Source organism: Pezoporus occidentalis, unplaced genomic scaffold (assembly GCF_034315485.1).
Source record: "Pezoporus occidentalis ecotype Australia unplaced genomic scaffold, CSIRO_AGI_Poc_V1 ctg10, whole genome shotgun sequence".
Taxonomy (NCBI): domain Eukaryota; kingdom Metazoa; phylum Chordata; class Aves; order Psittaciformes; family Psittacidae; genus Pezoporus; species Pezoporus occidentalis.
The window spans coordinates 3585276-3729454 of NW_026912779.1; the positions used below are offsets into that span (position 1 = coordinate 3585276).

The following is a 144179-nucleotide window of genomic DNA, read 5'->3' on the forward strand; positions in this document are numbered from 1 at the left end:
AATGTACCAGAAGAAAAGTACATGGAGCTACCGTCAAAAACACAAGCAGGGTTGCAAACAGCATACGGCTTCATATGCTGTTGGAATTACTTTTTAACTGCATCTGTATACCCAGGCAGATCTTGAAGGGTTAACTGCACACAATGTAATGAATTCAATAATGATGAGTTAAAAAAGGTCTAATTAGCAAGTAACCACTTTATTATGAAAGGAAATGGTAATGAATTTAATAGCTCAAAATCATTAACAATATTTAGTTTGCTGGTACTTGTTCTCTATTATCCTCATTAATATGAACATTTAATATGTTTTAAAATGGATTTGTAATACTTTCTGTACCATGAGGTTACACTGACAAAAAGAGTGTAATTAATCTGTTAATTGTAATCTCTGTCTGTTTGTGCCCCAAATAGTAGCATATTTAGGTGTTAATATAAAAAAAAAAAAGAAAAAGTAATTAAAGATGGAAGTTTTTAAATGTAATTAAACAAAACCTCTTAAATTATAGGCTGAAGCACTGTGAGGAAAAAGTTTTGGAAGTAAGATGTCTGAAAAACAAGTTTCTCCTACTCAGATCTTTTCTCTTTCCTCATTAAAAGAAAGGCGGGGGGGGAGAGAGAGAGAAGAAAGGAAAAGGAAATAGAAACATTACTATTCTTTATGGACAAGAATATTGAAGCCTTCATTTCCTGAGCTGGAAACAAGGCTCAGGACTGTATCTTCTGGGACATCTGCTTATGAGTGGAATGTCTGGCAAGTGAAGGTGCCTCTCTGACACTGCTCCGCAAGTCACAAACCATGTGAGAGACCCTATGGCAGCCCAATGAACTGATTGCCCATAAGACACCCAAGAAACACCATTTCTTCTCAGAGAATGTCATAGCAATCCCCTCTGATCATCTAACCTTCTCCAGATCTCCTGCACTTCCTCTTCACATTGTAAACATCTTCCTCTATTTCCCCAAACCTGCCCTTGCTGCTGGCAATACCCCCAGTGCCATGGGGGCACCAAATCCGCTGCTGGCTCCAGTCCCCTTTCTCTCCAAGATCCTTCCCAACAAAGAGGAAAATGAAAAGCCAGACCCCAGCCTGCTCTGTTACATCTTCCTTATGCCTGTCACATCTACAGTGGCCACAGTGCTATGGAGCATTGTAGTCCCAGAGGCACGGACCAGCACAAGGTGCTCCCTCTACAGCACGTACCCCTGGGTTCATAGAATCATAGGATGGTTTGGCTTGGAAAGGACCTTAAGATCATCCAGTTCCAACCCCCTGCCATGGGCAGGGCTCAGAGCAGGCTCAGCTGGTGCTGGGCCCAGGTACAAATGAAAAGGTTTACAAAGCAACAAGAGTGAATGGGAAGGACAGGAAAGAGCAGCCAGGCATTGATAGCTCCAAGGAAATACCTTACAGTATGAGGGGCTCTGTGCTGACTTTCCTTCTCCCTCTGGTACACACTGCCAGACAGGCTGACACAAGAAGCTGTGGCACAGCAGGGCACAGCATGGCATGAAAAGGCAAGACAAGGGAGCATCCGCCTTATGTGGTGCAGCCCTTTCACTCAGCTATAAGGAAGAAGTTCCTGTGCCTGTTTTCATTCACTAGACCTGTCTCTAGTGAGCTGTATTCCTGTTTATAAAGCCAGCTTTAGCCAAAGCAAATCCTGACAAATTTTCTTCTGTGCTATATTGCATGTCAGCTTCTCCTTAATCCACATGGAATTACTGCTCTGCCATTACCGTTTCCTTTATCCACCCTTTCCCTACCACATCCGTTTCTAATGGCTGATTATTACCAATTAGGACCCTCTTCAAAATCCGTCCCATAAAAATGAAACCAGTGCTCAACCTTCCTTAATACCAGAAACTTTCAGAGCTGTTTGCTCTGTTTGCAGCACCATCTCCTCATTGAAAACAGCCATTCCCATTACTTACCCATACACTGGTGGGCAGGGCAGCATCCTGGCATCAGTGCCCCACACCGTGATCCACACAGCTTGGCACAGCACTAGCACCTTCCTATCTCTGGCAATTGACTTAATAGGCTGATTTAAGGTGCTGAGAGTAATGCTGGCAATCACAGGGAGATCTCAGCATTATTCCTCTGAAATACTCCAGATGATTCAACCTCTTTGTTTCGTTTTGGACAGTGATGCTTGTGGTGCTTGGTGGAGGTGGGAGCAAAGTGCAGACACAGACACATGGTTACCCGTGCTCGTGGTGGCCCAACCAACTACAGAAACGTCTAGTTGTGTGTGTTCCTGTGTCACTGTTCATGCTCCAGAACAGGTGTCCTGACCAAGAACCCATATCCATTCCACACGGGCAGGCAGCCTGCAACAGGCCTTTCTGTGTTTAATGGGTCTTCTAAGAAAAGGATCTAAAAGAAACGGTTGAAATTTAAGTGAAATATCTCATTTGCCTACAAATGACATATTTCAACTTTCCATTTTATGGGGGGAAAAAAAAAAAAAGGTGTGAAGGATTCTTTTTTTTAAAAAAACATTACAATTTCCAATATTTTTTTTTTTGAATTGCCAATGAAGAGAAAAATATGTGATTTGCAGAGCTCTAAAAATAACGAGTTAAAATAGTTTCTGCCTCTCAAAGGAGGCCTCTTAGTCCTATAATTTCTGCAGATTTTGCCTTGCAGGATGGGTATTTCAAAGAATGATATAATGTCATTTCTATAAGTATCGTCTCATAATCTGCTGCCACTGTTGGAAATACAAGTTTAGAGACAGCTTGAGCAGAAGAAATACCAGCTCACCCAGCTCTATTAAAAAAAATAACGTGAAACACTTGAAGAGGAGGAACAGGATGTCTATTCCAAAGGTGAGCAAACAGTGCCAAACATTTCGAGACTATTTCTTTTTGATATCTGTCTTTGGCTGTATTTGCAACTCTTATGTGTTTGTCTGCTGCAGACAGCTCAGCAATGCCTGTTATAGGGTTGTTTATTCCTAGAAAGCAGATTTGAGAAAGAACACTCACATTTGGGCTGAAGGAATGCATGAAGTGTTTCAGTCCAGAAATATGCGATACCAAGTGTCCAGTTGTAATAAAGCAGTGTTGCTCAAATTAGGGGTATTTACCTTCAGCTAGTAGAAAAACAAAAGAAAACCAGCAAAGCTATTAAAAATTCAAGTTACTCAAGCAAAACATAAGAATAATCTATCTCCTGTCTAGTCCACCCCATCTCTCACATCTTTCACTTCTAACTTAATCTAATCATCTTTGCTCAGAGGGGACCTCTCTGGCCCCATCGCCCAGGACTCACCCCTGGTACAGAGATGAAGCAGGAAGGGTCTAAGGGGAAGATGGGGTCTTGCTGCTGGAGGAGACCTCACCGCAGTGCTCGGGAGGGAAACCACCACTTCCTCTGCATGGCCAGCACAGCAGCCCTGCTCCTTCAAGATTAGCCACTTATCAAACAGCATGGGAGGCCCAAGAGAGCAGCAAACATTTGCGGGTTGCAAGGAAAGAGGAAGAAGGCAAATACCAGATGGAGGGGAAAAGGAGACTGAAAAAATGCTGGGTGGTGGGAAATGGGGGAAACCAGACAGGAAGAAAAACGGGGTGAAAAAGCACCTTTTGTTTCAGGTACCATCTGTAATGTTTCAGACAGACGTGCCCACATGCACACTGGTTGTCTATTCCCATGCCCGAGGCTATGCAAGAGAGCAGTGGTCCTCAAGCCGCTACCAGGCTTACTCTTAACAGAGGGTCTTTGAGGCTTCAGCAGCAGGCAGCATGTAACAGACCAACAGTCATCCAGAGCCATTTGAGAGCACAAGCACATTGCACACTGACCAAGCTACCCCTGCTTTCATAACTCAACCCTGTAATAAGTAGAAAGCTTGCCCTAAAATTGTGGGAATTTCGGGAAAGAGCCTAAAGCTTTTACATTGGACAGCTGAGCTTTCCTTCCTGGCTCCCTGCTCATGCTCATCACAAGAATTGCCGATCATGTGAGAAAGATTCAGGATTTATAGAAGGAAACTGAGCTTGGACCTTAAGTTCACTTGGAAAACGGAAGGTTTGTTCTTGGTAATAGTGAAAACAGACACAACTACAGCCAGAATGTCTCCCCCTTTCCACAGAGGAAAAATGACAGGGAAAGCCAAAGGAAAAAAAAAACATTTCTCTTGGTGCCAACAAACCTCTGTTCTCTTCTGCAAAACAAGCAGGAGAGGACATAATATTTCTGCCCTGTGTTTAGGTTTTATTAACTAAGATATAGGTATACATTATGCTCAACCTTTGCCTTGCAAGAGCACACTGAAACGTGTGGTTTGTATGATGAGAACAGTTTCTCCCTGACAGGCAGTGCTGGTTTCCAGAGATGGCTGATAGCCTGTTTCCTTCATAAGGACTGCTGCTCTTTAATCTTTCCAGTTGCTTTCCTTATCCTACCTAAAAGAAGGATCATACAGAGGGATGAATCTTTCCCTGTGGAGACACAAGACTATCTCCTCAGGGAATTGTATAAAACCCCTTATTGCAGAATGGGTGACCCTCATAAAATCTCTCTGCTTTGGGAACAACAGTGAAGAATTCATCATTTACAGTAGTTTTCCTAATGAAAATAGGTCTATTTCTTAGACAAGACCTAATTGAAAACAAACATCTCCTCCCCAGCTTGGGATGCTTCTCAAGAATGCAGATCCCAACAGTTTTCCAGAAGAAGAGGGGCCCCAAATGGCTCCTTTTCAGGAATACCTTTCCATCTTTTGAAGGACTCAGAAATACACAGCCCTGACCATCCCAAAATTCAGATGTCATAAGACAGGTTGTTCAAGTACAGCAGAGTCTCTCTATATGTATTTCCAAGCAGTTACTGTTGTAGATACAGCAGATCTATTGCTCATCTCCACATAATCACGCTTATCTTCAGCACCTATATAAGGTCTAAATATTATGCTTATTCTATGGCTCACAAACTTAGGTTAGTTGTTGATCTCTGGCCATGTAGCTGTTGCTCCTACTCTAGCCCTCACTAAAGCAGATTTCCCACTCTAAATTTGAGTGATCAGTCATCGGAATTCTTACATAAGCCCCTTTACTTCCTTCTTTTCCTTTAAATCATAACTACCTAAGCTAGAAGAAAATGGCAAACATTGCCAGTTTCTGAAAGGGCACTAAAAGATTCCCCTCCCCAGCACTAATTTATTTGAAACAAAAAACCATTCCATCTAGACTTGCTTAAGACTCAGAGGTACGTTTAACATACAACAGCATGAAGTGAAGGAGCAATACAACTGTGCATTTGGCAGTGCACAAGTGTAATAATTTCCAGGGTAAATGGACTGGCAGTTTTAGCCACATGGATAATATCAAGGCCAAGATGGCTAAATTCAGCCTGGCCTGCATCTGACTGAAGAAATTTGTCATATGCAAATAGACACAAAGATGCATGTTGTTCCTGACTCCAGCCATGACATATGCTAGCCTCCATCCTTTGGGTTATCAAGGCTAATTGTGAGCCACTAAAACCACTGCAGCGTTGCAGGGTATTTATTTGCACAGTGATATCTTATGAACTGTGATTTCTTTTACTAAGATGTAACTACCAAAAAACACCAGGAAGGAAAACAAAGTCATGAAGTTGTATAAAACAATTAAGTCAATTCCACTGCTTATGCCTAATCTGTCTTTGCAGGCTGATCATTATTAACTTTGTTCCTTTCTGGGTACCCAATAGGGTCTTTTCAGCCTTGTTGTCTTACGTATAAGCCAGGAGAAGGTGGGAACACCCAAAGAACAATATCCCTTGCAAAGCCTGTAACATCAGTGTAATTTCTCTGCTCATGGCAAGGCAGATTTTCCTCTCAGGATGCATCCTTGGGTGACTGCACTACCAAAGGAGTATCTCATATCTCAGCTTTTTTGTTGGGCTGATACAGGAACTGTTGCCTCAAGCAGTTTGGTCCTTGCACATGAGTTAATGTGAGCAAGGACTGTGCCTCCCTGAGATAACACTGGGATGATGGGTCCCCAGACTCACCAGTGATGAGGTTTGTCTCATGTACTGAAAACACCTTTTAAAACCTCCTTTTTACAAGAGAATACCATTAAAACACTGATGCATATCAAGAGGAGTGCTAGTCCAGAGGGAAATTCAGTGTTTCCAGGCTCTCTGGGAGAAGGCAACCGCCTTCACATCCTTCTCGCTGCATGTAAAACGTACCCCAAAGGAAGTACAATGCGCATGCCCTTCTGCTGCTAGCTAGTGAAAACGCATGGAAATGCCATGGGCCTACCCCTCACTACCAAAGCATGTCCTATAGAATTTAATAGGCCATTACTATCTTCCTACTGGCTCCTTTGGTTCCCAGGGGAACCTACCAGGGACTCACAGGGCATTTCCAGAAAGTCTATGGAAAGTCTCTCTCACTGTCTTTGTAATTCCAGAGGCTTTTAAGGCAGTTTCTCTCATACATTCCTTTACCATCCACTGCTTTGTTCATGGGCACATTGTGTAGGGCTTCTCCACAAAGCCTAGCAGGCAGGGATTGCAGTAGTGGCTGCATCCTCAATCAGAGGATGTCTGATAAGTGAGTGGACCTGGCTGGTGGCAATGATTAGTATTTTTCTTTGGCAAGGTCCATATTAACAGATCAAAATACTGGATTTAAATATCTTAAAATATGTAATTTTATAGCAAATATGGAGCCCTGGTCCAAGCCTTCCATAGGCAGTGAAATGAGGTACTTCTAAAAGACGTATTTGGTGCCATGACCTTGAATTGCTCTCTATACACAGAGGAAAAATTGTGAATCTGTCACAGAATGTCTCGTATTAGTTTTGTATGGTTTTGCCATATACATCTGTATAAAAGTAATTCAATACTTTCTCTATATATACACACAGAGAGAATCCACAAAGGCATCCCAAGCACTCTTGAGTCATTTCCAGATTCCTATGTGTGGAGCGGGAATTTCAGTGCTCTCTTGGAGCAATCAGCAGCAGCCTATACCATAATCTGGGGGGGTTGTTGGTAGTCTTCTAAACTCTCAATCTGCATTAATAAAACCAAGCAACTACAGACTGTCTCTTATGGCATGAAGCAGAAGGAAAACCTAGACTGGTCACAAGCAGTACTTTACCTAGCGTTTGGGTGGTCTTGGGCCAAGGGTATGTAGAAAAGGCTACGTTAAACACTCTTTAATCACACAAGCAGTGTTTTTCTTCAATCATAGGTAAGAAACAGTGGAAAATTTGTCTCTGGTTACCAGCAATCCAGGCTGAATGCACACCCCAAAAGGACCGCAGAAAGTATTTTGGTGGGGAGACTGCAACACCAGGAGAGACATTTGCCCATGTATAATTTATACTTTTTAAGAAGCTCTGACAAAGTTTGGCTGTTTGCTTTCCCATTAGGGAGCATGGGAAAGTGAAGACCTCACGTGATTGGAACACCTCCTGTGTTTCAGTTTTCTCCTTTCTCTCTACTTTGTTCTCCACATCTCTTGGGATTCTGATCCACAGAAGTCTTTGGGAAGGTTTATTTTATCTACCCACAGAAGCTTTACCCATTGATGGAGACTCATCTAGTGAGTTGACATCATCATGTTTTCATAACCTACTATTCCCTGAATCATCCTGGTCCTCAGCAGGGATTTTCATGGCTTGATAAAGCTGGTACTTATATGAATATGCTACCTGTGATAATAAATTAGTTCCTATTTAAGGTTTCTGATTAAACTTTGAATAAGGGTCAGAATAGGTTTTATAACTGTTACTTTCAAATGCAGAACAAGAGTAACATTCAAAGAGGTGGAAGCATAAAGGCACTATTGTGTTCTTTATCTACACTATACATCTACACCACCCTGCAAGGGGCAATGCCTACAGACACCTCTACCTGGATGGCTGGAAACAGTCTCTACTAAGGTGTATTTTGAATATCTTCCAAGGCAATATCTCTTCTAATGAAAATTAGCAAGACTCCTTTCTTCTTTCCTCCTAAGGTGAGCTGTTTGTACAGTTCCAGTGTATCAGGTCCTCTCCAGGCACTCCTGGCCAAGAAACACTCTGTTTCCCAGAAATGGAGGTTTACAGCTAGCAGCAAAGAGCACGCAGAAATAACCAACTGTGCAAAAAAACACAACTCCTAAGTGCTCCCTACTTTCAACCATCAAAAAAACCCTGTTAAAAAGCACAGGGATAGCGCAAACAGATGTATCTTAATTCTCCCCTTCACCTCTCTGTTTAAACCCAGCCAGAATTAGTGCACTGCCAGTATCCAAAGGTGCAGACCTTGTTGTTCTAAACCTCCTAAAGTTGTATTGCTCTGGGAAAGGACAGGAACCATAAAAAGCCTTAGCTGGGAGGCAGCTTTTATACTCATGTTCAGGCCTCTAGTAAGTTGTCCCACGAAACGTAATGAGACCTCCTGCTTAGCCAGGGCTCTTATTTCCATAGCCTGTGCCTGCACTGCTCTTATATTTTATAAGCCATATTAACTCACCTCTTGCACCAGGAGGTTGGGGCAGTGGCATGCTGTCTAATAATGGAACATATTTGTTAATACTAATAGACATTTGTAAAACTACCACATGCCTTTTAGCCTTCAAGTCAAAGCACAGGATGCTTGCGCGGGTTGTGAAATGTATGATGTAAAACTGGGGATGTTTTGGTTACAACATATCTCATTTATTTTGACTGTCATCACCCTCCCTGGTATATAATACCTGCTGCATGCAGAGTGAAATATTGCAGATGTTTGCAAAATAATTCTGGGCTGGTGGAGAAACCAAAAGGTCTCTTGTGCTTAAGGTCTGGTTATTTTCAATTCAAAACAACTAGGCAACACAGTTTCTGTGTGCTGGTATTTTAAAAGGCCTGGATTCCTCTGCGCTGACTCATACTTGCACTGCCCACCCAAAAACTTACCTCTGAGAACTTGTGGAGAGAGGCTCCAGCCATTTTAATACCCTCAGGAGTGAAGAATGTAGAGTAAAAAGATAAAACTAGTTTTAACTATTCATTAGTTTTTGGTACTTCAGATAATTTGTGCAATGGCTTCGGGGGTTTAATTGAATCACTTTTCCCACCTTGTCTTAATTTTAATTATACAGCAATCATTTTTACCAACCTGTGCAAAGGATCCATATGAAAATGTGACATATGACAATATACATTTACCTAAGCTCTAGGACTACTCTGACCTACAGGCAATTAGCTACTGCCTCCAGCACTCAAACGACCAATTAAAGAGTTAACAAAACGCCCTCCAAATCACCTACATGTTCAGGTTTTTGGACTGCCATGAACATTATACTTCAACTGATGTAATTTTTGACTGACTGATTTACTAAGTCTGCATCGGCTCAAATTCTAGAGCCATGACTGGGAAACCAAAGACTCAGATTTGATGAGGTGCTTTCATTGTCATTAAAGGCGATCCCACCTTAGCCCTTTCCCTAACAAGACAATCTTGCAGTAGTCATTACAAGATGTGATCCCAGCTTGTCGTCAGGGGGAAAAAATGGCTTGCTAGGTCAATGAGGACTGCACTAAGTTCATCTCAAGGATGTAAGACACCCCTCCGAGTGGCTAGCAGCCAAGAACAAAAACTTAAAGAGTCACAAAGGATTGGGTTTTTTCAAGACATGTCTCCCAAAGTTTTGCAGGTAGCTGATTTCAGGAATCCAGAGGGATTGAACCAGTAGTCACGAATGGACACCTTTACATCTGTTCGTGATTTACAGTGTACTAGTGAGCATTTCACTGCAGACAACAGATCATTAACAGCCAGAAGTACACAACAGAAGTGACCCCAAACCAGACAATTTCAAAGAAAATGTATTCAAGTGTGTTCTTGCACTGGAATAAGGGAGATCCAGGACACTGCTAGTTATACCAACAAAGGGAGAAGTGAAGGCTAGTAATCTGTCCAGGAAATCCCAAGTTCCAGTCCTGCCTCCAACAATAATTCAAGTTGTGGTTTTGTAATCTCCTTTCCTCAGCTGGCAATGGGGGATAGCAACATCCCTTGACATATATTATACATGGTGCCATGAGGATTGGCATTGCTAAAGTGCTTCGAAAATGAATGAATGGTCTGGGTGACCCACCAGGGTCTTGCATATTGGCTATTCTAACGTAATTCAGAAGAGTTCTGCCTTCTGTGAGCAATGTGGTTTCATGATGGTAGAGGTTGATTTGCAAAGCCAGCATAGCTCCTATGCAAGAAAAGCATGACTGAACAATAGAAAGTGCTGATCTATGAAATTGGTACAGACTTGAGACTTGCATAGAGATTCTCAGCTAAACTGATGCTGTTTCTCTGGAGCTGATTGACATTATCTGTCCCATGATCTTAATGCTCTGAAGAAACTTTTCCTGGGTTTGAACAGAAAAGGTATTACTGATTTGCCTTCTCTGGACACAGGACCCAAATTCTGCCAAGATTTACACCAGTGAAGTTCTGCTGGCTTTGCAAAGCCCAGTAGATACCGCTCTTCTGAATCCGAAAGCACACCAAAAAGCCATCCCAACCTTTTGGGTACCATCAAAACCTGAAGATAGAGCTAACCGATTCAGAATGGAATTTCTTTTCCACCCTCTGCACTTTCATTACTCAGACAAGGCCTGCAGGGCATGTTGGCCAAACAGCTTCACTACACAAACATGTGGTAAGGTGAAGAGAATGACATTAGAGGGATAAATGAATCAGCCCAGTGACTTAAGGCTACTCGTCTTCTTGCCTGCTATGTGGGGTAACCAATGCCTGGCAGTAGCAACCTTAGCTCTCCTGTTTTCCAAGTCAGGGAGCGTCATGGAGGTGATGCACTTGGCCTTCCAGGGTTTGGGGAAATCAATATTGGCAACATGAAGGACACTTCGTGACAGAGTCAAAGAATGCTGTTTTATCAGTGGAGGAGACAGTGGGAAAACGGGTATTTATAAATGGCCAGGTAAGAAGAAGAAGAAAAGCAGAACAAAAAACAACCTACAACCCCCCGAGTGCTTTATTTTGTTGGCTGTATTTGCTCTACAGTCCAGTGAAAGTAAAAAACACCAACTGCTTGACACCAGGGGCTTCTCTGCTTTGAAAAATAAGGAGACAAATTCAACAGTGAAGAGTCGGGATTCCATAGGGTTGTTTATGTATGGCATACATGCAAATGCATCTGATTATGTAGAAGTGTGTCTGTGTGTATCGTAGCATTAACACCAATTCTTACAGCCTTATGAAATGGTATATTAAAAAGAAAGAGAGAAAGAAAGGAAAAGCAAGCTAGGTTTCTTTTTCCTCTTTTACAAATATGATGCAGTTTACAGAAGCATGGTCCTTTTTTAGGAGGAATTCTAAATGCATCATTCAAATATTGTTTGAGCTGAATGCATGATATACATATCATGAATACATATAATCACAGCACAGTCTTTTGTGGAAGTTCTGAAAATAGCTTTGGAAAAAGCTGACCATGAGTTTCCATCTAAGGATTTGCATTTGGTTAACATGTGTGAACCGACTCCTTTCATTTCATCCTCAATGGGAACTATCCTGCTGAAAAGTTTGGCCTGAATGACAGAAATCATTTATGCTAGTCTCATGTCAAGGACAGCATCTACAGCCACTAGATGAGATTGTGAGAGTGAACTGGGGAACCCCAATGATCTAAAAATCCCTGTACCATAATAACTACTGTACTGCAAACTGCAGTCAAAAAAGATGAGGAGCCTCATGGCAAGTGAAGTTTTAAGTAATCTGCTGATTTTCCTATCATTTTTCCACCAGTTCTCCTTCGACAGGGAATGCTAAGATTGCTGGGAAGGCTCAAACTTCCTTCTCTCCAGCAGCAGTCTTGAAGGATATAACCTAGCTTCTCTATCGCTCCCATTGCAGCCTGCTGGAGAAAGAAAAGGCAGGGAAATGGATAAATCGCAGTAAAAAGGGCAATGAGATGGGTGAATCAGAACCTCCACAACCACTCAGCCTTCAGCTGGGTGCATGGGCTGCTGGGAAGCATCACACTGCAGCGGGAGGTCCACACTGAGGGTGTCTGGGGGTCAGAGGAGACATCCCTGCCCTCTGCAGATGCTGTGGGAACGGGTGAAACTGGAGGATGCGGGAAGGGTGGCAGGGAGGGCTGAGCTCTCTAAGTACCATGTTTCCTAGGAAACATGCTTCGACAGCAAATATCACATTAGTCCTGCCTTGTGGCCCAGCTCATGTGATGTCAAGAACAATTTCTCACAACTCAGCTCAGGAGGTTAGCAAGACTTGGTGAAATGTTCAGTGATTCTGGCCTGACTTCTCCAGCTGGGAATGAAACAAGATACTGAGGGCGTTTGCATCGCTTTGGAGGTTTGTGACAAATTCCTAAGCAAACCTTTGACTTATTTATTTATTTGAAACGCTATGGTGGATTTCCCTCGTAGCCTCACAGGTTTCCAGAGACTGCAATCACTATGTTTACTCTTAAGCACTCCATTTAACAAAAGAGATATCCCAGAACTGAAAATACAGGGGGGAAAATGGAAAACCAAGCAATCTCTTGGAAAGTCTCAGAACAGTTGGATCACTGTTTAGCTTGTGAACTGATTTTAAAAGCTCCCTTGTAGACTTAGGACATTACAAAACTTCATTTACAACTATCCTTACTAATTTCTGTCAGCTGTAGCCTGGCAATATCCATAGCTTGGCAGCTTTAACTAAGACAGACATAAGCCCTGGCAGAACAACTCATGTATTAGATGCACTTCAAGCCTTCAAGAGGGCTCCCACCAGCTCCTTAGGCTGTGGTTCAAATACCTTGGGCTGGCTCTGAGCACAGGGATGCAGTGTTTTGCATCTCAGGGCTGCACAACATTCTAAGGTTGAGTATTCTGGGGACTATGTGGTACCACAGACCACAATGGACCTGTCATACACAGCTTTCATTCTTCCCTGAATTCTTGCAGACTGGCCCTACTGGAAGGTAACCACACTGTGTTGTAGAGAAGTCCCACTCTGCTGCCATTACTACTGGCTTCACATTTGTGACTTCAGTGGAGTTTCTTTGACTTCTGTTTAAGAGAAAAGAGACTAAAACTGAAAACCCTTCCTCTGGTGACACACTTCATCTCATACTTAGTGAAATATAAAGACCTTTTTAATAGAAAGTAATATATTTAAACAAATTAAAAATAGCCCCACTAATTTCTTTTTAATCATAAGCTAACTTAGGTGTGTGACCTCTTTATTTCCTTTTGCTGTTTCTCATCTTCAGTGATTTGAGCCCTCGCATCCAGGAGGTTTTTTTCCCCTCCTTCCCAGGGAAATGAGAGATGAATAGAAAAAGAACAAGACTGCTCCAGGTACCTGAGAAACACCAGCATAGAAATAGGTCCATCTCTTCCTTTCATCCCATTTTAGATATAGGAGGCCTGATGGATCAGATTTTCCTTCAGGAAAGCCAGGATTAAAGAGGTCAGGTCAGCAGTGTGAGAATGCCTTTAAGAACAGTGTGGGAACACAAGACTTCCTTATTAGCACATTAATGTACCGAACCTGAAGCTCATTTAAACGCGATGGAGCCAGCTGACTTCTTCCCCCCTCAGCCTAAGTCTGCTGTGTCCTTAGAGCTGTTAGATCGGACAAGTGACAAATCTCCACAGCCGAGTGTTAGTGGAAATCTCATAAAACAGAACAAGCACAGCATTAGGATTTACTGACCACCGTAAAGATTTCTCTTAAGATTCAAAAGCAGAGGTTTTACAGGTGGGGAGCACGACAGCAAAGGGTCCAGCTGAGATTACACAAGGTGAAGATATACCGGACTGTTTAGCAGAAATGTGAGTCCCCTTGACCCGCAAGCAGCTTTGCAGGCAAACAGCCATTCCTCATGGACGTGGTGCTCAACCCACACCATCACCCCCTCTGCTCCTCGCTCCCACAGCCCACAGCACATCCCAAGCTCCATCCCCAGCTTGCCTTGGCTTTTCTCTCAGCCCCATGCCTGTCCCTAATGGTAACACCATCTCCTCAAATGAAGGTGGCTTTGTGGAGAGCTGGAGGCTGTGAGGAGAGGTGGGAGCTGACCCTCAACAGGGGCGGATGATTCCAGACGGGTCCTTCACCTCAAGGCAGCACACTGACCCTCTGGGAAGGTGGAGTGAGGAATAGGCCTGTACTGAATACTGTAACAACAGTAAAATAGAAATGAAATAATAATAATTAATAATAATAAGAAGAATAATGCTGTTTCTAATCATGTGAAACACATTTTTCTAGATGTAAGACAAGAGAGGGGGAAATGGCTTTCAGATGAAAGAGGGGAGGCTGAGATAAGATAATAAGTTCTTCCCTGTGAGGGTGCTGAGGTGCTGGCACAGGGTGCCCAGAGAAGCTGTGGCTGCCCCATCCCTCGCAGTGTCCATGGCCAGGTTGGACACAGGGGCTTGGAGCAAGCTGCTCTAGTGGAAGGGGTCCCTGCCCATGGCAGGGGTTGGAGCTGGATGAGCTTTAAGGTCCCTTCCAACCCAAACTAGTCTGTGATTCTATGAAAATCAAGTACTTTAATCTTTCCCACTGCTTTCCCACTTTAATCAGCCGCACTGCTTTATCCTGCATACTCTTTTCAAGCCTGGGCTACCCGCCCTCACACACATGTACCGTACACATGTCATATCTCTGAGACATGTAAATGTTATCTAGCCCTGCCTGCGGGGATGAAAGGGCTGAGCACACCCACCTGATGAGGCAGCATCTCCGGAGCAGTCAAAGGGAGAAGGCTCTTCTTACATCAAAGTTGTCAGATGGGGTTGTTTTCTTCATACAGGCATCAGCTTTTCCTTTCTTTCTTTTCATTTTCTTTAAAGTTAATTATATCCCAGAGCAGTAAACAGATCTTGTAGCACTTACAGCAACTGCTCCTCGTACATTAAGGACCTGAGCAAATGAAGATTTAAACTCTGGTAATGCATAAATAGACATGTCAGGTTTACCTGAGATACTTGGATAAACATGCCCCTTTTCTTCTCAACTGCCTACAATAAAAACTAATACCTCATCCACAGGATGAAATGCATCCACGTGCATGTGAAACCTTTAGGGTCCCTACCAGCATGTTTTCACCTGTGGAAGGACTGGGATGGAGAAGCAAAGAGCTAGATTAATACTAATGCAGACCTAAACAATACCTCAGTATCTTATAGATAAATGATTTTGGAAAGAATTATCTGTTCTTATCGTAGGGAAAGATCTGTAACTCATTCTTAGCCTTTCATCACTAGGAGGAAATATACTGCAACTTCATTATCTGTTCTTATTTTTCTCTGTATGTGTATTTATCTCTCTGGCTCACTCTTTATCAATTCAGCCACCCGCGATCGCACAAGTGCAAAGTTCATGTGGGGCCCTTGCCAGCTCTCCCATTTGCTCATCTCTGACCTCCAAGAATAAGCAGCATACAGCTTGTTTTCATACTCTACACTACATTTTTCCCTGGCTGCAGCTGAAATCCCATCCTCACACGATGTCTTTTTTGTCCTGATGGGACACTGTGTGGTTAAAATCCACACGGAATCAGTCTCAGTACTGTACATCTCAGCAGGAGGGGCTGAAGCTGAGCCTTCCACCAAGCCCGTACATGTCCCAGCCTGGGGCTTTAGGTCGGGCATATTTTGAATTCCAGCTTGTTAACGTTACCTGCTCCTGCACCCGTCTCCCCTCCAGCTCCCAAAGAGGGTCTGGGGCTTCTTACAACCCTTACCTCAGTGTTTTCCAACCTAATGTTTAAGATGTGCAGGTACATTTCTGGCTTCCTAATCCACGAGGGCAGTAACCCTATCCCTACACCTTCTTCCCCTAGTGCGCTGCCCTGCTTACCCAGAAGCGACCAGATCCCTCTTGTGTGCACACATGCGCCTTGTGGAACCAGAATCGCTGGGATTTTTCAGTAAGATCAAATTTCAGCCCTGATAGTCATTCATTCACTCATTCATTCATGGAAAACGATACATGGACTTCATCCTGCCCAAAAATGAAAGCTATTTCTTTTCCGGGGCGTATTGCATGCTGCAGCCAGCAACTGGCTGCCCCGTTTGGGGCATGCGTCCTTTGTAGAAGATTCCCCTATTACATCAACTCAGACATCAGCTTGCGAGAAAAATTCCAAGTGGGAAAGCATATGATTTTCAGTTTGGCACCGTGATACTACTACTAATACAAAGAGTAAGCATTTTCTGCTATAGCCTGGAAAGAGTTTGCCAAAAGTCAGGCTTTCGTATAAAAATAGCTGCATGTCCACATCACTTAGTTTCTCTCAGAACTATACAAAAAATACAAGCATTTTTTGATAGCTTTACCCTGCACTGCCCAGCCACATTAAGCCACAGTAAACTACATTCTTATGGTTGTCATAACATTTTGCTCTGTGTTGCTTGTGACGCAGATAATCTATTAAGATATATAAGGTGCAGAATGGTGCCTTTATGTCTCCAAGTTCCTGCGATCTGCTGCAAGAACCCAGCACAATTACTGCTGGAGTGGTGCAGGAGCGACTCCTCGCCACTGCTGCAGCCCACCAGAGGGTCTGGGCCAGTGACTCCAGGCAGGCTTGGCCACAGCCATAGGGGCTGTGGGGACCAGCCTTCCTCCCATTGCACTCCCCCTCCTCCTCGCCTACCCCAGCCTGTCATCAATCTTACTAAAATGACAGCAGACAAATGTTAGCCTTTGCAAAGATCAAATGAAATCTATGGCTTTAGGGCTGTTCACCAAGGAGCAGAGTAGTCTACACCAGACACAGGCACCAGCAGTCACCTCCTCTGCATCAACCCGCCTTGAATCAGTTTGGCAGCCATCACAGTCATCTCTCCACAGGCAGCCCGAATCCTGAAATAGACTGTGACAAACTTTAATGTTTTAGCCTCTCCATAGAGTTGTTGGGGGATTTTATAGCAAGATTGCTCATTCGAAACTTTTCTGGGTGAGAGTTTTGAGTGTGTTTGGGGTGGTGTTGGGAGGGGGATTGCGTTTGCAGTCACATTGACAAGCAGCTCGGGAGCGCACAGGAGTGGGGGTTCATTCGGGTTTAGTTCTCTCGGACCTTACATGTTCAGTAACCTGAGTTCTGCAGGCAAAGGGGAGGGGAGGGAAAAAAGGAAAAGGGAAAAAAATAAAAGAGATTACTCCATGGCATAAATATGCTGTATGTGCCCTTGTCTCATGCAATTTCTTTACATCGATGTGCAGGAATATTTATCCCCAGTAGAAATGTTTAACTAATCTGGTAAATGTCAAGCCATATGGTGTACATTGTAAGGATTTCATCAGGCCGTTTTAACTCTTTGTGAAAGTCTCTCCCTCTCTTTCCCTAGGCTTCCCCCCTTCCTCTTTATTTTTCCCCCTTTGTTGCTGCCCCCCAGAGCCCATGAGGAAGGAGACCGTGTGAGGAGTGTTATGAAGATGAGTTAGATCAGGGGGGCGATGTTCATGTTTTATAATATCAAGCAATATTAATCAGAAGTGCAACTCATGGGGCATCTTTTTGCTGGGCAAAGAGACCCACTGCATGTTTTATCAGCAGTGACCTGCAGAAGAAGATCACTAATACTTATTTTGTTAAACAAACTATCCACCCCAACCATACACAAAGTTCCAAGGAGCTACCTCATCTCTTATTGCTTCCTTTGAATAATCGAGTCTTTGCAACAAATAAACTGCACTTTCAAGTAAAGGAAATGTTTCTGTACAGTTAATATCTAGTGTATCTCCCCAAAAGAGTGCGATTTACAATAAGCAATATCAAAAAGGAATAAACCGTTCTATTAGTGCCAATCCTTGTTCATGGTTTTATAACAAGACGTATCTGTTTTCTTCCTATAAATCTTGACTCTATTTTTAGAGTTTGCAAATAATGATTCCAGTCTTTGGCTGCCTGCCACTTCTGTGGAAAACTAGAATAGCCACAGTGCAAGGCTATCATATATAAGGAATAAAGGAAATTAAAGAAGAGGGGTATCTTGTTGAACTCTGTGTAGTCCATACCCCAGGACAGACCTGTTTGAGATAGTGATAAGTGATGCACATGAGTAGAATGCATCAGGGAAAACAGAAGGAGGCTGGAAGTTCGGCCCAACTTCCACACCTATTTCAGAATCCTTTTACCCAAAACAAATTGCAATGGCTTGTACCTATATGGGCTTTTTGCTGCATCACCAGTGCGTGCTCGCACACAGCAAGCCCCTTCTGGACACCACTGCTGCCTTTTCATCTTAGGGGCCACTGAATCTACTTCTAACATATGTGTGCAGAGACAGAATCTGCAGGCAAAGGATTACAGAGCATTTCTTGCTATGGTAGAGCCCAGGAATAAAAGAAACAACAGGAGAAACTAGCACCTTCAGCCTTGGCCTCTGGACATTTTGGAGCTGTGGAAGGCTAGGGAGGGGGAGCTGCAGGTCAAGGAAAGGATAAGATCTGGGTGTCTGGGAATGGGGAGGGAGAAAGAGGAATGTGGTGAAGGAGGTAGAGAAGGAAAAGCAGGGAAATGACAGCATTCAGATAAATTTAGCTCAGAATCCAAACTTCAGGGGGAGGGGAGGCGTTTCCTGCCCCAAACCTCTGAACTTTCTGAGACTCTCCCATATCACGAGTGATTTACCTGTAAAGAGAGCTGAAAAAAAGGGGGGGGGGGAGAAAAAGAGGGAGAAAATTGAAATAAACAGTTCTCTGGTGTTTAAACAATCCTTCCATCCTACTCCCCCAGGGTCAAATGTTCAAGCACAAGGACACAAACAAAAAAAAACCCGAAGGGAAGAAAGGAAAATCACTTTAAAAAGAGGATTTTTACACAAATGCATTATCCCCAGTGTATCAACTGATAACACAACGTGCCTTCCCCACATACCTGCTAGTTGCCTAACTCCAAAGTATGTACTGGTACATCATACTTCACTTCGCATCATTTTTAAGCGCATTGGTGAGTAATAGTACGACGGCTTTGTAGTTATCAGAGCTTTGTTACGTGCAAGCATTTTGGAAAACACACAGCAAGTGCAAGGCTAAGCTGTAAACACACCAAAGGAGCAGAACATGAAAACAAGTGTTAATAATGAATCAGAAGCACTGGCCCAAGACTTTTACTGTGGTAGCTATAAGATGAATGTATCTATTAGCCATATATCTCTATATATAAATATATAAAATCTCTCACACTAATGTGTTTCCAATAACAATGTTATCTGGCTGTATAGCAGCCTCTGAGTATTGAGGAAGTTGTTGACAAAGACTTCTGCAATAGCCTGTGTGATTTTGCGTTATTTCCTTTAATTGAACCAGTAAGAACTGCACTCCTGCACTCCCGACCTACGCTCAGAAGGCTAATTTGAGATTAGGGTAGTCTCAGAGTAAGAAATAGGCAGTGCATTTTTAAAGCACAGAAACATTTATATAGTAATAGAAGATTAAGGTCAATTTGGTGCCAGGATCCTTTCAGCCCCAAACTGCTTTGCTCTTAAAGGGTTCTTTGGAAGGACTTTGGTGAGACAATGTAGTATCTAAAGATCAGAAAAGTTAAATTCACTCAGCTTTGTCTTTGTGCTGAGTGTTTTAGGGCTTGTAATAAAGATGCTGCCCATGACTTTGAGTCCTTGGTGCCTTTACAGTCACCCAGTAGGACATTCAGAAGTCCCTTAGGAAAACTTACACAAGAGCATAAAATATGTCATGCCAGATAAATGACTCTTTGTGGCTCTTATATTATTCTGGTCTAGGACTGAATGTTGCAATACTTAAACCATGTGTAGTAGCCAGGGGATGAATGAGACAGGCTCCTCAGTGGGAGAAGGAGACCCCAAGTGATTTGGGAGAAGATAGGAGGAAAAATGTTTTGATTACAGCTGTGAACATTATGCCAATATACTAGGCAGAGCCTGCTGCATGACTCCGTGCCAAAACACAGAGGGATGACTAAGGCCCAGATGAAAAAGGGGACCGAACAGCGGGGGGAGTGTGTGTGTTTTTAATATGTGTGGATTTACTCCATGTGTTCTCAGGCACAGTGATAAACAAATAGAGAAGCCTTACGCGGGGCCGACAGCGACCCAGGCTCCTGCGTCTGCTCCTGGTTCTGCTCTTGCCTCTATAGGTTTGTGGCTGCCTGGGTGTGCTGTGCCTTCAGCCTCCCCAGGATACACGTGTGCCAGCCATGCTTTAAAAGAAGACCTAGTAAAGACGATAGGGAGATTTCTTCTCAGGCTTCCCTTTCCCCATGTGCTCCATCAGCTCGCATTTTCTCATGCAGGGGCTGGAGAGAGGGCAGAGCTGTGCTTTTCACTGGGAACAAGAGGCAGAGAGGAGCTGTTGTGCTGAAACTGTTCCCTTTGCCATGTAAAGAAGGGACAGGATGAAAAGAAAGAGCTGGAGACCAGTTAACTGCACTGCCTTTCTGCAGTGCTGTATACAGAATACGCATATTCAGAGCTGGAATAATACATTTCCCTCAGCTGTAATGTTCGAATAGGGCTGATGGTGCTGTCCTACGCAAGGGCATTCATGAAGTCAGGAGGAATACTTCAAGCAGTGTGGCTGCAGGTAAAAGACCAAACAGTCACTGCTGCAACGTGGATTTAAGGTCTGTTCCCTCTATTTACACATGCAGATATTGTAACACTGCTATGCAAACAGTCCTCTGTGGACTTTTGCGTGTGGATCTTATTATAACACGTTCCTGCCTATGAATGGCACCTTTCCTCTGCAATATCTGCTGCTGTGCCCTTTGTGCTTTACCTCCCGACTCTCTTCTGGTTTTGTTACTTTTTGTGCTGGCAGGATTTAAAAAGTAGGAAATGAACTTTCCCTTCTCTTCTCTAAGTGATGCTCACGGCATGTGAGCTGCAGTTGCATTGTATTCCCTGAACTTTGCAGGCACTGGAAACACGAACAGTATGTCAACTTGTTCCTGTCTTTGCAAGAGAATTCAAGGTCAAGCTGACCAGTGAACTCTCGTATTTAAACAGGGTAAGTCAGTGCTCATCTACAGTACAGAAACTGCCTCTAGGAAAGATGTTAACCCTGTGATGGGCCTCCAGACAGCGCAAGCCGTGTCATGGCTCTTAAAGCAGTTTGCTGCTGCTGTCAATAAGAGCTGGACACACTGCATATGTCTACCAGGCCTGAACAAGTGTCCCTTCTTTGAATGTGCACCGTGCACTGGAGGCCCTCAAGGGGTTAATACATGCCATTCCCGAGTTCAGTGAAGGGACAGGGAGAGCCGAACAGCGGGAATTTCAGGATGTTAATAGCCTCTTCTCTTCCGATTGGCCCAGAACGAATGCAGGGTACAGTAAATTGTCCTTGTCAGCTTAGCTCACATGATGATATGCTTTATTTCTTGACATGCCTTGAATCTGTCCCTTGAATTTATGTTCAGAAAATAAACACTTCCAGACGGCAATAAAGCATTCGGTTGTAGCTGGCTGTTGCACAGGCTCAAGCCAAACGAAGCCATTTGCTTTAGAGTTTCTAGAGCTTGCAAAGCTTCAGCTCTGTGCTTGTGCTTCCCTCAGTCCCTGCCCACGTTAGCAAGTGCCCCCCTCCCTCCTTGGACCTGAGGGGATGTCCCAGCTTACTTAGGAAAGCTCCAGAGAGTTTCCCTTGTTTTCCATGCATCCTGAAAGATGACATCAGGCACACAGACCGACCCTCTCATGTCTCATAGAAGGCAACTCTGAGAGAAAAGAAGTAATTTAATGGCAGCAAATTGCACAATAAAGATATCAATGATTCAGAATATTAATTCCTTACCATTAAAACCCCCATAAATAAATAACTTTTTTGTCTGATGTGGCTGAGAAAGCAGTCAGTGGCTGGCTGATGTTTAGGAATCTTGTATGCAATAATCCCCAAGTGTTGATGACAAACACCCAAATAGAGCTGCAGTGTTAGTTTGCAGCCAGTGATTTTATGGCTATCCCTTCTCTCCTTGGTCCCCCTCAATAACAACAGTTTATAACTGCATAGTTACAGTATAGGGGAATTTGGCAAAAATCAATGGTAAATGCGCATAGGAGACAACAAAAGAGCAATACAAATAGAAAGAGCCTCGTTACAGCTTTAGTTTATTAGAGGTGTGTGGATATTAAAAGGCTTTCTTCAACCCAAAGGCACTAGGAGAAGAAATACTGAGTTATATCCACCACATTTAGGGTTGGGCAGCCAGCACCCAAATACTATACCTGGAACACACCTGGAGAGTCCCATTCATGGGTGGTTTTCATTCTTCTTCCATTTGCCTTCACAGTTTCTGTTCAAGTCCATTCCTCCTCAAAAAAGCACCCACACAGGAGCCCACATGGGGCCAGAAGTGGCTTGTGTGTCACCTGAATGTGTCTGATAGTGACATTATCTGACAAGGAGTCTGGAAAACAGCAGGGCTACTGTTCTGTTCTAGATTATAAACTCATTAGGAGATAAGGAGGCAAAAATAGGAATACTCCAGGTGGAGCAAGAGTAAATTCCCATGGATTGCTTGTTGGTGGGAACAGCTGCTACAGAGCTAAACAGGCCAAAGAAAGGGGGTGACCACAGAGGTGGTGGATCTCCCATCCCACAAGTGGGGAGCTGGATGCAGAGGAGACAGCCAAAGGACCTAACATGGGGGACCAGCACAGAAGCCAGTGGGGGGGGAAGACATTCACTGGGACAGTTTCCAGGCAAGACACACACTAAAAAGCATCCAAACAGAGGAGGTAAATTCCTCCTGAACCATTTCTTTCCCTTTTTCCCCCCACAGCACCAGACTAGAAGCCTCCCATGCATCAGGGATGTGGAGAATGTTCTTGTGGCTGGTTCAGCAAGGATGTTCAAGAGCTTTTACAATTCCACATGAAGCCATAGGGCAATTATGCTTAACTGCCTCCACCCTTCCCTTTTCTCTGGCTATCTTGCTTTCTTCTGTTTCTCGTTCCCATCCTTCCTTTCCTCTTCTCTTCCCTTGATCCCATTCAGGGACTAATTCAGCACAGCACTGGCAGAGATAAGTTAAAACAATGAGCAGATTTGCAATTACGGAGCATTTTAAGGATTGGGAATTGTGCGTGTTTTACAGTCATCTCTTGCCTGTGATGGGGACTTTATCTTTGGTAGATACAGCTCCTTCCTTAGCTGCCACACCCCCACCCTTGTACATCAAGTGAAATTCCACATTCACACTAAAGTGCTGCTGTATTTCAAACACATCCCATCGAAGAAGAGCCCATATCAAGTTTTAAATGTTCGCTGTACTTTGGCCAGGGCTGATTATCAATGGTGTACATGCCTTCAAAATCCTTTGTTAACGACATATCCTTATTACCATAATCAAACATGCTTAGAAACTTGTCACAGATAAGCAAAATTCTTTACATTCTTTGCCCTGCACTTTCTCTTAGCATCTCTTCCCCATCCCCCTTGGTGACTGCTTAGCTTTTGAAGGTTAAGGACTGGTAGTGCTGGATACTGAAGTCCTCTGTTTACCCACACAAGTGAAGAAGCAGCAGTCAAAGCTTCCTTACCCTGCTGCAGAACTGTCCTGAACAGCGACCTGAAGAGACCACTCTCCTGAGAGAGGAGAGGTCACCCAGCCTCCATGCAGGCTCTGCTCAAGGCATCCTATGCAGAGAGAGTGAGGGAAGAGACTGCAAATCACCCAAACTGTGCCAAATTATGTGTGAAGGTTTTGTAATGCAGACTACCGTCCACCAGGGACTAAATTAAGAACATCAAAACCAACACACAGGGAATTTCATTTTATACTTAAATTCAACTTGCAGTGTCCTATTGAATGCATTTGATCAACCCCTGTGTCCCAAAACGTCTCGCCACCCAAATAAATTGGGCAATTTGTGCAGAGGGCCATACAAATTTAGCATGAAAGACTCTTGCTTTTAATTTATTCAGACAGAACATGGACTCAGGCAGCCATTCAGGCAGCGTTCCTGTTCGTTCCAGAAACCACCTCTTCTCCCTGTGTTTACAGAGTACCTGTCTAAATAGCACAAAAACTTGATTTAAATGTGAGTGCTCTGACATGAATCAAGTGATTGATAATTAGAGCAAAGTTAGAGATATACTCATCTCAGACAGGGGGGTTTGCACATCACTACATGTCAGCATCCAACACTTCTTATCCCAACGCTGGACCATTTCATCTGAAATTACAAGCCACAACAGCATTTCTCATAAAGCTGACCTCTTGTTACATAAATATACATCTTATTACTTGGGGGGGTTTAGCCTCAGAAAAAGGGCCTGCTTTAACATAGCCTTTAACATACAGATTGTCTTAATTGTAGATTAGAGAATGTTTCTGTGAAATCACTTTTCAAAAGAGACAACCTGCAAAGGTAGTAAAAAAATAGACTAAAATATCCCATGGAAGGGCATGAGAACAGCACGGTTTTAAGTACATGCTGTTTGCCTGGTACTCTCTGATGGCTACATCAGGGCTATAATAATATATCAAGCACATTCTTAGGGCTCAGTTAACCATTATGCAACTGGGAAGGATACTTAGCTGCACCATAGGAAGCATACTTAGTCAGAAAGAGTATTTATTGCCTTTTTTGAAGTGTGGCAATGGAGGCCAAGGTTGTAGGACCTTATCTTCATGTTGTCTACTTGGCTTTCAAAGCTGAAGCTCCCTAGATCCTTTTCCTTTAGTGATGTTATCAAGAGCTTTCCAAACAGCTATTTGTGCTGGTGTGGAAGGAAAAGGAGAGTTTCTTCCCCTGGGCAACAGGCATCACAATTAGGCCTATGAGAGATGTGTGGATTCCCAACAGGCCACTTATAATGACAGCTTTCTCTAAAACCACCCTTTCCCAGTCTGAGAACAGCAGGTTAATACTGAATATATCTTCATCTTACTCACAATAGTAATGTATTACCACTAGCTGGGAAACTGAGGCATAAGGATTAGCCTATGAAATTAGCTTATGGCAACAATAAGAACCTGAAACAAGTCCTAAGTCCTGAGGGCTACTCCAGCTCCTTTACTGCAAAATCAAGCTGACTTTTCTGCAGGTCTTTCCTCTGAGTTAAACAAACAAAAGCCCCAAAACTCCCCCAAATAAAACAAAACCTTGGGCTGGCTGACAGGAGGACAGCACAAAGTAAAAATCTGAGAAAAAGTCACTCTCCTGAGTATGTGAATATTTGATTACTAAACTTACCAGAATGCTTGCAATGGGAGGCTAAATGTGTAAACAGAATACATTAAGAGAACACAATACTGCCCAGGTATATGTAAATATATATACTTCATATTAAACAATCACATTCCAATTCTCCAACTAGTAGGATTCAGTTAAACTTATTCACCAGATATCGGTACTCATTAGCACTCCCACTTTGGTAGCTGAGCATTAACAAATGTGTGAAGAACAGCCACTGAAAATATATATGTTTCTCTAGAAAGTCAAACAACAACTTCTACAACACAATGTTATGTCATTAAAACTCCTGATACACATCTCATCCTCTCTATTGATCCATTATGACTGCTCATGACCTTGTAAGGCAGTCAAATCCTATCATTTTCGATAGCAGGGGACCCATTCCTGTTCTGAAGCTCTGATCCAAAGTGTGGTTTGAGACAGGCTTTTGCCTCAATACCCAAAACACTCATGAAAGGCTACACGGATTGGTCCTTATAATCTGACAATGGACTTGGCTACAGTACTGCGTTTGTCAGGAGTTAGCACACGCTTATAGGGATGACTGTAGTATCTCCAAAATTATAGGGATGACTGTACTATCTCCGACAAGACTGTGTGGGAACTGCAGGTTAATGGTATCTCTTAATGGTGATGGCTGTAATGTAGGTTAATGGGATCATCTTTTCTTTTCCCTGGGAGAATTTGTGAATTCTTCCATTCACTGACATTATTTTTAGCAGCAATGAAGGATTGGATTCAGACCCGGAGATGTTTTTACCAGGAGGGGTTTTTTTTTGAGTGAAGATCCCATTCGAAATGAAACTAAACCCGGTCCAATTTCTCTAAGGGTTGGTGAGGAAGGCTTATTGTACAAACTGACACTGGCTTGTCCCAGCATGTTTAGTGCTGCCCACATTTTGGAGGGTTCATCTCTTACGAGATGCCACAGCAACCCCTGACAGCACCCACGGTGGCAAACACACTGATCTGAGCCAAAACCCTTTATGCATTGCAATCTATCGTGTGGGACATCAGAGGGTTTGTAAAGTACTTTTTAGCTTACAGTTGAAGTTTATCATTGATCTGAAGGCAGATATTCCCAGCCATGCCCCTGTCCCTGCTTATTCCTGTGCTGCCCGCTCTGTCCTGCCCTTCAAGCCTTGCTGGCGAAGATGCTGGAGGGCACGGGCTGTTTGTCCATACGAAACCCAGACTTTGCTGAGTTATCAGAACAAGGCACGCCTGGCTGTCAGCTTATCAGCCAGAGGAGAGGGGGAAAAACAGACAGACAAAAAGAGAGCGGAAGAGCACACGGCTCTCCTTTCATTTCTAATGCGCACTGCCAAGGCCCTAGGGGAGGGGGGCTGATGGTTCTGCAGTGGTGAAGCCCACATCCTGGCAGCTCCAGCACCAAGGACCGTGGCTGGTGGTCTAACCCCCCCCACCACCACCACCACCAGTGAGGCTTTGGCTGTGTGTTAATTGCCCATATTCCAGCCCCATCTCCCATTTACTGATCTCCGATGTGACCCACGTGAGTGAGCGAGCGCGCCGGGTCAGGGCTCGCGGGGGCCAAGTTCAAGGGCACAGGCTGGTACAGACATATAAACAAGGGAATGGTATGTAAGCAATAAAGACATAAAGGTTAGGAGCAGGGCTAGCAGTACAATAAACAGCTGTGATAACCCGGTTTGTTTATAGATAAAGAATTTACTGTAAAACCCACAACGCTTGGGATACATTTGTTAACGCTTTAAGGGACATATGATTTTAGATCCTTTTTTTTACTTATTGCTTTGTGTGCTGTGTAAATGTCTCCAAACATCCTCTTTTTCCTCTTTTCTTTTAAATGCACGCTTACCACATTACCTAGAAATCTTTCCTTTCAAAACCCGCTCCAAACACTGTTCCACAGGAGTTAAAAACTGCTGATAGCCTGGTCCTTAATACTTAAAGCTTCCTATTAAAACCTTCATGTTTCAAGCAAGGAACATCCCTTTACATCCCATTCTTCCTAATTCAGTTTTAATACGAGTAAGTGGAGTAAGTACAATTTCATTAGGGCTCGTGTAATTCTGCACAGTGTATGTTTTGCCAACTTTACTTTTGAAATAGATTTCAGAGTGTAGCCAAGCATTTTGTGGAATTACCACGGTGCTTCTTAACTGTCCTGTGAGGCTCCCATCAGAAGCACAATATATTGGACTGTAACTATTGATCCAAATGGCTACATTTCTAAAACAGAAAATGATTGTGTAGTGAAAGCAGTGCAGAGGTGCAGTAAAATGCCCTCAAGTATATAAAGACATAAAGATTAAAGTCACCCTGCAGATTCCCTTTAACTCCTGCAAATCCACTGTGTAATGTGTTCTTTTAGGATAAATCACAAACGTTGTACAAATTAACATGGCAGGTGCCTGTGTTCATAAATAAGGTTGCTCCTCCCCATCAGCATGCATGCAGGAAAGTTTACTTTGCTTTAAATACATGCAAAAGCTGTTCAATTCCCAGATGACCCAAGAACATCTGAATATCTAGAAGGCAAAACAACACCCCAAAATTTGTCAGCCGGAACACGTATTCAGGATCAGAAATTGAGACTTCAGTACACAGGATGCCCTAGAGTGTTAATACCAACAATTTTCCGTTCTGTGGCTAGTCTTCAATAAAGTTTAGATGATCTTAAAAAGAAAATACATAGGTGGGCTCCGTCACAGACTCTTTCTCCTCCATAGCACCAAAGTACCTTTTCTAAACTTTGGAAAACACTTTTTAACAGTGTAGTTGTTGTTAGTAGCATGTGTGTTATATATGACTTGTAAAAGCCATTTGACTGCAGGACAAATATATCTGCCTTTGCATTGCTTTCATGATCATTCTTGGGATGCTTTTTTTGGTACCAGCCATCTTCAGCACCTTTAACCTTCCCCTAATGACACCCAAAAGTGGGATACTTGTGGGAGGTGTCAGACAGGGCTCCTAACACACTTGAACAGCATAATCAAGCTCTGACTGTAAGCAGGACTCTTCAGCTTTTCTTTAGCCTGACTAATAAATAACAATGGTATACCAATAAATGGTACAATTTAATGCCTGCTCTGAGCCAAATTCTTCTTTGGCCTGTTTCTGCTTCCACTGTAGTCAGTGGATAAACACTCAGGGTGAAATATTTCCCCCAGTCAAACTGATGGTTGAATTCCCCAGGATTACAGGGAGCTGGTAGATCCTAAACAGATTAATCTTTGAAGAAGGAAACCTTTCAGTTCCTGGCTCCTAGCTGCTCCTGTACACAAATAAGGTATTTTGTGTCTGTGTGTACTTCAGGAGCTCCGTCGCTGAAATAATCATCAGTTGATCAAAACATCCTTATAAGTCAAAACTCTGGCTTTCTCTAGCTCTGGTCAAAAGACAGATGGATGAAAAGGCATTGCTAATGCAAACCCCTATCACGCCTGGGGCCTTTCCCCTGCACAATTATCCCGCCTGGATTATTCCTCCAGGACGGTGGCTGATTTACACACTACAGGAGTGTTTCTCATCTGGGAAAAGAGTGCAGCTTTTTAATTATTCTCTGCACCACGGTATCACCCGCAGGGTTTTGGTTGGAGCTGCCGTGCTCGGTGCTGCGCTTTGCAGGAGGACAGGATGCTCCCTGCCCAAATTACTTCCCACCTCCTTACAGGTGGGGCAGAGAGGTAACACAAAGCTATAGTAAAAAGGCTGCAGTTCAAACAATACAAATAATAGGCAGTTGTTGTAGCACCCTGCCCGTCTTGCCATCTTCAAGGGCTTTGACGAATCACTGCCCAAAAGAAGCTTGAAGGAATAGGATTGGTGTGAGAGCTGTGGGGAGCTGCACAGCAGAAGCCTGACAGTGCTGGACAAAATTACTACCTGAAGGCATAAATTAAAGGACAGTGGGCGCTGACAAGGAGGGCAAGGCTTTTATGTGGAGTGTGACAGGACAGAGGCAGCAGAAAGGGGCCACAGGAGATGGCATGGAGGCTGTGGTAGATTCAGCCTGGGCTGGGGATGCGGTACCCTGCTGCCTGCTGGGGTGGAAGGAAATGGGGCTATGCAAAAGCACTGTGTGGGCCATCCACCTCCAAACACCCTTAAAAACCAAAACCACCCATTGCAGGTATGGCAAGCAGTGGTAACAAGGAATTAGTTTGTGACAGGCTTGGTCCCTACAACTGCATCTTCACTAGCATCAAGGAAAAAAGACCAACAGCCAAAAAACACCCTGCAAGGTTAATCACAATTCATTTCCAACGGCCCTGGTCACTACTGATGCACCTGACTTGTGGAGAAAACTGTTTGAAGTGGGGTAATATACTTGTGTCCTTCCCACCTGAGCCACCCACATCCCAACATCTCTGGACTAGCTTGGGGACAAGCACATAGGACACAAGTTGGACAAGATGCCTTCAGGTCCAAGCTCCAGCAGACGTTTTCATCCTGAATGTCTGAGAAAGAAGAGAAACCCTCAATGGCTACAGGAGGCACCATGGAAGCCATGAACTGGCCTTCAAATTAGTGGGTTTGCCCTTCGAAGAGATTAAGAACTGCAAGAAGAACAGAAAAGAACAAATACTCAGTTCTGGTCTGCTCAGACAGGTCACATATGGAGGGGTCACATGTGTGCTGGGGGATTGCACTGCATTTCCCATTTGAAACTGGAGGCCCCAGCTCTCTTGTGACAATTATCTGTGGATTCAGATTTACAAGATTCCTCGCCTGGCCAATAAAACCAGGTGGGAAATATAAAGATGTCCATAAATGACATATTTTCATGCTTTGTGCAACCCGTCCCTGCAAAGCGCTTCTGAGCAGCTAAGCAATTTACATCTAATAGCAAAGTGTTTTTTAATCAGTCGGATCAATTTGTGAAGAATTGGTACATTAGGTATAGCCATATAGCAGAGATCCTTATAGCCAAGGTTTAAAAGTAATTGCTCCCTGACCCACTGAACACTGTATTACTATAGAAGTTTGTATTTTATTAAGAGTTAATAAGTGACCAAAATCTAGACTAATACACTGTCAGGGTTCATTATCATTACAGGTTCTTGCTATTTTTCCAGTGCCTTTTGCTCTGCCATTCTTGCTACGTATGGAAAACCTATATCAAGATGGTTGTCATGGCAATGAAAAGATTTGCATGTGTCTTATCTATCTATTTAAATACCTTCTTATGGTTTATAACTACTATAATACATCCCTCCAGCCCTCCTCATTGCTAATTTAGAGCTAGCCCAGTGTGTCTGAGGTCAGTAATACCATCAGAAGCATGTTGTCTAGACAACTCCGAAGCTACTGTCCAGGGGATAATTGTTTTATGCAAATAGAAAAGTACAATGGTGACATGCTCATCCATGACTTGTGCAATCCACTTGTGCTGGAGCTGGACCTGCAATCCCATACCCAGCAAGAGCATTTTCTGCTGCATCCACCTCATTGATTTGATGGCGGTTTCTTCTGGTCAGGCCTGAGGGTGGTTTGAGATGAGGCTGATGCTCTAAGAGTCACAGTAAAAATCTGCTCTATATGCATGCCAAAACCTCTCCCCTGAAAGCTCTCTTGGCACGTGTAGTCATGGCACAAGCTCATCAACATTTGGGTTTGGTACCAAGGGTCTTTAGGGAGGGTATTAAATTTAAAAACCAACTTGGCAAAGATTTCAATGGGTTGGACTAAAATGATCCAGACTTTCTACCTACACAAATCTGAGTTCTTCTTTTCTCTATATCTTCACACCTCAGATAGTTCCATCAAAATACACTGGACTGAGTGTGCTCTTTGAGAAGATCTTGTGGAAGACAAGGAAATCTTTTGCATGCAGAGCAGAAGCCACTCTTCATCAACTGAGAGATTAATACCTGCATTACCCTGCTCCCCTCTTTCTTTTCTCATTTTCTCCTTCAGGCATTCATGCTTTGCTGCTACATTCAGATGGCTGCAAAGGTAAATATGGCTATTACTGCATAAATCCATAATGCACACAAGGCAGCGTGCAGTTTGAAAACACAGAGGGGTAACAACATCCACCACCATGAAGGGATACCTCTGAAATCCAGCAAACCAGACTCCTCATTCCTCTTGGATTTCCCTGACTAGGGATAGATTAATAGATTAAAACTACTTTTTCAAGTACATCAAGATATACTAAGGATGTATTTTCTGGCAAATTGTACATTGTTGCTACCAGAGATTAATACTAATACTGGAAATGTTTAATAATTTGGTAATTGACTGATTTGTTACCAGTATTTGAACCGCTTGACCACACTTCCAGATTAGAAATGTATTTTTCCTCAAGGTAATTTATACTGGCATTCACAGTCTGAGGAAATGCCTAAATCAGGAACCATTTACCCTGCCAATACAGTTAGACAGTGTTTATGTGCAGGACTACGTTCATTGTTTGACTAATCTGGAAGGGGTAGATTTTCTGTTACATTTCGATAGCTCATCTGCTCCAGACTGTTGTGAACTTTCTAAAGATGTGTTTCCACTTGTAATAGCAGATCTTAGAGTGTAGTAATCTGGAGTTGAAGTTTCAGTGACAGATTTATTCAACTAGCGTTTTTGCATGAGGCATTACAGCAAGCATCATTTTATACATGCGAGCGCGCGTGTGAGCGTATAAATATATTATACATATATATGTATCTGACAAAAGCTTGCAAAGATGATTTCTGCAATTCAGTAAAGGGAGGATTTCAAGAGAAGCCTCAGTTTCCGGGTGTTTTTCATAATGGATTTCACAGCAGATGACCTGACAGCTAATCTCATGGTCTGAATCGCGCTCTGCCGCACATAGTCAAACGGCTGCCAGACCCTCAAAGGATCACCCTGCTTTCACATGCCATGGCTGCAAGTCTGTGCCACTAATGTCCAGAGGTCCAGACTGACCTCCTCACCCGCTGTCTGGGAAACATTCCTCCTCCCAGCAGCTCATTCTTGCTGACAAACAGAGCAGGACCAGTGGGCACTTGCTGAAAAGGGACAGGCGAGGGGCCGTGAATGGAGCGTGTCTGGTACAACAATGCCAGACAATGGCTGTGAATGGGGTTGCAAACCGTGCTCCTGTTAGAGGGGCTGCCAGCAGCTTCCCTGCCCCCTCTCCTCTTCCCTTTAAGGGTCTCTGTTCCCCTTTCAAAAAGGTATTAGACCCCAAAGCCATCGCAAACAGGTGGGCAAAGTCAATGGGTGCAGTGTTTCAGGAGGGGAGGGCACTTGCTTGCAGTGCCTGTGGCTATACGATGTCTCCATTGCACCTCCCTCCCCATGCCACCTGCTCAGTGTGCCATTAGAAAGGGTGACAAGGACAAAAGCAAAGCAAAAATTCAAGTGCAGGCACTGCTCTTGCACCTGGGTGAGGGCAAAAGCATCAGCATCACTCTGGGATGGGCCACTGGCCTTTAGTTTAGGCCTTTTTGAAGAGCAAGACAAGCACACCACTAATGAGGTGTGGGGTTCAGACCTGGCTTTGTTTCTCTTTGGTCTGAGTCATGGTTTTGGGAGGAAAATAGAGGGAAAAAACTCACACGTATCTACACTGACATACTTCGCCCATCTAAATCACAGGGAAGGCAATGACTTACTTAACAGTGAAGATAAATGCAGAACATGCTGAAAATGTTTAACAGGATACAGCTGAACTCCTATCTCATTTATGCTCATCCAAATCAAGGGTAACTCTTCCACAAACAGGGAAGGGCATCCAAATTTTACTGGTGAAGGCCACTATCCTGCCCAGAGTGCTAAAGAAGTGTGGAAAGCATTTGGGTGTAAATACTGCCTTTTTTGGCAATATCATATCTGGGAATATACAACTTTTCCTTGGAAACACTGAATTAAACAGAAAACGTCTTTCTAAAACTTATTACTAGTACTAATCTTTAGTGATCATTATATCTACAAGACAAAAAGCCTTTGGTATCGCACTTCCCCTCTAGTCCACAGTGGTGCAAAAATGAAACAAAACCAAGAATTTATGGAGCCACACAGCAAATACAGTGTGAAACCCTCCTCCCAAGAGCCTCTGTGAGCTTCGGAAAGGCCAGTCTGGGTATTGAATCAAAAGCAGTGGGAGCTACATGTCAGTAACCCCCTGTATACTCCTTAGCAATTTGGGATTTCTCATCTTGGGAACCCACTGGTAGCTCTTGTACATCTGCAGATGCCCTTTGGGAAGGGAGTGACTGGGTCGAGCAGGATGATAGGGATGGCTGAGACTGGGGATCTTACTAATACACAAAAAACCCTTCAAAGACTGGGAGCTTTCAGGATCAAAGGCACCCTGGCTGACTGATTTGTCCATCTATGCTTCTCTGTCTGCAGAGTTCTGCGTGGGTCTATCTGCAAAATAAAACTTCCTGCCCATATTCTAGGCTGTTTCCCAAAAGCATATTTTGAATGTGACTGTCCTGACTGACCTCTGTCAGTTGTTAATTCAAGCCAGCTAACAAAACTGGGGGTGGTCATAGTGAGGGGCATACTGCAAGAGCAAGCTTGCTCCTACTTGGGTCAAGGCGTAGAAGGCATCTACTAGATCCTCTCCTGGTGTGAACAGGGGGTCAGCACGAAAGCCACAGTTTGCTGGGAAAGCAGCCTGACAGTGTAAGGGAAAATCACAAAGGCACTTGGACTGCAGAGCCCAACGCTGGCCCCAGCTGCATCATGCACAGCAGGCAGGAAAACCCAACGTGACCATCCACGGGGTGAGCCCCAGACGAGAGGGTCCCAGTGGGGCTGGTCCCACAGCATCCACCTCCCTTGGGCACCGTCCCCCCCTTGCCAAGGAAGAGGCTGGGAGCTGCCATGTCCGGCTGAGCCCTTCTGCTAGAGCATCCCTGGGGATGGTGGGCAGCTGGGGGTGAGATAAAGCAGACTCGAGGCTGTTTTATCTTACGCAGGGGGCTGGCCCCAGGAGCAGGAAAGCGTAAAGGTGGTTTAAAAAACACAGCTTTTCCTTTTTGTTGTTGGGTTGGGGCTTCTTTTTTAACCTCCTCTGAACATCTGGGCCTCTCCTGGAGTGTGCTGTGGGCAGAGCAGACCCTCTGGCCCTGAACCTGCAATGCCCAGAGGAGAGCCAATGCTTACGCAACTGCAAGCAGATAAAAACACTGGAGGGGGGGGAAGGTTAAAACAACAAAGGGAAATTTGTATTTAAAATGCATGCTCCTCTTTGTTTAAAACAAATCTTTCTGCTATGAGCACATTTTAAACACCTAACAGGAGCTAGATTTGCTGTTTAATTCAGTGAGGTGTGGGCACATTGCTCTAGGAATAAGCCAGACTGGAGCAAAGTAACACAGCTCTTCCTATGCGTTTGGAGGTTATACACCCCTGAGCAATAGTGACCTCTAAAGCTTTACATCCTGTGGACAAAGTGACCTCCCTTCTACCCTGCGTGTATACCCTGCTCTACCAAAGCTCGGCCCCCAGCCATCAGCTCCCATCACCCTGGAGGCGAGATAGGGATTGAAGGAGGGGAAGAGCCTTCCTAGCCAGCTAAGTTTTTGTCTCGTTATGCCTTTTAACACAAGTAAATCCAAATAACTGGGCAGTAATGAATTATAAATGGAACAAAAATGAATATACTATTAATACTACTCCCAGAAGGGGATAAAAGGGATCAGCAGCTTTATCCCATGGTGCAGCTGAGAACTGACAGGCAGGCTGGGCTGACATTCAGAGGCCACTCTGTTTTCATAAGAGAAAGAAAAATCCCTGGCGAAGGCAAGGTGATATTTTAACCCCGTCTGCAGCCCCGTGCACCATGGCTTGATCCAGCAGAATGTGGCTCCTTCCCCCAGTATCACTGCTTATAGGAGGCAGAGTGCTAAAATGGATGCGGAGAGGATGCTTGCTTTGCAACGGAACGAGCATCCCTTGCTTCTTCGGTGAAATATGCTTGGGTAAAAGAGGGAATAAACAGGATTTGGCGCTTAACAATCCCCAGGGCTTTCAGTACTCCTGCAGACTGACCCCTGTGGCTGCTCCAGGGCGATGGGGAGGAACAACAAAGCCGAAAGCACAGCCTGCCCCAGCATTGACCTTCCCATAGCCAGGTGCCGTGGGGCACCCGGGCCTCCGATAACGCCCCGGCACGGCCGGCGCTGCTGCGGCTCTGGAATGCCGGGAGATAAGGGCAGTGTTGTCTGAGTTATTCCCTACAGCCAAGTTCAAGAGAGGGGAAGGGGCACAGCTGCATGGCGAGAGAGCCCTGGCTTCCTCCTCGCTCTCCCCGGAGCAGTTAAGGGGATCCATAGGGATCACGTCTGATTTTTATGTTTAACTCCGCCTGTAAGGATGGATCCAGAAAGCACCACAGCCCCCTTCAATCCTCAAGCATTGGTGGAAGCAAACTGGACACACAAACTCTGTTACACACTTTAAAGCGCAGTTAAACTCCATCAAGTGCTGAAATCTGAGAGGCTTCAGTCCAAGGTACAGGCACTTCCACTGTTTTTCACTTGCTCAGATTCCAGGGAAGTGTTTGCGCTGAGAGGCTGTGGCAGAGGCTTACTCCTGCTGCATTAAAGCAAGCGTGAAGCTTTACCTTGACATGGGTGGGACCAGGATGGAGACACCAGCAAATTCAGTTCAAAATGGGTTAAAAAGTTTGGAAAGCAGCCAGGGGTCATTTGTGACTTGGCTAATTTGGGCAGAGAAGAAAGAGGTGCTTCAGTTTGAGGGTGTTTAACTGGAAGTGCTTGAAAGGGGACAGATTTTCTTCTTGATGGGCAAATGCTTGAGCAGAAATGAGCCTCTCCAATGCACGTTCATCATCATCTTTGTCTGTGACTTGGCATGATCAATTTTAGGATAAATGGATCACTCCCAGGTTAATCTTTCTCTCCCCTGCCCCATGGCAGAGCAGGCATGTTCTGCCTGCCAGCACCCCAAGGAGACACCGAGATAAATAGCCACATAGGGATTGAAGTTAGATCATTGGTAGCATTTTGAGCAAAGGGGGTAAAAAGAATCCTCCAGCCACGTCAGATGAAGACGATCCAACACTTCCCAGAGCCCTCGGTGACACTAATGCTGTTTACTGTTGTGCTTATGTCACTCTTCACGCTTACCAGGATTAGATCACTTGAAATAACAAATTGCCATTCCTTCACCAATACTTTGGAAGCAGCACCAGCCGTGCCTTTGCTCCCGTGCCTCACAGCCCACTGATATCTATGAATGGCTGATCATTTCATGGCTAGCATCAGGCCACTATAGCAGGGAAGTGTCCACACAAGACGCAGGCAGCGCCCAACCAAACTAATGCAGGGATAAAAGCAACCCACATAGCTCTTTTCGCTGCCCAGCAACCAAGAAATACAAAGCTCACCTTCAGCATCTAATGTACAAATTTGAATAAAAAACCTCTTTATCAGGTGCACAGTTTGTTTTCAGGTCTGACCTTACCCACTGGAGCTTTTCTTGCTCCAGAGAAAGCCATCCCTGACCATCAGGATTTGCTCACTTCAGCACATTCTGCTTCCTATTTAAGCATCTGTGCATGGGTGGCTGTAAGCAGGTTCTCTTCCTGCAGCTGAGGTGCAATAGGGTTCATGGGTCTGGTGAAGAGCAGGTTGAGCAGGTGCAGGTTTGCATCGCATGAGCCGAACCAAGATGAAGTACCTGTCTGCGATGCTTGATGGTGGTCTTGCCCCTGAGCTTCCCTGCCCTCCCAGAGACATTCCCACCTGCACGGTGGTGGGACACTGCCCCTGCCACTGCACGGCACAGGGTGACACAAAGGGGGATGTTTGGAGCCAGGTGATTAATGGGGCTGGATTCTAGCCTCTGTGCCTGTATGGAAATTGCGGGCCTCATAGAGCCAGGAAGAGATGCTCTGCACCCTGAGGCTGGCAGCAGTGACAAACTGTCCTCCAGATGTTGCCCATGACCTGATGTCCCCATCCTGCTACTGTGCTCAGTCATGCCCTGCTGCACTGCAGCGCAGTTGTCCCAGGACAGCCAGGTACCCCCAGCCATCAACAGCAGCTCCCCATCCCGCAGCCAGGGTACCACTGTAACCATGGAGACCAGCCCAGCTATGATCACCATGGAAACACCCAGCGGTGCACAGGTTGGTGATGCTCAGGCACTGGGGGGAGCAACAAGAGGGCTGTCCCCCCGCAGACCACACAGGGGTGAAAGCAGGACCTCAACCCTGAGTGAACCAACAAAACCCAAGCAAGCATGGCAGTGGAGATGCAGAAATACTGTGTGTCTCTTTGTCCTCTCTTGTGTGACACATTCTTCCACCAAGACTAAAGAAACCCCAGAAAGAGAAAAGAAAACGTGGCTTTTCATGTCAACACTGAGTGGTACCATAAAACTTTGTCCCAGATGCACTGGTTGGCTCCAGCTCAGAGCAGCACGGTCCAGTGCTGCTGTCTTGCAAGAAGAACAGAGCCCTCAGGTCTAAGTAAGCACATAAAAAGCTTAAAAAGCTTTTAAAAAACTTTCTCCAGAGGATACTGAATGCTAACTGTCACTGCTGCTGCTCTCACCCATGTTTTGCATGAGAAAGAAAGTACTCTTTTCCACCAAGAGAGAGTCACTGAGGGTTCATGTTAGGATACATACGTGTTTATGTACTGATGGATTTAGTTACTGCTTTACTGGATGTGCACCCAGCCCTAATTGTCAGCCTGTATCCACTTAGATCATGGAAAAGTGAGTCAGAAATCACTAGGAAGAAAGTAATTTCTGAATGATGTTTCTATTACAACTTAAAGAAGTCCTCTATACGCTGGGCTCTGTCAGTAGCACAATATGGCATTGCCCCTGACCATGGGTAGCAGGGGAATATTCCAGTAATTATATCAAATCCCCAGTGTGTTTTGAGGTGAACTATCTAGAATAACCGATTTTAATAGCATGTTACTCTTCTGTGTCATAAGATAGGAGCGAACGGGCTGCAAGAGATGCAATGGGGGAAGCTGATTATGCCAGGACTGAGGGGTTACCTGCCTCGTGAGGGATTTAATTATCAGGATCTATGCACACACACATACACAACTTGGTGCCCACCACCACAAATATCCCGATCCTCACTTCTCTGCCTGAGGTTGCAGCTTTACCTCAGCTGCCTCCTCTGCACTAACCTGCCAGCTTTTCAAGGAAAACAGCATTTCTTCCAAAAAGAAAAGTGAAACAGAATAAAAAATGTCAAATTTGAACTTAGGGCACTAAACCCTTGGTTTATATTTTAATGGTGAAAAGGCCTCCTTTGCTTAAAGAATCAAACCACATACCCCCACCTGGAGCCCTCCAAACCCTACAGAACTTGAAAGAGATAAGGAAGTTCCATTTTCTTCCTCTCTGCACCCAAATGTCTTCTCCTGAGTGTAAAACCTGCAGGGACATCCTTGTGAAATCCAAATTCCTGGAACAAGCTTCAAAGCATTTAAGCTAATATTAGCATTTTTCATAACGCTACAATGATTGTATTGTGCTATAAAACCTTAGAATTACTTAAAAGGTGCTTTTTCTTGGTGCTAATATTACAGACTAGGCAAATGACTTGCACAATTTTAAGACTGCAGCTACAAGTGGTGAACTGACCAGTCAAACCAGGGTTTGCTCTGTTGGCATCTACAAGACCATTGTTGTGACAAGCAGCCTATAGCCATGTAAGCTCCTGACAAATGTTATCTTGCAGTGATTCAGAGGTAGATTTAAGACAATATATTAAGCTACATCAGGTGCAGAGTGATACCGTCCACATAGTGGCTAAATAGATCCTCAATCAGTCAGCTCAGAAGCAAAGCAGCCCCAGAATCCAAGTTTTCTGGATCCAACTACAATTCCTAGGACAGGATGGTGTTTAATCATACATAGGATTTCTACGAACAGAAAAAAAACCACCCCTCAAAACAACCTTAAAACACTAATCCCTAATTTTAATATATTTTAGGAGCAAAAATACCTTTTTGCTATTTTGATTGTACACTGTAATACTTGCTCAATTATTTCACTAGGGAAAGATAGTTTAGCTTAAAAGAGTATTTGGTGCATCCTCTGCATTCAATACTTATACTACCTACTGGTTTAATTACATAGATCTTGTCCAGAAGGTCAGTAAGAAGAAAATTAAAGGGAGTCTGATCCTGGTGTACTGTGACTCCCTTTCCCCACTTTAGTACTGTTAAAACTGGTTTCCCATTGTAGCATAATTTGTATTCACTTTAAAGATACTTCATGGAGCATGGGGAAATGTGGGCTCCATTGAAGATAGCGCAAGCAAATTCTAGCTAAAAGGGTTTCACCTGGCATCGAGGAGCTGTGTTATTAACTGAAATCCAATCTGGAATGAAAGGCAGGACCCTAAAAACTGGTTATCCTTAGTGTTCTGTGCACAAATTTCCTGGTTTTCTGCCTGACTTAAACAGAAGTAGCAGAAATTACGACTTATGCCTTGTTCTTCCTTATGTCAATTTGATCCTATGGACAATGTTAATTGTCCATGTGATTCACAGGACTCTTGATTGTGGCGTGTGAAATTTGACATGCTGAATCCTAAGGTTGCCCCAGGGCTCCGGAGAGTGACCAACACGGAGTAAGAACACATCTGCAGCCCTGTACCTTGCCAGCAGTGCTGGCTTTACCAAGGGCAGATTGATCCACCAAAGGACAGCTTTGGTCAAGGAAGAGGGTCCAACATCTCCTAGGTGGCCTTTGGCCAGCGCAGTGCTCTGCAGGCCCATCACCACTGAGGTCTTGTTTTGAAAAGGCGATTGCAAAGCAGGTGTCATGGTTTTCTGCAGGTCTACGGGGTCAGGAAGGAGAAATTCTCCAAAGCAAAATAACCAGAGTGAAAAAAAAAACCTTAAAAAGGAAGCAGGCTGCATACAGGAAAGCATATTTCTTTGAAAACACCTCAGGAAGTTATGTTACTTTAAATTTCTCAGCTGCCACCCTCTGAAGAAGCACGCGTTTCACTTTATCATGTAAAGGAAAGAGTAGATGGAGCACCATAAATCGGAGTTGTGCTTACGGCGAAGGTGCTGTTTATCTGCCTGATATTTAGACTGACCTTTGCTGGGTTGTGGAGTTTGTCTGTCTGCAAATCCTCAAACCTCAAACAGAGAACACTCTGCCGAGAACCAACTGACCCGCGGGGAGATGAAATATTATCTCCTCCACTGTATACAACTTCTTCCCCAGGAGCCTCACCAGCGCCATGGTTTGTCTCCAGCCTCTCACAGGGTTCTCTTTGCCTCCAGACATCACCCTGGGGTGCTCTCCAGCTCTGGTGCTTCCCTCTGTGCCAGCACCATGGTTTGTGCTTGGGCTGTTCGCTTTCATCTGTTTGATCAGCAGACACAAAACCTGGCACATCCTCACCACGTACTAACTCCAGTCCCAGTTTATCCCTGATGATGCCCATTTCTGCTCCCACCGCTTGCACTCAGTGGCAAAACCTCGGTAAAGCCCCACAGGGGGAAATGTCAGAAGCGAAAACACGCAGCTCCTATTTCATTTTACCAGCTCCATTTTCCCCAGTGTTGTTTCATTCCCTCCTTAAAACACTGTAGTGTTTGTTAAATCATCCCTTGGAAGATGATCATCAGACAAAGATGGCATCGGCGCTACTTTTGTTATCCCGAGGAAGATGTATTGCTGTTTTTTTTGCCAACCATCTCCATTGCCAGTGCTTAAGATTCAGTGCTGGAGCTCGTGCCTTCCCCTTGCTTAGCCTTCCAAAGCCTTTTGCAAACATTTAAATAAACAGCCCTAGGAAGTAAGTATTAATAAATACATTTTACAGAGCTCGATTTAGTCCAGCCAGTAGGAGTTATGCACACACGAATTAGTAGCAGACTCAGGAAAGCAGTCCATGTGCCTCGAGTCCAAGTGCTGCCAGACAAAAGCTGGCTGCAGTCACTTCCCAAGCATCCCAGGAAAATGGGCTCTCACTTCACCAGCCAGTCCCTTTACAAACTTCTTTCAAGGAGCATGAGCTCCCATGAAAGACCGAGGTTCACCAAACTGAGCTGAAATCAGCAGTACCCTGATTTCATGAATGGTTAGGGCTGGAAAAGACCTTTAAAGATCATCTAGTATTCTACCCATCCAGGAAGCTCCATCCAGTGCAACACCTCGTGTCCTTCCTGCCAGCTGCAGGAGGAATCCCCTAACGAGTTAACACTAAATGAAGCAACAGGCAAGATTTGTGAATGAACAGGCCAGAGGACTGTCAGGCCAATCTTCACACAATGATGGCTTATTCACAAAAACTGGGCTTTGAACAACCTAATTAGTACTACGAATACATCATCTGGACAGTGCTGAGAAAAGTGAAATATGTCGCAATAGCCAAAGCTCTTTCCATTGTTCCCAGATATCGGCTGAGCAGCCAACAAGACCTCCTTCCCCAGCAGGAAAAGGGCACTGCAGGCTCTGCGTGCTTCTGCTTTTATAATGTAGGGACACCCCAACGAATACCCCAAATGGAGGTGCAACCAGACCCTTTCCTGCAGTACAAACAAGCCCATGCATGATATCCCTATCCATCAAGAGCCAGCACTGGTGATGGCCACAGTGATCACTCCACTTCCTAAAGCTAAAGCCCAGGACTAAAGCTTAGCCTTAAAGCCCTTTTTAAAGGTGTCTTTGGGGGTACAGTGCTTGTAGGCAGCAGTTACCCAACCACCCATCAGTCCTGGATCTAGTCCCTTCAGCTGATTCCCTGCACCAACGGCAGTGTGGGGCTGCAAGAGGATTGTTGCTGTGCCATGGGGAGAGAAGGGACTCCAGCAGTTTCATCCCTCATCGGAGCAGTCAGAGAGCTGAGCACGTTTCCTTTCCCATTGAGGCTTTCCCTGTCCACTCCTCCACTGGTAGCTTCCCTGCCAGCAGCCAAAAGGCAACATGGCAAGACCCAAGTGTGAGCTGGAAGAGTTAATCCCCCAGCATTTAAGCCCAAATGAAACCAGGGAAGACTTTCCTTCTTTAAAAGTACAATTGTTGTTCAGTTTCCCTCAGGTACAGATTCATTAGCTCTTGACTGGCTCTCCTTGCTTGCTGACTACTTGTGGAAAAAGCCATTTACCCTGGTGAATGTCAAGGTTAGTTCAAACCGTCCTTGTCATCAGTCTCTCTGGCAGAAGGTCAGGGAGAAGCTTTCCTCAAATGGGCAGCATCAAACAAAGCAAAGGCTGACTTAACTCACTGAAGGAAAGGAGACCTTCCCTGGGAGGTGATAAACATTCCCCTGGGCAAAGAGGACAAGAGATTAACCCTGCTCTCTCCTCCCAGCTCTTCTTGTACTGCTTTTAGCAAACAACCTGTGTGCCCATGGGGCTGACCGGCATCCTCATCTCCCTTTGTTGGGCAAGATCAGATGCGCACACCAAACCTCGCAGGGAAGATTCAGACTAGAAAGACGTTATCCCAGCAGCAGCTTGTGTCCCTTTTATTTATATATTTAAACTTTTAATTTAATTCTTACACCTCCAGCCCCACAAGCTTCATCACTAAGTCATATGGGAAACATCACAGCACATAACCAAACAATAACCACCCATTTTATACCAGTTAGCTTTGGTTCCTACAGTACACGCTGTGATGTCTTCAAGGTGGTGGGGAACTACTCTATGTATGCAAAGAGAGGCACATGTGGTACTTAATGAAAAAGAAGAAATCCTGCAAAGCCTCTGTACCCTTTTGTGTGCTGTGAGCGAGCTGGCTCAAAGAATAATTAATGTTAAAAGGAAATAGTTTTGGAAGTAACACTTTTGATAAGAATACCATGGGTAAATTACAGGAAAAGCTCTCCTGCACCTGGAACGGGTTTCGTCCACAGGGCTTTAGCATAAGAAAATGAATGGGAAAACAAGAGGGGAGACTTTCTGTGCTCCTTTCATGCTCTGCATTCACATGGGAAGAATTAGAGGAATTTTTTCAGCAAGAGGGAATGTGGGTAAATTATAAATGGCCTCCTCACAGCAATATACTGAGGTTTTGACCGCTCTATCTTACAGCATTACCAGCTCCTTCTAGGGTTTCACTCTCAGCTCTGCCCCTTTTGAGGCCACAGCATGTGTGCGAGCCCCTAGGGCCAGAGGGGTAATGCCACTCTGATGCACCTCTGAAAGGCCTGGGACCACAGGAAAGCAGAAAGGATGGACTCATCCTTGTTGCGGAAGCACAACATAGAGCACCCCCATGGCAAACACTACAGACATTACAAGGAAGAATAAAGACTGAGGAAGTAAAGTCTCTGTTTTTTTTGCGGTCTTATAGCATTTCTCAGCTGAGAGACCAGCAGCCTCCTGTAAAAAGCTCATTAGAAATCTTAACACAGAAGGAAAAGCTCTTGCAATTATGCAGTTTCAACTCAAAATCTTTTCCGAGATCGTATTAGCTTTTGAGTTCTCTCATTCACCTGTAAGACACTGGAGAAGCTTGGTCTGAGAGTTGTGCTGCAGAAGAGCTCTCTTGTAAAGAAATACTTACCTACAGTCAATTAGACATTAGCCAGTGCTTTGAAGATTAGAGACTCTGAAATTCTTCAAAGCAAAGGCCTATTTTGAGCCAGTATTTCAGCCGAGGTCAAACACGACACCCAGACCTCTCCTCAGACGTCTCTGCCCTTGCGACAACAAACATGGTTTGTGGTATTTCTAATTTGTGGAGGTTTCTGAGAGATGAGCAGATCACAAATGTAAATGGCTTCAGCCCTCAGGTCAAGCAGGCAATCTGTGCCAGCGTGTGAAGGAAACGAGTATGACAGTTCACAAAACGTTGCTCCCAGGAATAAGAGCCCTCCTTTGCCTAATAAGCTAATGGCTGGCTTAAAGAGGATGCGGCGAATCCCTTGCTCCCTCCAAATTTCCTCTGGGTTGCAGCTGGAGAGCAGGCCCTGCAACTGCACAGCCTGTTAGGAGAGAGATCTGCCTACCTGAGGGCCCAAGGCTTGGACCTACTTTTGGTTACCGCATGTTTCAACATCTGTCTGAATTGCCGTGGATGGGATTCAGAAGAGCTTGAGTGTTTTACCCCTGTGCAAATGAGATCCTGCAACAAAACCTTTCCCTGGTTTTACTGTCTGCAAGACTCCTTCCACAATAATTCTCCACTTGTAACACACTTCTGCAAAATGAAGCCAGAGATGTACAAGACCTGTCCTGTCTACTTCCATTAGAGGTGGGGAGTACGCCTGTGAGATTGAAAGTAGGTCGAGGCCTTTTCATGTTCATTCAGTTTTCAGGTTTCATTTTCATACACACACACATATTGTAGGTGGGGCTGAGAGCACTGTTGATTATTAAGGTTGGATGACACTTCCCATTATAAGAGACTCTTTCATTCGCTTATAACTTTGCCAAACTCAAACCAGACTTGTTTTGTAACCACAGGTTCAAGCTGCTGGAAGAGGGGCCTCGGAGAGAAGAGCAGGAATTGGTTTTCCCTGAGTATATCCAGGTCTAAGTGACACAGAAAAGGAAACAACTTCATTTAATGGGGCTAAAAAAGGACGTGTGAGGAAGATGGTGATGATGGAAAGAAATCCATGGGATAACGGGTCAAGCAAAACTGAAATATGGGATGGGAAAGATGTGTTATAGATGGGTGGACATGGACTGTACAGTGAGAAGCAGAGTTCACTCATCCACTAAATGATGAGTGGAAGAGTAAGACTGGTTGGGTAAAGTCATGAAATAGAAACACTTGTAGGAGTTTTAAAGAATAGAGAGGGAAACACTGCTTGGCTAAACAAGGAGACTGGGAGTCAGCTGGTGGCAACAAAAGGATGGGTGAGGAAGCAGGAGCAAGATCCAACTGAAGTATTGGTGCAGGTCACCAGCTCACACCAGTTGGTCTGTGTCAATGGGAAAATGTCAGGGATGTCCCACAGTAAAGGAAGAACTTTGAATGAACATCCCAACCTATCGTGGAGAAATGAAAACAGTACAAAGCTGAACTCAACAGACACAGAGTCTCCTTTGCTTAGAAACAAGCACTATTTGTGCTCGTCAGCACATATGGCAATGGAGGTGGAAGAAGTCTCACAAGTTCTTCCAGATCCTTTATCCCAAAACTGCATCAACTTCTGCCATTGCTGCCAGCATAAACACTGAGTATGGAAAAAAACTAAATCATACAACTACCATTAAGATTAAAACAATTCAAACAGCTCTCATTATTCAAAACAAACTGAGAAAATGCATTGGCACCTAGATAGTAACTAATTTTTCTCACCCACAAGAAGGCCTACTCTACAAGAAAGAAGCTACATTGACAAAGACTACCTGACAGCAGAGGAAAAGGAGCTACCAAAGGAAGCCAGACTAATTGACAAGCACTCATGGGCAAGTCCTCACCCTGAGTGCCACAGTGTCCCTGGAAAGGCAGCTGAGAACTGATGTGCCCCAAACCCACAGTCAGTTCAGTAAATGCAAGCAAAGGCTTCTCTACTGTGTGGCTGTATTTGTAGATATAATTCTTGCAGACTATTTGGGTAGCCTGGGATTTAAAAAATGTCTATTAAAAAGTGAGATCATTAGGCAGAATGAGACTGGGTGCAAATGGGAGAAGGTTAAAACTAGCCCTTTGCCTTCACGCTTGCAGCTGGGAGCTGTGAGAGCATCTCATGGTCGGAGCACACTACTGTGGAGATAATTCGTGTCAAACTGAAGCTCTGCATTGACAGATAGCTAAGTACAATAACAATTACAATAATAAAAGCCAGGCCCTAGTATATGCTGAGTGTACGGACATTTCTTGCCCTTGAAAATAGCAAGAGAACAGTAGAGCTCTACTATCACTTAGTAAGCTAAAAAGTGCATAAGCTAAAAATGTGCGTGTGTTTCCAGAGGAATTAGAGAGAGGACTACTGATGTAAAGTCTTAAACACAGGTGGGGAATGGCAAGTACACTGCAACACATTGGAAGATGTCACTGTGAGTTTGTGAAAGGAACAAAATGCAAGCTATTACTTATAAGGATTCATACATTATATAGAAGTGGACAGCACTTACAGGTTTTTCTTAACTAAGTGGCATTTAATGTTGCAGTCTTAAGGTGTTTGCTTCTGCTGTTGGTGAGTGATTGCTAACAACTCTTCTGGATCACACTCTCACCCCAGAGCTTGAAACAGACCCCAGGAATACTGGTATCACCACATTCCTCTGACACATTGGGTAATGGAAAGGGTGAAAGGGTGAAATCCAAAACCAAAGCCACTGCCAAAAAAAAAAAATCAATAAAAAGTAGAGTTTGGAAGGAATATACAAATTATTCCTGAGGATTTAAAACAACCTCCAACTACTAGTGGCTTAGGTGAAGTCTTCCTGTGGACAGTCTGTTCTACATCTGTACACATTAATTCTTGCATCTGATGTAGACTAAATTCACAATGCAAACTGTACGTAACAACCTGAAAAGTCACATTGTTCCTTCAACTGTAAGTCATTCCCCCAAGGGCAGCAGATGAAAGTTGCACCCTCTGTCCCAGTGGTAGCATCTGTGCTGGGAATTTACAGCTCCTGGGTTAAAACTCAGATTGTGGCTAGAGGTGAGCTTGGCCACAGAATATTGATACGCCATCAATTTCTTCAGATTGCATGCAAAAGGAGGAATAATTGGGGGGAAAAAAGAGTTGATTTAAGTCAAGTTGTTAAACTTTAGGAAGCACCAAACGGAAAGTTGCCTGGTCAACTTTAATTTAGGCTCCTGCCTTATACAATGGAATTTTGATTCAGTCTTTAATTACATGATCACTTAATGTTTGTTTCACAAGATCATTTCCTCACTCAGTGCAAAGCAGTTGCCCAGGCAACCTTCATCTTTGCATTTTCAAATTTTGAGTGCTCAATTCAACAGTCTTTAAAAGAACAAGAGAAAAAGGGAACATTTGCAAGGAGTAAGTGCAGACCTGGACTAGTTTGTTTCCTTGGGGACGCACATTGCTTCTCCGAGAGGAATAAAGTTCTCTGGGAAAGCACCTGTTTTTCCATGCTAGCTGCAATAATTGTTCTGGCAGCCAATTGCTTCTCCCCTTCCTCAACCAAAACAACCCTGCGGATGACAAGCACTGCTGAGCCACGCTGCGTGGCATCTCCCTCCTGAGGTCCATCACAGCAGAGAGTGCTTATAAGCACTTAAAACATGCTGAAGTCCATCTCCCAATGCATGAAACCAGCCTTCAACCAAAATAATGAAATCATGGTTTAAGCTACCAGGGAGGGTGATTCCCCAGCTCCCAGCATTCATGTCTGACTTGGGCAGGACAGCGGATGTGACCGGCGTAGAGTGAGATATGCTTTTGGCTATCACAGCACTATGTTAGTTACTGTTCCACCCTGGCCCCCAATTAACTCCCTGCTCCAGCCTCAAATCAATTAGGTTTATGCCCCTGCCCAGTTCTCAGTGTGCTCCAGTCTCACATCAATTCTGCCTGCAGTGATTTAACAGTGATTTAGCCCCTGTCTCAAACGTACCACTTACCCCCCATGACATTGCAATCGTTCTACATTTATTTTCTCCTCTTTTTCATGCTTCTCCCCACCACTCCTCAATATGGGAAATTTGTCAAAGCACACCCTTTGCCTGGAGTTGTTTTGCTTTCACAAATTAGCACTTCCCAATAATAAAATGGTCAGCTTAAAAAGAAAAAAAAAAGGAAAACATAAAAAAAAATCCCCTTGCAGCCTCTGGTGAGAGCTCTGTGGCCTCGGTTCTCCTTCAGCTGAGGATTTCCCTCTTCAGCAACCTTTTGCTGCAACTCTTCTCCCTCCTGGCTTTCTTGTGGAGACTTCAGTACCAGTGGAGGCAGCAGCCCCTGTGTTTTCTTATGATGCTCATCCTTTTTGTTTTCTTTAGTTTGGGAATGAGAGAAGGTTTGCAATCTAAGCTGATTGCATGCAATTGCACCTAAACTGTCACAGGTAGAACTGCTAACAAAGTCAGCCTTGCCCTGGGTTTTCGTGCATGAGTATCAGCTTCCAAGCAGGCAAAGCACCTGGCTGGAGACAGCAGTTTGGGTGTTCAAGGAATGCCTGAGTGGCAGCATAAAACTAAGGAAAATAAAGACAATTTAAGAGCACAGGATCAACTCCACCTTTCCCAGCCTCAGACTCTGGGTTTTGACAGGAAAAGCCTATGGGTGTTTGCTCTCACATACCTGAGCTTTACCCTGGGTCGATCACGGCTGAAACAGCACAAGTCACAATGTCTGCTCTTGGTTTTATCATTATTTGGGTTCTCCTGTGGCTCTGGGGCAAGAAAAGTTGGGCAGTGGGATAAAGACTGACCCAGCTCCACCTTTGCAGGCTTTGTTCTTCCACATTTGCACTTCTTGCACAACCTGAGTGGACTTCTGGCCACAAACTTAAATCTGAATGACTATGGCCATAAAAGGCTCAATATCAGCTCACCGGGACAAAGTGAAACGAGATTCAAGCCTTGCTGGGAGGAATTGCATTGGGACTGTGCCCCATGGAGCATGTTGGAGTTTTGGGAAGGTGGAGGCGCTGTTGTCTGGGTTTGGGATGGATTTTGCAGGTTTAAACATGAACTCATTTCCATTCCTGACACACACAAAAGGGGGGGGGGGGGATCTTTCATATTCTAAGCCCTGTCTCAGCACTATTTAAAGTTTCCAGCCCACTATGACAGCTAAAGAAGGCATCTGAAGCTTGGGGCATCCAAAACTGTCCCTCGCCGAGGGCTGGGGACGAGCTCACAGCTCGAGGTGCTGCCTGGGTGGAGGTGATGCTGTGATGGACGGGTGTCAGCCCAGCATCGCCGGCAGCGAGCGCTGCTCCGCGTGCGGCACAACTCATTCACAGTTGCACAGATTTAGTGTAAGCTCAGGCTCCTCTGGTCCTACCAGCCCGCCTGCTTCCGGAAACTTCATATATTATATTTCAGGGTGCTAAAACATTTGTATATCCCTGCCTTATAAAACATGCAAAAATGCCATCTGCAGTTAGCATGACTAACTCCAAGCGCGCAGTCCTACTACAGATCCCCTTGCAGCTTTCTTCATTTCATTGCTAAACACTTTTCAAGAAAGAAAGAAAAATCCATTTTTAGTGCTAATGCCACCTGCAGGTTGAAGAAAAACAGTTGCAAAATCCCTGAAAACTGAACAAACATGCCTGGGTTTTTTTATCCCTCCTTCCCTATCTAACCGCAAGGAATGTTATCGTGCAGCTGCACCTTTTTCTGGATGGAAATGACTTTGTCCATTGGAAAAGTGACCTTTTCTCACTGCATGGCTTGTGTTATCTGCTCGTGGAAACTTCCACCTTACTGCTAGTTATGGCTTATGGGAAGGCTAAAATAAAATATCCATCAGCAGTTTTCTCTGTTGTTTCTTCTGCTCCAGTAACTGCTCCCTGTTCCCCTGCTCTGATGGGATATAGGGATCCCAGTCACTAACAGTCCATCCCCAGAATGTCTAATTCAGATGGATGCTCAAATGTGGACTTATCCACCTGTAGTTTCACTGCCAAGACACTGACTGGAGAAGCATAATACTGTATTTGAATGCTGGATGCAAATACCTCTGTTGGAAACATGGACCCAATCCAAAACATGAAGCTGGGATCTGCAAATTCCTTGTTTTGACACTGAATGCTTTTACCATGGTGCTTTTGAGCTTCACCTCAGTTTCCACTCCTTTAAAGTGCAACTATTGACACCAGAAGATCCCTACCAGGAAGACTCACCCTGTTCTGATGAATAAAATAACCCTAAATACACTTAGCCAGCCTCATGCTATTTAGCACCACATTAGTACCAGCATCAGGACCACCAGTAGCTGCTACCTGCAGGGACCAGTCATGTTACACGTTTTTCCCTCCGTAGAGACCCATTCACATGTTTCCCTCCTTGACACAAGCAGCACAGCTTTAAAACCAGCTCTTCCTCTCCAAAAAATGCTGCTGGGAACCTCACCACTATCACTTGTTCATCCTTTTTGTTAGTAGTAGTATGTTTTCAATTACACCACGGACCCTGCTCTCAGTTATACAGTCATTTTTCCTGCTGCACGAATTATATGTGGGAAAGAGTGAGCAGAGTTGGAACAGTCAAGTGTATTTGACTTCTTCCCCCTGCGAAAAGGGCATCTTGGACCTACGTTTTGTAACCACTGGGCTTAAGTACACGAGACTGCACAACCTCTGACACGATGTAAGGCTGAATACGATGACATAATGTTATAAGAACAGGCAGAAATAATGTGGAAAAGCCCTTTCTGGCTCTAATAGGCAGCTGGTGACACAGGTGAAACACCTACTGTACCACTTAATAAAATTATTTTAATTTAGAATGGGAATGAAGAAATGGAGCCAATTACCTTAGTGGATCTGACAGGCAACCTTAAATGGATCCTCAGCATCCTCGGTTTGGGCCATTTTTATCCCTATGAATAATGATAAAATGACTCAGAAGAGATGCCTGAGGAAACACTGCGCGCTCCCAGCCCAGATAATATTAATAAGGCAAGCTCCCAGCTGCAGAGCAAGAAACCTGAACAAATGATCCTGGTTTTGCTTGTGCCCCCTTTTCTTTGACTGAATTAGAGGAGAGATGGGTGAGGAGGCAAGGGGAAGGGCAGAGGATGGAGGGGACTGCCTGAGCCATGTCCCTGCTGCCGGATGGAATGGCTGGGATGAGTGCTGCTGCTGCCAGGCACGCTCCAAAAAGAGTTTGCAGCATTTCCATGGGCAGGAGGAATATTTGTGGCTGCACTGAGCTGAGTTGAAAGCCAAAAGTTTCAGGGGAAAGAAACCCTGGTGCCGTAGGGTGTAAAGTGGCTGTCAGTCAGGAGCAAGGAGAAATCCTGCCCCCCATCCCCATGATAACTAATAAGTAATTGCATTGGGTGCAAGCACAGGGGGAGGGATTTGCTCCCCCCATGCGTGGGTCCAGGCTGGCGGGTGGACAAATGGTCTGTTCCACGATGGCAACTCCTATTTTCCTGTGAAAATACGGATTTCATGGTGCGAGATCAGTTCTGTCAGATTAAATCAAAACGCAATAATCACTGAGCAATTGCTATCTGATATCTAAATACCCCCACCAGCCTTATCCTACTACTAATTTTAAAACAGACACCTCCGAGAAGGAGGATTTTATATATATATATATATATATTTATTTTTCCTAGGGAGAGGAATAAAAATCCTCTGAACTGATAAAAATTAATCTCAATTCATGTTACTTTCAGCGACAGCGATTGTACCAGGCGCACAGGCTGTCCAGCAGTATTTCTGGGATGAATCCTGCATCTTAAAATAAGACAGAGGAGCCCAAGAGATGATGTTTTGGAGGAAGATTTCCCCCCCTCTCCCTTCTCCAAAAAGCATCTCCCACCACAACTTGTGGGGGAAGAGAGGCCACGGGAACCACTGTGCCTTTAAGAGCAGATGTAACTTGCGGATCAAAAGGGCACAGCATTCACCCATGTCATTGTCCCCCCCTGAAAGATCAAAACCTCATTATATACTTGGTGCAATATCTGTTCTTTTAAGGTAGTTTACAGAATTCTTCTCTTTATATATATATATATATTTATTATTATTTTCTTTTCCTTACAGCCAGCCCCCACTTCTCCTTTTCTCCATCTATTCTTATCACTTTCGAATTACAGAGATCTATTTTCAGATGAATGCACTGAACAAAACCTTCATCTGGGTTGGGTGGGTTTTTTTTCCCTCTTCTCTCTCCTTTTTTTTTTTTCTCCTCCCTTTTTTTTTCCCCTCTTTTTTTTATTTCCCAACATGGCGGTACGTGCTTATGCCCGCTATCTGCATAAGTCTTTTGTGTATTGCTAATGGAGTGCTGGAATTGTGGCAGCTCTGAGCAGGGAATACATGTGAGCAACAATATGCTGACAGACCCCTCGGTGGAATCTAATCTGTTCCAGCTCATGCACTCCTCAGAAACTATTTAACTTTCATTAAACTGTGTTTGATATCAGCTAAATAGAATGCATACGGCACCAATATAGCTCATATGGTCTCATTCATTCGATCACAGCAGTGCTTTTTTCTTATATTTTCCCCCCACTTGTGTCACTACCCGGTATAGCTGGGTAAATAGGAGACCTTTGAAGATATAGTTAGTACTCAGATTTCTTTATTCTTTTGTGCTGGTTTCTTAGTGTTGAAACAGTGATTCATGTATGTCTCAGACAGCCTCCATTAATTTCATGTAATGTAGCTTTTATCTCGTAGCTGGGACAACTATCTCCAGCACTGTCTCCCTATAGCATCTCTCATACAGCAGCCCACCGGCTTCCCCCGCCCCAAGCACCCCTTTTTCTCCCACGAGCAGCTCATTTCTGGAGAATTTACTTTTGTTTTGTTATGTTGTGTGTAATGGGGTGGAGGGGGGGTGGAAATCAATAAAGAGGCTGAGATTGCGGAGGAGAAGTAAGGTAAAGATCTTCCTGGCCGCGTGGATGTCTTTATGGCTCACGTAGGGAGGAAAAAAGGCAGGGGGGAGCGGAGGAGGGAGGGCTTTGAGGGGAGTGGGCTAAAATATCTTTCGTGGCAGCGGCTGGATAACAGTTTTTTTAACCTATTCACAGCGCACTAATTTGATTATGAATGCAGCACAGTGGGAGCATGCAGCTTCTGGGGAGCAGGAGGAGGGGGCGACGGGCACCGGGTTGACAAGCCGGGGCTGTTCAAAAAGTTTGAACAGTCAAAAGAGCCTCAAAGCTAAAGCAAAATGAATTATCAAGACCAAAAACAAAAACAAAAAAAAAAAAAACTCACCAAAAATCATCATTTAAAACCCCAAACCCCCTGAAAAATGCACAATTCCCCAGTACCGAACCATGGAGCCCTTCGAACCAAACGGAGCTGTGCGTGGGTCCATTAAAAGCACAAATAAACATTGTGATTCCAGTTGTAAATAAAAAGAGGGGCGGAATAAAAGCCAATTCCCTCTTTTTTGTTTTGCCTCTTGAAAGCATTAAAGACTTCTTCACCTTCCAAGGAGGATGGAAGAGGCAAAGCGACGTCTATTTGATGGAGGAAAGCAAAAGTGATTACCTGATGTTTTCTTTAAAGATTTTTTTTCTTTCCAATTATGTTTTATTAAGTCCAAAGGAATAATCATGATTTTTTTTTATATATATTGCTTAAGAGGAACAACATGGGGTCCTTCGGTAAAGGGAACCCAATTATTTGGGATATTATTTTGCAAAACCTTTTCATTTTATTAGTATACCAGAGGGTTTTCACATTTGCGAGGCTAAATCCTGGCTATTATTACTTTTTGGGAAAGAAATGTCTCACTGGGGCAATTAATTTTATACATTAACACTATTCGCTGCTGTGTTGCATGGTTTTAAGAAGAAGGAGAAGGGAAAGCAAGCTCCTCGCACCATTTATCATTCAGTTCAGAACGGGGTCACCGACGCCAGCCCAGGTAATACAAAATGAGCTTTTCCGAGGGAAGATTTTGCTGTGCAGCAACTTTGGAAAGTCCTGGGTTGAGCCAAGTCTAGTGGCACTTAGAGCACAAGCCCTGGGTCTATAGGTAGTGTTAGAGCAGTGGCTGCCAAAGGGAAAGCAGAATCCTGCCCTATCTGCTCCCTAGAAATCAAATCCCACTGCAGTAACTTTAGTCCTGAGCCTGGTGAGGCTGCACAGAGAAGGGCTCACTGTTACCAGTCAAAAACTACAGAGATAAGCTTATTGACGTTTTTACTGTACGTTATTAATCTTATTAATAGCCTTCACAAAGGGTAATTGAAAATGCATCTGCTATAATCACATTAGTCTTCATTTTAGGGCATTTTTTGTCAAAGTAAACTAGAGAAGAGTAATTAACACTGCTGTTATTTACCCCTGGTTTTGGGGAAGACAGGCTGATTTCACCAAGCACCACGCAGCCCAAATTCAGAGGCAGTAAAATTAATGGCTGTGGTTTCTGGTCCCATGAGCTTAAAGATAAAACCAGCTTTAATATTGCAGGATGAGTGAGCACAGGTCTAGGGGTAGCAGAGGTGATGTTCACCTGGTTTCTGTTCCATCCAACACAGGTTGCCTAGACCTGTCACCTCTATGCTACAGGTAGGTAGCAAAGGCCGCAGCCTGCCCTGGTGCTCTTGCATTTAAAAACATACCTTAAAAGATATTGTTGTAGGGTAAGGGCAGGGACACACTTGGGAAAGGCAATGGCTGGAGAGCATTGATCTTTTTGTCCCTGCTGAATGGGAGTAAACCAGGAGCAAAACCTACATGGCAGCTGTACATCTTTGCATCACTTCACATGGTGCAACAGCACCAGGAAGCCTCTCCCAAGGGGATGGTGACAGCAAGAACCCTAGTCACACACAGCACAGATGGCCACTGAGGAGAACCCCCCTGCAAAACCCCAGCCAGATCACCTTGGCTCACAGGATGAAAAGCATCACTGATGTCATTGCAGTTCATCCTGCTTGCCCTGTCCCATGGCTACCCCAAATAACACTGCCTCGTGTGCTTCCAAATTAGAGCCAGCACAGCCCAAACCCATGCAACAGCCACCCCATGGGGCTCTGAAGATCCCCACAACACAGGGAAGGGTGATGGGTGCAGATTTGTCCCTTCTTAGCTTGCCTGGGAAATGCACCACGTGAAACATGCATGGTTGGGGCAGTCAGACCCATAGTGCTATTCCTCTCTGTATGCTCCATTCTGTTTCATTTTCCTCTTCTTTGGGGCAGTTTGGGAAGCCCCATTGGACTGAACAAAGTGACAACTTTTATAGTGCAGAAATCCAAGGTCTTTGGAAAACAGTCTATGGGGTTTGCGTGCAGCCCTTCAGGACTCAGAAGAGTTCATACCTCAAAGCCAAAAAGAAATCTGCAGTGATGTAAAAGCCCTATTTATTATATATATATGCATGTATTTATTTTTTCTGTAATATTCACTTTTGCTCCCATGCACCATTGCCATCAATAAATGACAGAGAAATGCATAAATAGCCAGCATTGGACCGGTGGGAAAGCACGGCAGCGCCGAAGAGCAAATGCCCAAATGCTTTGCCATCAGGTACTGCTAAGAGAGGCAGCTCTGATTCATAATCTCTGCTCAGCACTTCTCTTGTGCTCTAATGAAAATCATGGCATATTGGTTGCTCTCGCTGCCAAGTGATATGGCCATGCCCTCTCCACAGTATCCAGCTTCAAACACGCTTGATGGGCACTCTCCGGGGGGACTGCCTGTGCTGGTTTTACATTGCTAACATATGTAGGTACACCTGAAAGCTACAGCCTGCCACTTCTCGTGGACCTCGCTGGGGTACCTTTGCTCTTTTGCCACCAAGGGTTAATTTTCTAATGGCTGCTTTGCTGCTGAAGCTGGCCAAGTTTTTCATCGCCTGCAGAGCACCACAAGCTGTGATTTGGAGCCAGAAAACACCATTAATTTTCTAAATAGGAAGGATCACATATGTAAACTGTCTGGGTCTATAACCAGTTGGGCAGGTAGAAGGCAAAGAGAAGGAAAGTGTTTTTTTTTTCTCCTTTCCTCAGGCACTGAAGCAAAATAAACCCGAGGCTGGTGGCTGCATTGAAGTTTCCCAGCAAAGCTGGGCTCTGCCTTGCCATCCCCCTGTACCACCACCACACACACGCACACACACACAGATATACACACATGGTGTCACCCATGGCAGTGCCCGTTTTTACTGCAAAAGGTCAGGTTGATGAATTATTGAACAGTTATTGAAGTTTTTTTTACATGAGGCTATACGGAAAAGTTACTGGAAAATTCAAGCATAGACCATAGAAAAATAATGCTTATGGTTCATATCAGAACTGAGCTGATAGCTTTTCCCATGCCAGCATGGCTTAATCCTGCCCCACGCATCACTGCAAGCACCCACTTTGTGCCCAAAGAGGGTGGCCTCAGACCCTGACTCAAGCAAAGAGCTGCAAAACTGTGATCCTGGTGTTGCTACCACATCATCCTCCTCCAAAACACCCGCAGCCGATGGGTACCACAGAGCAGGCAGACAGGTGAGAACATCATTGTGGTGGTGCAGAGCGAAGGGATGCGGTCCCCTGGGCACATCTGCCTGCCTGACCACAGGCTGTGCCTCGGTTTCTCTCTTTATAAGCTGATGTGCAGATACCGACCACAGAGGGGTGCTCTGGGTCTTAATTAATTAATTAACGCCTTGTGCAAGCACTTGGAAGGCCTTTGGAGGAGGGTGCTACCAAAGTTCACATTATTAAATGGGTTTAAGGAAAAATAATAATAATTTTCCTTTTTTTTTTTTTTGTGGTTGTTTTTCCAAGCGTTTCTTGCAACACTTGGCACTCTGTGGTTGAGGTTTCCACCTTTTTCTTCCCTCTCCATCCCTGGCAGTGTTCCTTTGTGAGCTGAAGTAGGAATATCTGCGGGCAGGACCAAGGGCTCCCTCGACTGGCAACCACCATGCTTGGTCCCAGCACCGCATGAACAGGGACCCCACAGCTCCCCAGGGCAGAACAAACCCTCAGCCCAGGACCAGGGCACAAGAATTAAATTGTTCCGAGTTAGTCAATACATCTAAGGCACAAAAGAATGAAGTTATTTTTACTTTCAGGTGCCATGCCGAGGCTGGATGAGGCTGTGACTGCATCACAACCTTTGAGGTCCTCATTCTGCACTTACCACTGCAACCGTTATCCCAACCAGATGCAATAACCACTGCAGGATTAGGTCCTTAATTAGTTCAATATTCCCCCCCCCCCGCCCTCCCTTTTACCGCTTTCCCTCCCAAGGAAGAGTATTAGTCATTAAGGGCTCAGCAGAGCCCACTGGAGCTCATTTTAGCTGAGCTCTCCCTATGATCTTCCCAAGCCTTTAGCAGGGAGCGAGCCTTGGACTCTCTTTCACGGGCTGCGTTGTGACCTGGCTTCAAAGTGTGCAAAGAGGTTCCACGGCTCCCTTTGTGCAGCGCAGTCTCTTAATTGCACTTTTAAACACAGTGTAATTTTTGTAATTAACATTATGGTTTCAGAGGGCAGAGAAGCCTGCACTATGCTAATTACAAACTGGAGTAGTCGGAGTAGAAATTCAAGGCTCCGGTTGCTGGGGCCGAATGCAGTTTTTATGAAGGATTTCAAAGCTCCTCCGTGGGCTCTGTGTTCTGAGTTATCATTAGCATTTGATAACATAAAGAATTTTTATAACATGTGACAGATTTCAATGTGAAGATTTCACCTGATAACTGGAAAATTTACATAAAGACCTTCATTAGCTCTCTGCTCACATTACTGCGAGTGGAAGAACTACAGCGTGCTGCCTCCATGTAAGATGGGGCTTGGGAGCCGAAGAATTTGTGCTTTATAATAAAATTTATAGTACATTACAAAGGGAGGTTATAATAATCCTCAATGATGTTAGGAATCAGAGCAATTCAAAGAGTGAAAGAGCGCGAGAGGTGATGGGAAAGGATATTTCAGTACTGCCATGCAGCAGGAGGACTGCGGGCTGCAGCAAAGGAACTACGAGTGGGAACATAAAACATCCCAGAGCAGACGCTCAAACCATCACCACAATGCCAGCATCAGGGCCAGCTCCCAAGCACGGGCTGGGACCCATTCGAGCTCACTTACATTGTCATTACAGCAGTGTGGGGCATCTTTCTGGATGGGGTAAACGATATTTATCATGACTCCTGCTGCCTCCCTACTTGCTGCTGGCATGGGTGGTATCTCTGCAGGATGCATCATCCCTCACAAGGCATGCATTTCCTTTGTGATCATGGATATAGCACATAGCCATGTAGCCACATCATCACAGAATTCAAACTACACAGAAACCACTAGGAAAAGCTTATCAGTATCTCTCTTATGGTTGTGGCACCCTAGTGGAAGGTGCCCCTGCCCATTTCAGGGGAGCTGGAACTAGGTTGCTTCCAACTCTACCCAGTCAATAATCCTATGGCTTCTCCTGGGACAACACGTTGTTTCCCAGATGTCTGCACGACTCCAAGACTTTTCCATTGTCTCTTGAAGGTTGCCTGGCTGCATCCTGTGGACATTTTATTTTCTGACATTTCACATTTATTATAATCTCCAGGCAATAACTGAAATTGCTCACTGGCATAGTGCCACACTGGACACAAACTCACATAAGAAAACCACAAAGTAGCGGATGATGCACATGGAGCTGCTCTGTGGCACAGTCCTGCCACACCAAACTAACCAGGGATGCCTCAGATGGGCATCTGAGCAAGGGGAGGACACAGCCAGACTCAAGACACTAACCTCACTATTACTGGCTTCTTCAGAGTCTTCTGATGCTATAGGAATCACAGAATTGTTAGGGTTGGGAAGGACCTTAAGATCACCCTGTTCCAACCCCCCTGCCATGGGCAGGAACACCTCACACTAAACCATGTCACCCAAGGCTCTGTCCAACCTGGCTTTGAACACTGCCAGGGATGGAGCATTCACAACTTCCCTGGGCAACCCATTCCAGTGCCTCACCACCCTAACAGGAAAGAACTTCTTCCTTATATCCAATCTAAACTTCTCCTGTTTAAGTTTTAACCTGTTACCCTTTGTCCTATCACCACAGTCCCTAATGAAGAGTCCCTCCCCAAATAGAACCAGTTTCTGAATTCCTTCCCAGGTTAAAAGGCCTCAACTTTAGGTAAGTAAACCATCTAGCTCTTCCTAGAGGAAACCCAAGCAATCTCACCAGCTGAAGCATAAACTTCATTCCTCTAGCCTTCCAATCAAACTGCTGAAACCACATGACATCCCTGACAAGGCTCTTTGGTCCTGTTGCACGAGGACCAGACACATGGGGTTTTCAGAGGAACCTCCCTTCCCTCCAGTTTTGCCAACCCAGTGGTTGGAGAAACCAAAGAGCAACCTTAGATCAATGATCAAACTTTCATAGTAGATGGCTTTTATTTTTACAAAATATTTGCTTCCAGCAGAGTGTATCTTAATTTACAAATGCAGAAATCTGTCATTAAGCTTTGACCCAGCTTCATGGCATTGTCAAATGCAATAACGTATCTTTTAATAGTTTTATATCAAGTAAGGATATAACATATCATTAGTTTAAATGTATTTGCAAGCAATTACCCCCACCAGGATATTTGTGAATGCTCATGCAAAATTGATGAAATTCTGACATGCTTAAACATTGTTCATTTAGCTCTATTCCTTATGTATAGAAAAAATAGAATAAATAATTCTGCTGCCACTTGCAAACTACTGTGAGGCATTTTCATTCTGTTCCTGGTTTCTGTCCTGCCTTTAAACTATAGCCCTTGGTGATCATTTGGAAAAAAACAGTTTCATATATGTTTAATTTTAAATAGATGTACTAGATTATTCATTCCTCTTATTATTGTTCAATGCAGTAATTTAAACATGGACTAGATTTACTGTGTGTCAGCTGCCTTTCTTTTACAAAATGGGATAAATTATTAAACGAGTAGAGGTTGTTTGACAACGGGTTTTCCAGTACTTCACAAAAGAAAGACCTTTGACATTCAGCTGTCTTTTGAAAAGAATAAAGAGTAAATCAATTAAGTCTCTATGCTGTGGTTCAAAAACATACTGTTATGGCACATTCTTGCTTACCTCGAAGTTGACTTGGTAAGACTCAACCCATTGTAGATATGCCATGTGGTAAATTATTGATTTAATTGTCTGAGTGCCTTGCAAGCAGCACATACTGGTCCAACCACCTTAAAGAGAGCCACTACTGCAACTTCTCTGCTCATCCCAAGCTACAGAAGATCATTGGTATCAATCTCTGACGATATTTGCCACCAACCTGGAAGGCCTTTTTACAAGTATCTGGTTTTGGCTGCAACTAGCAGAGGCTCAGCCTTTCCAAGAAATGTGCTCGTTGACCACATTGAGGAAACCTCGTGTTTATGAGAGTCTATGTGAGAAGATCTTTGAGAAAGTGGAGGGGATGTCAGGTCTAGATGCTAAAAGCTCAGATAAAACTTGGATGTCAGGGTACTCCCTAGCAGGAAAACCTTGAGTTCATGGGAAACTGGACTAGCAGACCCAAACAGTGCTAATGTTTTCTTTCTCATTTGGCCTCTACTAATTGCAGTATTTACTGCAAAGCACTGGGGATGCTTTGGAACAAAAAGAAATACATCAGTTTAACATACCACATCAGCCAACTGAGCCTAACCCAAGCAGGACATTAACTACAAAAATCAAAATTAGTAAAAAATATAATGAAAATCAAGAAAAATCAAAACAAAATCTAACCAAAACCTTATTTTCTTTACCTTATTTACACAGCACTGTGGTGGCATCAATTCTGTATCAACAGCAGTGTGAGGGAGTATGAGCGTACGCAAGGGGATTTATGCTTTGCAACTCAGGCTTGGTGTGGTTAGAATTTATGGATATGTCTATTTATTAGACTTATTGGCTCTGCAGAAACCAAAGATGAGTGTTTTTTCCCTGCCAGAATTAAGATTTCCTTAATTTCACTAAACATTCATCTCTCACATCTTCTTTGCTGTGCTTTTCCATTCCCCAGTGGCACAAACATTTTACACACTAAGGGCCTATCCAAGACACGAGCAGAAATTACTGAAACTACACATGGAAACAGACTACCCAGCTTTGGAGTCTCCCAAGTTGCTTTCTTGCCTGTGAAGGATGCTCCACTGCTATCTTTAGGTTGGAACTTCATTCAGTCAAGTTGTTACATCCCTCCCAAGTGGCCAGATTTTCATTAGCTCCCCTGGGGATTGCTCCTGCCAGGAATCTTTCTGTACTATTCAGCTCTAGTTTTCTATTTCTCACTTTTTCCTCCAGACGAAGAGCTTTTTGAGCAGAGTGACAGCTCACAAGAGGTCTTTGGGCCTGAGGTCTCCCCCAAGGCCACTTGCACAGAGGGGTGTCAGGGCTGTGGGTGCCACCATGGAAGAGGAAGGTGCACGCATTTATCTAAAGATAAAGAATAAGTAAAAAACCACCTAAAGTTGTGTCTTTCAATAAATCCTTACCAGGCAGCAATATTTTGTCTCATGGCAGAAGAATGAAGGCAGCAGATGTGGGGTTTGCACCTGCATTTTGTCTTGGGGGGGAGCTTAGGAAGCAGCTCACCAGGATTTTGCAGTCTCCTGCAATCCCACTTTAAGCATTGCTTCCTGAGAAAAGGTTAAACGAGGTTTAAGCACAATGTAATAAACCTTCACTGTTCATAAAGTTGTGTGATAAATGCACTTGTGGTTACTCCAGATAAAAGCACTGAGGTCAGCAGGCAAAACTGGGAGGCAACAGCCCCACAGAGCCAGATCCTAGTATCAGGCAAGCCATCTTTCAGTGGGGCAAGATGCTCACCTGCAGCCCATCCTCAAGATGGAATGGGCTGGGATAACTCCTCACCCATCACAGACACATTGCTTGCAAAAAGGCTTGTGACATTTGTGATTTGCTTGCAACTTTCAACCCAAATTGCCTCCTGTGTGCTTGGTCCTGATGGGGAAGCAAACCCACCACGGTTTCCATGTTCATTTTGAAGCTGAAACTAGATGATGGGGATTGGATCTAAATGATCTTCAGGTCCTTTCCTACCCTAACCATTCTATGATTTGGAAACAGGACTTGCTGAGACTCCAAAGCTAAAGATGATTGCGTTGAGGTCAGATTCTTCTCCTGTTTGGTCTGGAAAGCACCCCAAAGCACAAGAGGGCCCATGGAAGCAAATTGAGTATGGTGCCACTGACTGTAGTTCAGGTGAGCAGAATGGAGTTTCAATTATTACTGTTATTTTAAAAGGAAACTCTGATTCCTGGGTGTATCCCAATTTTATCGAGCTCATTTTCCCTAAGTTTATCTGAATAACATGCCCTTTGCTTGCAATAAAGAAATACCATATACCCCATCATCACAAGTAGCAGTTTATATGAACATAACATTGTTCTGATGAGTTCAGGTAGGAACCTGTTTGCTTATAAAATTTCTCCACAATTTGCAGTATTTATGATTCAGAAACCAGGCCAAGAGGGAAGAATCCTGTATGGCAGGGAGCCCTTGGGCCTGCAGATTTGATTCACAAAATATGGATACAGTCACAGAGTAATGATCGTGTTGGAAAAGAAATAATTATAGTAGCAAAAAAGCATAAACTTACAGTGTATTCTCCTCCTTTTTGGCGCTCAGTGACTGGGTTTAGCCCTGACGGGCTAAAACTCAATGCCAGGGTGGTCAAAACCCCTCTTTGCCGGCATTGCAAGAATGTTAAACTGCTTCTCTATGTGTATGCAACCACTGAGGGAAAGAGCAGGACAAGGACAGATACCTTAGGGACACGAGATAACCAGGAGAGGCTGATCATCAACACAGAAGCCAAGAATCCTCCTTTGTAGTGCTGAGATACTGGAGAGATTGTGTTGGCCTGAAGATGTAGTAAAGTCTCATGAAGATTGGAGTAAATTGGAGAAAGATTTCATTCCTCAGTTATGCCAAGCCCAGACACTCCAGCTGATGAGAAAGAAAAGGGATTTCCCCCGTGGGACATCTAACAATAAGAACTTTACATCAGCAGCACATCAAGAGACAATATTACTCCAAGTGCTTTAAGATAAAAAAGATGTGAGTCCTTTTTAAGAGGTTTCTTCACGGGTTGGATCCCTCAAAGCCAATGTAAACTGAGACCATGCACATCACTGTGGTGTATGTTAACCATGAAATGCCATGGTGTGGAAGATCAGCCATGTTCAAGACGGCACTTCTTTCCCCACACTATAGGATGCCTGTGGCAGATGAGCCATAAAGCCAACACTTTATGATGGCTGGCAAATGTTTGGTTGCAAACAGAGGCATTCCACCAACGAGGCACTTGTTAGTGTAAGGGCCCATCCATAAACCGTGTTTTTACAATAATTCCCTTCAAATTGGATTGTTGTCATGATCAGAGAGCCATTTACTGGAAGCAATTGCTAATTACACACATGTCCCCTGTAGGGAGGATGTACAGCAAAATGAGCATTTTGGAGGGGATTTCTTGCGTTTTGTAACTCCTACAGTTTCACCCATGGATATTTTCCAACAGGCCAGGCTCAACATTTCTTCATCCGACTTCAGCAAGAGTTTTGGCTCAGCACAGTCCTGCGAGACTCTACTGTATATGTTTTGGTCAATTAGAAAACAAAACATGAAAACAAATACTCCTTGAATCGCTCTAAAAATCCCATAGGGCATCCTGTCCATCCAGCTGACAACTCAAATATTTTCCTTTCAGCCTATTCCCAGCACGGTTTTCACTGGCCAGCGTGGCATGGCTTTCCTAGATCTCTTGGGAGACCAGTCCACGCATCACTAGATGGTATTTTTTTCTTCCACAGCATCACTAAGTTTTCCTTAGCTCAGTATCATCCCATTACTCTTTAAAGTATCCCAAATAATTTCTCTTATGCATACACTAGTAGCTTTCTTGTCTATCCAAACTCCTCACCAAGAGGTCTTGAATTCTTCTGCTCCGAAAGAAGTCAACAAGCCATATCTGCTAAAGATGGATTTCACCTTTGGAGAGTAGCTGTTTGAAGAGATACCTTTACTCCTGATTTCAAGTCCTTCACAGCTGCTCTAAGACCCTCTTGCGTTGCCAAAGAGCCTTGGTGTAAGCCCAGTGCTGTGTGGAAACTTGCCCTGAACCCAAGGCGTTCTGGATCCTCACCACAACACCTATGTGCATGCATTCAGCACATACATTTCTGGTTTACATGCCTAAAGAGAATGGCTATTGCCTCCTTCACATATGACAAAATAAAACAAATTGCATTACATATTACAGCAACATGCTTTGGGGTCTGCAGGAGCTGTCTGTCTGCAGGAGTGATAAATCCTTTGGCCACACAGTTACCCTCTGATATCTAAAGAAACCCACCTGGATGAAAAGAAGGGGTCAGATTTATTCCTGGAGCAATTCCACTAAAGGAAACTGGAGTAACTCCAGACATTAATCTGAACCAGTATCTGCAGTGCAGACCAGTTGTGTTGTATTTCCTAGCTGAAATTAAAAACTATGTAAAGTATCCAGGGCTCCAGAGCACTGCATTTTCCTCTTTAGCTGATTGGAATCCTTTCAATAAAAGTGTAATGGGGAGAGTAATGAACGCCATTATTTTGTTTAGAGACTGGGGGGACGTAGGCAAGAGCTGGTCAGAGCAATTGGGGTAAAGCATTCTCCATCAGGAAATGCTATTTTGTCAGATAAGAACTCGGTGCAGGAGCCAGCACGTTTTGATACAATTTCATTTAAAACAAAATTGAACCATGGTGTTTTGGCGAGAACAAACTCTAAAATTAAATTTCATTGGAACACCGCAAGTCAATTATTCATTGCAAAAGAAAAAGTTGTTCTGAACTCTTCCTTTACGTTCTATTCCTAATTATAAAAGAAAAGAAATACATAATTGGAATGAAACCTTTTGATTTATTGAACTAGAACATTTTGACTAATTCAAAATAGCGTGTCCCAGAAATGTGTTTTTCACAGGCAATTTCAACTTTGTGCTTCTGTTCCAATTCGGAACAAAACTCTAGATTTTGAAATCACAAATTTCCCACTTAAATGGAAAAAATTCTGTATGAGAAAGCCAAGCAGCTTACACAAAACGGATGGCAATTTTACACCTAACTTCCCTTTCCAGTGACTTCAGAGCAGCTTCAGGGACATCTGAATAGGCAAAACAAGGCACCGAGCAGCACAGGAGGAAACAGGATGATACAAAAGATGCAAAAGTCAGGTAGGGAGTACAGTGCTTTCTTCAAGGGAGATATCAGGGGGGTGTGAGTAAGGATGCCTGACACTCTGGAAAACTGGGTGAGACTCAGAGCTCATAATTCAGTGGTCAAAACAAGTGGCCTTCAAACAAATGGCCACCCCACTGTGGAGAAGTTATCACAGGGGTCTCCACACTGCTTTTCCTCTTCCAGACCCCACTTCCCACACAGCACAGCCTGAGCTGCAAGGGAACACACACCTCCACCCCTGTAATTGTTTGTAGTGGAAGGGAAAAGCAGTGACCAGGCTATTGAGTAGTTAACCACACAACTGTTACCTAATGGTCCTAATTTGCATGATTTTAATAATAATGAATAAAACCAAACAGTTAAGTTGCACTTCTACCTCAGCAAAACGGGGCTATAATTGTGCAGAGAATAATTTTATGGGTGAATTGTGCCCTATATTATAGGAGATTAGAATAAAGTGCTCTAATATTCAATGTCTTAGCAGGTGCAGGCACTTACCTGGGCAATTAAAGTCTTTTTAATATACAAATCACAGCCAATAAGACTACTGGCATGGCAAACTGGATCTTTCAGGATGTATTGTGTTGGCCTAAAATAGTTTTTTTGTTTGCTAGCAAGAATTTCTCTAACTTTTGTTTAATAGAGAAAATGACTAAAGGCAGCCTCATTTGCAGAAGATTCTTAAAACACTTGGATTGCGTCATTTCTGTGAAAGCATTTAACATGCACCTATCTTTCTGCAATACATGCATTAGTGCATTTCACTTTGTATCTCTTTTTGAAATATACGCCATAACAATTAATCTATTTCAATATTATATCTGCTAGGGACTACTGGGATGGGTTGAATAGAATTTAGCCTTGAAATAATAATCAGATCATGGAAAGCATATGAAATTTTCTTTAATTGATGAATTCATCAAGCTCATTAAATGCTTTCTTTTGTGCTCGGAGCATACAGTAGATAGGAACAGGTAAAATAGGTGCATTGTGTCCTGTGAAATTTGCAGAAAAGCATTTGAAGTTGCAACTTCAAAAAATGAGGAAAACCAGCTCTGCACATAGAACCAACCTGTATTAATAGTTTCACATCTTTGCTGCCTTTCAAAATAGCATGATTTTGCATCCAAATACCAACCAAAAGTGCAACAGAAATTACTGTTAGTAGCTTTAAAGAGTGAAGACAGAGAAATGAGGTTTGTCACTGCATCCCACCGCTTCTCCCACCCAACCCCATGGTAGGGTCCTGCTCTATAGGACAGGAGGTGCTAGATCACCCATAAACCTACTTCCCAGATTGCTATGACCCAAAAGTGCAATTTAGGTGAGGATGGGGATTGTTGGAGTCTGTAAAATGATTGTCCCTTTCTCGTTATTGCCTGGTGGAAAACAATCCCGGTGGTTTCCCAATGGAGGAGCCACAGCGTGGCAGCTTCCTCACTCAATTCACACCTCTGCGTGTGCAAAGAGGTGCAAATTGCACCTCCTGGAGCTGCCTCACCATGGGGTGTTATCTTAATGGAGGGCAAGCATTGTTTGCACAACTACCCTTTGAGCAGCTCCTCTCCTGGAAGGCAGATTACATCCAGGGACAGTCCTCAACCCCAGCTCCGCAGCAGGTTGCCCTTGGCCACTTGGGTCCCAGAGGGAATGACACAGCGCCGGTATTTGCAGTGATGGGGACATGCCAATCCCATTCTGGCTGCACCAGGAGGAATCACAGCCTTTCCCATCTTGGAAACAGACTGTGGAAGAGTGGCCTGAAAGAAGCTGGAATAATTTAGGGCTGAACACAGACTGACAGCTGCATGAGAAGTAGGTTGCACAAAGGCCAACAGGGACATGCTCAAACAGCACATGCAACCACAGAGCAAGTCCAGCGATGAATGTTGTGCTAGATCACCATGTCTTCCAACATCCCACAGAGGTAACAGACTGACATCAGTTTACACACAGAGTGCATTCAGCATGCACCATACAGATGAGTATTTGGCTGGAAATTGGCACTTCAAACATTTGGCAGGTAACCCTATCAGTCCCAAGTGAGACTTCCTCCTTCTTGGAAGAGGTTGGTGGTTTCCACACAGCTTTGTTTTAGCACAGAGGTGGAAAATACTCAGAGCATGGCCAGTTAAGATAGAAAACCATTTTGCAATATAGATGAACATGGGCTTTTCCACCTCAAGGGGGTTTAATAACATTTTAAACCACGCACCTTAAAAACCAGTTATATTTCCAAACTAGGCTTCCCTTTCCGGTTTACAAGGAGAGACGGGCACCTGCAAAACATGAATTGCATGCCCCGTGCAGGACACTAACTCAGTAGAAAAGCCACTCCCCAGAAGATGCCTCTCCCTGTATAATCCAAATAGGAAGAGGCTGGATACTGTCTTGGACATATAATTCTTAGATAGATAAACATTGATTTATCACAGGGGGTGCAGTAATCCCCAAGGACCTTCTCCTGGAGCCCCTTCCCATGGGGAACAGCACTCCTTGCTGGAGAGCATGTACAGAGGACAAGCTGGAGAAAGCAGTGGCCACCCTCTTTGCTGGGAGGGTCATTCAGCAGCCCCATATCCCAAAGGCAGTTTGTGAGTCCAGATCTCCCGCATCCCTATTTTTCGATGCTTATGTCATTAACCACAGCATACTTGGCTCTCCTCTTGTTAAACCATAAACATGGGAAAATCCCTGAAGTTACCAATGCCTTCAGAAAAAATAAATAGTGGAAGCTCTGAGCCTCTCTGCTCCTGCTGCAGAAACAGTTTTAAATCAAGCTTTGGTTCATACCCAAGCTACTCCTTAAAGGAACTTAAAGCACTTTTAACATTCAGATGTACTCGCGCGCCCAGCATCAACATCTTGCCTTAGTCTCTTCTGAGTTAGCTGGGAAATAAACATCTGCAACTGCTTTACATACTTTTTGCATTCTCATTTCCTAGGCCAAAAGTCTTCCACTATCAAGCCACAAATTAATCTAATTATTTGGATATTTAGGCCATTTAGGCTCAAGTCAGCAGAGAGTTAGGCATGCGTCTAATACTGCTCTGCAATGTAACTGCTGGGGGACTAAAGATAAGCAGATGCCTAAATGCTGCGCTGAATTAAGCCTCAGTAACAGTATCTTCAGAAGCTGGCTTTAAACAAACTGGTTTTAGGCAAGTAAAGGATTGGAATAGAAAAGCCAGAGGATGGGAAGGTATTTACCAGGTGTTGCAAACACACTGTGAAAGGAATAGATTGTTTTTAAGAAAACTACTCAACATATGGCTGAGATAGCTGGAATAATGATGAGGATAGAACAATAAAAAACAAAATATTTTTGTAACTCATCATATGGTGACTTTGACAAGTCTGAGGAGGTGTACTGCGCCTTTAGCATCGCCTTTGGAAAGGCCGGCAACGATAAATCTGCAGCTTTCTTGCACAGCACAAACATGAAGGTGTCCCATTCTGCAAGGGGTGACCATTAAGCTTTGCCTTGGCCCTCTGGTTGGCCTGGCCTAAAGAAAAGTGATTTGCAGAAAGGACCTGTGACCAAAACTAATATAGCACAGAACATGCAATACTGTAAATAGTTAAATGAAACAACATAAGAGCGAAAGCAAACTGTAAGAATATCATGTTTCCAACTGTAATGTGGGCATTTATATGCAATAAAAAAGCTAAATTATCCAGATCCATTATCCTGATGTTCAAATTCCACACATGACTCCACTTTGGGGGAACAGCAGGAATGTGACATCCCTTTGGGGACCACCCTGGGACAGCCACTGGAGGGGACACCCCAGCAGGGCATTAATGGGTGGGATCAAGAGGGAAATTATCATAGAATCACAGACCGGTTTGGGTTGAAGGAACCTTAAAACTCATCCCGTTCCTACCCCTGCCATGGGCAGGGACACCTTCCACTAGAGCAGCTTGCTCCAAGCCGCATTCAACCTGGCCTTGAACGCTGCCACGGATGGGGCAGCCACAATTTCTTGGGGCACCCTGTACCAGCGCCTCAACACCCTCATAGTAAAGAACTGCTTCCTGATGTCTGATCTAAATCTCCCCTCTTTCAGTTTAAACCCATTCCCCCCTGTCCTATCACTTCCACAGTGCATTTCCTAAAGCACCAGCAGCCTCCCATAAACCAGCCCAGTAACACATGAGGTAGTGGGTCGCTACCTTTTCCTTCCCAAAGACCTGGAGCCTCCTGCACCACCTTGCTGCAGCTCCAGCCTCCGCCACCCAGTCGCTGCGTGACCCCGCCAGCGCTCATGATACATCGTCCCGTCACCCTCACCGTTTACAGCAAAAAAGCTATTTAGCCAGTGCCTGCAACCCTTCAGCCCGCAAAGCCTTGACAGCAGAGGTTATAGGAGGGGAAAAAAAAGGGAGGAAAAAAAAGAGGGAGAGAAAGAAAGAACAATGTGCAATCGGCGCTGCATTAGAGATGGAAAAAGTACTTAAAGCCTCCAACATTCATCAAGGCTGAATACATAAATGCCACATTTTGAATAAGCCAAGCAAAAGACAATGACAAAGGAAAGGCGCGTTGCTTCAGGAATCTCTATCATTTTCATTTGCTGCTGTCAGGAACCTGTTTTTTGCCTCTCACTCTATCAGCCATTACAGCATTAATGAAGTAACCTCACATAGTTATTGACTGGCTTGTCAGAGTCCCTGCCTGATCCCTTAATAGAAACCATTGGTCTTCAGTTAAAAATGGGGTGAGCTGGGAGGTGCTGTGGGCATGTGCTGAATTTCAAGTGCACTCCTGAGGTTATCAAAAGCCATGAAATGCAAATTATTGTATTTTTTAAACACACAGATTTCATGCAACTGAGCATATAAAATTGACTAATACTGTACTTTATGCATTCCTAATAATGTTTCCAAATATGCTCTGCATATGATCTTTCCCCAGAAAGTTGTGGGTGGTATTTGAATAAGCAGAAATGGGCCTAGTTTTATTTTGTGAATAAAGTAGTTTCCTGGATGTTGCAAGTCTCTGTTCCTCCTAATAGAAGGTAATGTTTATGCACTGTCTGTTCAAACAACACGGGTAATCCTTTGTCTGAATTTCTGTCTCAGGTCAAAATCATTTTCCCTTCATTTATATTCCCCCCCCCCCCCCTTCATAAAGTCCCAGAACTAGTATATTCTCATTTACTAGAGATTGAGGGTTGACAGAGGGTCTAGAAATAACTTCTTTTCCCAGAAGGTTATAAATCCAGGGAGTAATCTAAAACACTGAGTTGTTAATTCCAGTACTACCATGCCATTGCCTGTGATGTGGGTACATTACTGAATCAGCCCTGGTTGACAAGCAATCATTACCTGCACGATATCTGTGCTGAGCGGGATGCGAGCGCATCCTCGTGCATCCGCTTGTGGAGGACACAGCATCCACAAAGGCTTTGCCAGCTCCGTATTTGGTACCACACATGAGCAGGGAAAAGCTACAGGGTGACCTTTCATCAGCAGCTCTGGGGAGAAGCTGGGGCCTGTGCTCTGATTTCATTCTGGCTCTGAACGTTATGCCCAGATGTGCGCTTTGCACATCCGTAATCAGCTGAATTGTGGCCCAAGCATCACCAAGTCCTCTCGATGCATCACACTCCCAAATCCCACAGCCCTGCCCCGTGTGAGAACTAGCCCAGCAAATTCAGCCAGCTTTCTGCAGTAAAGCTTTACTTGTGGGTAAGATTTTAAAGCCTTTCATCAATGCAGATAGCCCTAATAAACATGCTTCTCCCTGTCTTTCTCTTCAGGAGAATCTCAAAGGTTAAACATTACGCTGAGTTTGAAAACAGTAACAAGAAACCTCACATCTCACTTGGCATAGACAGCAGAGACAGGAATAGTTGTTCAGCCAGACCTGATTTGAGATTGTTCAGACCTCTTGGGCCTGCAAAACTGGGTTGGTGCTCTCTGAAGAACAGACTCCCATAATAATTGTGGTCTTCTCTCGTTTCTGATTGGGCTAAAAACTCCCTGAGAACAACTCTCAAGGCACTTCCACATCCCTGGTCTGAAATTAAGCACATTTTTCCTAATGAAAACCCTGTTTGTTGATTTGGTGACACTTTTTCCCAGTCTGAAATATTATGAAATCCTTTAATTCTCCCCCCTCACCCGTCTGCTTTCCCCAATTAATTATTTGTAGGCTGTTTCCCTCCATAAAAGATATTCTTTACATAAAAACATTTGGCAGGTAGCGCATTAGGAATGTCTTTCATTTAACCTATTTCCAAAATACTCCCAATGCCAGCAGCGCACTTGCTCACCCCTTCACATGGTCCTGGGAGAGCCACAAGGCATCATGAAGCCTCAACTGCTCCAGAACCAGGGGAATGTGGCCTGCAAGGCCTTTGAGAGGACCACAGCATCACCCCAGAGTACCAAGAGGGTCCAGTTTGGGACATCCCAGCTATTGTCTTGACGTGCTAACACATACCAACTGCAGGGAGTATTTCCAAGACTGTCTTCATGAGGAAATAAGATTGATTTGAACCATGAAGATCTCTCAGACACGGGGCTGGAAGAACATCTTCTACCAAAAGCATTTAACATGGACTGAAACCCACTGCTCTTCCCCAAAGCTTAGCAACCCAAGAACTAAGTCCCAGTTGTCATCACTGTGTAGGACAAGCTTATTCTGGCTGAATATAAACAAAGTTTGCTCTTTGTATATAGAGAAAAACCCAACATAACACCACTTTCTAGTCGATTCAAGGTCCATGAGAGAATAAATGGGACCGCAACCGCTGTGCTTTTGACCAAAGCTCAGGAAAACTTTAGGTTGTTATTTTGTGGTCTAATTCAAAGTCCAAGTAGCCAACAATCTTTTGGGTTCACTCTTGGATCTGTGCTCGAGCGAGCTTGCATGCTAACAACTCCCAGCTAGGCAGAGCTGCGGGTTAACATTTGTTCAGATTCTTGCTTCCTGGAGTGATTTGTCCATCCCTAACTTGTAAGCTCTGTGATCTTTGGGGATTTCTTTCTTTTTTGTCCTTTTTTCCTTCAGGATACACTGATGCCACGTTTGCAGCATGAACTCCACAAAAAGCCACTCTTGCCCACAGCTCCTTACTCTGCGGCAGCAGCAGCCCGTATATAGAGCATCACTGCCAGGAGCTCATCACTTCTGATCTTTTAATTGTGCTTAATGATTGCTGAAAGGAACCAAACAATCACGAGTGAACTTCATCTTCCCTGGTAATTAATATTGTTATTACAGAAATGTTAATAATTATTAGACTCCAGCAATGGAGGAAGCAGTGAAGATTTTGAGCATCTCCAGGAAGACGCAGCCTCCCTCACTCCCGTTTCATAGCTTTGTCCTTATTTTGGACATACCCCTAATGCCCACCCTGCTATAAGCCCAGGAAAGCCTCCTAATTGCTTGTAAGAAATTCTACTCATTGCATAGCTTCAGTCTTGAGACAATCTTTGTCTGGGGACACCCTCTGCGGTCCCAAGGAGAAACATGCACAGCTTTTGTGTGCTGCAGCTGCTGCTATGGGCAATACCCAGGCAAGTGCTGCACTGAATTTTCACACGAGCAGTGCAAGATCTACCTTATTCTTAAAGGCTGCTAAACAGCAAATTTGCTGTATGCAAACAGGCCTTGCTGTTTGGTGTGTCCTGGGGGGAGTGCAATAGATTTGGCATGCAAAAAGCTGTGTCTTCAGGGATTTTACTTTGTTTTAAATAAGTAGTCTGGACGTATTGTATGAGACGAAGTAATTAGCATTCCCTCAGCCCAGCAGGGCAGCAATTTAAACTTTTACAAGGAGTCAAAGTTCAGGATGCTGCCCTGCCATCAACTTTCTACATACAGAAGGGATACAGACTGGAATATCCAAATGTTTCAGGCTACTCTGGGTTATTTGAAACTCCAATAGACACATTACTATGGGGAAATTGCTTAATCTGCTCCAGGATTTATTGCTATTGTACGTTCAGGATGGAGGTCATGGAGGGTGAGAGAGGGCTACACTCAGTGCAAGTATTTCATACCGTATTAAAAAGTTTCCGACCATACTTTAATCCTCGAAATCATTACATCCTATTTTTATGCATATAAAAACACTCCACAAAAAGAATCTGTATTTGCACCCTGCTCACAATAATCCCATAGGGTGGGGAAAGGAGGGAACCAAAGCACTCCGCTGCTCGCTTCGGTGCAGAAAGAGACAAGTTTGTTGTCATATAAAGCAAATAAATAGAAAAGTGAGAAAAGGAGAAGCAAAGCGAGCCCTACTGCGTTGCATTGATTTAAGAGTAAGTGCCTGCTGCCAGAGAAATGGATTTTTTTTCACCCGTTAGGCAGTCATTTTACAAATGTAGGATGCCAGTACTGATTAAAGCTCGCGGAGAAGAGAGCTTTGCATTTTTCCTCTTTATTTTTGGCTCATCCTGACCTTCACTCCCCATGGCACAGCCCTACTCTGCCAGGCAGCCTCCTATCTGCTTGGGGTCATTGGCAGGGATAACATGAACCCCAGCCCCTGCCCAAAATGAGGAGGAAAAGTCAGTGCCCCAAGGCTTGTGGGGGTTTGGGAGTGGACAGGGGCAACTGAAGCTCGTCATCAGACAAATACTTTACCTCCCTTAGCGTAATTATTTGGGGCTTTCTGAGACAAACCAATAATGAATTATTTCTTTTTCTTGCTCCCCCACACCAGGCTTTCACTTGTAAGAGCAGGTAGGACTACCGAGAAAGAGGAGATGAGAAGGAAATGCATAGCACCACATTTGTACAGCAAACGATTCACACTCGGTGAAAGCAAAACAACTCGAGCAGGAAGGAAACCTGGGTACCACAGACCTAAATATAACAACAAAACTACTTGAGAAACAGTCTCATCTACTTGCCCTGAAAAGTATTGTCATTGTTCTGCTGGCTTTATTTAGTAAAACGTCTAATAAAATTCAGTGGGAGTTTTAGTGTCATCTTTGCACCTCACAGAAATACATTCAAAAGCAAAAAGCTTGAGGAATCAGCGCATCAAGATTTTAGGTCTCTTGCAAGAACAAGCATCAATTATATACAACCCCCCCCACCCCCATAGGGGTTTCAAATTAAATGCTTTTTGTTTGCAAATAGAAGTATTATCTCGGGTTCTTGCTATTTTGTATTTACTAAGCAAGGCAAACTTTGAACACAAACAGTTCAGCTCTTTCCCATCTCCACAACACCTAGTAAAGGGTATCACCCTGCAGAGGAGATGCTGCATGTAAAACAACCTTCCACCTCCCCACCTTCACTTCCCAAAGGGAATTTTTTGACTTCCTATTTTACATAAGGCAGCGCAAGACATTAAGTAATTTGTCTGAATCAGTAATTCCAGCTGCCCCATGGCTGAAGGAGGAGATGGGAAAGGCCAAGTGGGAGCTTCACTTCGTTAACATACCCCACAATGCTTCCTCCTAAATTGAGACCAGCTTGTTCTCCCTCTAGCCCCAATGCAAATTTGTCCTAGCTTCAGTCATTAGGAGGGCCAAAGAGTTTATTTCCTTTTCTTCTTCATTTCAATCCTAGCAAATTTCTTCTTGCAGGTGAAATACTGCAGGAGGAGGGTGATGAGAGGTTTCCTAAATTTTTATGGATTGGCCCAAACTAAACAGAGAGAAACAAATAATAAAGTTATTGATTGTATGAGGTTTCCAGACTTCTTGCCTCCAAGAGGCTTGAAGGATTTGCATACCTGTTTGACTGCTGGTCTCCAGCACTTTTGGAAACCATATGAGATCAACAGGATCTTGTCCAGCAAGTTCAACATCAGCAACCCTATTAGTGCCCATGGATGTGGTTTAGGGACCTTTTCATCCTGCCATCGCTGCACAGAGCCCTTGATCCCAGAGCCAAGCTTTGCTAAAACCAAGGCTATTTTATTTACTTTCATTAAGGCCCATTCCTATCATGCATTTAGACACTCTTAATCCTAAATTTTCTTGTTTCTGCCGCAAGTGCATTTTCTAATTGAAAAGAGAGGTAACTTGTTTTAGTGTCACAGGCTTTAATTAAGCATAGTTTGTCTAGAATAGCTTCAGGGTTTATTTATTATTTATTAAAGAAAGGTTAGTTATTTATCTGGGGGAGATGCACCTGGACTTGCAACTCCATGGAATAAATCATGCGAGCCCATCACTCAACCTGCTTTAGGACATTAGTGGATGACTATTGGGGTCAGCAAAAATATTTCTTTTACTGATAAAGTGCTACATAATAAGGATATTTTGGGTAGTTTCAAGTCTCCTTTGAAGCCATGTTTTTTGCTGGGCACTAGTCAAGGACAAGGACTGGGCTTTGTTTGGTAGGGGGAATAAAACATGGGCTTACTTTGGACCTTATGTGCAAGAGTGCTCCAAGGTCATCACCGTGGCAGGCACTGTAAATGGTGCACAGGAGAAGATCCACAACCACATGTGAGGATAAATCCTGATGCAAACAGACCGGCATGCATGGAAGCATCCTCTGGGAGCAGGGAGGACATGCTGTAGACCAGCTCCTGCTGCAGAGTGAAGCTCCCTGTGAGCAGGGGGCTATTAAACAGCCATTCGAGGTCAGGAGCCCATAAAGCCAATGAGGGGCCCATAAAGCTATGCTAAAGTCATATTTTTGCCTTTTTTTTAATTAAAAAAGCTTTAACGCTCCCTTCACCACTTCTGGGCTGAATTGGTTTGATCCAGAAAGGTAGTTATGCATAAGAGCAACCACTTTATATTGAATTAGGGGATTTCTCATGCAATGCATCTCACCAATTACAAGGCAGGGATGCAATTCTATGATTTATAATACATTATACTGTTAAGTAATATAACATTATAGATACAATTTGTACCTATCTCTCCATGGATTAGAGAGGTGGCACATGAAGAGTGGATCATTAAACAGCAGTGCAAGGCCAGGGGCCAAGCACTTCTGTTTAACAAGCTGCTCCAAGTACCACCCCTCTAATCCATGGAGAGAGAGAATAAATTGTTCCTGTATGTTGTTATAAATCATGTTCTTTGGGGTTTTCTCGATTTTTTAATTATAAAAAAATAATAATTATGATTCCTGTTTAGGGCCATCTCTTTCCAGGGCTGAACTAGCTTAAACTGAAGGCACTTCTGTTCCGGAAAGGGTCTGAAGCCAGACTGTATAATTTACAATCTGGCCAAATTTGAGGGCAATATGGGAGAGTGAGAGGGATGCACCATCCCCCTGGATGAGGGAAACTGCTCTCCTGGTCAGGCCAGGCCAACTACCCCCACCCTCCCTGTTGCAGTAACATGCCTGGACCATAGGCAATCACACAGGACAACCAGCATCAATCTGCCCTAAGTGAACAGGCTGCAAATGTCAAGCACGGGCTAAAGAGGCGAAAGTGTTGGCTACAGCCTTGCTTTATCAGGAAGGAGTGTTCTGGGAGCACCCAGGAGCCCATCAGCACCCAGTTTGAATGGCACCTGCCCAATACATACCACAGCATCAACGTGTTCGTGGTCATTTCTAACACTGACATTCCCCAAGGCTAAATAATCTTGTCCCCATTCCCATGCAAACATCAAAAAGCAACTGTGGCCAATTAAGTTGAAGTCCTTGGGAGGACAGAGCTGTCATGGTGCTATTTCAATGTAGTGTGCTAACGTGCTCTGCTCAATGGCCATCTATAGCTGTGGAAGGTGAGCTCTTTGACCTCTAACTCTTCTGTTTATATTACCCTTCTAGGGTCAATAAATGCAGATACAAACACCAGGCTCTATAGACAATACAGTGCTTTATAACACTGGTGCCAGTATTAAGGCTCCATGCCTCAGCTTCCAGGTTTATTAAACTCCATTATAATCCCCTTAGTGATGACACCACCTTTCTATAACAGTACAGTTGCTTGGCTCCCAAGGAGGGAAGCGCAATGCTGAAGGCTGAAGATATAAGGACACTGTTAGGCTGCCTTATAGACCCTAACTCATCATGTGACAAGTCATTGATTTCTATTGACAATTTCATTGTCATGTCAGAACGTAACCTGGATCAATCTTTCATTCACTTCAAAAGTAAACAATGCCCCTTAGAATAGAAAAAAAAAGTACTAAAATAACAAAAATAATAAGAAGCATGCAGTTTTTCCTCAAAAAAATCAGAACCAAGACTGCTCGGCAGCTATGTAAAGCAGAGCAAACTATTAATAGAGAACACATTGACGAATTCTATCACTGTTTCAATTTGCAAATTATTCACAAACCTACTGTCATTCATTCAATTCTTTTCAATTTATGAAACTATATTAAGTTAGCATTATTCTACAGAAACTATTTTCAGCCTCAGAAAAAATCTCCAAGGGCTATTTACAGTGTTTGCTGACAAGACATCATCACCTCAGCCATGACAAGGTGCCATTGCTGTCCCCTGGCTTAACAACCAGCTCCTAAATAAATAGAGGATACAACGATCAGACCTTCAATGCTGTCTATGTTTGAAAAAGAAGATAAAAAGGAAAGGCTGGCAGGACTTGGCATTGGCACTGCATTACATTTCTATTAATAAAGAATGGCAATCAGCTCTAAAATTAATGTGGATCTGTTATCTCTTCATGCACACAAAGAAGTTGTGTTTAACTTGTTCACATGGTCTACGATGCAAACGATGAGGCCAAGTCATTTGTTTTCCTGTTTGATTACCTCTGTGCCTTTGCTCTGCTCTGGTTTTCTACGTTTTAATACGGCAAAGCATGTATGGTCATGTAGGATAAAGATCTAACTGTCAGCATGGTCCCTCTCTTTGTTTCTAGAAGCTAGGTAGATACATTTCATATGCCCACATATCAAAACTTGCCAATTTCTAGGGTCTGGCCACCTGATGCTCTTCACCACTACTATTTAATAGACATAAGTTTGCATGTAGTGCAGGTTAAAAGTTTTACTGGCCTTCAGGAGAAGATATTTCCAAAGTCTTCACAATAGACACTCTGGCAGATGGGAAGGCTGAAGTACAGGTTTCCATACCATGATGAAAAAGAAAGAGACCCTGGGGCCTTAAAAAAATAAAATAATATAATGAAAATACACCTCTTCATTTCAGTTTCATGGGATTCAAGTGATTTACAACAATTCCCTAAGCAGTTTTCTTGCAGCACAGCTCCCTAATGAGGCTGGGGAACCAGCTTCTCTCCATATTACCACGAATAGCTAGTTGGGACTGAGCAAAGCTTTCTTGGCTGGCCCAGGTCTGTGATGAGCATGAAAGGTAAATTCAGTTTTTCAAGGTGAAAATCATGTTCCTGATGACAAGCTGCTGGCCATAGCTTAGCCATCAATCAGTCACCTTTTCTAGTGATAGACCATCTCATTACATACTCTAAATTTGAAGACGTGTTTGGAGTATGTTAATATTGGTTGCTTTTCCAACGAGGGTTACTTGGGATATTATTTCAGGTTGTTACCTTCAAATCATCTAAAACTGAATGAAAAGTAAGGAAACCATCCAAAATTACCACTTGCCCTATAAGGTTCAGGCATAAATAGGGTCTCAAGGTATTTCATGATATCGCCTTAATCAACTGGGGAGCACAGGACAGAAATGCTTCATAAGACCAGAGGAAAAGAAAATAATACAAAGAAAAGCCATTAGAAAAAGGAGGAAACAAACCAAATGGAAAACCTGACGAGGCATTTGCCAATAGGGAATTTGTGTTCCTTTTAAAACATTATCTTATGCATTGTCTGTCTTGTCTGTTCAAGTGGCATCTCCAGATATGGCCCATCTAGCTACTCACAAGCAAAAGACAGAGAGCCACCCTGGGATCTTGTCACATCCATCTCACACAGGGAGAAGAAACCTGACAGTGCCTGGGACGTCTTGGCAAGGAGAAGCAACAAAGAGCAGCCAGGAGGGGAAGCAGGGAAGAGCAAGGAAGAGCTGCATCTCTCAGCAGGGAAGAGCTGCATCTTGATAGACTCCCCCTCTCATTCTCCTCCAACCTCCGGGCCCAGCTGGACTCAATGTCCCAACTGCTCTCCCTATTAGGACGGGGGACGTGGGAAGCACACGGCTGGCAATACACCCGACAGGCTTGTGGGGATCTGAGAACACCCTCAGGTTCACAAGCACCCGGAGTTTGCCAAATCATTTCAGCTCATCTCTAATTGTCAGCGATCTCTATTAGCTCAGTAGTGTGGCTTTGACATAAGGATGAACAGAAGGGTTGTTACTGGCTAGTGATAGGAGAGGAGCTTCTAGTCCAAGGAAGAAAAGCATCTTCCATGGCAGAAGGAGAATCTTTTTTTTCCTTCCCACATAGGCTATACTGTATGGAAGGCTAAGTAACAGCAGACAAAGGGACTACACAATGGATGTCCATCAGCTTTAATCTTTCCAAATATCACACAAAAATAGAGAAAAAAAGGCTTTATTGTAGTGTCCACAGTTTTAAGCACTAACAGATCCATTTTATAATCATCTCCAGGGGGAAAAGAAAAAAAGGGTAAAACAGAAATAGCACCATGTGCAGCTATCACAGTATAGCACAACTCCCTTTGAACCTTCAGCTGCAGGTTTGATAGTGGCAGCTCCTTCTCCAGAGCACTTCCCTCCCAGAAGACTGACACCCAGTGCCACGGTGCAACTTTCCCCATGCCAACTCAAGCTAAATTTATGTAGACAGAAAGAAAAGGGAGAAGGGAAAGCAGAGTCTTGACTAAGGGGCTAAAAACTGCTCCGAGACAACGTTTTCTGGATTACATCAAAATTCTGATCTTTCCACATTATTTCCATTAACAACAGCCCAAGTTAATAGGACCTAAAAATACCCCAAACACATTTCTGGTTTTGCAAACAGCGTTTCATTCATGCATGTCTGCCTGGTGATGCATCATTACAATTGTAATGAGATAGCTGCCAACCCTGGAAGGGTGTAATGCTCAGTGTACTTGGAATGTTAAAGAGGGACTGAAGCCCTATATGAGATTAAACTGAGTTTCATTATATAGAATCAGAGAGAAATTAAGCCAGGCCTGGTGCTAGAAGTTACATGAGCTTCCCAAAGCATCCAGGGCCACAACCAGCCCTGCTTAAGATGTAATGCTTTGCCCAATACGTAACCATCAGTCCTTAGATCCCAGGAGTTCCCTTTCAGATCCCAGGATGGGTCAGGCATTCGGGTGGCAAGTGCATGCACTCACAGAGGCAGGCAGCATTGCTGCTTGAGATGAGATGTACCACAAACAGGGAAAATAAACCAACCCTAAATTAAAGCGCTTCCAACACAACACAATTACACTACATAATGTTTACTTATCTTATACACACTCCAAGGGAAGATAAATGTCTAGTAAAAACCACAATCTGCTATTAAACAGCTATAAAATACTTTGCTGTCTTCCCATTTCAAAAGCTCCCATAGTATAAATAGTGGTCAAAAGTTCAGTGAACTGTCTTGTAGTCTGGTGCTCCATTCAAACCCTGCTATTTCCAGAGAGTCTCCTGACACCGTATCTAATTTCCAAAATGAATATGCTTTAATTTTCCTTCTTCATGCATTGTGCTTTTTCCTCATTTAAAACAGCAAGAGCCTCTGGCAGTAAAGGACATCACATTTCTGTGTGAGATGAAGCTTTTTTCCCCCTATATGAGGGAGAATGGCATGGGTCAAGGGAGAAAAAATGTATGCAAAAAACATCACACCCCACTGACCCCAGTATATTTTACATTACAATTTTGCCATTTCCAATATAGGTTCATTTTGCAGTGGACCATATCAGCCATATTTCAGGGTTTACAAAAAAAAAATATATATATATATAAAAATTCAGTACCTGGAGCATTGTCTGCATACAGCATGTCCTAACACAATATATGGATTGTCATATTAATGTGTAGTGTAGATTGCAGGGAACGCACAAAGCATGCGGAGAATACTTATGCATGCCAGGGAGGCAGCCCAGGTGTACCTATCGTGGACTTGAATATACATTCAATTATATCTGCAGATAATATACAAGTGCATTTTTACATCTTAAAACCCAGACTGCTCTATGCTGCAGGTGAAACCTTTGGAATCAGAGGGATTTTCTTTGGGGAGGGGGTTTATGCCATACAAGCCTTGCTCCCCTGAGCCACTAAAGTGCCTGTAACAGGGCACCTGACACAGGTTCAGCCATTTAAGCTGAGGTTGCCATGCTTTCAGTGGGCAACACAAGTAGCTTTATCTCCTGGCATACATTAAAAGGCCTCCTTCCACCCGTTAGCACAGGCAGAGATAATTAACACAGAGCCTGATTCAAAAGGCACAGAAAGTTCTAGGAGCAACTCAGTACTCTGCAGCCATCCTTTACCCTTCAGTGTTGTAATGGAGTTCAGCTGTGACCACAGGCTCGCAAATGAGCTTAGCTGGGACCCCTGAAGCCTGTGTTAACCCTGCTCTGAAAGTGCAGCCCTGGAAGAAAAGATTCACTTTTTGTTATCCCAACCCTCCTCCAGGACCAGACACACCAGGAAAAGGATAAAGCAGAAACCTGGGGCAATCCCTGTTTTAACCAGGGCTAAACCCCATGTACTCAACAGGAGCATTGCCTGACTGAAGACCATTAACAGTTTTGACTTCAGGTACTGCACAGACCATCATGCTCGCAGAACTAGCACGTCTCACCCTTACAAACAAAATCATCAGCCACTATTTTGACAGGAAATCAAAGAATCTGACTTTCTTAAGTATCAGTTCCCACAAAACCTTGCTACAATCCACAGATGGTCAGCTAAGAGTCACGAGAGAGGCAATACATGCGTACAGGTATCCAAAGGTTAAACATGCCAAGAAAGCAGAACCATGTAACAGGAAATAAACATACACGTGGGTAAAGGGATTAAAAAGTAAAACAATTATTAGATTCTTGCCACAAAAAGACAAAACCACCATCTTTCACATCAAGCAACTACTCCACATTGCAATTGCCATGGAAAGGAGCAACTTCAGGTCCTACAACCATGAAACTATCTCTGCTCTTCATCTCACCAAAATCTAAAGCACTGTCATGCTACAAAGCCATAAATCTTCAGGAATAACACAAAGACTTACCCAAAATTCAGGATAGGCCAAGACAACGAATGACACCCATATGGCTGGATGGAGATGTTCAGATGGAAGGTAAAGCAAGGTGCAATAGAGCTGTGTGCTGGGAGAGAAAACAGAAGCTCCAACTGCTGTGGAAAGAGCTCCACAGGTGCTTGGAATTTACTAATTAACTTCCTTCAGCTCATTGGTTATAATTGCTCTGCATTCATCCCAACCCTGACTCAGCATACCCTACATAGTGGTGTGGAGCTGCTTTGGGGGTTGATGGAGCTACCTTGGGTTATTTCAAAATCATGGCCAGGGCACTATAGGAAATGGTTCCTTTAATGAGGTAGCTGGGAAACTTCAGAGCCTGGCGATGGGAGGTGCTGGAAATGAACCTAAATGCAATTGCAAAAGCAGTGCTTTCTTGTTGTTATTTTAAATAGAAAGGGTAAAACATGCAATATTTTCTTCAGCTGTTAGCTCTCTTTAATGTCACAGGGAAGCATCCTCTTCCCTGGCAAGCTGTGGACACGGGGCTCAACAGGTTTGCTTGCTTATTGTCAGCATTTACCTGAATTAGCTTTTAATAAAAGCCTTTGGAGAAAGGAGATCTCCTGCCTGAGACAAAACATTGGGAATCTGAGTGGTGGCCGCTGAGCCACTCAAGGTGGCCATCAGTTGCACCCCTGATGTATCCTGTTCCTTTCTCACCACAAATCCTCTCTGTGATGCTCTGCACAAGACCTGCTTTTCTATACGCAGTTACTGGATGGGAACCTTAAAGTGGTGTTTACACTTCCATAGTCTCAAGAATTTCAGTATGTCTCTGGCAAACATTGCTGTGTTTCAAGTGGCCAATTTGAGCAAACTAGATGTGGTTGAGGGCAGAACTTGGCCCTTCCTGTATTCATCTGGGGCTTTGAACTTGTCAAAATGAACCTTGATTTCATAAAATAATAATAATAATAATAATAATAATAAAAATACTAATGTTCTCTTTGGCTTCAGAGCACCAGTTCCATCAAAGTACTGACTATTGGAAGTTCAACTGCTAATGGCAAGCTATCTTGAAAAGGGAGAAGTCTGGAGGCAAATTATGAAGGAAAGAATAGATATTAATCATTTTTAAGTCATTCTGTCTCAGGCATTATTTTCCTTTTCTTTCATTATTCATGATGAGTTTTTTGCTTGAAGGCCAAGTGAATTCAGAGGGCCTGACCCATCCAAACACAACCATGACTGTCTGAACAATGCAGCCCAGCTGAGTCTATAGATAAAAAAAAGAGTCCAAATGGAAAATAAGCCTTAAAAAAAAAAAGGTAATTTTAAACATTGGATCTAAACACACACATGTAAATATAATTCTCCTTCTGATCAGTTTATTTCCCAGTGCTTGGTCCATGGTGCTCCTATTACATCCATCCTATTGGGGGTTCTGTGGTATGGGAGTCCCAACAAGCAACTCATTGCGTTTGCTGTTTCTCTCTGACCCTACCTCCGTGGCCTCCAAAGCCAGCTTGGTGGTGACAAGCCTCTTTCTGTCAAGGCAAGGCCTCTTACCTTTGCTTTTTTAGCTTAATTCCACAGCTAATGAAAACTCAGTAGCTTCACTCATAACTTGAGTAACCTGCACAGCCTTTTGCTGCTGCAGGACATGAGCAGACACCATGAAGTGAGCCTAAAGCCATTTGCTGCTCCCTCTACTGAGAAATTAAAAGTCTCATAGGAAAATATCTCAATCCAGGAGAGGTTTTTTTTTTCCCCAGAACACTCCCTCAGGAAAGATTCCCATTTTGCATGTAGGGAGCACCAGGCAGACATTAGGACACAGATGGACAATGTGTCTGTGGCAAATTGCTCTTACCCAAAGGATGACGGGGGCCAGAAAGAAGCTGTCAAAGCAGAAGCAATGACAATTCATGGACCCATTTTCTCCTTCTTCAGTAATTCTCAGCACCCCCAAGTAGCCCCATCCTTGCATGCTGCCTATGAAAAAAGGCAGTTCAAAGTTCCCTTTGCTTCAGGGAAAAATAACCCTACAACACTGCTTTGGTGAATGTGTATTTGTAACCATGCTCCTTGGAAGACAGGAGCTTGCTATGGAATATCTTTGGCAAACTTAAAAGTACCTGGTGTACTTTGCCTACCCTGAAATGCACTCACCAACACGTATCCTCTCTCAGACTCCACAGATGTGTGCATCTGCAGAGTACGGTGTTAATAATGAATGTAGTCGTATAAACCCCTCAGTACACAAATACACAGACAGAGCTTCACATTTTGCCTGCTTCTCTGCAACAAATACCCAAACTGAAACAAATTTAACGAGATACACTACACAAATCTGCAGACAGAAGTTGTATCAAAATTTCAACTATCTTCAGCAAGAAAGCGCTTCTATTTACAGTAACGCTGGCAGCATATACTGTAGCTAGGCAGCCACATTTATTTTCAATTATCATTTTTGCCTTTTTATACAGCATAATGAAATGCCTGGTAAATTATACATTTTTGTAAAACACAAACTTGTCTCTTTATTTGCAGCTCAAGTCTTGCAGCATCGTTTTGTCTGCATTAGTTCTAGCTCTTTTATGAGAGGCCAACTACTTTTCTTAGCTGTAATACACAGCATGTGATATCTTACTTGCCAGTTCTCGCTGAGACGCAGCAAAGTGACCATGTCCAAAGCTCAGACCTTCAGAGGAAAGGGTGAAGAGTCTCAGCACCCAGTTTTGCCCTAACATCACCCATACCCATTTGCTTCATCTTCAAGATTTTCAACCCATCCCCTGCTAAACAAAAGCAGATTTTTTTTTGGGGGGGGGGGGGGGAATGTGTATAGCTGCTCCCCCCAGTTTCCCTTTAGAAAGATGCTCTCATGGCAGATGGATCTCAATATGCTGTCTCCCAAATCTTAAGCAACTCTGAAAATATAAAGTTCACTTATACCAATGGGCCATATATATCTATACCTCTCAATTCTCTGTCTCTTTAACTGGCACTTTGAACTAGTGAACACCTCTTTAATCTTGCCCCATTATCATCCTAATAGTACCTCCTGATATTCATAAATGTCTAGCAAGACTTTCAGCTATTTGGTATGAAGAAGAAATATCCAGCTAAATTGAGAAGATTACCACATCACCACATAAATCAGTGACAGGCTGCGTGTTATTACAGTTGATTTTTGTTGACAGTTGGCTGTAGGCAGTTGTGTTTCAAATGCCTTTTTTCACTGGGAAATTAAACAAAATTCCATGCAAAATACAGCCCTCCAGTTCAAAAACTGTAAATCCAAAATTAGCATTTCATACTTTAAAAGGTAGCACGGCACAATTTTCCATTGAAAGATCTGTACAGTTGTCACAAATGGGTGTTTCACACATGACACTAATGCTACCGATGCCTTTTAAGAAAGCCACCTTTCTCTGATATTATTTTCTTCTCCTAATAATCTGCATACACTATAGTTCATCCCTATGGAACAGAAAGAGAGCTCACTTACTTATCTCTCGTATGGGAGCATTATGCTTTCAGCAATTCAGACAGATAGGCTGGATGGGAGGGGGGAGGGTTGCCAAATCCTCCGTGATAAGAGGGAACGAATTGTGGCCAGCGAAAGGTTAATCTTCCCTCTCCAAGTCCCTCCTTCTGTCTCAGCATAACCTGGAGAGCAAAGAAAAAGAGAGACTTAAGAAGTGAAAAGACTCCGGCACAAAACACTGTTCCTACTGGATCGTGTAGCACTTCACATACAATGGCCACGCATGACCTAATTAACAAAAAGCTGTTGCTAAAAGTCAGGAAAGCAGCTTGGGTGATAACAGAGAGGACCAGAACTTGCGAAGGAGTTTCTGCTTCCAGCAGCTGCTGATCTGCCTTTTCTTGGCTCGGAAATTGCCTGCTGCTAAGCTAATTTTTTCAGGGCTCTGGTGTCAGCAAGTTGTTGGGACAGAGCTCCTTCCCCTTCTTCTCAAGGCAGGTCCCTGACATCAGCTCTGTCTTGGACCTGGCTTGGAGACCACGGCCATGAGCAGTGTACAGTTTTGGCTGTATATGACACAGCGTGTTGAGGTAGAAAACTGGGATGCTTACTCCTGGGCACAGGGACAGACATATAACGCAGTTTGTCAGCCAGAAGATGTTAGGCAAGTCTTCACGCAAATACTTTGCTGGCAGCTGACTGGCTTCTGGCAATGGAGACTCCAACTTCCTCTGGCTTGAAAACCATATCACCAGCCAATTGCATCTGGTTCATTTTCCCCCTGTGTCCAAGGGCAAAGGTGTAAGGCCATAGGGATGATGGCCTGTGTTAAGGTTTGTCCTGCCTCCCAGCCCTGTCCTTAGAGGGCAGCTGAGGACGGAGAATCCATCTGGTTGATCTTTGACCTGGGTTATCCCACTGCTTGTAACTGAGTGGAAAATATGTTAGCAGTAGTCAGTGCAGATAAGATTAAGTATTTCAGTCAATACTGAAATGGCTTCGTTTGACTTCATTTTAAACAGCTGCCTCTCTCACGGCTGGGTCAAGGTTTAGCTTTTACAGCACATGCCGAACCTTTCCCTGGCTTAGCTCTGCTGACAGAACCAGACAAGATGTCCATGACAGCCTAGCCCAAATCATCCATGACTTTTGTGTATGCCACCCATACAGAAAAGCTCTTGAAGCTCTACTAACGGTTAGATTTGCACCTTATTACAGGCAATGACTCCATGAATTGAGACTAATGATAAAAGTAAGGTACTGGTTGCTTACCAGTTGCTCTGCTGGGGAAAAAGGGCCTGGCCAAGAAGGGTGGAAAACAGCAGCATGAGAGAAAAGAGTGAATATGATGGAGCAATCCTGTGTTGTCTACTGAGGGGAGGTTGGCAACAGGCCTAAGCTTTACTGTTGAGTGAGCTGCAGCCTATACAGAGTGATTGAACAGTTTAAGGTGGCACTTTCTTAATACACGGAAACATTTATACTTAAGACCTGTATGGAGCATTATAAATGCCACTGTGTTCTCTTCTAACTCTTTGTGCACATGTAATATCTTAGAATCTCATTTCTGATTAGTATTTCTTGTGAATTTTCAAACACACAAGAGGTGACCTCCCATGTCTGCTTGGGACCAGCTGCTCAGGAAAACCAGGCAGTAAGACACAGACAAAACCTCATGGTCCACAGGGGAAACACAATTTCCCAATCAAAAAATGTCCAACACAAACAGAAAGCACCAAAAACAAAAGCAGGTTTTAAGCACAAAGCTGCCCATTCTGATAAAGATGGGAAACCAAAGTGCACGATCACCAGGGAGAAGAAGCAGAGCTGGATGAGATATTATTGCCAAGAATAACACTTGAGACTGTGTGTGACAAGGACTGCAACTGCAGGCAGAAGGTGGCTCAGCTTGCATACACAGGCAGATATTTTCTGTCACATGAAAAGCCTGGAAAACATGTCATCTACCTGTCCCTTCAGAGATAAGACAGGTTGCTCACTCCATGGTACAGGGGAGTCCTCCTCCAGGTCTGCAAAGGAGAACACAGAAAGGCTGATCAACATGAGGAAGATTTGGAGGCACATTCTCAAATACAGAAAGGTACTGCAGGTGCCAGGATATGATGGAGACACAAGAGCTTTGCTTGAGGAGGAGCCCAGTGGCAAAGCCCAGCTACAGCATAGCAAATGCTGCGCCAAGGCATCAAACAGCCTTGCAAAAGAAGTCAACAAACTCACACAAAGAACGTGTCAACAGCTGAAATTCTCTTTAAATAGAGAAGATGAGGCAATGGAGTAGGCAAAGGAAAGGAAAAGCAGGAAGCCCGGCCGGCAGTCATAGAGGAGCAGGTCGCTCCAAAGAGCCTGCGCAGCTTTAGAAACAGAAAGTCTTCTCCTGCTGTTCCCTGACATGCAATTCTTCAAGACTTTTGGGTTTGGCATCGCTACAGACATTGTGTAAAGGGGAGAGCCACAGGGTTTGTTGTTTCAGCCACCATAAAGGGCGCTCAAGGAGCCCCTCTGCTCATCGGGCGTCACTTTGTGCGCAGCCCAGGTGATTGCATCTCAACAGCAACTTTTGAACCCAGTAATATGTGATGAAATCACAGTGCTGCTTTCACGGAGACATCCGGCTTCGACTGAGAGATCGCGCTCAGCTTGAGACCCTAAACCCAGGGATGTCATCAGAACAAGTCAATTATTCCACAAACGAAGGGGAATACTGTACAAATTTTAGCTGAACTAAGTAGAGAAGAGAAATAAATCTGCAAACCATCAAATGCTGCGTCTGTTTGTAATTATTATCATGCAAGAAATATAATGTTAGTTGAGCAACATAATTCTTTTTGTGTTTAGGGATTTCCTACTTTACATCTTTTTGCCTACAGATCTAGATCTCCAGAGCAGATCTTGAGATTTTTTTCCTGGTGCTGCATATAAATGCCTCTTGACAAGAATTATTTTCCTTCCAAAGCATTGTTCATGTGGCTGTATTTAAAAATGCAGCTCAAATGCTCTTCTTCAGTTTGTTCTTACAAGTTGTGAGTAATACCCAGAATCATTCACATGGAGAGAGCTGTGCTCATGACAGGAGTCTTGAAACAACTTCAGCTGGCCTTCTCTCACAAGGCTTGAGTATTGCTGTCTCTACTGACTCGAGGCTCCTCACTATTAGGAGCTGAAGCTGGGTTTAACTGCTGGCCAAATAATAGAGGTATGCAGGCTCAATGCACTGTCTTCAGTTGAGGTGCCCAGAAAACTCTACAGGAAAAAAAAAATAGATTCATAAAATATCCTAAGGGATACAAGAATCGGAGCTGAAATTTAGTATTTTCCAACTGCTCTCACCCTTCCTCCTGGGATTGCCGTTGATCTTTGATCACTTCCCTCATTTACAAACGCTGTCATCTCTTCATTCTCCTCCTACTCCGTATCATTAATACAAATCTGGAAACAATGGCTTTCTCCCTGCTAAAACATTGCAACATCGCACTATTTGTTTCCTCTTCTAAAACGGAGCATTCATTACAACCCATATCCCCCAAAGAATTTTATCACTTGAAACCTGTTTGCAGTGAATCTAAAGTAGCTGGGAAATCATCTTCACAGGAATTCCTGCGTACGCTGGAGCCGACTTCTCCTGGAAGCCCAATAAAGTGCCGGGTCCCTCTGCAGGCAATATCTATTTTTCTTCTTTCTGATACAGCCTCCAGCAGTAACCCCTGCAGCTGTGCGCGATCCATTTTTTCTGCTGCTGAGATTCACTGCTCAGCTACGTTAGCTCTTGTACCCACTTCATCCTGGAGAGTTGTGATAATTACCTCCTTGCTTCAGCCTTCCCACCACCTCCATGCTTATCGCAGAGGTCAGCTTTTCTTTTATCTCTCCTATAACCAACTCATTATTTGCTGCTTTCTCTTGCAAGGGACAGGCTACTGCTCCCTGGGTCCTGCCCCATTCCGGTTTTTGTGGTGTTTGTGCACCTCATTTGAATACTTCTTCCCAGAAGGACATCTCTCAGCGCTTGGATGTGGGATTTTACTTTGTTTTCCATGGTCCCCAGCTTCAGAGGGTTGGGGTGAACACTGACCCATGTGATGGAGTATCACCAAAATACACAGACCTGCTGTTTGAGAGCTGTGTGAGCAGGGATTTTCCCAAAAGATCTGGGCAGCCATTAGGATTGTGGAAGGATTTTTGTAATAAACTAAATAGGTGTAACACATTCACTGCTTTTTACTTCAGGAAGGTGATGCAACCTAATAGGCAGTGTTAAAGTGTATTAAAGGCAAAGCTTGGGACCCAGATTGCCTAAGTGCTGATGGAAAAGAAACGCTGAATATAAACCAAAACACTGCAGAAAACACTGAATACTGCTAATGGTAAAGGTAGCTACGGCTATGCAATATTTACCATTGAGGAAGCCCAGACCAGGTCTTCCCTTTGAACTAGTCACAGTCAAGAATAAATCCCAATGTCAGTAGATGCATGGGTGGCAATTCAAAGTTTATGAAAGGGCAACCACCCCTCACTGTTCTACAAGTCACTGAACTATCTAAATACCATTTGAGACCTTAAAAGAGATGCAGGTGATCAAACTCTGGGCTTACACACAGAATAAAGGAAGACTTTTTCTTGGGACATATTATGTCATGAAATAGCAGCAAGTTCTGGACTACTGAGGTGAGAGTATTAAGGTCTGGAAAGCAGGCAGAACTGGGCTTACTAAAATCATCCTGAGAGTGTTGCTCACAAATTGTCACCAAAGCCCTGTGAGAGGAGTGCAGACAGGGAAACTTTTGCAGAGATACTAATGACACTGCGGCTGCCAGGGGCTTTCAGCGGATACTGTGTGCCCGCTTCCCCATTTGAACACGTGCCTCTTCATGTAAAACAGGAGATCTTCATGTTTTTAAATAACACAGCCACTCATGTAAAGTATTTCCTTTGCTTAGGTGAACTAGCCATGGAGCAGCGGTGATGCTGTCTGGAAATACAGGCATTTTCTGGATATACAGGTGTTTCCAGCTTTGCAACACACATCAGTGCAACGCAGCTGAACCTCCTAATCGATTATAATTCACTGTAATATGAACAATAAGACTGACCATACACACATAAAAAAGCAATTCTTTGCTCTTGGTTAATGCTAGCAGGAAGCCTGCATAGGCTGAGTGGATACATGATCAGGACCAAAGGCATGGTAGAATGGCTTCATCCTGAGTCCACCAATTCAGCAGACGAGGTACAGTCTATTCCCACATCTGCCATCCCAATAACCTTGAGTCACTTTGCTTTCTGTTTTTCTCCTCCCACCATTGTCTATTTAAACCTGAATCTCTGCAATATGGCAAATGTTTTTCTTCAATGGGGTGTGCATGCTTCTGGCCACGGTGGGACCTGTGTCTTGGCTGGGACCTTGGGGTACCACAGTAAGAAATCAAGCAGAATCATAGAATCATAGAATGGTTTGAGTTAGAAGAGACCTTCAAAGCTCATTTGGTCCAACCCCCATGCAATGAGGAGGGACACCTTCAACTAGTTCGGGTTGCCTAGAACCACATCCAGCCTGGCCTTGAATGTCTTCAAGGATGGTGCATCCACCACCTTTCTGGGCAGCCTGTGCCAGTGTTTTACTACCCTCATTGTATAGAATTTTTTCCTCATATCCAGCCTGAATCCCCCTCTTTTAGTTGAAAACCATCATCCTATCACAACAAGCCCTGCTAAAAAGACTCTCCCCATCTTTCTGGCAGCTGAGAGGCAGCACTGCTTGACCTCAGCAGAAACCTGATTTCAGAGGTGACTTGTTTTAATCCAAGAAAGCAAAATACACTTGCGCATCCTCCAAGTTCGAGCATCCTTTGCTATCTCCATATTTTAAGAGGAGTGAAAAGGCAGCCTTGTGGTACCATGATGGGGAATTTGGGCTTTACAAATTACCCTATTTCTTTGTCCAAGAGAGCAGGTTGGGACCATCTATTCACAAAGGTCTATGAGCACAGCAGCTGCCTCTCACTTCTCATTTTGCTTTTAGAAAACAAACTCTAGACCACACAATGCCACACGTTAACATGTGTCGGAGTCTCCTGAGCCCAGTGGGACCTCAACCACTGCCACTTGAGTAGCAGACAGACACCAAAAAAGTCTGAAGAGCTACCGGGGCTTGCGGTGTCCTCTCTGTGTCGGACACCTGCAACACAGAGCCTGGTGGAAACCCCCGTGGCCAGCTTGGAAGCATGGCCAGCAGCCCCAGCAGCAGGTCTGCTGCTGCATCCTGTCCCTGCTCAACCCCACCACGGAGGGGATATTCAGGGCCAGCTCTTAAGAGCAAAACATTCCAAGCATAAACATCTCCCTGCATACATCCCATAGGGCAATTCGTGCCAAAGCAGTGTGAACTGCCCCACAGCCAGCAGCAGCAGGGATGCAACAGGAGATGTAGCTCATTGCTTCTTGCAGGCAGAGCTATCAGCCATGTGCCCAGAGGAAGAGCATGACCCATCAAGCTCCTGCCTGTGGCTGGGGACAGCTGAGCTCCAGCCTGGCCAGGATGCTCCTATGGTGCTCCTTCCTCCTGTGCCTCATGTCTGGGGGCTCCACCGCTGCACGCAGCACACTGGCAGGGCCCCATCATACCACTATTTATATTTGACATGGGTGGACATGACGAAGCCCCACTTCTCCTCCATGTACTGCTGACTTTATACCTGTTTCCGCCTCCGAAACGTGCGGCTGCCCCTGCGGATGTGAGCAGGGTGTGTGTTCAACTTCTCATCTGAACTATTTGCATGAGCAGCCGGTTTCCTCTCTGCCCCGCTGGGGAGAGAAGGATCTTTCTCTCACTTCTCTATTTTGGCGTGATCTATAGAAGAAAGTTCAAAAGGGCAGGAATGAGGGGCTGACATCCTGATGCTTCGATTCGCCCTCATGAAAAGTTATTGGTGTCAGTACAGCTACAGCTGCTAGCTTCCCCCCGTCCTCTTTAATTTCTGTTCCTTTGCCACACTTGACAATAAACAATAATGAGCTTTTACATTCCCTCACTAACTACTTTATGTCCCACAGTCACAGGAAAACATATACACACCCATATATTCATACACATACACCACATGCAGTTTATCAGTTAACTTCTGGGGGGGGAAAATGATATATCTACTCTGAAGATATGTGTAAGTTGTGGCCTTCAGCCTTACTGGCTCTTACAAAGCCATAGATGACAGATATTGTGATAGCTTTTACTGAATTAAATCTTCAGTGCTGAAGAGCTTTTTCTTCCTCATTTTGTGCCAAAGACCACGGTTTGCACTCTACATTTTTAATCCCAATGAAAGTTGTGTTATGCGTGGTACCTTAAATCCCCCATTCTCCAGCACAGAGCAATCTGTCTCTGTGTATCACACTCCCAGCCTGCACGTCTGAGTACCCATAAAGAGACTGCCAAGTAAAATGTTGTGAACGCTGCTCTCCATTCTCACTCACTAAAACTTTGTTGAATTTGCCTAGTTTTACACCTATTATAGCTCAAAGACTGTTTTCTTCTCCCCTGCAGGGTTGCGGAAGCAGCAAAAGTAGCGGAGAAGGAAAATCTTCAGACCAGCTCACCACTTTCTCCCTTTAAACAGCTCAACAGAAGTACTGAGGTCTCAAAGTCTCATTTTTCTCTGGTTTTGCTTTTCTTAATGCCTGGCTACTACAACTCAAAGTGCCTCATCTGCATCAGCAGCTTTAGCCGCAGTGATAATGCAGATTTCCAGGCAAGATACCCGGAGTGAGCCTTCTGTGTGGTTTTAATTCTGACACCAAGAGTACAGGAAATTTTAATCTAATGATTGACTTCATTCTCATTTGAGTTTTCATTTTCTCCAAATGGCAGGAGGGGAAAAAAAAAAAGAAAAAAAAATGGGAGAAAAGAAAAAAGAAACACAATTTTTATTGCATGGAAAACGCCTGAGGCAAATGAACTAAATTCAGCACTAACTTGCAAAGGCAGATTTTAAAGTTGCAAAATCAAGGCATAATTTGGCCCAATATTTTGTTTCAGTGTTTGGCTCAGTGGAGAAACCAGGACATGTTTTTTCCTGCCTGGGAATTATTGTTAAAATGAAAAATGACTTTTCATAGACAGAAAAGTATCATTGCTGCAAGCAAGCATGAACAATGCTAAATCTTGGTCATGCGTAAAACCCAAGATGTGGCCAAAAAAAGAGCTTTTCTGAGAACGTTGGCAATCCCTGCTGGAAAGTTGTGTGATTCCCTACGCCAGCTTGCTTCACCAGCGCCTTCTGTGGAAATTGCTCTCCTTGAAACAGCATCTACCTAATTTGTAGCAGTTAATAACTAACGGCCCATAATTTTAAATCCCAGCAACACTTTGCTAGTTCCTGCTTTTAATTAAACCTGACTCATAACGATGCGGGAAGTGGAGATTCCATAGGTGTGATGCTGGAGCTGCAGCCTGTGATGAGCAGGGCCAGCAGCGGTGGTGTTATCCCATGTGTGCTGGCGTGGGCACGCCTGGCAGGACCCCCATCCTCTTCTCTTAAGTATGCATATTAATTCAGAGTCCTGTCAATCAGGGCTCGTTACTATGGTAATGGTGGGCTTAAACTAATCAAGAGCCACTCACCCCTCCGTGCGAGTATGGGTGAAGTCCATGGTCAGAATCCAGCCATATAGCTCCCCTGGACCAAAAAAGCAGGAAAGGCATGTGATAGGGAGCTAATGACACATTAGAAATGCATGTTAATTAATGAGGGTTTTAAAATCATAGCTTTTTCTTGCAGCATAAGTAGTGTGCATGTGACAGAAGGGCTGGTCACAGGTGGAGTAGGCAGCTACCACCTCCTCACTGCCTGGCACGGCCACTACTTCTGCCTCTGCAACCCCTACACAGCCTCCATCAAGGCCAGGAAATAAAAAGTCCCCTATGTTATAACACATCCTGAATACACTGTGTAACAGCAGCTTGGACATCATTCAGGCATTAAACCAGAGATTTTCATGGGCCTAAAGCAGTTCTGTGCATCTTACTACCAATTTGAACCTCTGTGTAAGAAAATCCAGAGCAGTTTGACCAAAGGTCCGTGGCCATCAAACTTCCATCTCTCAGGAGGCGGCTGAGATTTGGCATGCAGAGTCTCGAGGCAATTCTCTATCTGCTCCTGAATTTGTTTTGCAATTGCAGTATGTCTCTGTCCATGTGCCATTAAGAGCTCAATTCTTTTATTCACCCCCCCGCCTCGCCTTTTTAAAACATCATGTTTATGCAAGTGGACAGGAGGCTCTCATATCTGGGTCACACGTTTGCTGGAGGTCATTGAAAGGCTACAAAATGGAGCATGCCTAATTCTGCTATTTCAGAAGTTTTCTCACATGTACTCAAGACAATTATGCCTATTAAAAGAGTTCATTAAATTGCAGAAATCCTTTGAAATTCTGACATACCAAAAAAATTATGCTTAACTCCTTCTGTTTCTTCTAACGCCTCCTATAACTGCTCTAATCCGAGGAGGTGCTGGGGACTGGAGCATGTATTAAGCATGTCCTGTCTCCGTTGCAAGCTGAATAAACTAAATAAACAAAACAGAGCGCCGAGGTCCATCAAGTGACCTTTTGCAGCATCACTGTCATTGGCCCAAGTGCCACTCTACTGAGAATAATTTAGAGACACGGGATAAATGTCACCGAAGCTCTTTAAGAGCTGTGGGGTTTGTGACAGGATGGGACACATGAGGCTTTTCCAGGTCCAAGAACTGGCTCTGTGATGAGCCAGGGATGCAGTAGGAAAGCAAAGGCAGGCTCCATGGGTCCTTGTTGTCAACTCCTCTACACTGCTCTGGGGCTGCTTCATGGGATGTCCTGATCTCTGCCTTCCCCAAGGAGCATGGAGACTGTAGAAGGACATTTCTTAGGCTAAGCCACACATGGAGAAAGAGAGCACAGCTGAGCTGTGGAGCACAGGAGGAACCACCCTATTGGGAAATAGCTTTTCCCCACAAAGCAATGTCCTGATCCTCAAAGGTGCTGAGCATCAATAACTGCCTCATGAATAAACAGGAGCTGTGTGTGCCCAATCATTGCAATTACATCCCACAAATCCCTAGGTGCCTCACACTAACTTGTGAATACTTCCTTGTAAATAGTTCGATACATCAATACACCAAACAAAAATTAATACTTTTTTATTGCAATGTTTATAATACACAAGTTAATCCTATCCCCAGGTCATGGGATTGGTTTGGCATCAGAAAGTTCTATGAACCCACAAAAACACTATAACATATTGCTTAGGGTAGCATGCCTCTGAGCAGCACTGTCACTGCTGGGCAACTGTATATCCACTGCAGCAATTTGGAAATTAAAATGTACACAGGATGATAGCTCATTAAGAAGTGTTTCTTTTTTGGTGGGTAAGAGAGCATTTATCATAGTTGGCCCACACCAACAATCAGCTTTGGACAGAAGCCACCTTTCCTAATGAACGGGAGGGAAGAGTTTTTAATCTCTCCGAGATCTCTTATCAATTGATTTTGGATGATGTATGGTAGGTTTTATTCTCCAAGAATTACAATACTCCTCAAGTGCCAGAAGAGGCCCAATATTACTTATTTTTTTGTACAGCTCTGTCTCCTGACACTGTCATTTCATCTTGACACCAGAGTGGTCTCCCTGCAGACCCTCTGCTATTGTCTCCCATTATCCTTGTCTCCCTGGACTCACATTGTCCTGCCTTGCCTGTGATCACACTAACTCAGATTTAAACAAACAGGGGGGGGAAATCAACCAGCTTTGATTACATTTTAGGCACAAAATATTAAACAAGATGGTTGGCAACACTATACTTGCTGATACTGTGAGAATTAACTCACATGAAGCCCTTGAAGGCTACCTGCATATGCTGGCAGCCAGAAGGCATTATATTGGCATTGAAGAGAAAGAGCCTTTGATCAGGTCCTCAGGAAATACTTCCTCTGCCTTCCTGAAGTGTAACTTCAGGCCAGGCTCTGCCAAGGCCACTTCACTCTTTTGTGCATCCCCTTGAGCTCACTGGTGAATGAGCTGAAATCTGCTCTGTTTCCTTTTCTAGGTGGCATGTGTCAAGGATCCCTACGATCACTTTTATTACTTGCTTTATCTAAAGAGCTCCTTGCAGGAGCCCGGTGTGTCAGTGGTCACGAAAGAGCATAGCTGGAATATAACACCATTTTACACCCTCTGGGTCAGACAATTAACTGGGGCCCATCAGCAGCTCTGTCTGGAGTCTCAGGGCTGGATCTGGAGCAATAGCAGAGATGCCAGGTCTCCCTCAGGAAAGGGGAAAGATGAATCTTCTCATGGGACTCACCCATGAAAGGAGGGAGAGAAGTTGAATAAAGCAATACACTTTGCTGCTTCTACCATTCTTTTGAGACTTGCTCTCGATGGAAAGCTGCTGAAGCATTGTTGTGCCATGTGTTTAGAAGGACAGCAGTGGATACTTTAAGGGGCCTGGGTGGATGGAAGCTCTCTGTAGCACACCTCCTAAATCACCCCAAAATTACTCACAAAAATCTAACTAAGGTTCAGTCCAGCTTCCTCATAAGCCAAGAGAAATTATGTGACCAATGCTGTTGGACATATCGTTAGGTCCTTGAACTGGCCCTACCAGCTTTCCCAACATCAACCACCAAGGATTTGGTTCCAGGTTAAAGCAAAGAGCAGGGGAATAGCAGAAAAAGGGGCTAAGAAAGAGAGATCAAATGCTTTCCTTTGGTCAGCTGCTACGGATTTCAGGATCCAACCCAGATACAAGAGGAAGGACCACACTTACCCTTCATAAGAGAAATCCCTACAACTCCTATCCATAAAGATGCACATGGAGTGGAACACGTGCTCCAATACATGGATTTCTATGTCTTCTCATTATAATCAGCTCCAGGAGAATAATGTCACCGAAGATGTCAAAAACAAGAAGCAACATGTTAGAAGAGTGCCACTTGGAAATAAAGCCCTGCTTTTATTGGATAGCTGATCTGCTAAAAGCAGTCATTTGAAATATCTGCAGATCGTTGGGATCCGTGAATAATTGCTATCTGCACATCTCAAATCCTTTACAGTTTTGCTGTTACATAGCTGTGCATGTCTATAAATAGTAGAGCAATGTCGCTCACTGCATAATACAGTCTCTGTGTTTTTACAACTCATCATGAACTTCTATGTAATTTATTTTTTATTGAAGAATTCCAATTAATGGCTTCCTGGTGATTTTAAAGCCTCAAATTATCAGTCTCTGAAAACAAAGCAGAGAACATAATTATCATAAACCGAGAATTTTTCATTTTGAAGCTTATCTGTTTGTGCTAAGTATCTTGTCTGTAAGTAATTAGTGCCTTGATTTTTTTTCTTCAGTAAAAATAATGACCATTCTATGCTGCACATCCCAATTTTGTTAACTGCTACATGGACTGTATACATGATGTTTGAAAATGCACCACCTTGGACTGGCTTTAAAGTATTTCGTCAAATGATAATGGCAACAGCAAAATACATCTGTTTGTCAGAATAAATTATGTGGCATATTAAGAAAAAAAAAGCTATTATATCTTTTTCTTTTCTAAGAGTAAAAGCCTTTTGAAAATATGCACTTCTTATTTATTTCTATGGCAGCATAGGAGGTGCTTTTAGGCTATTTATAATCCCCAACTGCTGATCAGAAGTGATCAGCTGATCACATATAGTTACAGAGCACCCTTCACATGGATGTCTCAGTCTTTATCGAGACATCATTGCATTGTGCTTAGCATGTGCAGCAGTTCAATGCTGGCAGCAAACTGATCCAAAACTGGGAACACTGGAGGCAGGTAACAGGAGAAATCTGTAGCACCCTCTCACAAGCACTCCTTGTAAGGGACAAATTTAAACCTGACACATGACACAGTGAAATCTTGCTCCTGATGGATACCTGAAGGACCAGGGTGAAAGGGGAGCATGGATATTTACAGTCACTCTAGTGCTGAGAGCAGACCTGTGCCACTGATGTTAGAGTTTTCTGTCCTGTCTCCCTTGGATGCTTAGTGTCCATCTGTGTTTGCAGATAGGATGACTTTTCCCAACTCCAGGCAAATCAGTTTATAGCCCATAGCATGAGGGATTGTCCTGCTTGCCATCATTTCATTGTTGCACACACCCTCATTAGACTCAAGCAGCTTCTGTACAGGCCCCCAGATACATCAATATTTCCCTACAGCAAAAGTCTACAAGGGTAGAGGGACACCTTGGCACAGGTCTCTGGTCCCACCTTTGCTTTACACATCCAGAGCATCCTCCAAGCCACAGAGGAGGGTGGGTACCAAGCTCTAAATGACAGTGAGTATGCCATGCACTAGTTATACTCAATAGTACCACAAGTCTAACACACACACACTGCTTTATTTCCCTGTCTTCTACAGTAATGCCTTTTCTATTATGGCTCACATCAAGAAAAGAAATCACATAGTCAATAATCCAGTAGCAATATATGTTGGATAAAACAAGCAGGAATGAATTAGGAAGGCAATGAGGATGCTTCTCTACAAGAGTCCATTCCTGGTGATGTGTGGACTCTCCTCAAAAGCAAGCTCTTTTCCAGGTTGCTCCAAACTGTTAACCAGATAGCACTACCAGCATAAGACAGGCTGGTAGCCCCTTCCCCTGACCTTTCCAGCCTAAAATAGGCTGGTCTCTACATGACACTGCACCCTCTACAATGCCTGCAAACAGGTATGAAGCAACTTCCTTCTTTTACTTTTATAAAGAATCCTGCTGATTGCAGTAGAAACTTCCTAAAGAGAGTGAAGTTTGAAATGAACCCAAGGAAAAATGCTAACTCCACGATTATGTACCATAAACAAACATGCCTTAAAACTCTTAAATCAGAGTAACATCTCTTATCAGCTCCCCTCTCATCTCACTGGCCAGCTCCTTGCTCTGTGACCCTACCTCATACACCAGCCAGATGACGAACGCCCCCTTGACATCTGAAGGGGGTTTAAGGTCCCTTCCCAGCCTGACCATGGCACAGATCAGAGCTGGTGACTGCCCAGCCCCAAGCTCACACCTCCTACATCCTTGATCCAAGATCCTCAGCTTCACTTCTGAGCTCCCTCTCCCTTTGGCAGGCATCCAGGCCAGCTGCTAAAATAAATCTGTTTTCTCCCTGCGAGCCTTGATGTTCTCCTACTGGCGAAAGGTAGCAAGAGTGGTGGTGTTTCTTGGCTTTCATCCTAACTGTGCAATCCACCCCGAGCCACCTCGCCCCACGTCTCCTAACCGCATAGGCAGGCTGCAGGAGGAAGGAGGGAAGCGCAGCAGCTTGCCGTCCGCCTCGCAGTCTCTTTGCTTCCAGGCACTAAGTAAATGTCAGGTTTTTTTTTTTCTCCTGTGTTACATACATTGTTAATTTTAAAAAGAAATCCAATATCATTGTTTTTCATGCTAGCTGAGGTGATTCTGGAATTTAATAAAAACAGAGGAGTTTTTCATTAACAGCAAGTAGGGTTTAAACTAGCACTAACTTTCTATAGCAGCAAGACAAGAGAATGGATAAAAGGAGGTCATCCTCATCTTGTTACGTTACAACTGTTCTTCAGCCACTACTTCAATGTCAACGAATTCAAATTGCTATTGCTTTATTGAATTAACATCAAAAAAAAAGGGTGCAATATATTGTGTTCAAAGATCCTACAAATGCACCAGGGACAGGGACTCCCCAGGTACCTAAAAACACACATTGGCCATGTCACAGGCAGCCCAGAAATATATTCTGAGGCAAAAATGCAAAGGTCCAGCCTCTGGTCCTTATTTCAAATAAGGTCCTAATTTCACATAAGGAAATTGTATGAAATAGTTTTTACTGGCTGGGTGTTTCTGTTGCTCCAAATCTGGCAGGAAGATACGCAAGAGGGGTTATTAGGGTAGGAATGTGGTCAAAGCATCCTGCAGAGTCACCCTGCACCGATGGGAGCTCATCCTAAAGAGAACCCTTTCTCCAGTGGGTCCCCAACTGCATTACAGAGCCAAGCAGGGTAGTGCATCACTCATGAAGAAATTAGTACACCACAATCTGTACGATCTGTATATCTAAAGAGTAGATGCCAGTAGAACTTTGCCTTCCCTGACTGCAGCTCTGTGGTCTGTCACCACCACATTAAGGAGGAAAACTAAGGGGAAGAATGTGAAAAAAATATTTTGCTTCCAAAGAATATTTCCTTTATGGCTGCTATTGGGAAAAAGAAATGTACATTAAAACTATGCTGTGTGGTATTTCTTCTGACTTTGTTGTTGTAGAAGAGCTCCCCAGGTCTCACCCATATTTGAGGCCAAAGTAAGTAAGGTCCTTCCTTCCCCTCACTCTTACATTACTAAGTCAGCAGTTTATCATCCCTTCTCCCAAGGCCACCGTTGAGTGGCCACCTTACAGCATGTTTGTAGTCAGAAGAAACATTTGGAAACTCAGCCAGGGGCCATTCACACCAGGTGGAACAGCAGCAAGATGCTCACCCATCTCCCAGCCAGGCAGGTCATCTAGCAGCCAAGCACATGCTTTTCCAGGACCTATTTATGTTGGTACATAACCAAATGAGTACCAAAAGCCAGAACAATATCTGTTCACTCTACAGTGATGCTATCCCACCGACATTTGCAGTCCCTTTTGTATGTAAAGATACATATAACAGTGCCTGAGGTTGGGAGGGGGGGTTGATTGAAAAGCAGAGAGCAGGCAACCCTACAAAGCTGTCTCCCAAAGAGCCTGCTCGACTTCAGTGTCAGACCTGCATCTTCCCATTAGCAAGACCTTAGTTGAACAAGAAAAATACACCTCTTTTCCCCCCTCTTTTGCTCCTGATGCTCTGGCTAGTTGATGTTCTAAAGCCAAATAGATCCCAGAATCCACCTCCTATGAGCAAGAATACAGGCTGAAGTTTAGCATCAGGTTTTCGCTCTCCCAGCACTACTCTCAGAGATTACAGAGGAACCACGAGCAGAGCTTCTGCAGGAAGAGTGAAAAACATGAATGACTCTTTGCAGAATGGCCCTTTCTTTCTGCAGACTTGCATTTCCAAGTGAAATTTGTCACCTCTTTTCCCAAGTTGTCACTGCAAGCAAGGACCTTACTGCAGCAAGAAATTCACTGGGTTTTCCCAATTACAGCCCAAACAGTCACTGTGTTTCTCCCTGAGCATCACCACAGTGATTCAAGGCAGAGTTTCCAGTCTGGCAGATGGCACTTTGTGCTGGATTGCAGCAGCAGAGAAATCACTGGAAACTTTGGAGCTGGGAATGGAAATTTGCAGTAATATGCGATAATGAGGAAGACGGCTCTTGTCTCCGCTGCAGAAGCCTGACCTTTTAACAGAGCAAATGTCAGGGAGAGATACACAAATATGTTTAGACCAATATCAGTTGCTTCTCTGCGGGAGGTGCTCACGCAGGCACAGGTACAGCAGGGGATTTGCAGCATCTCTATGTGCAGAAGGGGCATGGTGCTGCAGGCCGCTGGTGGAGAAAGTAGCTCTGGAAATCATAATGTGAGGTGTGAGCAGAGAGATCCCTACAAGAGAACAATGCATACCCCTGTTTTGGACTACCCATGGTGGCACCTCACAGCACCAGCTCACACAAAGCACTGTCTTTCATTTGGTCTAGTCATCCTTTTCCATCTGCTTCACCTGAAACACTTCTGGTTTCAAGAGGTGCAAGAATGGACAGAGCTTGAAAATGGGTCTGAGAGTGATGAATCAAGTTATGGACCATAAACAAAAGCTAGAAGGGCAGCTGGCTTGGGTAGGGATGTAAATCCATTGTCTAGGATTCAAGGCTTAGTTTGTGGCCCATCACCGGCACATCTGGGACACCAAGGTGCCTGCATATACTCTTCTCAAATGCCACTTTGGTTCCCCTATCAATCAAGGAAGAGACACCGTTATTCTGAGAGGAAAAATGAAACAAACAACTGCTTCTTACTCATCCCACACTAAGATGGGGACATCTGACACAGTAACAATGCTATGTGATCCCAGGTATCACATCCATCTCTCCTCAGTCCTGGAAACAGAATACATTGCTAAAATCCACATACTGCACCCAAGCAAGCCCTTAAATCAAATCAAGTTAAATGCATCTACCTCCTTTCCTATAGGAGATTCACCTACATAAAGAAGACCAGCACAGCTGGTCCCTTAGCACAGTACCTTTAACAGTCCAATCAATAACTTGCCATCACAGACCAGAGGACCCAACACACCTTTTGGTACTAGTTCTGCTTAATTTCTCAGGTACACAGTTAATAGGTAGGTGAGTGTATCTCACTATTTGTGAGATAGGTAGGTGAGCTGCACCTTTATGTAGAAGGGTGCACATAGAGTCAGCACCATTCAGCTCCTTTTGAGCAATGCCACAGCAAGGCAAGAATGTCAGTGCTCAAATCTGAACACTGCAAAAGGTGGGACCCCAGAAACTCTCAAATCCTACACCAGAGCTCCCACAGCCACATTCCTTGTGCTGGGGAGGACAGCCAGTACAGTAGAGGACCACATAATTGGCCATTAACTCTTTGCTTTAGCCTCATAGAAGAGATGCTCTCCTCGGGAAGAGGCAAAAGACCTTCAGCGAGCATCCTAGACATGGTGTGGGGAAGTGCACTGGGTAGCAGTAACGTGGCATGGGTGGTACAGCAAGGGGCTCGGCTGGCTCATCAGGAACACAAGAAGCAGCACCTTAAGGCTGCAAGCAAAAAGTCCAACAAGTCAGCAAAGTACAGTTACAAATTGTTGTGCTTCCCAATTTATTAATGCTGTTGGGGGGAGGATAGGAGAAGGTAATAAGCAGAATTTTCTAGGAAGCACGCTGAAAATAAGGTACTAAGAAAAGTCACTGGAAATGTCAGGCGAGCCAACAGGGAAAGGTCCAAGGAGCGAGCAAAAGCACAGCATATACTTTTTCATCTATTCAATCTGACCCTGGGCCCAGTGCCACAATCTTTTTAAGGTTAGTGGTGGGAAAGCTGCCTTTTGAATGTTTGCAGAGGCCTATTAACATCCTGTGCTGAGGAACCTTAAACCCCAGGTAGTATTTCAGAGGAAATGGACAGCACAAAACACAGACTGAAAATTAACCACAGCAGACCCCAGGCCTAAATAAGTTCCACTAGCCCTTTCTGAAATCACTTAAAGGCTTTCCTTCCAGTTGGACTCCTGCCCAACCACTTTAATAGGTGCAGCAGGCAAGGGGAAAAAAGGGAGTGAGGGGGTTAGAAAGGAGAGAAAAATAAAAGGGAGAAAGGAACCTATTTGGCTGCATAATTTAAGCATTCTTTGCAAAATAATAATAATAAAGTAAAAAAACAGCTTAACAAAAACTGCAAGTGCAGCAGGATCGGGAGGGTAACTTGGTGAAATCCTCTGCGGATGGCTGCAAACCTCTAATGGAAAGTTGTATAAGTGGCTGAGGCCAAAGTAGGCATTAATTACAATGAAAAATCAGTTTAGTGCAGGCCACAACTAAATTGGAAGCTGGTCCTCTAGGTAAAACAAAGAAAGTGAACAGAAGCTTTAGATTTGATTACATGGCAATACAAGAAAAATGTGCTGTATGTTGTCTATTATTAAAGCTGCTTTTGGGCCTTCTGTGTGTGCCTAAGGGATTTTAATAAAGAATTAGTAATAGCCCTGCTGCCCTGGCTCGCCGCTGCTTTTGGAGGGTGTGCGGGTACAAGGCGAGTTCTGCAGTACAAATTAAGTCACTTTAGACAAGCAACCTTGAAAGCATTATGTGATAGCAAAGTTCAAGCGGCACACTTCTCCTCTAAGAGGACACAGTCCCTTGCTGGAGGCCAGCTCTGGGTTTAGAAGCTGCAATACAATTTCATCAGGAAAGAAACGCTGCAACCGTTGTGTTTGTCTGTGATTATTCCTGGCAAGGCTAGAAATACATACCCAGGTTCATAAACACTATGTAAGTGTATAAAATACTGCAAAAGAGTGACTTGACAGCAAAAAGCCACCATTAACAGAGGATTTCAGGGTTTTCTTTAAACAAATGCTAGCTCTATAAACTTCTTTACATTGAAGTAATGATATTAATAATGTTGTCTTTACTGCTAAGATCAGCACTCGGTCCTTGGCATGACTGGATGCAACTAAGCCACTAAAGTTCACCTGGATTAATTTAGGATGCAGAAAGCCCCATTCCCCCAAGTTTATAGAACTGATTTCTCTGATCCCTTTCCCAGAGATGCTTATTTTAAGGTGAAATCAATTATGTTATTTATCCTCCAGAACATCCATACTTCAGTGGATCTAATTCTGCCACTAAGCCCCTGGTTACAACTTCCTGTAAAGGCAAAACTTGCTGTATGCAGAATTGTCTAAAATCCAGGGAAATAAAAGCAAAAGGAGAAAATACTGGAGGGCTAAAGACGCAAGAGAACACTGAGACCACCACAAGCAGCTTACGTCTCCTTGGCAGCAGGCTGCTGCCCTCGGCTGCTCCAAGGGGTCCCTATCCCTGCAGCGCTGCCTGTTGGGGGTGAGGGGTTGTACAGCTCCTGGATGGGTGAATATTGGGGTTTTTTTAGGTCACAGGCATTGGCTATGTCCTGGGAACACCGCCCAGCCTCAAAGCCCTGCGTGGGTTCATCTTTACTCCCGTGTTGCCAATGTTTGCTATTTTCTATGCATGGCATCATCTTTCTGTGATCGGTACTAAAGAATCTCCTACTGGGTAATTTCCCCTTAAGCCCAGGTTTGCTGATCTTTTTCTGTGCAAAGCCCAATATGGAGGAAGCATCCAACTCCTTCCTAAAGTTATCAAGCAAGGGTAGGTGGAAAGAAACAAGAGAAGATCTGCCACTGGCTTAACCCTACAGATTTTAAACCCAGCTCATCATCTAACTCATGATTAAGTTCATGAAGCTGACTGTGGCAACTCTCATCCTAAACCCAGTGGTACAATGAGCTCGTTGCAGGGCCAGCAATGCTGTGTGCAGACCAGAGCTGCACTGCCCAACAGCGTGACACAGCAATGACCCAAGTGCTGTGACAAGGAAAAGGGGCTCCTCTCTGTAGCATGACCCAGATGTGACCTAGAAGAGTGCTGGAAAGGAAACAACTTTGGCTTTCAGCCCCTTGTCACACAGAGGAGTGGGGCTTCAAAATCCTTTTATCCCGGTCACATGTGGCTGCAGGCAGGGATTCATGTCACCATGTGCCATGCAGTCCGGACTCCTACAAACACCTTTCTTCTTCCTGTGTTTTGCAGTGTCAGGCAAGGCTGTCACAAGAAAGGACTATCCCAGTTCACTGTTTTAATAACCAGAAGAGCTGTTTTACAGCACATAACTCACGCAGACCCCCAAATACTTTACAAAATAAAAGCTGCAACATGAACACTGATCTCCAAGTAGGGCTCTTTAAAAAACAGGCATTACAAAGAGAAAACAACACTGAGGAGCACTGGGGATGGGTTGCTCATCCCCATTATGCACAGACTGTCCCTATTGCAGCCTGTGCCTCCTCTTGATGAGAGGATGAGGAGGGGCAGAAGGGATCTCCTTGGGAAAACCTACTGGGATTCCATATAGCCAAGCACTGGAGTGCTGAGGTTGCACTCAGTGAGGAGGGTGGGGAAAACCAAACCACTGTGCCTACCGTTTCCCAGCAGCTCTCCTGAGCTCACAGCAAAGCCTTTTAATCCATTATGAGTGATGAGCTCACTCCATGATGGCTTGCAGTGGCAGCAGCCAGTGCCAGACAGCAGCCCAACAGATAAACTCTATATCTGGCAAGCAATGAACCAGGGCACATCTGCCTATGGGCACTGATAGTAAATAGTCCAGTGTAGCTAGAGTATTAAACATGAGACAGTCCTCTGTACATATAATATATATCAATACATACAGGTATTTCAGGGCCCTGAGCAACCTGGTCTTGTGGGAGATGTCCTTGCCCATGGCAGGGGGTTGGAACTGGATGATACATTGGTCCTTTCCAACCCAAACTGTTCTGTGATTCTATATACACGCATTTTGCAATATATCTGAGTTTGAAACCTGTTAGTGCATCAATGCTTGCAGACATCCCTGGAAGGTATATGCACATCCCTCCTCTTTCTTTCCAATCCTGTTTATTTTTCCTGATGAAAAACCTCAGCCTTTGAGGCAGCCTCACACCACATCTGCTCAGTGAGTGCAGAAGTGGTCCCCAGAACCAAGTCTCTTTCTCCACTATCTCTTAAGCTAAGATCTGTGAAAAAACAGCATGAAATAATAAAATAAGGGGGGGGGGGGAGAGGAAAAACCCCAAACCCACAACTTTTGTCTGTGAATTCAAAAGAGCCCTCTTAATGCTGGATTCATCTACATTAAATTGGTCATGACCTTCCAGGTGTCTTTAAGGTTGAAGTGTTTGCTGGACCATTTAAAGCTCCTCTCGCAGGCTCCTGCTACCCTCCTGACATGGAGAGCCAGGCTTTTAAGAGTGTAGCCACCTTGTCAATGCTCAGAGGTCACTAATAGCCTGCCTTGGGCCTTCCAGCGGGTCGCGTTCGGCTTGCTAGCCCAACACAAAGGAAAAGGAGAGGAAAGATGGGGAGGGGGGATAATTATCATTCTTCCTCTCCCCTCCCTCCCTCTTCTCCAGGCTGAGAGTTATGCTCCATGTCACTGTGTTAATGCGCTTGCATCCAGGGAGACACATAATGCTCCTCTCAGCCCTGTTTATTAGTGAGATCCATTTGCGAAAGGCCCTTCTTTTGTACCACAATATGAATGTGCTTTGATGGCAAATAATTACGCTAGTCCTTTTGACATGAGGATCCACAGGCTGCCCTAGTTAAGCCAGTAATTAGCCTGTCCTCCTTTTTTTTATTATTATTATTGAGAAACTACAAATTATCCTCATATGAGCACTGGCCATTCCTTTTTCTCTTTTCTATTCTGCCCCTCTCTCTCTCTTCCTCTCTCCCTCTCCCTTGTATCTCTCAGCACTTTGGATAAGGGGAATGCAGCTGCACTAGAGCAAGATAAAGCTCCGCCATCAAGATGATGAACAATTTGGATGAAGAGGCTTCGAGATGAACACAAAAGCTGAAGAAGTGCGGCTGATGCAGCCCCGGACAGCTGAAGAATGCTGCAGTCTGCAGATGAATAGCCCTCATTTGTGAATATACAGATTTTCCATGATGAATAAAAACTGAGTGTAGGTCACAATAAATAAACTTTTTTCCCCCCCTTCTTCTCAAATAATAATTCAGGTTCCCGGCACCAAACAGCTGTAAATTGAAGGTTGTGCTTAGTTTTCTCAACTCTCAAAGGGGATAATTAAGCTAAGCTCATATTGTTTGATATATTAGCGTAATGATGAGCTACTATATTCTGGCTTGTTTCGAGTTATTTTAGGGTTTTTTTTTTCTATTATCTTTTTCCTTAAATTACATTTCAAATACATTTTAAATGTAGAAACAGCATTTCCGAAACACAGTTGCCCTATGTTTGGGTCTATCTGAAATGTATTCATATAACATTTAATTAAAGATGCAACATCCCCTTTTCTGGAAAAAAGCATGGAGGTAAAAAATATCGACATTATTTGAGTGGTCCTGACACGATCTCACTCAACTGCCAAACCTGTATCCTTGTTGGTGCAAGATAATTAGATGGGGCTGTATTCTTTCTCAGTACAGACAGTCATGAACCTTCTGAAACTTCAGAACTGGTATTTCTTGGCAACATAAAACCTCTTCAGCCCCATAATTTGTTTTAATAATTTCTACTGAAAACCAGCAGAAGGCAAATATAATTTCTGATTTTACCTGGAAACTGTGTTTTACACTCAGAGGATGACAGAGGCCATTGTTTAAGGCTGGCTGACCAGGTTGTAGGATCTCCAAGAAGTGTAAAAAATCTTCAAGTCAAAGAGCTGTCTTGGGTAGGAGAGTAAAAGCAAAGGAAACCCATGAACCTGAGCACAGGTGGAGAACAATGGCCCCAAACATGCTCATAAAAGTAGGATGCTCTACTTCAACAGTGCATATGGGTAAGCAAATGAATCCTAGAATGGTTTGGAAGAGTCCTTAAAGCTCATCCAGTTCCAACCCCCTGCCACAGGGAGGGACACCTTCCACTAGAGCAGCTTGCTCCAAGCCCCTGTGTCCAACCTGGCCTTGAACACTGCCAGGGATGGGGCAGCCACAGCTTCTCTGGGCACCTTGTGCCAGTGCCTCAGCACCCTCACAGGGAAGAACTTCATAACGTCTCATTTAAATCTCCCCTCTCGGGTCTTGTCTATTTCCAACTGCCAAAGTTGGAAATATACAGCTAACTTCTCTGAGGTGAGTTTTTACCTAAAGATACTGGAGAAGGAGTTAGAAGTCCTCTCAAGAAGTCCTCTTGGCATGTGGGACACTGTAACCTACACCACCCACTGCACATTCTTATAGAATCATAGAATAGTTAGGGTTGGAAAGGACCTTAAGATCATCCAGTCCCAACCCCCCTGCCATGGGCAGGGACACCTCACACTAAACCATGTCACCCAAGGCTTTGTCCAACCTGGCCTTGAACACTGCCAGGGATGGAGCATTCACAGCTTCCCTGGGCAACCCATTCCAGTGCCTCACCACCCTAACAGGAAAGAATTTCCTCCTTATGTCCAATCTGAACTTCCCCTGTTTAAGTTTTAACCCGTTACCCCTTGCCCTGTCACTGCAGTCCCTAATGAAGAGTCCCTCTCCAGCATCCCTGTAGGCCCCCTTCACACACTGGAAGGCTGCTATGAGGTCTCCACGCAGCTTCTCTTCTCCAGGCTGAACAGCCCCAACTTTCTCAGCCTGTCTTCATACAGGAGCTGCTCCAGCCCCTGATCATCCTTGTGGCCTCCTCTGGACTTGTTCCAACAGTTCCATGTCCTTTTTATGTTGAGGACACCAGAACTGCACACAATGCTCCAGGTGAGGTCTCACAAGAGTAAAGGACCAACAGTTTGATACAGACCCAAAGCACTAAGAGGAAGGAAAACCAGTGCAGTCCTCACAACTGTATTCACACTGCTGGGGACAAAATCTAGAGAAACCCCATATCTTTAGTTTTGGAATTGATCAGGTTTCAACTTGAAGCTCCCATCTGCAGCAGGACCACTCATTAAAAGTATTTGTTTTCCCTGCCTAGGCTAGAACCACACATGAACCCTTTTCCCCATACTCATAACCCACAAAAGTCAAACAACCTCCCGTCTAAGGGTCCTGAATTTAAGCTACAGAGTATATTAGAGAAGATAGAAATAAGGGAGCAATGCAGTGATTTGACTTTGAGTTTTAGTATGAAGTATAAAGTTCTGCTGACCTAAGTCAGACAGGCTCTTCCTTTTGCCCACATTTTGAGAATTAAGCCTGACAGCACACTCTCTTGGTTTATTTTCTATGGCTATGGCACAGCTTCATGACATGGTAAGAAGAGACAGCTCAAATATTTCATAAAAAAATAAGATTATCTGACATCTTGGCTGCTTTCTGGAACCAATGTCAAGCCACATGTTTTTTATGGTTCAGAAATGTGTGTGAATTGTCCCTTTCATCTTTAGCTTGGGATCAAAGGGAGAACAGCCCCTGTGGTATTTACAGCATGACTAGAAAGAAACTCCAGAAATCTTCCACCAAAGTCTGTTCTTATGAGGTTTCCCAGGTGCTTTGCACATCCAAGATGCTCATTCACGTGCTATGGGTGAGCCAGGTGCCAGTGCCAAACTTTCAGCTCTCCCAGCTTCAGTGGAGATGCATCACCCCAATTTCCCAGTGAGGAACACAAGTCCCTCTGTCACTTGCTTGGTCTGTTGTCATACTGCAAGTAAGCAGCCCAAAAGGAGAGGATTTCAATGGGTTCAGGATCACGTTCCCCATCTTCATCACAATCAAACTTAAGAGATTTAGATTAGATATAAGGAAGTTCTTCCCTGTGAGGGTGCTGAGGCGCTGGCACAGGGTGCCCAGAGAAGCTGTGGCTGCCCCATCCCTGGCAGTGTTCAAGGCCAGGTTGGACACAGGGGCTTGGAGCAAGCTGCTGTAGTGGAAGGGGTCCCTGCCCGTGGCAGGGGGCTGGAGCTGGATGAGCTTTAAGGTCCTTTCCAACCCACTCTGGGATTCTGTGATCCTAACATCAGTATGGTCTGCTCTAAAGAGTTGCCTGTAACCCACCACCCTTGCGCTCATCCCAACAAACAACAATGAGATGTTGCACGGATCTTTCCCAGCTTTCTCCTCTGAGGACAATCCACCTCTACAATATGCTATTCACAACAGTATTAGGAAGACCAATTAACCAGAAATTGCAAGGAAAATAAAGAAAATTGCTTTCTCCCCCACCTGGGAGAAGTTTCCTACTGGAAATTCCAAGGAAGCACCACAACAATCCTGATCCAAAGGCCATTAGAGACTGCCAGTCTTTCCTGCAAGCTTCAAGGGAGTTTCAACCAGGTCACTACTAAACTCTGTGAAAAGTAACTCAGGGCTTTGCAGTGCCATATATCAGAGACAAGCAGGGAACCACACACCATCCCTAAGGACCACAGCTCCTAGGCCCTGCAGGTCTCTTCACAGTGGCACCGATCATGGTCAGACAGTCTTGGATTGTCTTCCTGAGCCCATCCAGCACTTAAACCCATGATGGATTTCCATTCATGCTTGCACCAAGGGCTGAACATTTATTAACTCTTTTCTCACTCATTATCTCCCTCCTTAAAAGGGTGCTCTCAGCAAAACCAGGATCAATAGGTAGGAAAAGAGAGTTTTTGTTTGACAGCTGTGTGAAAAACAGACCTTTAATTTCCATAGAGCCCTATACAGACACTGTTTACCAAATAAAGATTTCTTTTTGCTTGTAACAGCCATGAAATTATTATTCATATCATTTAGGACCCCAAATTCCTCATCAGAGATGTGCTGTGCAAGGGCCTGTATATGTCTGTAATAAGACAGAGGGAGAAAGCATCTCCTGCTCTGAAGAGGTTTCAATTTTAGCATGCTGTAAGAGACAAAGAAGTGCAGATAAACCATTCAGGAGGGAGGAGGGGGTTGAGGACAAGGTAAAGGTGGGGGAAAAAAACCCTGTTGTGCTGTAATAAGTTCAACCTCGGTTTATGCTATTATAGGATTTCAATATTTTTCAGATTATGCAATCTGATTTAATAATCAGTCGTTCAATACAACCATTGTTCTTCCTCGTCTCTCCCCGACGAGTTGATGGAAGGAAAAAGCACTCATGCCCTAGTAGGAAGCACCACTCTCACATTCAAAAGTTAAGACTCACCCAAGGGATCATCAATCAGTAACTCACTTTAAAATTCTCTTTAAAATGTTTTACTAGCTCACTTTACTTGGCATTTTTATCACTATTTATATCTCTAAAGCAGTGATATAATTAGTAAAGCTATTAATGTTTCTTATGTTTAGTCTTACAAAAGCTACAAATATCTATAAATCTGGCTTATAGCAAAATAAATAATGACAATAATTCTGTCAAGCATCAATATAATTTGCTGGACAGCATTGTGTAAACCAAGCAAATATCTGAACCATTAATGAGCTTAATCTGTGCTATTTAACCACCCCTTCAGTAAATTGTTCTGCAGACCAGAGGAGTGCTCAGGTTAGTTACTTTGCAGACTGCGCTTCTTTGCCAGCATCCTCTTTCCCACAAAAGCAACTGGCCTGATTTTACCCGACTCTGCCTTACATTCTCCTATGACTTGAATCAAAAACTCTTATCAAATGCATAGGAAAAGGTGTTTTTTTTCCATCCTTGTGAAACTTTGAATCTTCAGAGATGCTGATGTTCCGCATGGATCCAGGTTCTTTAGGAGAAAAGTCAGAATGAAACAAAACAAAAAAAATACACCACCAGAAAAAAAAATGCCCTTTCCTTTTTTTCCCCTTACAATAGTCACTTTTGTAGTAGTGAGGGCATTTGCTTAGGACATGATAAAGTCAGTTATAAGCCTCTGCTCTGCATGGTTCAAACCAGTAACAGGAATCCGGGTCCCAACGTCTTCGCCTTAGGGTTAGGCTCTCTCATTCAAGCCAAAATTTATGCCTCAGGCAGGAGAAACTTTTCATCTCCACAACATCAAACCAGGATGTCGCAGAGTCCTGCTTTGTGTCGTATTGCCTGCTCCCAATGCAGGGATTTCTGTGAAAACTCCTGGATGGCTCAAGCCCTCAAGACTTTGAACCATGGCATGGGCCACCCTTTATTCTGCTAATGCTTGATTTTCCTTAAAATTGAATGTTTTTCAGCATATGCACAAAAAAAAAAAACAATAGAAAACCACGCCTTGGCAAAGTAACATTAAGCTCCTGCTCTCCACTGATTTGTACCCCATGGAAAGATTTTCTCCTCTTCAACGAGGTACATAGACACAACCCAAACTTCCAGAGACTGAGTTGGGCTGACCTTCAACAGCCAAGGGGAGATTCATGAATGCCCATCTAAATACAAAACCATTATCCACAGCATTACCATTTTCAATAAGAAAATAAATGCCTACGCTCACAAGCCCCAAGTAATAGGCCTTTTAAGTAAAAGTATTGGAAGAATATATCAGCTGTAAGATAGAATACCGGTGACTACTACCACAGGATGGGCATTTTTAACTTTCACTCTAAAATGACTGGATGATAAGAGAGTACAATATATATTTTGAATTCAGGGTGAGAAGATCTTTTTAATATAAGTGTTTTATGATGTAGTCATACATCATTTCTAACTAAAATGCTAAACAAAACACAATCCTTTTCTGAAACCCAGATAATGATGGATTTTTGTTATTCTGGTTTATTCCAGAAGATAATTTTTCAACCCCAACTTTTATTTTATTGATGGCATAAGAAGGTCCCAGTACATCTCCTTTCATATCTGAGACAGTTTCATGAAAACTGGGAGCTAAAAAATCAAATGTCATTACAGAGAAAGAATTTTTGGATACGTGATCATTTATCGGGACAGTCCCACATGGCCGGATTAAAGGAGATTAAAAGGACCAAGTATGTTTTGTTGATTGCTTTGGCACTTGAAAACCTCTCTGATCTCAGAGCAGGAGTTGTGTGGGTATTATTATAATAATAATGGGGATCTTGGAAGACGGGAGGTGGATAAGCAGAAGGGAACTAAATCCAATAATGTTTGTATTGTCACAAAGCCAGGAAGGTTTGGGATATGATTTAATCCTATGAAACAGACCTACCCAAAACTCCTAAGCAAGAGATAGACAAATAAATAAATTCAGTTAAATAGAAGTGTATCTGGGAAGTGAAATCTCTCACCCTTCTCCAGGCTAAATATCTTTTCTGTCAAGTCCAGAACTCACCAGCAATTTGGCTGTGTGATCTGAGCAGGAATCCCAAGCAATCACTGCCCCATCCCCTTTACAGCCTCAGCTAAACTGGGCATCCCAGGAACTGCCTGTGCTTGCTTTCTTTTCCTTGTTTGCTTTCCTGTGTATAGCCAAAGCAGACTGTGTCAGTACCTATAAGGAACCAAAATATTTTGAGTCCTGACTACTGCAAAAATATGAAACACCTTTTTTAGTACTTGGTTCAAGCAGAGGGATAAAGGGGGAAGGAAAATGGCATTTACCACCACTCCAGTGCTGAGGATGGCCGGTCCTTGCCTTTCCAAATGCCTTACCCTATCTATCACAGGACAATAGTCTCTTGTCCCAGAGAGTGCCAGGCTTGGCTTCCTATGCTATTACAGGATGGGAGGATGCTGTGCTCTATGCTACACCCCCTCTGTCTTAACATGTCTAGCTGCTGTACCACACGCCTGTTGAAGAAGAGGTGTTTTCTTTTAAAGACTGTGTGTTAAAATAAAGACCTTTCCTGAAACAGCACAAACTGTATCACTTCTATGGGCTTCAAGAAAACCTGAATTAAAACCTTCACTTGTAACACGTGCTGTAATGCAGTCTTCTCATGAAGTCAATGGAGCAATGCTGACTTAGACCAACCGATCATCTGGCCCATGACAGGCACATCTGCAGCAGAGACCCAGGGTCTGCTTTTATTGCTGTTTAATAAAAATTAAAATAAAGAAAATAAAGAAAAAAGCCAGGCCTGTAGTTGTTCTTGTTTTGAGCTCTTACACTAACTGCTTGGTCTATATACCTCCTGAAGCTTTTGGCTGTGGTACTTAATCAGAACAATAGCTCAGAAGAAGCCAGAAGTCCTGGTTACAATTAGCCGGGACTATTTTAACTACCTGTTGGGTTGTTATAGATTTAAGAAGGACTGGCTGGTAAGAAGAGGGCTCTGGCAAAAACATCTCTGCTGAGTTAGGGAGGCTTTGGATTTTAAGTTCTGCTTCATAGTTTGGAAAGGCTGGTTTAACAGAGATACACCCCTTCCCTCCGTTTTGCATGCCCTTTTACGACTCTCAGCTCTCCGATGCACTCCATACTCCTTATTTACACACAGTGGCCAGCACAAGAGCATCCTGTCCCTGGCTGGCCTTGGAGCACAGTCAGAACAGAAATACAAACAACCCGAAGAACAAGTGAATCACAGCCATCAGTGTGAACTTCTAAATCCTGGATAAAAAACCCCATGCAATCCACAAGGGAAAAGCCTGAATACATTAACCAAAGGAAAAAAAAACAGGTAGATATGTCAGAGAAGCTGCACTTAAAATAAAAGGCAGCAGAGACCAAACTGTAAGAGTCCAGGTTTTGAATAAGCTTTCATTATTCATTGAGTCAGGTTTCTCCTTTATGTTATACAGAAAGCAAAAGATTAAACCAATGCCAATGGGAGCAGAGATTGGAGGGTGGGTGCTGTGGACAGTTTGGCCTCAGGGAAGTGGGAGAGGGCGCTTTGACTGAGCTCTGGAAGAGGCTGCAGCACACTCGGAACTTCACAGCACAAGGGTGCAGCAACTCAGCTAATTGGGGAAGATAAAAGGCAGGGTTTTATGAGACAGACGCCGTCATTATCAGAAATGAAGGGTGAAAACTCGAGGAGCTACATGTCATTTTATAGCTGGGAAGCCTCCGAAGGAAAAAAGAATTATCCAAGTTTTTGATAGCTCCATTCAACCACAAGAAAACTATGTTAATGTAACCTTAAAGGTTTGGCTTAAACCCTCGAAATCAAGGCAATTCAGAGTTCAGGCCTCAGCTCCTTCCCCAGCCCACCCAATACACCCATATTGCCCAAACTGTGTGAGGCACAAATGCTGCCTGCTTGGGGACAGTGTCATATATACAGGCAGGCCATACTGCTTAACTCCTGTAACACCCAGTACAGCCCCACACTCCAGGAAAGAAGCACCCCTTAGAGCTGCACGTAAAATGGTCTTATATTTTATATGCTTTCTTGTTCTTTGCTCCATTTTTTCACATCAAAGCAATAAGCAGTTTCGCCATAACCCAATCCAACACAAAACCTCCCTCTCCAAAGCACAGCCATGGTTGAGTTAAAGCAGAGCACCCAGGACCGAATCCTTCTGAACTTCTCAACTCCTCAAATTAAAAGAGAAGCTGGATTGATTTCTTAAAGCAAGAACTCCCTGTGTCCCTGGAACCTGCCAGCCTGCAACAGAGCCTGCTCAGGCAGGGAGAAGCAGGCACTTTAATGGCCAAGTTTAAAAAGCCCTGAAAGTCTGGGTTTCTAATGAAAATACTGAGAGACCCTTTAACGGCGCAGCAGCATGAGCAGGCGCCACCATAATAACCATTTAAGCCCTCTTTGCTCAGAAAGACTTGGCCCAGCAGTGCAGGAGAAGTAAACAGGGCTGGTAACTTAATGACCTTTGAGCATTAGCAGATGGCCTTTTTACGAGCACAGATTAGCAGAACATGGGAGTTTCTAATGGCCACTAACAGGTGCCAAGGCTGCTTTTCCCCTCTCCACCTCCCCACAGACAGTAAAGCTCCAAAGCACTTCAAATGGCATCTCTGCTCCTGCCCAGCCCTTTATTTCTGTTTACACCACAGCATCTTCAATGACACAGCAACATATGTCCCGCACCAACCTGACTACGCTGTAGGGTACCAAAACCAAACCAAAGCACATCACCTTTGGGTAATGGCCTCATCAGGTGGGTCACTGTCATGATATTGCATCTGAGGTGCAGCTGGTTCAAGGGTGGTGATTGAAATGGTTTCTCCTTCTTTCCGGCATGAGGGAGCAGTGGGAAACCCCAGCAGCAGGTCCAAAGCTGTTTGAAAGCAGGAGGGAATCAAAGCAAAGATGAGGTAGGGGTTTCCCCTCTGTGTTTATAACATCGTTGTGCTCACCTATGACAACCCTCCTGATGCCTTCCCAGCCCACCTCTCTCACCTGGTCTCTTTCTAATGCCCTCTTCCCTGGCTCTGCCCCATTAAAGGCACCTTGGTGTCTTTATCAGCTGGGGGAGCAGTAACCATTCAATCCACATCTAAGCCAATATTCCCTCACCCAGCCTCATCCTGGCCCAGGAACAGCTCAGAAGTGCACCAGACTCAGGGCAATTACCAAATTGGCTCCTCTGCATTTATCTCTGTGGGTGGCTAGAGAAAAGCCCTCGCAATTAATCTCAGATGCTGCCTGATTAGAGACAACTCCAGTTCTGAGCCTATTGGAGCCAAGCAAACCTGCTCCAAGGCTGGAGCTGCAGCGAGCGGGCTGAGGCAGACCCTGCCCCACCATCAGGGATCACACACGTGTGGGAGCCAGAGGGCACTGAGTGGGGAGTTGAGTATTGAGGGAAGAAAACAGCAAGAGCAAAGCTGAGGAGCAGCTTACAACACCCTCGGGAGACACTTGCTGCAGCCGCATTGCAGCTTCAAGTCTCTCAGCCTCCCACCACCACCCTTTCATCCATGAGGCTTTTACTACTGGCATTCCATCATCTTCACTTCCCACTTATGGGGCCTCCAACATTCTTAGCCTCTGGGACTATACTCTTGGCATCCTACTCTTTGAGCCTCCACTGTCTGTGCCTCTTAAACACTGGGCATTACACAGGCTGGTCATCCATTCTCCTGGCACGTCACTGTTGAACCCTCATCCTCTCACCTCCACACTCTGTGCCTCTCACTCTCTTATGACCCACTATCTCAGCCTCCCACTCACTGGGTCTTTACTCTCTTAGCTTTGCAGTCTCTCAACCTCAGTTCTTTAGACCTATTCAAAGAGCCTCTGCTCTCTTGGCCTCACACACTCTCAGCCTCCTACTCGTTGGACCTCCTACTCTGAGCCTCAACTCTCTTGGCCTCCTGCTCTTAGCTTCCAACTCTTTCAGCTTGCATACCATAGCCTGTCAGTACTGGATTCAATTCTCTCACCCTCTCCTCTTTGGACCTTCCACTCAGCATCAACTCTCTAAGAGCAACCACTCTATCTTCTTAGCCTCCCATTATTGGCCTCCCCCTCTCTCAGCATCCACTCTCTCAACCTCCACTCACTGAGACTCCCATTCTTTCAGCCTCCCACTCTCAGGACCTCCAATCTTTCAGCCTCCATTCTCTCAGCCTTCCACTGACTGAGCTTCCCTCTCCTGGCCTCCCACTCTCAGCCTCCACTCCCTTGAGACCTGCAATATGTCAGTATCTAATTTTCCAATAGAAGAACATAACCTGTTACAAACTCCAGTTGAAACCAAAAAAGGGCTGTTAGTAATGTGAGGTTTTGATTCTCATCCCACAATTTTCAGGTGTGAGTCCCTTATTAGAGGAAACATATTATGGCTGGGATTTGAGGCAAAACACTGGGGAAAGAGACTGGAAAACTCAGAAAAGAAACCCTTGATAAAACAATTAAATTTTGCCACACAAAGGAATTAATCGTGTCCGGAACAGTGTTCCTGGAAAGCAGCACTGTGAGAGACCTCATCAAAGTGCTGCAAGGAACCAGTCCCAAGGCAGGAAGGCACAAAGCCATGAAGGCTGTAATCTGCAGGAAACCGTGTGTTAAACTGTCTAGTGTGTGTGAAACATTACAGGAGAAGGGACATGACATGATGGAGCATAGGGAAAGCCAAGCACCAGCTCTGGGGTCCTGCTGGCACCAGCCTGCAGAGGAAGAAGAGGGGTTTAGTACAACGGTGCACAAGTCAGTGTGGGGACAACCCCAGTGGTATTAGGGGGAAAATAACCCCAGGAGCAACAAGTAAATTGAAAGTTAATCTCAAAAGATGGCAGCTAAGGATGTCTGGCAAGTGTACACAGGACACTCACCAGTAGGGCAGGAAGGAAACCCCAAAGAAGCTCCAAGAAATAGGGAAGATCCCAGCAGAGCAGGGCTGAAGCAGCTGATGCAGCTACTCATCCCAATGTACCAGTGTTTCTGTAGAGGTATAAAAAGAGAACGTTTCCCATTACCTGCAGAGATGTGTTTGGAAGCTGGGCTAATGCCAAGGATGTTCCTGTGCTGGATGTGTCCACAGGGTCCCTTTCATTCACACTCAGGACTCACTCTGGGGAGTTTTGCTGTTTGGATTGTGCAGCGTTTCACAGGAAAATGCAATCCCTTGATGGTGTAGAGGTCCAGGGTCTGCACAAATGCTGGCTGAACCTGAAGAAAAGAGGGATAAAAGTATAATCAAGACTACAAGAAGCTTTCGGGAAGGCTATTGCTGTGCAAAAGAAAAATGAATCATGAATTTAAGGTAAGAAAAAGATGCGCAAAAAGGCCCGATGGCCTGGTGACACCAAGCTTCAGAAGAAACGGGAGTAACTTAAACAGATGCACTGATGTCTACAGACCCCCCAGAAAGAGGATGAAGTCAGAGACCTGGGCTTTGCGTGGCAGACACAGGGACCTGTACGCTGCTCAGTCAGGGTGCCCAGGAAGGAGACCTGGGTAGCACCCTGCCAAGCCACACATCAGCTTGGAAATGTGTTACAGGGGAGAAAGGGAGGAAGTCCTGAGAAGGGAGTGCTCTTCCTAGGAACACAGGGCCAGAGGACTGCGGTGGGGCAGATGAATCTGTGGACAAGACACAACCAAAACTCATTAACTCACCGCTGTGGTGCTGGAGGTGCCTCCAGGGGGACCACACAGCAGCACAGAGCACCCTGGAGACTAATTGAACACAGTTAATTATTAGGTGGTTTAAGATAAACTTGAGGGTTTTCATTGTTCTTATGTTGTTTGTTGCAGCTGATTTTAGTTGGGAAAGGGCAACTTGCAGGAACTTTGAGAAGAGACATTTGGAAGCGATGCTTGTGTCACCCAGCGTTGGGGTGACACATGGCTGGACCACCTTGGTGCGTCCCTCCAGCATCAGATGGCAACCTGTGTGTAGTACACACTCTTACAAAAGGACATCACAAAATAAATGAGAACTGTGCCTCAACCCATAGGAGATGAGTTCTGCTGGAATATACAAGATCTCTCTAGAACATACAACACTTGAAGAATAAATGGTTCTATTAATGAAAACTGGCAGTGGGATCACAACCCTCCCAAATACCAGAATCTATGGACTTAGAGGTGTAGGTTTTATCCCATCTAAGACTTTATGAGATGGAAATCTGCTCAGAAATATCACCTTCATAAATGTGGATCCATTCGTGTTCCTGCACCAAGACCTGGTTAATGTTGTGGGTTTGTGCACATGAGCTGAAGAACGAGGATAATGGTCTCACCAGTGTAACCACATCAAAGGCAGCAGGGAGACACTCATTTCCAGTGCAGGGTGCGCTCCTGTAACTGCTGCTTGCCTGAGATCCTGAGATTATATGAACACTGAAATTTAAAGCAAAAGGGGATGTAAATTAAGCGGGCTGAAGCAAGGGAAATGCTTGCAGGAGTCTTTGCGACGCCAGCACACAGAGGAGTTTTGTTCCAAACCATCTCGAATCTTTAAACCATATCTCCTGAGTGTTTCATCTCGCTTGGCTCAAGCTCTGAACACCGAGACCCAAGGATCTGCTCTGCAGAGACTTAATTCCTGGCAGCCAAATTCATTTGCAGACATTAGGGGTGTTATCCCCGGGGATGAATTTGGCCACCAGCACCCACATTCAGTGCTGGATGAGCAGGAACAGCTTCCTTGACTTGCAGGGCTCATTGTGCCAGCTCTGAATTTGGCCCTGTGTCTTTCTCTTTGTTCTGTGTATAGTTAAATAGACAAAATGAAAAAGCCATGACTAATTAGACTGTTAAATTAAACTGCTTTAAATTTATTTTATGTGATGCATAAAGTTCATAAAAAGAGGTACCCAGAGTAGCATCAGTGACCTTTCTCCAGGAGCTGCAGTCCACCCGGATGCTTTTTTGAACCAATTGGCTGAAAACTCCTGTATTTCTTAACACCTTTTATTCCCTCTCTGCCACTTTCAAACCTGAAGGATTTATTTTTATCAGTCCCTCACCCACATAATGACTTTAAAATTCCTTAGGTTCATACCTTAAAATATAGCTGGGAATTAGAAGTAATGCCAATTAACAAGTCAAGGCTCAAAGGCACTGATGGAGTTAGCTTGCACTTCTCCCTGGAAAACTGTCATAAGTATATATAAGAACCTGCTCACCTCAGGATTTCTGCTCAGAGCACTGTGCCTCTTCAAAAGCACCTTCTCCATGATATCTGCAGCCTCACCACCACCGCAGTGCCTACAGACCAGACAGCCCTGAGCCAAAAGGGGTAGAGGTGAACCCATGCTGCCCCACAAGTGCCTCCCCAGGCAGTTCCTTCCCTCCAAGCTCTGGAAGAGCAGCAGATCCAGGCACTTCTGTTTGGACAGGCTTGGCTGGCACATCTGCGTTTGGACCTACAGGTCTGTCCTCGCCACACCAAAAAGGCAGTTTATGTGCTGCAGGCATGAGCTGATTCCTGGATCCGAAAACCTGGAATTTCAAGACGGACAAAACCCCCTTATTTGATATGCAGACGTTCCTCCCACTCCCATTTACCAGGCACACAGATAAAAGGCAATTTGGTTAGACCTCGTGAGCCCCTGCTCTAGGATCTGGCACATGAAAGAGGCCAGAGTTTAGTTCCCAGGTCTGCCGGTGGCTTCGGGCAAGTTATTTCATTTCCCCCAATTCAGTTTCCTCCTCGGTGGCAAAGAGGTGCTTGCAGTACGGAATGGTTGGTTTTCCCTCCGGCCACCCAGCACTTGTTGTTTTTCTGGAAATGCTGCTTTCATCCTTCAGGATCCCTCATGGGATGGGGTGGAGGCAGCTGCAGACCACGGGCAGCATCCAGGCACCTGGGGAGAGGGGCTCATGTGGGAAATCCAGTGAGTGAATGAGTGTGGTGTTACCAAGACCTCCTTACACCCTCTACTACCACCAATTATGCTGTTAAAATCCTGCCCTATTTCACACTTTGTTAGGAGGGATACTGGGAATTCTCCTCCCAGTTCCAGGTTCAGGCTTTCTTCCTTGCTGTTGACCCCATCCCCAGAGTGCCAGAGCCAAGCCAGTCTGGATCAAATGCTGCCTGCAAGAGATGCTGGTAGCAAAGTTTGACCCCTCTGATCCCAGCCCCGAGATGAAATGACCACGAAACCTCCTCATACCCTCCAATACCATGAGCTGAGCAGGACAGAAGCGTGTCCTCGTGATGCTGGGATGAGCCACTTTATCCTTCCATGCCTGAGGAAGACAGCTAGGGAGGGCAGATGGCTTTTTGGAAGCCTATAATTACGGCATCCCCTGTTCTTGCTGATGCTGCACTTCCCTACTTTGTGCTCTTTTATTTGGGAAGGATGCGTTCTCAGCAAAGGTGTGAATATCACTCCCTTCACAGCTAATCCCGACACGCCAGCGGCCCACAAGCGCACTGTATTGCTAAGCAACACTTGGCAAAATCCATGCCAGGTTGTGTCGGTCCCTTTTGATGTTTCACAGAAGCATTGTCATTTCCATCTCTGGCATTGTTTCCAGCATTTTGGGTGTCAGTGTTCCTGAAAACCATCACAGAAAGGATGTTTATTGAACTGTCAGAGGGTGAATGATTGACACTAGGCACAAGTACTTTTCATGTTCAGGTTTTGGCATGCCACAATTGGATTATTTCCTGATAAATGCCATCCAATTCTACCAGATGGACCACTGAGAGATATGCCAACCTGTGTGAGAAATGGAGTAGATGCTCAGTGCCACTTATTGGTAGATGTGTGCTTCTCCAGTCTATCCTTTTGTGTAGCTGCAGGGTATTTCACTGAAGCAGGGACTTTTGTGATGCTTGTAATTACAAGAGCAAGGCAATTTTCATCACGGAGAAGGGTAGATTTCAATGCCCAAATTTGATTTAATTCACCTCAGTGTGGAAGTACAATACCTGGCCCTCTCCTCTTAGATTTAATGTTCTCTGTGATGTGAACATTAAAGAGCCATGAATTTTGAAATTTGGGTATTTCTCATATATAAATAGTTCCAATAAACTAATCCTCTGCCTTCCCATTCATCGTTTCCTAATGGTTCATTTACAGATCCAAACACAACACAAGGATTGCGAGGCAGGTAAAACGTCTAAGAGGGAACACATTATACATCATATCGCCCAAAGTTTATCAAACAGCTGAATTCATTTCATTGACACTCATTGGAAGCTCAGTGGTGGTTATCTGTGATCTCAGCGTGATGGAGGGACAAGTGGCAGCATGAGGAGACAGTGTGACCCAGGGATGGGTGTCTGCAGTGGGGTAGGCTGTGACTGTCATATTGTCCCCAGAGCTATTGAGAGTATGTGGTGCAGAGGGATTAAGTAGGAAGAGCTTTCCCATCAACACAGGTGCCTGTGCTAAGCAGAGGGGAGAAGGCAGAAACTGCCTTGCACACCCTTGCACAGGTGCTGGGTGAGGAATAACCATGGGGCACAACTTTGCTTTTAGTTTAGTTTGGCTTTGCTGGGTGTCGAGGGGGAGGGAGTTCCCTTCTTCTGTTTGCTAGGGTGGCACAGGAGGAAATCCCTAATTCTGGAGGATGGAAAGTCGCAGGTCTGTGAAAACATGATTTTTCTGTCTGAATTGATCCACTAGCGAGACAAAAGAAACATTAAGTTATCTATTCCTGTAGTCCTCAGCACTTCAATATATACATAAAAAGCAGGGCCTTTGTACTATACCTAATGAGCAGAAGTGAATAATGTGGTATAATTAGCTTCCCTTTCTCAGCCTGCTCTCTCAGCTATCTCAACACCCTTCTGACAACAGCATGCTACAAGTGGTGACTGGTGCCTACATCTTAGATATACCATCACTGTTCTGTGCTAACACATTTTTCATCATTGCCATTATGAGGCCTCTCTTTGCTGTCCTTATTTCTGAGTTTTAGCTGTTGGCTTAGTCACTGCCAGCTAAAATGAGACATAGCTTCAATAGAGGATCTGGGGTGGAGAGGCTGGTATTGCACTATCCCCTCCTCAGAGGCCTGTGGTCAAACCCTTGGGTGCCCAGACCCCTAAAAATGTGTCTGATTGACATGTCAGCCCTGTGATCACCTAAAAATAACAAGTCCAGTCCTTTGTGGATGGCCTTGATTGACTAAAGGCCTTGATTTTGCAGTGGGTTCTGCATCAGCCTGTTTCTGTGCCTCGCCAGGGCTCTGGGATCACAGGGCTGCTGATTCCCAAAGTTCACAAAACAGGGAGAAAAAGAAACGTTTACAAAAGAATATAGCTCTGTGCAATCTCCTGCTATTCTAATATGCAATATCCTACTACGGAGGAACGCTTGGAATAGCAGCCCTTTTCTGTTTTGCTGTCGTTACAAAAGGGAGTTGAGAGGCAAACTGATTATGCAGGACTTTAAAAACCAGACATACCTAAGACTCCTGCTCCCCAAAATAACCACCCTGTAAAAGGATGTTACTGGGGTTACTTCCAAGAAAGTAACTCCATTTTTTATTGCGGATTTGTTAGCAAGCTGATAAATCGGTTCAAAAGCAGCCCTGTTTAAGAAGCTGTTATGCAGAGATGCAGTAAAACGAAACGCACGCAGGTAATGCCGCTGGTCTCGAGAACTTCAGAATTTCCTTAAAGTAATAACTTTAATTCAGTTCTTTCTGGCATAAACTTTTTCATCCCATTATGTCAAAAACTGTATTATCCATCCATTTGTCTGTCAGAACGATTCCCCCTGGGCCCATATACCACTGGTTCTTCTATTCTAAACCTCCCCATTACATCCTGCTATCAAGAGTCACAATTTTCAGTGAAAGTCTCTTGTGACTTTTGACAATGTTTTACAGTGAACTAGACCAGGAAGCTCAGAGTTAAAGGAAATCTTCCATTCGGGCAATGAATATGTAATAGGCATTACACTGTGCAGTATACCAAAAATGTAAGGTTCATTAAGTCTTTCAAAGGCAAGAACTTCCATGTAGCTTTGAATGAACCTGTCTTTGCAATGGCATTAGCAAATGATATTTTGGGGCAGGAGATATTAATACTACACATTAAGGAACAAATTTGTTTAAATGCTCTATAGCTATGCGTGGATGCAGATGATCCAGGAATAAATAAAAAGTGAATAGTCGTCCAACTTTATATGTAAATTGTCTTCAGCTTATATACATAAGAATGCTCTTTGCTACTAAATTCCTTCATATTAACAAGCAGGAGTGTAACTAATATATAAAATAAAGTCATTCTCTTTAATGAGAATGCTAAATATTTTAAAGAAATGCACAGCTATGAAATATTGTCAAGGGCATTTTTATACTTAAGTTTAAGAACACTTATGACTTAACTGTTGAATAATTTAACACATTCAGCCTTGAAGTACTATTTATGTATGTTTTTTAATGTTCATACTTATGTTGGCTTTTCTTTGCTCAGGATTTAGGACCTTTGATTTCTGTTTATAAAATTTACATCTTTAATCTCCCAGCTCTGTGCATTTCCCTATTCAACTCCTGCCACAAAGTAGGCAAAAAAAAACCTGCTTAGAGGGAAAAGGAGCTAAAAGCCTCGCGCAGCTTGGAACAGGGACCGTGTGGATTTTAGCAAACATAAGGACAGATTTTAAGGAAATGAGCTCCAAGCAGAAAACCTCGATAAACATGAGCCACCTGCACAGCTCAAACGGAGGATTTGCAAACAAGTTTAGAGCTCTGAGAGGCAATAATCCCCCGGCACACTGTGGGAACCTTGACTTACACCGCATAGGTCCTTTCGGGGAACCTCATGCACAGACACATGTGTGCTTGGGGACAAGGGGGAAATTCCCTACTGAGCACATCTGTGGGTGGTGGGACACAGCTGGGACTGGAGGGGAAATGCCCGAGGTGTGCCCAAGCACAGACTCACCACCACGTGCGCTAGGGCAGGGACAGTGCTCCAAGAGCGTGCTGCAAACGTTGGTTTGAAGCCTGACCTACCTTCACCCCCAGAATCATAGAACCATAGAATAGTTAGGGTTGGTAAAGGACCTTAAGATCATTCAGTTCCAATCCCCCTGCCATGGGCAGGGACACCTCACACTAAACCATGTCACCCAAGGCTCTGTCCAACCTGGCCTTGAACACCGCCAGGGACGGAGCATTCACAACTCCCTTGGCCAACCCATTCCAGTGCCTCACCAGCTCCACAGTAAAGAACTTCTTCCTTGTATCCAATCTAAACTTCCCCTGTTTGAGTTTTAACCTGTTACCCCTTGTCCTGTCACTACAGTCCCTAATGAAGAGTCCATCCCCAGCATCCTTATAAGCCCCGTTCAGATACTGGAAGGCTGCTCTGAGCAGGCTCAGTCGGCTGATCACCGCAGAGTGATGAAACAGAAGCTGAACTCTCCCTGAGATCGTGATATTGCACAGAATTCGCTCTGGGATAAACAAAAACATCGACCGAAACTGTTTACAGCGTCTCTTGTCACCTCTCATTACGGTCTTCTGCAACACACTGATGTCTCGTGACAGAGCAGATGTAACCTGACATGTCATACACTGAGCAGCGAGTTGCAGGAATTTCTAAGACATGTTTCTCTCAAAGAGCAGTGTCTCGAGCAGACAGTTGGACCACGAGTGCGTTTAAAACCGAGGCTGGAAAAGCTGGGCTGAGATGCAAAGAGCATCGCACACGAAATATTTGGTCTGACTTTTTGTCTGTATTTTATGTGCTGCAAGCCACAGGCAGGGAGATGGACAGATCATCTAGCACGATGAATGAGCTGCTGCCAAGCCGATGTTACTGTATAACTATGGGCCCCTCAGTACCCATTCTGCCTCCGATAGTCATCACTTGCCAGTGTCCAAATGGATTATATATATCTGGCATGTTTATGGTATAAAGGAAGATGAATCTGAATATCTGCAAACCTTGGGCTCACAAGATGATGCATTTGGAAGGGAAAGCAAATGTTTCAAGGGCAAAAAGAAAAAGTTAGTAGGGTTTTATCAAAGGGAATTAACCTAACACCTCCCCACATCAGGCTGCACTGCCACACATTAAGAGATCACTTGGCTGGGGAGACAGAAAGAGAGCATTAACAGTAAGAACCGCCACATATTTTAGCACAGGGATGTATTCCAAGATGGAAATTGTATGTGGTGGTCACTGGCACACCAAGCTGGGTAATTCCTTTAGCACTGGTGTTTATTTGGACAAGCAGATTGGCAGAAGTAGTCACAGGGACTCAGTGCTATGGTGTCCATAAAGTTGGATCATGACTGAGCAGATCTGTGAGGGAGAAGAGCTGGAGGGCCTGGCCTGCCCTGCAAGAGACACCGCTTTGCATCATCGCACTGAGCAAAAGTGGCTGCTGGGGCACAACAGCCTTCCCCAATGAGCACCCTGGGGAATGGCTTCCTTCCAGGGCATGGGCACTATTTGCTCAGGAAAGGCAAAACAGAGAAACATGGAAGACTAGAAGGACCCTGCAATACGGAACAATATAGGATGAAGATGAGAAAACTACTGCCTTGTTGCACTGGACCAGATCCTTCAGCAGTGGCGATGAGATCTCAGCACTGAGCCAATTTGCACCGACTCAGCATCACTGAAATGTAAGTATTACCCCCACTGGGGTCTTTAACTCAGCAGCGCTGTCAGCACGGTCTTTGCATCCCAGGAAGGAGATACCTAATTTGTTCAGAATAACCACTTGTGCTCACTCTGCCTTCACTTTGCAACAGACCTGAACAGGGAGGTAATTTTGTTCCACAAAAGCACTGTTAAATGAAAATATGTAAATAAAGAGAGAACCGGAGAGTGAAAACACTCGTCGTCTTCCTTAAACCGAGCAACTCAGCGCATGTCCTTGGGATATCAGCAAAGGGATCCAGAAATCTCAACGGGAAGTCAAAGTTTACAACAGGAATTCAAGGCGAAACGAAGGCTGCAGCTGTAATACACAAACTCACAACCTTCCCAGGCCTCCCTCCTTTAAAAAACACCCAAACCTCTGGCTCTCATAGCTTCAAGGACCCCTTTTCCAAGAGTGCCTCCTGTAAAGCTTTATTTCCTTTTGAAGTCTGCTTTCTACTTTATTTTCTTGCTAAGAATATATTTAGGTAGGAACTGGCCTTTCCATCCACAGGCAGCCGTGGCTATCAGTCAATCTATCAGTAAACCGCTCATGAGGTTCACTAGACAAAGGGTTAGTGCAGCTAGTACCACAATAATGTAGAAACAGAAATATTACAAAGTAAAGGCTTATAAAATAATAAAAATTCTACTTAGTTCAGATACCTCCCAGTGCCTTTGGCAAAATACCTTAAGCATTCCACATAAGGCGGGCATTGTCTTTATAAGATGGCACCTCATAAAATGGTATTAAATATCACCAACGGGGCTTCATATTTCATCCAGCAGGGTTTAGGCCAGACATGTTCTATATCACACATTATTAGAATGACATCTGCTTTGCAAGTTGTGTACCCAGGAGCATACCTTGATAACTCATTTCAGCACTCATTCTCGAGGCTTCTGTGGCTTCGTAATACCTAATATGTTTAACTCATTTTGAACAGAAGTCTAAAGCCTGTCGTGGCCCTCTGGCCAAAACTGTAGCTGTCAGGCAACGGAGCCAGCTATCAAACATTACTCATTTATCATTAGTGGTGATGCAGCTGTACAGAGAAATGTACCCACTGAAGTGAAGGGCTGTCAATTGTTCCCTGTATAATACTCCTCTTCTCAACAGGGCATTTCTCCATGGATGTATAGCTAGTGCACTTCGCTACTTCCCCAACAGCACAGAATTTATAGTGGCAAGGAAATGGGGAACATATTTTCATTTAAATGGGTCTGCCACAAGATGAATAAAGCAATCATCAATAGAATCTATAAGCGGAGAGATATGCTATGTGCTGTTTATAAACATCACACATAGGCATGTATATGTATAAGCATGTGTGTGCGTGTGTGCACATATACACACACGGTGTTTATAAATAAACCCTCTAGATCTGTATCGGTATTTAAAAGCTGGCGCATGTTCAGCACTAAAGGCTCCGCTTCCTCTTTGCTCGCCATTTCCATAAGAAGACTGGAATGTGCAATTTAGGCTTCAAATTTCCATGTCTATTCTGCTTACAAAACTCAAACACACGCTACCTTGAACTTCGCTATCCTCAACTCTGCTCCCTAGGGAGGAAAACAGCCAGATTAAATCTATATGAGAGATCTCCCGACTGCAGACACTACTGCCTTTATTCACAAAGGCAAGGAACAGCAATGGTCTGGGAAAGCACCACAGTTAAGATAGTATCTCCAGGCTCCTTTGAACCACTGCTGCATGCAAATATTTGTACACATGCATTATGAAGAAAGTGTGGCACAAGTCCCTGCATTTATATTTGTCTCTGTACAAGCGAGATACAGAGGAGGGAGACAGACTCCAGTTGCAAATAGCAGAGCGCTGCCTTCCACATCTGCCTTTTCACTCACGCAGTGGAGTTTCTCCTCTGGAGCCCATGGAAACCAAAGGGAACGTGCTCATTGCTTTCAAGGCATTCACACTGCAAAAATGTCAAAAGTGGGTACTTATGATTAGGAATCCAAATCCTTCTCCTTCAGACAACTGCAACATACCTGTTGCTCGTACACTAAATGCTCACCATAGTCCATGTCTGCTCAAGCGTTTTGGAAAACAGGGATGCTCACGATGTTCTGTGCCTAGGAAATGATTTCAGCTCTCCGAGCAAGGAATAACTACAACCACTGGTCCTCTGAGTTGTGTGTGAAGGCATGACTTTGAGCAATAACTTTCTACCCCAATTGCTAGCCATCCCAGGTTCACCCAAATAAGTTTGCTGGAAAATCCCATGAACTCTCTCCAAACTATTTTAGGTGCAACTAAAAGAGTGCAACAAAACCACCATCAGAGGGACTTTTGTTCCTCCTCGTGCAAAGTACCCATGAATTACCCATGGATAATGCCACCTTGTTAACAGAACAGCAGCTAAACAGCTTTATATGTATTATTATGTATTTCTGGAACACTTCCACTGTGGGTATAGAAACACAGTGACCAAAACACAGCTGCCCGTGTTTAAACACAGTTGCTAGCACCAACATGGTTCTCATCCATAACGGGATGAGTAATAGGAAAAAGGAGGAAGAGCACAGCCCTGAAAGTTGCAAATATGGGACTGTTCCTGAGGGAAAGCTCCTCTCTACCAGAACCAGCCAGCAGCTGACATAGGCAAACTGAGTTGCCTGGGGCAGAGGTCTCTTGAAGGGATGCCACTGAGAAAGGGAGTGGAAGTCCCACAGCCTACTTTGTGTATGCCGAGGATCTTCTTTTTCCTCCTTGTCCCCACTTTTAAACACTGTTTTCGTGTCATGGGTAAGTTTAGATTGGATATAAGGAGGAAATTCTTTCCTGTTAGGGTGGTGAGGCACTGGAATGGGTTGCCCAGGGAGGTTGTGAATGCTCCATCCCTGGCAGTGTTCAAGGCCAGGTTGGACGAGGCCTTGGGTGACATGGTTTAGTGTGAGGTGTCCCTGCCCATGGCAGGGGGGGGGTTGGAACTGGATGATCTTAAGGTCCTTTCCAACCCTAACTATTCTATGATTCTATTCTATGATTCTATGACTACGTACCATCTATCCCTTCTGCTCTGCCCACCGAGCCAGGAGGTTTTGCATTACTTTTGACATAAAAGGATGTGTTGTGCCCAGCTGCAAATGAACATGGCAGAAAGGAAGATGATGAATGACAAACTTTTCCTGGCAGACGCAGGCTACATAAAAAGATCATGATGTGGTAAAACAAGTCTAACCAATGGGGGTTGCCAGAAGCGCGGTGAAACAGGCTTCCAGTGTAAAAATGACACCACCAAATCCATAAGGGAAAAAACAAACACCCTGAAGCCTAGCAAGCAAGCAGCAACTTGGGGCACTGTGGGGTACTAAGGAACGTGGAAACATCCACTTCTCTTTGTGTGATTTCCCTCCTTTACAGGCTGTGGTCTCCAGGGAAAGGACCTGGCACCTCACTGGCTGCGTGCAGAACCAAAGAGCAGTGCTGGTAAGCTGGGCTGGAGTTCACCACGCTCCACGGACCATAGCTGCCAGGGCTCCCTCTTTGACCTGATCTGATCTTATCTGCATTTCCAGGTGCCTTTGGAGCCTGATGCTCTCATATTACAAAGGGTCTGCACTTACTGCTTTGGTTCCCAATAAACTTAAGGTACATTTGCATTCATCCTATAGCTTCCTCATTGAACGTAGGGATGGGCAGAAGGGCACTGGAAGGAAGTGGTAAATGGTGATTTCATTAGCTGCATTTTATTTCTAAACCAGCAAAGCTCATGCTTTGATTGTGGCCCCTCCTCTCTTTTTTTCAGCCAAACCCTGGCCAGAATCCATCTTTCCAAGTCAGAAGGGATATATACATGACTGTGTAAAATCCCTGGAGCCTCTCCTCAAAACAGCCACAGGGGTTTGCAAACAGCTCACACGAAACACCCTCTTTACCCATTCCCCCAGGGCTAAGCCAGCTCCCTCTGCAACACTCCCAGCTGCTTCGTGCTCAGAGGGTAGCAAGGCCCCATCATAGGCTTTTAAAAACATATTACAACTAGGCCATGCTGGAAAAACCTTGACTTTTTAAGCACCATTTTTGTAACATTACATGTTAGGAGAAATTATGGGCTCAGTTATGACTACCAAGTTTAGCAGGGGCTGGAGAAGCAAGCTGTCAGCCACATAGGAAACAGCCACAGCTGAGCTCTCTATGTTAAATCATATGCCAGGCTGCAGAGGTCAGAGACTGTCCCCAGAAGAGGAACATACCTCTCATGGATGTGCCCCTTCCTCAGCTACTGAAGGCCAATTTCTCCATTGTGTTCTGGAAGGTAAATCAGATATGGTTGAAGAGCCTTTTGATGCAATGCTTTACAGTGTATGGCTGGAGGGGCAGGATCAGGCTCCTGCTCGTTGTTTCCCTTGGCTAGGAAGATACTGTGCTGAACCTTTAGGTAAAACACAGCACCATGCCCCGCAGCATTAGGCCTTACATTGTCCTCTTGGCCACTTTTTCCACCATGCTGTAAGTGACAGTGCACTATGAACCAGCATAAGGTCATCAACCGTGTGCAGTCTGACTCATGTGTGATTAAAACAGTGTCTGGGCAGGGAAGAGATGAATTCAAATTGCTTTGGATGACTAAAATGAACCTGATCTTATTATTGCTCCATGACTTTTTAGGGTTACTTTATGTCCTGTAGGAGAACAATCCTTCCCATTGTTCTATCTCCTTGTAACACTGCACCCTAATCCCATCTATTACCTAATCCAGGTGTCATCCTGCTCAGTATCATCTGCTCCCATTCCCCAAAGGATGAGGTCTCCTCAAAACCCCTGCATCACTGTAGACACACAACAGGAGGGAAAGCATTTATCATCTTTGGGCAGGGACACTGAGAAACCAGTAACAACAATAACTGTTTGGTAACTGGCAGCCTCAGGAAAGCAACCAAAGCAGAGGGGCAGCAGTAGGGCAGGGGACCACACTGTGCTCAAGCAGCCCCATCTCTGCAGAAACCATCTCCTGCACTGAGGCTCTGTGTGAGCCCCACTGCTGTGTGGGGTCAGTGCTCATTTCAAACACACCTCAGCGCCCCTTGTTTCCCACAGCTCTGCGAGGTTTGTGTTGTGCTACAGTTGGTGAGTCACGCACAGATTAGTCATGGAGGAGAGTTATTACTGTCTACAGAAAGTCTGGCATGAGTAAGGACAATGCGAGTTTGGCACCAGCTGGTTTTGGTTCTGACCAGTGCCAAAGGTGAGTTATGTCTCATACCCAGGTATGCAGCTCAGGCTGGTGAGGCAGATAGGGCCACATGTCCAGTGTAATGCCTTTCTGCTGAGACTAGAGCTTTAGCACAGCCAATGCAGGCAGTACAGAATGGGACCAACTCATCTCATGCTACTGATCCCATCTACAGGCCAGATGTTAAAGAGGCTCCCACTGGTTTTTAACCTTCACCAGACCAAGTCACTGGTGCATGAAAGACTTCAAGTCTTTCTCCAGGATTCAACTAGCGAATCCTCCAAGTTTCTTACAACAGCCTATTGGGAAGTTGGATGAGATCTTGGCTTCATCAAGGCTGGTAGCAAAACACTCACACAAGACTTGGGTTTGACTCCATAGTGATCAAATTATGCAAGAATTTAATTTCCCTATATATCTACTAATCCCAGAGCCCCAACCCTCTAAATCCTTCTTGGAAAATTTGCAACTGCAAACCAGCTTCTTTTTCATTTCATAGGGACAAGATGATGTCCAGCAATAACAACATTTTCTGACTGGAAAACTGGCATTTAGCTTCCATGACGTTAACTTTCAGCTAATTTTGCTTTGATGAGTTTACCCAGTGATTATACCACTGACTGCATTGGTAGTCCAAGGTCTGCAGGACACTTAGTCAGAACTTGGGCTCCTGAAAGGAGAAAATGTTTTCATTCATATCTTAAAATGCCATTCATTAACAGGTGTATACGGTTTGACTTCTTCAAAGTATGCTGCAGACATAGGCTAATAAATCTCCATGACACCTCACTGCATCTCCATTTTATAGATGTGGTGATTCGAATATATCCAAGTGAAATGACTTGCCCAAGGCTAATGAAGGAATCAATGTCAAAGACAGGATTAAAAGTAGAAAAATTCCTGGCCCCCAGTCTCATAACCTAACTGTGGTCTGCATTTCACTCATATGAAAACAGGAAAGGGAAACACATCTATTTTGAATATTGTGGAAAGTAGTTCATAGGAGATGGGCAGCCTGATGTTTTAAAATTGCTTTACTTTGTCATAAAATATCGATAATACACACAACGTGGTTCTTGTCCAAGAGTATGCAAAGGTGTGAACAGCACAAAATGTGTCACCAGTAGCTTTTAGAGCAGCAGAGGTTGCACTAGAAGAATGGAACAAGAAGAGTCTTTGAGATGTCTCTCCTGCCCTGTTCCTTAAAACCAATTTCTTCCTGTATGCTACACAGTTGATAAAAGCTGCTTTGAAGCTGATGAATACCTGCTCAGTAACGAAGCTGTAGAGAGGTGCCTATTGTCACATCTCAGAGGCAGAACAAGAGGTCCACGATGCCCATTTTTTGGTGGCTCTACCCACCTCTTTCTCAGATGCTAACACAGAGCCAGGCAGCATCTTCTCTGTCGCCAAAACATAATGGGAAGACAATGCACCTGTCTAGCTGCCTAGAAGAATAATTTAAAGGGAGAAAAAAATTGAAGGTATACTTGTGTCATTAAATATTGATGAGTAAGGTTCATTGACTGAGTTGGAGACAGTAGGAGATGGCTTGAAATAAACCCCCATGAGGGCCACACCCCCTAGTATGCCCAGGGCCATCCCTTTAAAGGTAGGACAATTATAATTAATTGAGCAATCTGACAGAAAGCATACATCCATACACTGGAGCAGAAAGTGACACTGTGCACAGAGCCAGCCAGGACACTTGAAGGGTTAATACTGGTTCACTAGACCAAGGACAGTAAATTCTGCCTGTGGCTACCACCAGTCTATTGTATTATTATTGCAGGCTTTAGAAACAGCTTTTAATTTTAACCCTTCCCAGCCTTCTCAACTATCTTCTCTTTAAATAATTGGCATTGAATCACATTGCATGAAATCTTCCCAGTCATACCTTTCAATAATTTCTCTTCACTTTTAGTATTTACAATACTGTACACAAAAATAATAAGCCAAAGAATCAGGGCCCCCTTTATCTATCATTTTTAACTGTTAAAGACCTGAAACATTGCCACAAAACTGGGTCCCTTTCATTCTGTTGTGTTCAGTCCCCACTATTTGCTGCCAGGATCCACTACTTACTGGAAACTGCAAGATCCAGAGTTTTGACAAACACATAGACTGAATATGGATAACCCTGTCCCACTTTCAGTCTTTCAGATACCTGCACCCATTCTCCCAGCTACATATTTAAGATGATGTACTGGGAATTGCTCATACCTGTAAGAGGTGGCAAATCAAACACGCAGGAAACTGAATAGTTTGGGTTTGGAGGGACCTTCAAAGCTCATCTAGTCCAAGCACCCTAAAAGGAGCAGGGACATCTTCAACTAGGTCAGGTTGCCCAGAACCACATCCAGGCTGACCTGGAATGGTTACCTGTAATGCTCAGCAATATGCTGAGCACAGCATCAGCCCACAGGCAGGCTAAAGAGAAACAACCAATGGAGAAGGGATTACAGAGAGGAGTGAGGGGGACAGCAGGGGACTGACTAAGTGACGCAAGAGGTCCTTTCCAATCCTGTATTTCTATGTTCGTATGTTCACACTGAAGGTGATGGGAGACATTTCCACTGACTTCAAAGGGCTTTTTAGCCCCAGTTTCATTTCTTTTCAATATATAGAGGTAAGAGTAATGTCACGCATGATTTTCATGAGGCATGCTAATCCACAATCCGTTCTGGGAGCAGCAGAATGAACCCACGTAGATAAATTGTTCATCTCAAAATGATAAACATACCGAGATCTGAAAGCTGTGTCTCATATCCAAAGCACAGGTAGATTCAGCAGTGTCACAACTGGATTTCCAGTCATCATTAGCCATAATCAATTATGATACATAAATTGTCCTGTTATCTGTTGTCACCTTTTATAAGCTATAGGGACAAGGTGAAGAAATGTTTTTGACCTGGGGATCAGCTCACCACAAGGCTTGTCCCCATTTACAGGAGCAGGAAGTGGTGCCCCAGCATTAGTCCCACAGCGTGAAGCCTGTAGCTTCATATGGAAGGTTATTTAATGTGTATGAGACATCTCTCATAAGTGAGATGGGCTACAAAGTCCTCTGAAAAGGAGCATAGAAGACCAATATTGATGGCCACAGAGCCAAGGAATGAGAAGCTAGAACTGGGTGGCTGTGTAATTGCACAGTGTTTTCTTCTCCTCTTCTTTTTCACTGAGCAGCGTCCAGCCTGCTCAGCGGAGTCACTCCAATATGTTATCTAATGGCTTTGTCTTTACTTGTGAGATTCCCCATCTGTGGCCAGACTGTGCTCATTCAGCTGAGCAAGAGAACAACATTCATTCGCTCGCTCAGATCTTAGGAGACAGGTCTTGCTCCAGAGCAACAAAAAATGAGCTGCTCCTTAGTCAGGTCTGAACCTTTGCACTTAAGCCAGCCTTTGATGAAACTTTCCCCTGGATTTCAACGCTGCCTTTTATAGCTCGGCAATCTGCTCGCTTACTCTGGCCCTGTCCTTTTTATTTGTTCTTTGCACTGGTATCATTCTGATCTATGTGGTGGTCTCCCTTTTTCCTCTTGAGCTTTCTGCATCAGCCTTGTTTTCAAAGCCAAAGAACACAGGCAATGATTTCTAACCTGCAGTTGCCTCGGAAGGATGGATGTTCAGACATCATCAGTCCATTTTGCTGTTTTTTCACCTGTAATACACTAGCTGCTCCTGCTGTGTGGATGCTTCTTTGCTCACTTTCCTTTTCCATTTACTTTTTTCTGTAAAACTTTAAGTGATTTATAAAACATGGAAAACAGTACCACATCCATTTTAGGCTTCCTATAGTAATCATTTCCTCCTGCTGGGTTCATGCTGCTTCTAAAGAGGATGCTCTATGGAAGGATTTGGCCACCCAGCAAGCACCGGTACAGCCACCTTGACTCCTTAGATGTGGTGGGTCTTTCTCATGATCAGAACAGAGAAATGAAACCAAATGAGAAAAGAGGTGGTCAAAATGATGCTGAAGATATCCTGACATGCATTCAGAGGTTTGAGTGATTCAGGGCTGTATCTGGATCTTCATACTACATAGCAGATCCACAAGTGGCACATGTCTGATGCGGTCAGATGGAAGTGCAGTTCCCAGGTAGCCTGTATTTGGGTACCCATTAGTTCATATGGACCTGCAGAGTCTCTCTGGTTGACTTCATGATTATCTCATCAATGGCCACACCTCACAGAGAAAAGCAGTCATGATTTGCCTTAATTTACACGTGTCACCTCCTACAAATGGAAAGAGAAGCATGAGAACAGCAAAGCTGAATTGATTTGTTCTGGCACCAGTATTCCAACATGGCAAGATATACCTCTGACTGTCACATACAAATTTAGTAGATAGCATGCTTGCTTTTTATTTGAGTTTTAGCAGGTCTCACCACTATAAATGAAAGAGCAGAATGCATAAACAAAGTGCCTGGCACTTACAGTTTATCTTGGGGATGGAAAATCTGATTGACGAATAATAAGTTCAGAAAGTGGCAAATGTTTAACATAGGCTTAAGTTACCATTCATTGCTGGGTTTAATATTCTTTTAGCTCTTTTTTAGCTCAGTTTCCATTAGCCTTCATATTTCTTGTCTTGAAGTTGCTTTGTTCTAACACCCCATCAGCTGCTGGGAGGGAAAAAAAGGCTGTCCTATTTGTTCCTTACTTATTTTCACTGATTGAGTTGCTTATCACCAAGGCAAGAATCAAATGGAGAACTTTCACACATCACATGGCTTCTTTGCTCTTTTGCATCACTGAGGCAGAGCCTATAGGACAGACCTTCCTGCTTGCAAAATGCTAATTCAAGCTATCACTACTACTGCAATGCCAAATGAGAGGAGGGGTGCATGTGCACAAGCAGAACAAGGTTAGCTCAGAGCATGCAGTCAAAGTAGGCTGCATTCATAAAGCATAGAAGGAAAAAACCTGCTCTGCAGAGGGGGACATTGAGGCACAGAATCTTACAGTGATTTCTGTCCAGGAGCTAACAGGAAGAGCATGGAAGAAGGGCAAGCTCAAGCTGGACCCCACAGCTCCTCATCTTGTGCCTTAGCAACCAGACCACTCTCCCTCTGCACGCAGGCTCAGAGAAAAGAAGGGGCAACCTTCTGGGAGGGAAATCCTTGTTGGATTAAGCACTTCGCTTGCTTTCCTCTTCTCACCCCTTTCCTCCTTCAAAGCAGGGAGGATGGGGAGGGGGCCAGGTGGTGAAACAGCACCCGTGTGTGTGTCCCACCCCGCATCCAGCAGGGTCCTGATGCTCCTCAGTAGCACCCGCATACCCACGCCCCTCGGCCAGGGAGGAGGGATATGATTTGTAATTGCAATATTTTCATTACCGTCTCTTAGTTCTTTGCACACTAATGTCAAGAGCTTTGTCTTTGTAGTGTTATTGGCATTTTTCATCATATTCATGAAGTGTGGGTCAATTTTCTTCAAAAGGCTCACTTCTCCAACTTGCCACAAAGACAGACAGTAATAAATTCTACTAGTGCACAGCGAAGGCTTCGTAGCTGCAAGCAACAATAAAAAGCAATGAGCTGGGTGTCACTAAGTAACTCCAGTTTACACTGCATTTTCTTCTTTTATTGAAAACTCAGAATATGAATTTATTAATGAACACACAGGCCTACTTTGAAGGGGTATGGGGGGGGGGGTCCGAGTCAATTTATTTGGTATTCACACTGTGTGTGCCTACATTGTATTGTTTCATCATTTTATGGCCAGGCACAGCTTGTTAGGCTGTGGCCCTCCAGAAAAAAGCAGGCTCATATAGCAACACCTTGACGTAGATGTACAGCTGCTTTCACTGTGGCTGTCTCACCTTTAGCCCCGTCTGTCTACTGCCGGCTTTCATTTTCCGCATTCATACATCAATAAGCTTTGCATGCTGACACCTAATTTTGCAGGCTACTTTGGTTATGGAGGCCATGTTTTGCATATCACTACCCACCCCCTTCTGACATCTACTGCCTTTAAAGAGGGAGAGAATAGAGAGAGCACGAAAGAGGGATTCTTTTCTTCTCAGCCTAATCAGAGATTTCTTTATATTTGTCAAAAGCAGATCTGCCAAATCAACTTTAATTGATTCTTCCACAGTTCTCGTGTATGATTTTTGAAGGACTGGGCTTGTGTTCCAAGGCACAGTGTTGTGTTTCAAACAAATATGAGGTTTCTACAGTAAATCAAATTTGGATGCCAATTAGTTAGCATTTTCCATTCCAATTAAATTTGAGACCTTTCTGATTTTGAAAGACTTGTGTGTCTAGGCATGTGTGTATGTATGTGTGTGTGTCTATCTCTACCTATTCTACAGAGACGGAAAGATACCTTCGTATAAAATATTTAATGTGACCTCTGTGGTCTAATATGCAAGGAGGGGCTGTAGCCACCCATTTAAATATATATTTTTGGAGGATTTCTCTCTTTTTTTAACCTTGTTTATTTCACAAGGGCTTACCAGCCCATTCTAACCTGCTATGTGACACCACAAAGGTTTTTACTTCTCAGTCAGGTGGCTAATGTCATTATATCGTTGACAACTCATAAAATGTTATAATCTAATAGGGTTTTCCCTCCCCACACACACACTTAGTGAAAGCTCATCGTAGCAAAGAAAGGATTAGGGGCAAAAGAAGCAAGAGTAATGGTTAAAGAAATGGAAGCAGGCTAAAATACTGTAGCTTAAAAACAAATATAATTTGTATATTAAAATGTGGCTTGATCTTACAAGATTTACTTTAAGTAAACCCAGCATATAATACAGGGCATTTCCTACTGGATATTGCATATTGCAGAAAAGTCTATATTTGTTTTGAATCAATTTTTAAATAACTTCCTCCTTTTATGACTAAAAATCAATCGTAATACAGAGGCTAAGATTGAATCCAACACTGCAATGATGGGAAGGAAACAAAACCTGGCTTAGATTAGCTACAACTATCATGTGCCATCACAGTCAACATATAATTGTCTTAGACAATATCTACACTGTGGAGAAGAAATCTTCCTGGCACCCATGGGTCCAACTGCCACCCAAGGTGTGAACCACCCACCAGTGAGGTCCCCAAAAGGAGATCAGGACAGACAGCCCAGCTCCAGCAGACATCAGGAGCAGGCAGACTTATTCCTATTCTCTTCCAAGGACTCAAAACCACCATGGTGAGGAATTCACCCTCAGCAAAATTCAGGTGGGAACAAGCACACACATGTGTTTCTTTGGGAAAGAGATTAATTACTTTCTTCCTCTTATAAAACATAAATAAAGAAACAAAGACCTGAGCTCCAAAAGGTGAGAAAACCCCCGGCACACTTTGCCAGCAGGGAAAAGCAATAATCTTCAGGTAGTTTGGCTCTAGTATACACTGTATGTTTTGTATTCTGTCCTACTAGGTGCAACTACTAGCCTACGCATCCAAAGGCAATAAAATGAGAAATGATGATGGCTATTGAGTACCATTCACACACTCACAGTGTCGCATCCGATGTCAATTAGCATGTGCGTTTACATAATTGTTATACAAGGGGAAAATCTCCAGTGTTAAACAGCCCCTGGATTCATGTTTCTGGATGGGCTTTGTTCTGTGGAGTGTTCAGCACACATAAAATCAAATCCATGGGAAATCTGTCTGGCACGAGATCTTTGACGGCTTTGCGTGGGGAGAGTTTTTATATGTGGTCAAAAATGTGTGGTTTAGATTATATAGCTCAAGCCAACTTCTCTTTATACCTGGGTAAAACTTAGCTTTTGGGGTGAACAATCTGCTATCTTAGATTTTGATCTGACTGAACGGCCAGGTTGAGGAGGGAAAGACCAGAGAAGTATGCAAACATTTTGCAACTCTCAAAACAAAAACCATCCCAAGCCTTTGGTATGAAATCTCTTGGACCTTTATATTCTTTAATTGTCAGCTTGCATCAAAACAAAAGGGTTCAACATTGAAATGAAACTCTGAAATGAATGTTCAATGCCAAACTGGCCTTTTAGAGGTTGGGGGGGTACCTGTATTCTTTTTAATCAGAAAAAGTCTAAAATTTCATTTTTAGTTCATCTGATGATCAATTTTTCTTCTACATTTCAGGATCTGCAATAACCCACCAAATTCTCTACTTATCTCCCATTGTGCTGACTTTCATAAAAAATGTAGGCCTCGAAGCTACAAAATGATAGAGGAAAATCAGACAACACACAATAAGTCTATAAAATTATTAGCAGTATAGAGAAAGCAAATAGAAAAGAATTAGTCATTATTTCTCCAATCATAAGAACTAGGGTGCACCCAAGTACAAGGCAGTGGGTTTGAAATAACCCACAAGAAACACTTTTACAAAGAATAACTCAATTAGGAAACTTACTGCACAGCATGTTGTGGAACCCAAGAATATAAACGGATTTGAAATGTGATTAGACAAATTTACAGTAGAGGTCTACAGAGGACCTCCAGGCACCACAATCCACAAAGTCCCTAACATGCTATTTGGCTATGGTTTCTATGTCCATAGAATCATAGAATAGTTGAGTTGGAAAAGACCTTAAGACCATCTAGTTCCAACTCCCCTGCCATGGGCAGGGACATCTTGCACTAGACAAAGTTGCTCAAGGCTCAAACACATGGCACAATATCACTGGCAGATGTGGGTTTCTTATAGGATGTCCTCTCCTGTTGGGTCTGGTTGGAGATGCTAAGGGAAGTGGCTGAGGAGAGGTCCTGGTTGGATCAGTAACCCTAGACCCCTAAAAGAACCACTCCACTGCCAAATGCATGTTGAGCCCTTGATCCAGACCACACATGCAGCAAAAACAATAGCACTGATGAGTGATTATGTTTCTTTGTCTGTAAAGGACTCATACCAAGGTGCACTTGTGTATCTGGTATGCAGCGGTGCTGTATATTAAGCTCTTTGTGTCTTTGTCACTTTAGGGATATTTAATTGCGGGGTAAGTAGAAAAGGAGGAAATTAAAAGAGGGCCACAGGCTGTTTTGGCAATGGTGGCAAGAAGTGCTCTGTGCAGTCCTGTGCAGTAGGAAGGGGCATGGGAAATCAAGACATGGCTGAAGCAAGCTGTCTTTAACTGCTGACAATGATCAGAGCACAAGTTTTCAACCATTTCTTAGTTTATGGACCCTTACACTTCCACAGAGAGGCAATCACCTGTAATAGTGAGCTAAATTCTCCTTACAATGGGCTTTTTTTGGTCAGGCACCCTTTAGGAAGGTGCTGAGAGACCCTTCCGGGCCATATGGACCAGATGGAAACCTCCTGGCACAGGAACGAACAAAGGGACAGGGATATGTAGTGTCCAAGTTTGGGGGTTAGCTTTGCCATCCCATATTTCCATTTCCTGACTAACTGTGGTAAGAGAATAAATTTTAAAAGCCTTCATTTTTCTTCATAGTTTTAAGGCTAAAAAGGACTATTAGATCATCTGGTCTGACCTTTTACATCTAGAGGCCATCACACTTCCTCCACTTTATGAGTACCTCCATAAAATAACAGCCCATATTAATTTCAATCACCACTGAGGGAAATAAACCTGCTCCAGTCAGAAAAGGATTTCTCTGAGATTCACCATTCACCACCGTTCACACTGTTATCATTCACATTCTTTCTAATTACTGTACTATATTCTCTCTGTATATCCATTGTTAAAATACTGGGAATAAGAGTTTAAATTACAGCAGCATCCCATTTTGGTCACACTTTACATAGTAAAAAGGATCCCCAATGGGAAGACTTGGGCAGCCTATGGGGAAAAAAAAAAGAACACACACAAAAGGGAGAAATCACCGTTTTCCCTAGCTCACATAAACCCAAAGAGATTAAACGATTGGTCAAAAGTCACCCCAAAGTTGTTGTCAGAGATGGAGCTGAAACCTACTTTCTCAAGTCAAATCTGGAGTTTTAATCACCAGAACACCCTTCCTCTCCCTTCATTGCTTTCATTTATCATTTCAGGCTAGGCAGACTACATCGAAATGATGGCTTTGTGAAGCATAGAAACACAGTTTTACGGGCAATAAACAATAAATATGAACCTGAGAGACATCTCCGGGAAGCCTCCCTACCAAAAATGAGTCCCTTTTCCCTTTTTTTTTCCCCTTAGAAGATGGCAAAACCATTCCCAAACCATTCCCTTCCCCTCCTGCCTGCGCCTCTTTGCTGGGCTCAGCCTGCTGCCAACCACGCCGCCCTGGCTGTGCCAGCTCCCCTGCATGGCACGTTGGCTGCAGGATGGCAGCGAGCGCTCCTTCCCCCTGCCAAGATGACAAAGTCCTGGCTGGCTCTGCCGCCGCCTCTGCCAGTGTACCAGAGAATCGGTTGTGTGATTTCATTTAAGAGCTGCTAACTAATTATTAACTGTAGGCTCAGCATTCAGGGTGGAGACAATGGGATCAGCCAGGCACCACTCCATGGACGGGGGGGGAGCACCGCAGTCAGCACGGGGGCTGTTTAATTATTGTGCAGTGGAATCAGTCCTGGAGAAGTGAATTGAGAAGCATACAGAATTGTGATCAATAACCAGAATGGCTGTTCCTCTTTTCTTCAGGGTTTCTCTGAGTTTCTGCCCATAGGATCCCAATTGTCCTTTGTAACACCAAAGCTGGAATATACTTTAAAAAGCGAGATCATAAAATCATAGAATTGTTTGGGTTGGAAAGGACCTCAGGATCATCCCGTTCTAATCCCCTGCCATGGGCAGGGACACCTTACACTAGACCGTGTCACCCAAGGCTCTGCCCAACCTGGCCTTGAACACTGGGGCATTTGCCACTTCTCTGGGCAACCTGTTCCAGTGCCTCATCACTCTCACAAGGAAGAACTTCTTCCTTATATCCAACCTAAATCTCGCTGTTTAAGTTTAACCCCATCACCCCTTGTCCTATCACTACAGTCCCTGATGAAGAGTCCCTCTCCAATATCCTTGTAGCCCCCTTCAGATACTGGAAGCTGCTTTGAGGTCTCCACACAGCTTCTCTTCTCCAGGCTGAACAGACCCAATTATGAATGATGAATTATGAAGGGTTGAGCCCCAAACCCACCTCTGCATCCAGGCTTTTATGTATTCTGCTTGTGCACCCAGATATAAACTTGAGGGTGATGGATGGTCCTACTTTATGGCACCCCCAGGCAGGATGTAAACCTCCCCACAGGTTAGCAGAGCTTTGTTCCAGACTCAGGTCCAGACTTTAAAGTTTCAGGCCTCTGCTTGGCACTATGCTTTGCTTCATGTAAAGGCTAAACTCCTATGATACCTGTGTTATCTCCTCTCCCGAGGGATCTGTGCAGGGAAACACTGACCTTATCTCCTTTAGCATTCCCATCTCACTGGTTCTATTGCTTTTAAACTGCAGAACTGCACACCAGATCAGCTTCCTTGTCAGAGTGGCTCAGTGCTCATTCAGAAATGGGTGCATCTTAGCAACACTTAGGATGATTTTCCAAGATGTTTCTTCATTTCTAGCAGCCTATTGATTAAGATATTTCTATCTCAGAGAGACATCAAGTGACAATTTGGTTCAAAATAGTAGGAGAATTAAAAATACAATCATGGTCCTTTGAGAAAAGTGCCTCATCCTGCAAAAGCTTTGCTCCACACAGAGAATCCATGGGCATGATCTCTAT

The 144179-nt window shown here is 44.1% G+C and overlaps 3 long non-coding RNA genes across 4 annotated transcripts; all 3 read right to left on the reverse strand.

Moving 5' to 3' along the window:
* Positions 1-2510: 2510 nt before the first annotated feature.
* Positions 2511-10406, reverse strand: LOC134158173 (uncharacterized). Its single transcript, XR_009962627.1, has 2 exons — positions 10250-10406; positions 2511-3100 (listed from the first exon to the last, which is right to left on the reverse strand). It is a non-coding gene; the product is annotated as an uncharacterized LOC134158173 (long non-coding RNA).
* Positions 10407-10960: 554 nt separating this feature from the next.
* Positions 10961-14118, reverse strand: LOC134158175 (uncharacterized). The gene is made up of 2 exons (XR_009962629.1): positions 13318-14118; positions 10961-13022 (listed from the first exon to the last, which is right to left on the reverse strand). It is a non-coding gene; the product is annotated as an uncharacterized LOC134158175 (long non-coding RNA).
* Positions 14119-14695: 577 nt separating this feature from the next.
* LOC134159071 (uncharacterized) lies at positions 14696-82105 on the reverse strand. Of its 2 annotated transcripts, none has more exons than XR_009963033.1 (4): positions 81927-82105; positions 30900-31098; positions 21573-24131; positions 14696-14886 (listed from the first exon to the last, which is right to left on the reverse strand). It is a non-coding gene; the product is annotated as an uncharacterized LOC134159071 (long non-coding RNA). The 2 variants fall into 2 exon arrangements; XR_009963032.1 differs by lacking the exon at positions 14696-14886 and adding an exon at positions 16565-16833.
* Positions 82106-144179: the final 62074 nt, after the last annotated feature.